The 106,861-nt window shown below is 41.2% G+C and overlaps 4 protein-coding genes across 7 annotated transcripts; 2 read left to right on the top strand and 2 right to left on the bottom strand.

Annotated features, from left to right (window-relative positions):
- Nucleotides 1-5,930: 5,930 nt before the first annotated feature.
- Nucleotides 5,931-13,142, top strand: LOC137281232 (uncharacterized). Of its 2 annotated transcripts, XM_067812374.1 has the most exons (6): nt 5,931-6,229; nt 7,338-7,421; nt 8,200-8,297; nt 8,677-9,013; nt 10,546-10,989; nt 12,748-13,142. In XM_067812374.1, coding segments are annotated over exons 2-6 (954 nt in total). In that variant the 5' UTR covers nt 5,931-6,229; nt 7,338-7,348; the 3' UTR covers nt 12,750-13,142. The 2 variants fall into 2 exon arrangements, with proteins under 2 accessions (XP_067668475.1, XP_067668474.1); XM_067812373.1 differs by lacking the exon at nt 12,748-13,142 and having other exon boundaries at nt 6,177-6,229; nt 10,546-10,997.
- A 1,973-nt stretch (nt 13,143-15,115) lies between these two features.
- On the bottom strand, nt 15,116-22,373 carry LOC137281234 (zinc finger protein 572-like). The gene is made up of 2 exons (XM_067812376.1): nt 22,209-22,373; nt 15,116-18,144 (listed from the first exon to the last, which is right to left on the bottom strand). Exon 2 carries the CDS (start codon nt 18,112-18,114, stop codon nt 15,793-15,795), a length of 2,322 nt encoding a protein of 773 aa, XP_067668477.1. The 5' UTR covers nt 18,115-18,144; nt 22,209-22,373; the 3' UTR covers nt 15,116-15,792.
- Nucleotides 22,374-23,076: 703 nt separating this feature from the next.
- On the top strand, nt 23,077-74,495 carry LOC137281235 (glycerophosphodiester phosphodiesterase domain-containing protein 5-like). Of its 3 annotated transcripts, XM_067812377.1 has the most exons (14): nt 23,077-23,155; nt 24,492-24,722; nt 56,391-56,494; nt 56,937-57,030; nt 58,014-58,172; nt 59,105-59,198; nt 61,864-62,009; nt 62,760-62,842; nt 63,163-63,313; nt 63,896-64,120; nt 64,669-64,811; nt 65,548-65,695; nt 66,759-66,841; nt 68,413-74,495. In XM_067812377.1, the coding sequence occupies exons 2-14, from the start codon at nt 24,594-24,596 to the stop codon at nt 68,690-68,692; spliced, it is 1,839 nt and encodes a 612-aa protein (XP_067668478.1). In that variant the 5' UTR covers nt 23,077-23,155; nt 24,492-24,593; the 3' UTR covers nt 68,693-74,495. The 3 variants fall into 3 exon arrangements, with proteins under 3 accessions (XP_067668478.1, XP_067668479.1, XP_067668480.1); XM_067812378.1 differs by lacking the exons at nt 23,077-23,155; nt 24,492-24,722 and adding an exon at nt 41,814-41,977; XM_067812379.1 differs by lacking the exons at nt 23,077-23,155; nt 24,492-24,722 and adding an exon at nt 44,163-44,251.
- A 2,457-nt stretch (nt 74,496-76,952) lies between these two features.
- Nucleotides 76,953-80,230, bottom strand: LOC137282265 (putative ankyrin repeat protein RF_0381). Its single transcript, XM_067813995.1, has 2 exons — nt 80,209-80,230; nt 76,953-79,315 (listed from the first exon to the last, which is right to left on the bottom strand). Exons 1-2 carry the CDS (start codon nt 80,228-80,230, stop codon nt 76,953-76,955), a joined length of 2,385 nt encoding a protein of 794 aa, XP_067670096.1.
- Nucleotides 80,231-106,861: the final 26,631 nt, after the last annotated feature.

Raw genomic sequence — 106,861 nt, forward strand, 5'->3', positions numbered from 1 at the left:
GTCTGTGTGCACTGCAACAACTTTGACTTTATGTGTTGCACTTCCTTTATGACACAACAATTTTGTATGACATTATTAGGAATACTTTATAAAGTTTCTAGTCCATATTCCATGGAATTGTTCAATAGCTGAATAACCTCTCCTATCAAACAGAGTAGACAGGAATACTATCATCAAGAGGAAGACAGCACTTCCTGAACCTACTGAAGTAATCAGATTTGTCATTTTTAATTTTTGGTGGAGTGGGAGCGAACTGATGATCTTTTGATGATCTTGTTAAAGCATATTTTACCTTATTTGATAATTTCACTGCTACTTTGCCTTTGTATTCAAAGTGTTTCGCCTGGATAACTGGTCATTTGTGGCATTGCCGCTGTGTATAGTGCAACAACTATATAAAGGTGTTTTAGAACAAGTTGACATGACTTGTGATATTACATAATGACTTATGATATTACATATATTTTCCTTCACCAGATATTTTGATCTTAGAAATGGCTAAAGGCAAGAGATATGGTGGAAGTACCAGTGCCAGGAGACGGTCATTGTATTATACATGCGGTGACAAAAGCTTCAAGCGCGTCCTGTTCTTCTCTGTTGTTGGCAGTACAGAATTAAATGAGGACATTTGAACAGTTCTACGATGAATTTCTTCCATCTAATATAGATCTATTAGAAGAAATAAAGAAATGGGCATATAAAAAGTGCTTTCAAAAAGATTCTGTCGACCTTGTCTTAAGCGCTATTGCTGTTGCAATATCGGTCACTGTTGTTGAGGAACATCAACATGACGTCACAGAAACGTATGTTGAACCTTGGAGGGAAGGCGTTGTCCCCAAAGGTCGCATCCATCTGATAAAAAGAGGTGATCAATACAACTGTCCTACAACTGTAGAGCCAGGAGCAGCAACTGAAAACATGGAAGATGCGGCGTCAGAGTGCCATGAGATTCAGTCTGAAAGTGAGAATGAAAATCAGCAGGAATTGCATTTCTCTTCTTATGAGACCTTGGACATAGAGCAATCTGGATGGCAGACAATACAGCGGAAACAGAGAACAATTTCTAGTTTAGATTCTGCACCAGTTACCAGAAATAATCGGTTCAATATCCTGGAAAATAGCAACAGTGTGGAAAGTGATAACGCTATGATCATAACGGGATGTAAAGAACAAAATGAAACCATCACAATCTCAAGTTCTACATCAAGTGATTCCAGCTATGACAAGTCTCCACTGAAAAAGAAATCGAAAAGATCGAATGCGATTTCAACAGTTGCCTCTGCCAAGAAGAGATTTTCCTTTACTGATGATGAAGACCTGTCTATGACAAGTGATGAGGACGATGTATACTGTAGAAATGACAGTACATTACCAATCTTTTCAAGGGACTGAAAGCCTGTTAAAACTCTCACTGCTGTTTTGGCTATTCTTGACAACCACTGCAGCAATATGATTGCAACACCTGTGCCTGAAAACATCTGCAACAATGCTACATTCCTATTGGACACAGAAAAAAAGGACACTGGAAAAATGCTCTCTCCGACTCGCTGGGATCCGGGAAGACATGTGGAACACCTTCATGGCAAATCAAAAGGTCAAATGGACATTGGAAACTGGATGAAAGAAATGACTCTTCGGCTTGTCATGATATTAACATGGTGGAAATGCACAATATTTTATAAAGATTCTATGACAGAATATTTTATTGAAATATCGAAATGCTACACGTTCCACATCTTCAGTCTGCCAAGGGTCACACTGATAACGAAGGTCCAAGACCAATATCTTGTAAGTGTCAACAGATAGAGATAGGCTAATCCAATTTATCGTGTACTTCACTCGTGGTCATACTGATATCGAATGCCCAAGACCTATATCTTGTATGTGTCAGCAGATGCATCATGTCTTTCGCTTGTCAACGTCGTTGTGGTCAAATACGTTATGAAAATCTTTATGTAATTCTGACAGATAGAGTAACTTAACTTCGCAGTAGGCACGTCATCGGTGGTCGAATTAGGCAATAGGATGTAGATACAACAACGTATCAGCAATATTATCATATTATCCTTGGCAAGGTCGTTATGTTTAGGTGGAACGTGGTCGTTGATATATTTTAGACTGTATTACTCTCTATTGCTCTGTTCAGGAGCGGTACCCTAGGTACCCTAGTGGTTAGAGCGTTCGCTCATCACGCTGAAGGTCTGGGTCCAATTCCCCACGTGGGCACAACGTGTTAAGCCCATTTCTGGTGTCCCAAGCTATTGCTGAAATATTGTTAAAAGCGCTGTAAAACCCAACTCGCTCCCCGTATTGCTGTTCATGTTTTGTCTATTAGATAAAAGTGGTTTCGTGGCTGTCGTGGAGCGTGTCGTGTATTGTTTCAATTAATGTATTATGAGTGAATATCTTCCCGTGTTCAATGATACTGGTATAACGTATAGAGTGTGTTCGACACTGTGTATTTCATTATGTAGTGCGTAATGTTGTTTTGGATATGCTAGTATTATAAGATGTATGAACGAAATTGTGTTGATGTTATCTGTTAGAAATGTATCTTGATTTATGTAGTATGTGTCGTGTACATCGACGTATGATGATTATGTACTTTGTATATCGGCCTATAATGATAATGTATTTTGACACCTGATTACCGTGTCAATATGTTCTAATAATTTTTTGTACCTTATCATGTAACAATCATCCTGTGACTGTGGCATGATAAACTCCTTGTTTATTTACTCAGGTTCTCGTGTTGTGTGTGGGTTGGTATAGTTACACCTCCTAGCTGCTAAGCGAGCTGATTCCCCAAACTCGCGAGTTAACAATTATGTTGTCTATAGACATAAATATGTTAACGCCCCTTCTCCCGGCTTACATCAAGTTATAATGACTTGTTGGTTTATCTGGGCATGTACAACGCTACATATATGTACAATACTATTTTGACCACCAAGAACATTCAATAATTGTAAGGGCTCATGGTAACAGCAAAACAGGACAGGCATACCATAGGACCCAGGAGACAACAAAAGCAGAACTAAGGAACTCTGTAAGACTGAACGCAAGGCAAAGGACGTTGTGCACACATTTATTGAAGAAAGAGGGGGTATCGAAAACGTCAGAAGTAAGAACCTGTTTCCAACAAATTCCAAATATTTCTCGTAAAAGGGACCAAGACGGCGATGAACTTCTTTGCATTATGGACATGAATAAAGAGGATGAGCTGACTGGAGACCCATTTGTATGAGACGTATCATCACCTGAACTGATGGTGTTTTTAACTAATGACCGTCAATTAAAAGATATTGATAAATTTTTCACCAACGTGAAAAGTTCTGCATTATGGGTGTTGACACAACTTTCATTATTGGTCGGTACTATGTGACAGTCACCACATACAGGCATCTGATGCTGAAGAATAAATTTGACGTCCATCTTGTCATGATAGGCCCAGTGTTACTTTACCTGAGGCAGAAATTTGAGTCTTACTACATGCTATCTTCACTCATTGTAAAACACGCCCCAGCCCATGCCAAAATCATAGCATTTGGAACTGATGGTGACGAAGCTCTCTGTAATGGTCTACAGGACAACTTTAAAAATGCTCGCCATTTACTGTGAGACTTACACATGAAAGACAACATCGTTTCCAAACTGAGTTCCTTTGGAACTAAAGGTAGCCTTGTCCAACCTTACCTTGATAATGATTTTGATGTAGCCCTCAGTGATCTAAAGGAAGTATGGACTGAGAAAAATGATAGGGGCGCTGAATGCTTCGACTATTTCTTAAAACACAAGGCATCTTTGATAAGAATTGCATGAGTGCTGAATTAAGATCAGCATGTGGTCTTGGCTATCCGGCACTGGCATACACACAAACTGCAAACGAAGCCACAAATAATGTGATAACGAAAGACTGTACAGGGAATCAGACCATGGCTGAGTTTGTCAAATCTCTGAAAAGGCTTGTCATGCGCCAGGAACAAGAGATAAAGATAGCCATTGCTGTCAAAGGAGAGTATCGTGTGGACAGTTTATATGAAACATTTTTAGTAGGTGATACATATTTTAATATGCTTCCAGACCAAAGGAAACGTATATATAAACGTTTCCGGGAAACTCCTGTTATCACAGAGCATGACGACGATGATGAAGACAGTACTTGTACACTCTCGGTTACTGCAGACAAATCTCAGATAATAAGTGTCCCGTTTAACATGCTGGAATCAATGTTTCAGAAAGCTGCAAAACTTGTTAGTGATGACAAATCTGTTGTCAAAGCCCCGACTCAAATAAATAATTCTAAGCCTATGATATATTATGTTGCAAGCCAGAGTAAACCAGACTCCCCCACTGTGTTCGAACACACAAACAGAACTGTAAAATTATGTGTGATGCCAGTTGCATAAGATGGGTTACTTATAAGATCTGTGCACACACACTTGCTGTTGCCGAAAAGATCAAGACGCTACAAATGTTTCTTGACTGGTTTAAAAAAGAGTATAGGTTTCCAAATTACACTGCTCTCTCAAACCTGGGCATGCCAGTTGGACGTGGAAAGAAGCCACATAAAAGCACACAAATAAAAAAGGGACAGGTCAATAACCCTACTTTACCAGTGTATAGGCAAGATGCAGGTAACAGTGACTTTGCAAACGTATCTGATAATAATGTACCTTTACTCTCACCGTCAACAGGGTCCTATATATTATATCTTCTTCAGTATTGTGACAAAAGTGTATAGGGATGTGATGACACTCTAAAACCCGGCGGCACTATTCCAACAGCCCCGGGAGATTTAGTGATTATTAGTAAAGCAAGACGTCCATACTTTGTTGATGGAGTTGAAAAGTTTGGAGGACCAAGTAACATATATTTTCATTTTAACGAATCCTGTGTGAAACGAACGAATCTGTTTTTTGTTTCTTCTTTAGTTTATATACCTCCTTATAACCCGAGCACATACTGGTTTTCTTGAGCGACTTCGTATTATATAGAAGTGTTATTTGACCATTGTTTTTGGGACGATACTTGATTGTCCTGAGTAACAATATGTATTTTCTACCAACCACAGAACAAAGTGGTGTGAACGAATCTTTTAGGAGACAGACTGCGCATCTGCTAATCGTTCATTGTAAGATGAATGCCTGCACAAACTAAACTTTATATTAGCTTATGGATAAAAAACCACAGTAAACTGTTTTGGGGTTTTTTTCATACATGTTTTGATGACTCATCCGTTCTTTACAAAATAAGGTATTCCATAGATCATGCTCTAAGCATAATATTCATATTCTGTATAAATGTATAATATATAATGTCTAAGCACTTAATAAAGGTTATTGGCAATCAAATCCTTAAATATCTTAACCCACAGTAAAGAATGTATATATGTATTTAAACTGTGTATGATAACTGCTTTTATGATATTTTGATATTTGTTTACACTAATGTGTCATGCGTGCGTAATGGCCGGGGAGAAGGGGTGTAGGGGAAGAGAGAGAGAGAGAGAGAGAGACAGACAGACACACACACAGAGAGAGAGAGACAGAAAGAGAGGGAGGGAGGGAGGGAGGGAGGGAGGGAGGTGTGTGTGTGTTTGTTCAGTAATGATTAAACTGCGTCTAAATGCGAAGCAAAATCGTTTGTCGTTGTTCTGTTTTGTTTTCATCACGTGTATAATTTACAAGTTTACTTGCACTTTCTGTATCACACATATTCTCAGCCATCTGGTGTCAATTAACAACCAATCTGTTTCTGGCCTCCTAGATGCTAGCCGCCCTACTTGTGGCTATCAAATGATTTCTAAATAGTTGTTTGTTGAAGGCAACGTGCAAGTATGTGAACTAACAGCCAATAGCCAACCATCTGAACCTAGGTTTTACACTATGCCGCAAAATACTGGGTCATGTACACGAGATGTTGACGTCAACCACGTTTCCGGTGATTTTAAGTTACTGTAAACAATGCCAATTCCTGGAACTTGGCTGTCATTCTTGATAACAATATATTATATCAAAGTTCAGACTGACGTTAAAAACACGTACACTGTACGGGAAATAGAAACTATTTTCCAAGAAAAGCTACAGGGTTTCTTGTTCCTGAGGGTAAAAGCGTTCATTCGTCACATAACACATCCGGATTATTAGTTTATATAAATCAACGATACAACAGGCAAGACAGTCAGAGGCAAGACGGCTTCACTGAGAACAACAGGGACGACTGAAAGGTATGCATGTTCACAGAATCTTATGCTGGGGCATGTTTTAGTGAAACTGCGAAAGGTGTGATAATCTATCAGTAGACTTTAGGACCCTGGTATGTTTAAAATGTTTGAAATGTTACGCTTAACTTTCGTCATAAAGCTAATTATTAAAGAATCATACTTGGACAAAAGGTGTATGTAAAGGAAACAAATTCTACCGAGCTGTTCACGTGTTTTCGTGCGCTCTAAACGCAGCTGAGCGATGTGAAGCGTATTCTTGTGCGTCGAGTTATATAACTGGTTAATGCCAAAATGTATAAACACATCATATTTATTACATTTATTGACCTTCACATCATATTTATTAACTGATGGTATAAACTTGTCAAACAATGAGGATGATCCAGTTAAATGTGCATTTTCGAAGGAAGTTGAGTAGATTATTTTAAAGGTGAATGTGCCTATATGTCTTTGAACATTGTATATGACCAAACTGCATTCTTTGTGATTTTTGTAGTCACACAACCTGCTCACATTACTTGTTCTGAGAAGTTCAGTGAAATTGCATAGAACGAACAACTTTAATTGCGAATTCAAATAAGCAGTCCCTGTGAGCTGGTCACAACCGCATGGATTTTTCATTTAGTTGATGTTATTATGTTAGCATTTGCAAGTCATTACGTTGAGTTCATTCCACCTTGTGTGGCCCCCCGAGTCTTGGAGAGAGTGTACAGAAGGATATCAAATGACAGAACTTGCTGGAGTGAATAAATTTGATATCAGCACTCCTCAGATAATACATGAAACATTATCGTTCATTATCTCAGTGCCAGCTTTCAGTTACTAGTGTTCTATAGCCTGTTTTAATATTGTATCGTGCCTATAGTGAGAATTCTTATAGGAGTGTACCAGTTATAAATTAAGAGCTGTGATAGTTTTACTGTCCTTCGACGATAGGTTTGTTATGTGATAAGTGTATAGATTATTGATTTTTATTGATTGTTATGTTGTAAGTGTACTGATTATTATTATTATTATATTAATATAAATTAAATTGTTATTGTCACGATATGACTGAAATATTGAAGTTGAATGCTCACTCACTGTAACAACTAACATGTAATTGTTGTAGAACTAGGGAAGATGGGAAAAATACACTTGCTGACAACGACACTGGCAGCTGTGCTGCTGTCAACCGTGACTGACGGATGTCCTCGTGAGTATTTACTGTGGTTCATCTGTAATTATGACAGGTGACCTACATTTAGAATTCACCATCTGAACTGAACTGAACTGAACTGAACTGAACTTTCAACTGGGGCCGCAGACCAGTCGTTACACACATACGGATACATATATAACAAGTACTTTCTGAAATAATTAGGCGACAGAGATCGTGTACTAATACATAACATAGAGATACCCATAAATTCATCTGGGGTAGGAAAGTCTCAGGGCTCCATTTCATTATATTATTTTGTTTTACGTTGTACTTTTAAAATATGCTCATTTCAGAGACAGAGTTATTAGTCTGCACGTAAATATGTAATTCATGTAGAAATAATTGAATATAGTAGACAATCGCTACCATTACAAAGTTTACAAACACGTCATAATACGTTTTGACGTAATTTGTGAAAAAGTAGTTTCTAAAAGCTCTGGTAGAACAATGTACAGTGGTCCCAGACTGTCGCTGGGTTACAAAACGTGCCTAATCTCCCTCTAGATAGAAACAGTGAGACTGCGTATATTACACTAGTATTTATGCTACACGAGTAGTGTCGTACATCAGGATATGTCAGCGCTTGCAGGCTCCAGTCAACCTTCCCAGTGTGACGGGACTGTTCATTGTTACTTCATGACATGCATCACAGTTTATTCAGTGAAATCCTAACAAAGGACATACACATGTGATATATAGAGCTGCAAAATACTTTGACTACAACATTGAAAGATTTTACGTTTCTAATCGATTTTTACTGTATTTTGTTCAGCCTACGTGGAACTTGCGACGACTACAAGTTACAGCTATCAGTCCCTTCACGAACAGGGTGTGGACTTATCCCCTGGAGCCACATCCTTCAAGTTCAAGGTAAATCAGGAACTGACGCCATGCGTGCTTATTTGTATAATGTGTGGATTTCTGTATAAAAGGAAAGTCTAAATATTTCATTCATCTTGATTATGAGATGGCAATCTATTGGAGAAAGTAGAGAAACTTGTCCTGTGAATTCCGACTTGTCGTCTGGAATTGTTTTCTCCGAGATCAATGTTATTTACGCGCGATGGGGTAGCTTAATGGTTACAGAGTTTACTCGTCTTATCGAAGACTTGGGTTCGATTCCCCACATGGGTACAATGTGTGAATATAGCTAACAGAGGTGTAAATCCATACTCGTTCACTCAGTGTAATTACAGGGGGAGAAAATGATGATTGCAAATGGTGATAAAGGTCAGTTGTTTTCTCTCAGGTCCGCGCGTCAAACGATGTTCACGTGGCCCTGCTACAGAATGATGGTGTAACCAGTCGCTACATATACGAGATTGTGATTGGTGGATGGGGTAACACCCAATCAGTGATCAGAACAGGCATGCAGCACGCTAACAGGGTGACAGCTCGCCACCAACCACTGAGTGCAACTCGTTTCCGTGATTTCTGGATTTCTTGGGATGATGGTGTGATCTCCGTTGGGACTGGGACGACTGTTGGCTTTGGGCGTTTCATGACGTGGAGAGACCCCCACCCTCACCCCGTCAGGTACATCGCTGTGTCCACTGGATGGGGATCAACGGGTCTATGGCAGTTTGGTAAGTAGCTTAGCGTGACCGTCAGTAGTAAAGAAGTAGTGAGTGACTTGTGTTGGATACCTTTTTGCAGAAGGTTTATGGCCGGGAAGGTTAAAATCCTGACGCTTCTCGGTCCATTGAGCGTAGCCTTCGCGGTACTTATAGTGCTATGTTATGGCTGAATGAACACGACGCGCCTCACTCGGAGGTTCAGACAAATTACAAAGAAAACAGGATTAACGTGGATTCTCTTTTATTTTGGCACATATAACAATATGAATAGAGTTATATACAAATTTTCACCTCTATTCTTTATTATACATTTCATTAAATTTGACAATAAATTGTCATTATTTATGATAAATCACATTTCTGTGGGTCTGTCTTCGAGTTTAAGAGAATTTGAGAAGTTAAGACAAAGTGACACTTTGATGAACTTGTGGTGGTCTAAGAAAAGCCACCCCAAACATTACGGTTTATGACGAATTTGGTAGAGTCACATTAAATATAAGAATCAATGTCAACATGTTGTCCTTTTGGCATAAACTCGCCTCTGCTGAGACGATCAACATATCTCACGTTTTATACCAATATATTAGCCATGACTATGAACAACATCCTACGGCATACCCTTGGTTACACTCCATAAAACAATTATTTGACAGAATCGGTTTATCTGAACTCGGCATTTTCTGTTTAGATGCTGACTAATTTAGTTGGTGAGGAATTCAACTGTCTTTTTAAACGTATATGACTTTTACTGGACCATTTTATCAACACTGTATAAGGTTATGCCCCCTGTCAATTTTGAGCGTAACAAATGTTATCAATATTAACCTCTGACAAGTGTAATTTGTTACGCAAACATCGTCATGGCGCATGCTTGTATTTATGTACATTTCTTGATATTGTATATTCTTTGGTCTTGGACCACCGATGGTGCTTTATGAGAATAAATAAGTTGAAGTCAAAGTTTAAGTATAAAGTCCGAAAGAAGCGAAGATTATAACTACGTTTTGAAAAGACTTCTTTCTACTTCCGACATGGATTATGTTTCCTGGTACCTTATCTTTAGCTTTGGCGGTACTTCCCTAATTACCTCTCCCAGGAAGAATGAACTATACACTTCAGCCTTCCCCTGGGCATCTGAAAAATAAACTTTAGTCTTCCCGGTACGACACCTTACAGATTACCTCAGTGCGTGGCAGACGCCAATTGTAGACGCTTGCAAAAGACATGTTGATGAAGAGCTAGCAATTGCATCTAAAGCAGCTCCAAGTACAAAATGATCTACTCATGAAGTGCAATCAATTTAAGTGTGAAACCCATGTCCCCACTGTGATAGTGCTGGAATATTGATAAAAGCGGTGAACAATTAAACTCACTCACTCAGTACATCCTAACTTCTTGTTGAATTTAGGTGATAATTTGTGTTGAACTAAAAGCATATAAAACGTGCATTGCAAATCGCACCCCAACAAAAGACTCCAACGTATTTTCTTTTGCTGTATGCAACAGCCAATAGGTTTTATGCTGCTATATTCATGTTACAGGGCTTAACGTCACATTAACTTGTCTTGCAACGCGTAACGACTACCACTACCATTCCCTCGCTGATCTCGGTTTTCGCCTCAACGGAGAAACATCCTTCACCTTCTGGGTAAAGACCACCAATGACGCTCACATCGCGTTGCTTAGCAGCAGAGACAACTACGTTAATAATATGTTCGAAATCGTCATTGGAGGCTGGTCAAACACCCAGTCCGTCATCAGAAACAGGAAGCAAGGACCAAATCTTGCACTTGTGCGCCACACGCCACTTTCTGGAAGCAAGCACCTGCCATTCTGGATAAGCTTCAGCGGTAATAGGATCGCCGTAGGTGCTGGCAGAGACGTCGGGAGCCGTACCTTCCTGTCATGGACAGACCAGGCCGCAGCACAGATCAGATATGTGAGCGTGGCCACTGGATGGGGGTCCACGGGAAAATGGCTTTTCTGTAAGTAAACCTCATGACGTTACTGGCAAATTGTTTGTTGTTTCACCTCACTTTTTAATATAAGCCGTGTGGTCGTCAGGTGTTCCAATATGAATTTCTTTGAGTGGCATTTCAAAGATTCTGTGATAAAAAAACGGAAATAGTTCTAAAGATATGGGGGTGTGGTTAAGCGAGTACAATTACTGAATGTAAGTTTCATTTCACATAAAAATCGTCCGGAAGGCGGGGTTTCCGGATATGTGGGGTCCGGGTAAACGGGGTTCGACTGTACAACTTCGTGTAATATGATTGGCATTTCGTTTCTAACACCACTAATTATCAAAAGGTATGAGATATATCAGCAAGTACTATTGCTGCAATAAAATGGCATCCAAGTCCTTGATGACGGCTGTAGTAGTTACACTAAAAGGTCACTCACGTACATAAGTATGAAATAGTTTCATATCCGTTTAACTCTCTCCGTTATACTCCACTATTGTTGTTTGTCTCTAGGAGTACCATATCCGTCTATCTTACCTCACACACAAACGTCGTTTTCTAAGCCAATCAGTGTTCGACGCACACAAGCGAGTAACATTTTCTGAATGTTGCCCGCTCGAAATGCCGAACTGTGGGAATTCGCTTGGTACTTCGTGTTAGTAGTATTTGGGCTGTTGCCTAACTCCGGTATTCATTATGATTCTTGCTTTAAACTACTTTTAACATATAGGTAACGTTTGGTTAGCTTATTACATGGACATTGTTCACTGACCACTCGGGACTCCCCAACTAGGGTCCTTGCAGGGAGCAAAGGTACTGTAAGTCCCCATGAACCCTGGTGTGGCGATCTGCCTTCAGCTGTTGGCGATCGATAGCCCGTGTTTTATATCGTATTGTCCTCTTTCATCAGAATGTTTTTGATTCCAGTGCTAGTTTTATGTTCATATCTGTGATAGCCTAGTGATTTTAGTGTCCTCGATCTAAGGTTTCTACGTTTTCAATTTATTGATTTTCATATTGATATAAATAAATTGTTCTCGTCACGATATGGCTGCAATAATGCCGATGTTACGTTTAATATTAGCTCACTTACTCACTCACTCACTCTCACTCATTCTGAACTCACCCCAACCGCCCACCCCAACCCATCCACTCGTGACCAGTGAACACCTCATAGTGGCTTACACTACAAAGGACACACCTTGGTTACCTGTCTGCCACTTGTATTTCTCACACATTGTACAGATTGAATATCCGCAAGTGACCACAAGATTTTGATATTTCTGCTGATGTTTTCTTTAGATATTTATACACTTGATGAAAACAGAATCATACAGATCATAGAACACTGCAACAAAATCATTCATGGCGCAAGTCCTAGCATAATTCATTCATGGTAGTATTGTTTTCAATTATCCAGATGGTGTGATATCAAGATATGTCTCCACTGACATATTGCTGCAATGGAATGACATCTGATTGCTTGTAGACCGTTGACATTACTATGACATTACAATCAATCCATGTGAAATTCCCCAGTTGTTTTGGACTCAAGTAATTGCACATTACCTATTTAGATACGATTGACGTTAGTCAATTCGAGATTTTAAACCCTGAGGTTTACGTTCTTGATAATAGTTTAAGATTTTGATGTGTACATAGATGTTATAAGCTTTCTACCTGTCGACAATTTGATGAAAACATACTCTGGTAAACCGTGCATGGTTTGCATTTATGAAGTATATAAGGGTCGCTCATGGCAATTTGTGTTTGTTTCAGAGCCAGTCAATCCACAAGAAGAAAACATGACTTTTCACTTTTATAAGCATTGGAACAGCTGATACCTGGCCCCAACCAGTTACACGTCTGCATAAACTTACACTCAAATTGATAGACAAAATAATACAGCCCTTCAAATATGAAGGATAATGTTTTTTTCCTGTTAATTCTGTTTTAGACAGATTTAATATTTATCTGATATAGTGGATTAATCATTGTCTTCTAATCCTGTTTTCAACAGATATTTTTGATCTGATATGGAAATCCGATAACTCCTAACATTCATCACATTTATTGTATTGAATCTATTTACAGTATCCGTGTTTGTGTTGTTATTTACAATATGTAAATGTATGTGCGTTGTGTGCTGAAATAAACTGACTGCGATGTAGAAAGTTTGTGTTGTACCTAATTAAGATTGGTGTAAGGTATAATTTATGCCACAGTCAACGTGGCTGCAATGGTCGGAGCAGAAGGCTTAAGGGACAGACAGGTGTTAGAGAAGCAGGTGCATGAATGCCGACAAAGTTATTGATTCACTTACCTGTGCTGTGCTGTTTCCATCCTTTCTCGCACACCTGGCAGCCCCTTTCTCTGTACTCCTCCCTCGTACCTAACATTGAACTCTGTCAATATTTAATGATCAGCGTTTCACTGACAATTTTATGTTTATTAGTGTCGAGTTGTCTACATTTCGTCGGTCCGCTTTTCAGCCATACCTACTAAAGTGTGTATCTACCACCGAGTGATGTAAGTTAAAATATCGCATCTTACCTCACACATAATGTCGTTTTCTGATTGGTCTTCTGCGTGACGAGCGAACGCTTTAACCACTAAGGTACCCCCACAGCACCCAATCTAGTTTAAAGGGACTCAAGTGATTAGGGGACAAGTTTAACTCCAGCCTGTTACAAAGCTTAATTATTTAACAATCGCTTACATGGACAAGTGGTTACTCAAGAGCATTCGCCAACAGTCCCAATCACTTCAAATTTCGGTACAGAGTTGCGTCCCTTACATTAACCAGGTTCCGAGATTTACCAGATCATGATCCATATTTTTAGGCAAACCACTTGAGTTGAAAGACTTATCACATTAAGTTTATCACATTAAGCCAGGATACTGTGACATGTAGGAAATACGAAAACACTACAATCATCTCACACAACTACCTGTTTGGCTGCAACTAGCAGCGTTATCCACACGTTAATGTTTCATATATGTCTTGACTATAATGTAACATCAATTCAAAAACATCGTTTCCCTCTCTATTGTCAGTGTGTTCGTCTTTGTTACCATGATTACAATTGCGTTCATACGCCATCCTACGAACACCCAATACTAATCATGCGTAATACTGCACTACGTATGTCATTCTAGTCGTACGCATAATATTTTGATATTAACGACATACTGACCGAACGTGAAGCTGCACTTCGTACACGGAATACAGACGTCCTCCTACTAATGTATGTGTACAATACACATTGTTGTGATGCATCCACCATTCTTGCCCTATGCCTTATTCCAATACACAAAACACACCAGGGACGGTGATACTGTAAACATCACAGATTATGAGACATTCACACCTTTGTCATACGTTCTCCGTAGACGAGTTAGTGTGTCTAGTTTTACCTCGCACCCAGCAATATTCCAGCTTCATGGTGTATATGGTGGCGGTCTGTAAATAACCGAGTCTGGACCAGACAATCCGGTGATCAATAACTTGAGCATCGATATCGATCTGTGGAATTGGGAATGGATGAAACGCGAGCCTGACTACCCGATCCCGTTAGTCGCCCCGTACGACAAGCATAGTCGCATTTTATAGTAAGCATGGGTCTCCTGAAGGCCTATTCTACCACGGATCGTCACTGATCTCTCTGTTAAAAGACATACATAACACTGTGCACAAAGCATATAGTGTAATCACCACTGAAGACAAACCTGCGAATAACTGCAATACTCACGGCAACCACAATACGTAGTACTGTAAGATGCAAGAGACTGAGTCAGCAGTGCGGTTTGATAGTGGTTTTGCTTGTTTGTTGTCTAACGCCACGCTCAGCAATATTACCGCTACATGGTTTGGTCCAGGCAATCAAGTGATCAACATCATAAGCATCAGGCTACGCAATTGGGACACAATGACATGTGCCACACATACGTAATACACACAACAAATCTTATTCGTAATGTTTGAATATACCCTGGACACCAACAACAGACGATATTGTAATACAGCACCAATACGTAATCCAGACATACTCCCTGGATACCGGCAACACGTAGTTCTGTAATTCTCAAGGCATTACAGAAATGCGTAACGCTGCAAGCCGCACAACACAGTAGTAATACTTCACACTGTAGCAGTAGCAGGTCCGTGTGTTTATTCATCACATGAAAAAAAAACACAAACAAACAAACGTGCCAGAAACATGGATAATATGAGTGTTGAACGTACAGCTGTTCTCGAGTTCCACTGAGAAGTCATACACGTGAAGACGTCCCCAACTCTAACAGATGAACCTCACTGACCGGCAGTTCCATATACTTGAAGCGGTCTGGGGCACAACATATGGGCTATACACTGTAATGATGCTTTAGACAGTTTGTAAGGACATCCGCTATGGTAAACAGCAAAAGAAACTCTTGTCAGGTTTTTATACAGAAGACATAAACATGAACGCTTCCTTTCATGAGATTTCTTTTTTCGAAATTTTCAGCATATTTGCTTTTGCAAAACTGGTGTCCAATCGATTACGTCACTGAGAGAAAAGCAAGGTTTGGCACGTACACAGAGCCAGGATAACTTGCAGAAATCGTCTCGGACCATGGACTTTACCAAAAGACAAGACTATAATGTAGTTCTTCGGTGTCCAAATGTAAATACAATGCAAACTAAACTATGCAAATACATATATTTCGTACGTAACAGTCATGGACAATGTCATTCTTTAGATGCGAGTATGCAAAATAAACTGTCCAAAACGAAAATATGTATTTCGTCTTTAACATTCCCGGATTTTGGTACGCACAATGTCACTCTTTAGACAGGACTTGTCCCGTGTCCATATCTTCCCTGTGCATCTTCCTAAGGTGCCGCTGCAGAAGACTTCGGACAGTGAAATGCTTGCCGCACACACGACAGGTAAACGCTTTGGTGAATTGAGGCAAACGAGCCGGTCTCCGAGCCCGCCTTTGTCTCACAGTCCCAAGCTGTGCCACTGCCTTTCTTATTCTGGCGGGAACAGGATTACTAAAAAATTGGGTTTCGTATTGTGTTGCGAGTCCACACTCATTTTGGGCGGTTCTGTTGACACACTTCTTCTGAACGTCCCCTGGAGGATTAGAATGTTCATGGTGTGTTGGCAGTAACTGTGAATGTAACACTTGTGAACTTGGCTTCTGAACTCGAAATCTTGCAGACTCAGGGATTGGGTCAACATTGCAGCCAGTGAGATGATTCTCCACATGTTTTGAAAGGACATGTACACTTGTTGAACGGTAGAAACAAAGAGCACAGGCATAAGGCTTCCTTGCAAAGTCGTCGAAGTCGGAAATGAGTCTAGCAAAACGACCGGTATCTGGAGGATGAGTCAGTACATCCCCTGGACTCGACGACAGAGAGGGAGACAAACTGACTAGTGTGGGCTTGGGTTGATCTGCCACTGTGGACGAGTCTTTGTTGGGATTTGGCACATGAGGTTTTGCAAACTTCGGTTTCCTTTGAAGAACAGCACCAGAGGACCTGGCCCTGTTTCTTGAGAACCCAGATTGCCCAAACTTCATCCTAACTAAGGAGTCAGCCATTGCTTTCCGACAGAAGGGTTTATGTTTGATAAGACTGGCTTCTTTCGAGAAGGGTTGGTTGCAACCCTCACACCTGAACACTGTCGCAGAATGTTTGCTTCTGTGTTTCTGTAACGTCAAAACATTGCATGTTCGGAAGGAGCATAGACTACAACTGTAAATCCTCTGTACTGTCTTTGATCCAAGGCACGATTTCTTGTGATTCATTAGCTCCTTGACCGAGGCATATATTCCACGACAGTTCTCACAACAGAACTGTCTGATAGGCACAGTAACGGTGGCCTGCTTGCTACTGTTAAGAGACAGAAGCTCTCTGACACGACTCTGTTTCTGTAACTGACTCTTGCTACCCACATCAGGTGTTGCCGATCGACTGATTTTACCATTTTGTTTCGCTGTCTGACTAATCGGTATGTTTCCCTGAGAGGTGACCGAAACAGGTTCAGGTGCCTGACGAGGATACGCATAATCTCTGTTGTTTGGGCGATTGTTAACACTGCAGTCCGTGATAAGCAACTCGGGGCCAGGTTTAGCTTTCTCGTGTTCATCATCATCTATCACCACACAATCCCCGGATAAGGCATCCCCTTGGATCACTTCACTGTATGACACACCTTCAACCTCATTTACAACACGTGCATCATCGTAGGCGAGAGCTGTGCTGCTTGTGTCTTGAAGAAATGACATATTAGAGGACGGAGCCGTCTGAGCAGTGGGTTGGTGGTAGGGATTGTAGTGCTGAACCATCGAGGTATGCGTGCCTTCAGTCCCAGCATCGCCGCCAACGACGTTATGGACCGTCAGTCTGTGATGGTCAACCAAGGCTTGTACTTTGAAAGGCTTCAGACAAATATCACATGCAAATTCGTGAGTATAGTGACTCTTCATGTGACGGGTCAGGTCTGACTTGTAGGAAGTGGAGTAGGGGCAGATCTCACAGCTCACCATCACACTTCCTGATGTGGGGCCGTGACTGTTTGGACACTTCATCTGGTGGAACACAAGCGTGGACTGGGATGTGAATGAGGCATGACAGTCTTTACACGACACAAGCTCTCTCCCATTAGCGTGACGTCTCATGTGTCTGTTGAGGTCTGACTTGTAGCTGGTCTTGTACAGACACAACGCACATTTGTACTTCTTGGGGAGGAACTTGGAGTTGAGTTCCACCTCGCCGCGGGAGATGGTGTAGGTGGGAAAGTGGGAGTCCTGGTAATGTTTGCCCCGTGCCCCAGGTTGACTCTGCTCCCGCCCCAGCAGGATCTCAGACACTGCACTGTGGTGCTTCTCCTGTATGGGCTTCAGCTCGTTGGTTTCCTCACAAAGCTGGTCAAGGTTATCGCTCTGACGGAAGTTCCCAGATGTTGATGCAATGATGGCGTCAATGTCATTATTGATGTCTGCTGTGGCACGAGTGTCTGCTTGTTCTGTGTAAAATGTTCTGTTATTTTGGGTTTCATTCTGAATCAGCTGCATGGGATAAACGGACCCCTGATTCAGCCTCGAGGCTTCCTCTCCTTCAAGCTCCACTGGCTCCGGTTTCATCGCCATGGTTACTAGCCGCAGCAACTACAGATTTACCTGAAGTAAAAACCTTAAACATTAAGGCCAATTTTTCAAAATTGTTTTGTGTGAGAATACACAATATAATGTTTTCTTGATGAAAATTAATGTAGGAACGAATATCACAATCATTCAAACACTGAACTATTACTAGACTAATACAATAGCAACTAATCTCATGGGGATCTGCATGGGTTCAGGATATGTCCCTCACGTCGTAACAGTTACTGATTATATGACCCACAAGCGACTACCGAATCTAAATGTGATGGGTTCCTAACAATGCTGATTGTGTGTAATGTCTCTGGCACTCGTCAAACAACACAGTCCTGTTGGCGTACATGGCGAATGGGTGATACGTTCTAGCAGTTCTATGTGAGGCAGAGCAAGCTCTTTCCACAGAGTCCAGCAGAGACTACCAGGAGAAGGTAGCTAAGACAGACGTGCAGTTTGGGCAGCTGATGGAATGTATTGGTTGTTCAGTCATTGGCTTCCCTTTCTGCTGGTCTGTCCGCGCTCTTCCCGCTGCCTGCCAGCTGTGTCACTGCTTGTCTACCCTGACTGCTTTCGTGGACATAGTGAGTGAGTGAGTGAGTGCGTTTGGTTTTACGCCGCTTTTAGCAATATTCCAGCGATATCAAGGCGGGGGACACCATTAAATTGGCCTCACACATTGTACCCATGTGGGGAATCGAACCCGGGTCTTCGGCGAGACGAGCGAACGCTTTAACCACTAGGCTACCCCACCGCCCCTCGTGGACATAGTCTGCTTAGAGCTGGTCATGTGTTTCATAAGTTCGGCATATCTATGACAAGGGTTCAAGTAAAGTACTGTTACATTAGCTCTTTCCTTATCAGAAATTTGCCGCTACAGATTTTTGGTTCTACTAGTACATTTGTGTAGTTAATGAATCATAACATACAGCCCTTCCACACCACATGATCGACAAGGGGAATCCAGGGATTCCATGGTTATTACATTATAATAAACCGACAACCGTAACTAACAAGCGAGGAATGACGCTACCACGGAGTATCGCCTTGATGTGGACTAACAGCACAAAAGCATCCATGAGGAGGATTCTGTGATTTTATGTGCGCTTTCGGACATGATGCGTCTATCTTGCGCATGGCTCATTGCTCGTGTGAAATTGAAATTTCAACTGCACACGCTTGCGGATAATATAGTTGTTAGAACTAGTTGAGAAATAGCGAAAAGTGACAACAAAATGATGATCGTTCGCAAAACAACTTTTGTATTCGTGTGTCCAAGATTATGAGAGATCATCAGAATTGGTCTGTTGATTTCATGTGACTGCTGTAAAATGTGATGCAATTATTATGTTTTGTTTAAGTGCACCATTCATCGGTCAGCCTGTTTGCAGTGAAAAGATACCAATGAATTTCACTTTAAACAATAGAGTAAGCCAAATAATGTCACATTACGGTTGCGAATCCCAATACTTTTACCTTGCCAGTAGGGATTTCAAGTCTAAGAATTTTCGTCAACTTAGGATATAAGTCGTTATTTAAACAACTTTTATCCTAAGTTGTATACATTTCTGAGACTTAAATTTCATTCGGCAAAGTAAAAATGTGAGGATTCACAATCTTAATTTCACTGTATTCGATTCACACTTTTGTTAAAAGTGAAATTCGTCGGTACGTTTTAAATGCAAACAGATTATATGTTGTTTAATCTAAAGATACTGCTATCTGAAGATGATCGAGTTTGACTGGAGATATACCCCAGGTTTTGGAGGTTTGGCTATTATTTAGTGGGACCAAGGGTGCTTGTAATGGCGGGTCTGTGTTCGTGTGTAATGATCTCTGGAGCAGCACTCCACGTTGGTAGTCAATGCAGTATACTAGGATGTTTTAACACACTTCTGTTTAGTTGCAGTCTGAGCGCATCTGTCCGTTTCGGTCTCTATATTTTATGCAGATATGAATATATTGTGTCTATAGTCATGTCACCTGTTTGTAATTCAGTTGTCATCCTAACGATGTTTTTATTTATATAGTTTTGTTTGTTTGTTTGCTTGCTTTTTTGTTTCGTTTTGTTTTGTATTTTCTTACCTTTTTGGAGGTTTGACAGAACTTCAGATACGGCTCTCATTTTTGTATGTCATTCAATAAAAGCACATTTACTCAATTAATTACAAATCTGGAAGTAGAAAAACGCATAAGAATTACTTAAAACATAATACCTCTATAGTACCTTGCGTAGTTTACTCAATGAACTAAATCGGTTTGCCTGTGATAATTCGTTGTGGAGCCCGAACTCTACAACAGCGTCAGCAAGCGTTAAGTCATTCCTACAAACACACCCTTTCAGGTGGAATCACACCACTCACTGAAAACATGTCACTGAATGAGTAGGCTGTGTTTATCGACATTACACCAAAAAGCATCAGCTCCTGGAACCTCAAAACTCGGCTGTATCTGTGAAGTGGGCATTATGTCAGCGACTATGCCAGAGACTATGCTTGAATATGTAAAAATATTTAATATTATATCCTGAGATGTTTCCATGTATGTACTCTTCGTCTTAATGGAGGAAATAAAGCACATTCATTCATTTATACTATTTTCGTCGTAAACTCTGTCTGGAGTTGACCGTAGTAGTCACGTAACTCCCATGTTGCCTGTTCAAAAATGGCTGCAAACTATTTGGGAATATAAGCATTGCTAAAAACTTAGATCTGTTGAAAATCATCTATCTTTTCATATTTACATATTTGAAATTCCTCAATAAGGAAAAGACACTATGTGTAAGAGTACTCAATTCTTTAAACTAGTGGGAGTATACAAAATGCTAGTTACTCCTAAAAAATGCAATTACTCATACATAAACAGACACGGGAGTAAATACGCAGTTGGTTGAAAAAATATCAGGACCTCTGAGTTCAGGATTTGATTTTTGGTACATATTTTACCTCTTTTGGGCAGTTTCGTTTTGACTGGCTTTGGTTTTGTTATTAGATATTGTTGTGTTAAAAGTGAACTTATGGGAGTTTACGCGCTGCTTTATCAAACACGCCGCGTCAACCTTTTGCCTATAGGTGGTTGATATTTCGTCCATAATTATAATTGTTACTTTTCTTTAATTGCTTGGGGCAGGCTGAGTGAGTATTTAAGAGTTGCATAACGAACGGCAAATGATCCGCTGTTGTTGTACACATTAGTTTTGCAATGAAAATTAATAGCCTGTCTAGGAGTTTGTATGATTTAGTGTGTGTTAAGGGTTGTGATGTGAGTGTGCCGAAACTTGTGTGCATTTTGTACCCGGGTCAATGTAGGACCCGTCTGTAATTGTGGCACTAATTTACTCAGGGGTCATGTATTCACATGTATTCCATCTGAAAGGCGTTTTACTGAGAAATCTTTTATCCCCTTTGAATAATAATACATGAAATGTTTGTAAAATATCATACTCTCACAGACGCTGATATATTTGTAAGTGCATGTGATTTATAGAAATACAAAATATTGTGCATATGTGACTTGTACAATGACTTGTGTTTGTGTGTATCAATGCGTGAAAGTGTGCATTCATTCATATGTGTCCATATTAATTCGTCGATTATCTTAACTGACATGCACATTTCAGTGTATCATATGTCATCCTCTGTTTGATGCAAAAATGAAATTTCTTTCGGGTAATAAAATGTTATCTTATTTCATGTCAAGTCGGGACAAACGATGAATCTGATATCAAGACACTTGTTCAACCCTGATAGGGCCTCAGTGCTGAGCCGGTCACAGTGACCCGACAAAGAGAGTTGGACATCAGGGAAGTGCCTTGCTACCAACAGTATAATTACGTAATAATGAAATAATATAGCTGTGTCTTTCTTTGAGCGTTGTTCCTTACGGAACATCGCATGACTAGCGTCACTGACTTTACATGAGTTACACGAGGCGTAAGTGGCATGTTATCTTTCTGCTTCAGAAAGTAGGTCAACCATAGAGCGAAATGCTCGTGAGCACTACCAACTGCCATTGGTCGCCATATCAGCAATGCTTACAGCGCTTAGCTTCAATGTTCACAAGAAAATCAATCCTTTAATAATACATACCAGTGCTTTTACAGACAGTGGCTGAGTTCCTTGCCGATTTTTGCTTGATATATCTTTGGAGCAGTTCTGCTTGCTTTGTGCGGAGAGTAAACACACTTCTTACCGCTCTCAAGCTTAGTTCGAACGTCAGCTGAACAAGCAGTCTCTTACCTCGCTTAGGGTTGTGTGGTTTGAGCTTAGGCGCGGACCAACTACGAATGTGGATTTACAACTGAGAAAATCATTTTACAGTGCGTTCTTCATGAGTATACTAAAATGGGATAGGCCCTTCGCATTCCATGATTTCATATCATTGAGGTTGAAAGGTAATACCAATTCTTCTTTTGTTACATTGGATAGTCGTTTTTAATTTCTAAAAATATCGTGTGTGCAATATGAGGAACAGTAGCAGGCATATGGCGATTTAATGAATACTTTAGAATCAGAGAGAAATGTTTGGCGGTTTTTTAATGAAATATCCGTAAAATGATATGTTTTAATAATGATATGAAATATACAATCATAAATGAAAGAATGATATGATATTTAGAGGATCTGTGGCTGTAATCAATTAAGATGTGTAAATGAACTTGTGATCAGCAAATAGTCAAACAGAAATGAACCATTGTTAATTTGCCCTAATACTACCAGACCAAAATTACTTTTTCGTACTATAGGTCACCAGACTCGGAATGTATTTTGGTTTACGTTTAATTTTGTAAATTGTATGTCGTGAAAGCCTTTCATTCTGAATTCACACGTTTTGTATTCACTGTTCGTTTCAGCAATAGGCTATTTTAACAAACAGATGATTGGTGAAATTGATACGCTTTGTGAATTCTACGGTCATCGTCCGTATAATTTGCTTCCGTTGTTTTCTATGCAAGTACTTGTCATGACGTGACCTCTGACCTCAACGACATTCCAACATGGCGACCCGCTGTGTTTGTGTGAGTTGTGCTCGTGTGGTAAGTCACATTCTATTGTTTTAGGAAATTGTGTTGAAAAAAATGACGATCATGAGCTATTCCTTACTTCTCATAAATCTCACTGAAAAATAGCAAGTCTTTGAAACACAAGCATTCATTTTACATCTTCGAAATGTGCTCACCTGTCAATGTCATTGTTGGGCTCCGATTATCGTACGATGAGCCGTGTCAACCACACGCCACTCAGAACGTGACTGTGAGACTAAATATATAATGACTAAGATTATCATGGTTCCTGTCACGCCTGTATGTTCAATAGTCCTGATGATAATAAGCTCACAAAATATTTTACGCTGATTCACTGCATGGGCAATTTAGATAATGATATTACACGAGCTGTGTATAAAAAATAAAATCCGGCATTGCCTCGCTATATTTAATTTAATTTCCTTCAGAGATTAGTAATCTGTAACACGCTTGATTTTTAGCAGATGATTATTTCAAGCGTCTATTCATAAGTGTGCTAGGGCAGTGGGGTAGTCAAATGGGTAAAGTGTTGACCCCTCACACCGAAGCCGTGGTTTTATTGCCCATAGAGGTACAGAAGCCCGTTTCTGATGTTTTGAGCAATGACATTGCTGGAATATTATTGAATAGCAGCGTAAAGCAATACTCACTCATGATAAGTGATACAGGTCTCTCAGGTACATGTGCATGTTACCAATTACCACCAGTCGGAGTAAACTAAGTAGTCTCTGTACCTATGAGAATGACCAATAAGAAGACAGCTTACCAAATCATGAAAGTGGACACTTGCACATACCTTTTGAACGTTTACCTCAGAAAGGTCTGAACTTTTACCAACATTGTACAATGTTAGTTTGGTGCTATCAAGTTAAAAGTAATAAGTAATAAGTCATTGGTCTGTATGGTTCACATACGCCTTGGATATTGCTGCCTGGCTAAAACAGTAAGAAACCTCTGCAATTTTCTGAGAGTATGTCATCAGGACATGACATCTTGTGTGTCCTGTGTCTGTGTGCTTACAGACAGCATGGATTGTTGCTCTCTGAAAGTATGTCATCAGGACATGACATCGTGTATGGCCTCTGTCTGTATACCACTAGACAGCATTGATTGTCTGACCCGCCTCAAATGTCTACAGGTTGTCATGACACAGTCCAATTATTGTTCATTTATCAATATTCATGCATTCGTGAGGTGATGGTTGCTCATCACGGCAAAGACCTGGGTTCAATGTCCCAATGTGAAACCTATTTCTGGTGTCCCCTGCTGTGATATTGCTGGAGCATAGCAAAGCGTGGCAAAAGCCAAACTCACTCATTCCTTCATTCATGATGTTTTTTGTCTACAGATCTTATGAGGCTGTGTACCCCACCTGCCTCAATGTCTTACGTCTGTGATATCACCTGTGTGAGCGACACCCTGACGAGTCTGTGTCGCCTAGTCAACCATAATGAAAGGCAAACTAGTAAGCCACGCCAAACTACAGTACTACCGACACAACTATTGCCTTGTCTGTATGACAGGCATGCTGGGTTGTCGGTGGCATCGATACAAACAGTCCACAAGAGATAGTCGAAAGGTAATGAAAATCTAATGTTATCATTAAACCATGCTTTTGTATAATATCAAACTTTATAGATAGCAACATTTTTATTTCATGAGCATGTTATTTAGATACAGATTATTGTACCATTGCCAAGCATCTTTTATGCATAAAGTTTATTCAGTATTGTACGTTCCATCATCTAAAATGCATTGGAAACAAGTTATCCTTTAGTACAGTGTTCATAATAAGCATTAATACCAAGGAGTCCTCTTTGGAAGTAATCCCTCTGGATTTCTGGGTGAGACATTATTACTTTAAGTCTTCAGCAACCAATATTGGTTGTTTAAGGTTTCTTCTTGGTTTGGATTGTGCTATGATAGGTTGTTTCTTTATATAGGGTATCAATCATTGGATTTTCTAGCCTGGAGTGTTGCCAAGTCATACTTATATGGTCTGAATGTGACCCTGCATATCAAACAATCTAACCAGTTTTCGATATTAATCATACGATTCATAGGCTTTTCTGGTTCTGACTGGTCAAGCTGTGAAAGTCCAGGTTAGCATTTACCTTCAGTAACCCATGCTTGATGCAAAAGACAACTAACAGGAGGTAGTAGTCAGACTTGCTGACTTGGCTGTCATATGTCATCGGATTCCCACTCCCAGTGGTGTAGTTCAGCTGTTCATCACTGGATTGCCTTGTCCAAACTCGGATATTCACAGACCACCACCATAGTTTTGGAATATTGCCGAGTGTGACGTAAAACTAATCTCTCTCACCCTGGTCCAGTCAAGATTATTATTTACATGCCACAGTCATATGGCTTGACCACTGCATGTTAAACCAGATGCACCAATTTTGATAATGATAAATCCTGTTGGCCCCAAGATACACTAGCTTCAAATCTTACTCTCTTACAGTGGAGTGTATCTACACTCAGATAAAGCCACAGTAATTCTGAAATGGAGACATGGTCCTCATGTGTTTGGTAGTACTGGATATTCTTTGTAATCCCTCTTGTAAAGTCTTTGCAGATAGGGCAATGGTGGAGGAGAGGGATGATGATTTTTAGTGTATGATGTTTGTGCATATCTCATACACCCGTGAAGATCTGGGGTAGTATTATAGGTCTTCAACAACCCATGCTTTCCACGAAAGTCAACTATGCTTGTCGTGAGAGGCGGCTAATGGGGATCAGGTAGTCTGTCTTGGTTGACAGATTTGCACAGATGGATGTTCATGCTGTTGATCTCTGGATTGTCTGGTCCAGATTTGATTATTGACAGACCGCTGCCATATTGCTGGAATATTGCAGAGTGTGGTGTAAAACTGAACTCACTCACTCCATCCATCAGAAATCTAGCAGTCAGACGAGTTATTTTATGCACTTGTGATGCATGTTGTGAGAGTTTTTCTGAAAGCAGGCATGTTGTGGTTTAAGCTAATTCTTACGCAGAAATTCAATCACAACATATATTTCCCTTTAACATTAACTGACATAATCACCAAAACAAGGAAGTGATTCCTTTCTCAAATTGTCTTCCCAGCTTTTCTATCCATGACAACAAAATCACTGACGATGGTGAATTAAAATTCAAGTTAATCCAGATTTTCTTCACTTCCTGTGGTTTGGTGTACCTAGTGCTTCCGACTACCATTATTCAATTTAACTTGCGTTGCTGTTTTCCCCCATTGCAGTCTGTGTGAGTAAGGGTTCAATGCTTAAAGTGTTTGCTTGTCACACCAGAGACCCAGGTTTGATTCCCCACATGGTGACAATATATGGAGCCCAGTTTTAGTGTCCGTGTCATGATATTGCTGGAATATTGCTAAATGTGCCAAAAAATTCATTTCACTCACTTTGTCAAAAAAATGTCTTGTTTGTTCAGTGTAGTGATGCAGTAATTTGTTTGCATTAAATTTTTCACAACAAGCACAATATTAAAAGAAAAGTTGATTGTATGATCAATAATATTAGCTAGAACCAATGAGCATGATCATAGTGATGTTGGACGGGATTCTAAGCTGGTAGACACAATCAAAGACAGGGAAAAAGTCTGCACGGGTGACAGTCACAAGGAATTCAAAATTGTGTTTTATTTTGGCGGGGATGTTTGTGTTGGGGAAATAGAATGGAAAAGGGAAGCATATGACAAGATTGATAGGGTAGTTCTGTCACTTCAAGATTTATGAGTCCTGACCATACAAATATCGTCATTTAATTGTCACTCTTAAAATGTGAAATTTTGTTTTCTAACTTAAGAGGGCTAAAATATCGGGATTAATATTTTTCATATGATGCCTTTGGGCAAAATATCGTTTTGTTATGGTGACATGATGCCATGAACAATGCTATGATGTCACGTTTCCTCTATGACTTTGCGTTCTACATCCTGCAATGGCAGGTAGCCCGCCTGTGTTTGAAAGTAAATTTGAGCACATTTTCCTAAATATTTTTACTTTGCTAATGCACCAGATGTCAATTTGTGCCCATATCATGCTAAATATCTGTATAGCCTTACTCACACTGGGGAAATATTAACATCTAGGGGCTCAAGTCATAAACATAGTATAACATTAGCTGTCATATATTATCCTCTATTTCCTTCCCAGAATATCCAGGACATACCCAGTAATTACACACCTCATGATAACTTGAAGATTCTAGGTTAACTCAAAGTACTAGTGGTCGGTTAATTGAAATAATCAAAGATTGTTCGCAGTGACTTAATGACCAAGCAGTCGATCATGTTTTCTCACAATCAAACATAAACAATTTTGGAACACTTGTTTGCATCAACAATGTTTCTCACATGGTTGGTTTTGTCTGTGTTGTTAAATCTACATTTGATAAGCCCAAGAACATGTTCCAAGTCAGGACTGAATTTATCTAAAGACTCCAGGAAATTTATATTCCTGACATGCAAGTTCTCCTCTAAAGATGTGAAATTTGTAAAAGCGTTTATGTGCAATTTGTAAAAACAGGAAAGATTCAGCTCATATAATGTATGTTTGTTAAAAAAGGGAAGTGTGAAATTCTTCCTGACTAACCTAATTCTGAGACTGCTTTTTCGACTCAACACAGAATATTTTTGGCCATTACTATGTAGAAAATAGGATGCGCATATACAATCAGTGTACCTCAGTCAGGTTTCATGCAACATGCAGATGTTGAGAATAGGCAAAACATTTGCATTGAAAAGGCTACACTATATTGTTTCTTCCTCATACGATACACTTATGACTTTGTTAAGAGTTTGGTAGTTTCACTGAGAGAGGTTTCATGCATCATTTCCCCAATCAGTCCATATGATCAAAGATTCATTCCAAGATCGTAACAAATTATCAAAACGTACAGTACTGTACACTGTTACTTCACAGGACCCTCTTATACCCAACAAGGACCCTATAAACTATTAATTTAGATTCCTGAGACTAGTGGAGTTCCGATGATCAAAAATAATTGAAAATTGATCAAAAGGAGGATGACAAGTAATGATGGATTGTGAAGAACATGCTTTCACTTAATCAGAATCTGTTTGTTTTAGACAACTCCCAAGAGTGGTGGTCTATATTCAGTTGTTGGCAATCCTCAGCCCCTTTTTATTCTAGTCAGTTTTACTGTCCCCCAATGACAGATTCTTACAATTTATCATAAACTACTATTTATAACAATTAAATGTTCTCATCACGATATGGCTGAATATTGCTAATGTGATGATAAATGGTAACTCGTATTGTTGTTTCAGGATAACACACTTGAATGAAGTAAACTAACCATTAGGTTTGATGAATATTCATGAACATATATATTCTGCAGTGTAAAGCTATGTACACTGTAACACTTTAACCACTTTTATCATTTAATTTGCAACTCCCGTGTCTTTCTTGCATGCATGCATTTCATTGCATGGCAATATTAGGTAAAAAAACCTTAAAAGCGAGAAAATCTGCACGATTACCCTTAAAACTGGGGATTACTTTTAAAATGTGTTTCAGTTATAATCGATAATCGTCCTCAGGTAATTGATAGTGAATTTCTTTTCCAATTCCCTTCATGATCTGAGACCGCCATTTTTGTGAGTCAAGGTAAAACCAAAAGTTACTGTCAAACTCGGTCACAATAACACAATATTCATACCTGTATGTTCTTATATTGCAACACAATTTCAGTGGTAATATTCAGCCCAGATTTCAATTTTTTATCATGTCAAGTGAATCATTTATAGTTTGTTCATCTGATCTTTATACACGATTTTACTTGTTTAGAGTTTTATGTAAGTCACAGACCCACACTAAGAGTATTCGGACACTTGACGTCATTTCCATAGACCTACATGTTATTTCAGAGTAGCATAAATAATTATCATGAAGTGATTTTAGGGTGGATCTTTGTAAACCTTGACTGGCAAATTGGAAATTATCTCTGCTCTGTGCACATAATTTCAATTTTCTGACCACTATTTAACTGATGACATCACATTTATCAACTTGCATATGGTCCCACAATGCACTATCCCATTCGCCGCCTTGTTAAAGGATTTCAGGGCACTGTACACATGTTCATTAAATTGTCACCACTTGATAAATAGGCAATGGAAAATTAAACAGAAATTATGTGATTGCAGGTAAGATGACTCACCACAAATGTGCAAATTTAACTTAGATCTTACAAAAATTAATTTCATGAAAATTATTAATGCTACACTAAATTAATGTGAAAGTCTATGGAAATTACGTCAAGTGTCCGAAACCTTTTGCATGGTTCTGTAGTTATCTCAATCATCCTGTTAGTTATTACACAACTATTGTCACAGCTGTGATGTTGCTAGTCCAGTGTTGAGCAATATTCACAGACTCAATCACCCACTGACTCACTGCCAGCTTACCTTGTCTGTCTCACTGTCCCTGAACCACATTGTTTTATCTATTATCCAGCAATGCTAAACCCTGAATTAAAATTGTAGCTCAGGGGTGCCAAGTCAAAGTGTCATGATAGCTCGATTCCTGGATGAGCAGGTAAATATATACTCTTACTTATTTCCTTAGTGAGATGCTCAGGACCAAAGAAAAGATGTAATATATGTATATATACTGGATAACAGGGTTTAACTGTTTGTTTGCGTTTATTTCAAACAGATGTAACTTTTATGAAGCAGATGTTAGGAGTCCTATATACAAACACCAAATACCTTAACAGCAGACCCAAAGGGTCCTTTCTTTATGATGTCACATTACCCATAAGGTATATGGTCACACTATGCCAAACTACTCCAGATCCCCTAAACAACAGTCTAGAGGTAGGCTGTGCTATAGTGTGGAGTTCATTTCCTGTCACTGGTCTAGATGTAGGTGACAGGTTGACCTGTGTGAAACAGAAACCATGTCCATGTATGATCAGGGCAAATGGTAACTATGGTAACCACTGATGACTGTTTTGTCATGCATGATTAAATCAACAAAAGTATGTTTTGAATGACTTAGTGAGTCAGGATTTCCCTTGACACAGAAAACTTGCGTATATGATGCAGTGTGAAGTGAAAATACGGATTAAAAAACAAACACTACATCACTTCTGACCTTCCATGTAATACAGGTGTTACTAAACTCATTAAAGATTTAGTATCATTTAACATAAATGGTATTACACGGGAGGTCCTTTAGTATCCTCTGTGTATTTGAGATTTCTCTTTTACTTTCTCAGAATAGTACTTTTAGGGGTTGGATCTCATCTGTGAGTAAGAGGCGACTAACGGGGATTGGGTGGTCAGGCTTGCTGACTTGGTTGACACACATCATCGGTTCCCAATTGCGCAGATCGATGCTCATGTTGTTGATCACTAGATTGTCTGGTCCTGACTCGATTGTTTACGGACCACCGCCGTGTAGCTGGAATATTGCTGAGTGCGGCGTAAAGCTGAACTCACTCACTCTCATCTGTGATTTGGACTTACAATTCCATGACACAAATGATATATGGTAAAGTGAGTTTGTTAAAAATTGCCTCTGTTCACCCAGCAGAAAATGGGTTCCCTGTGAAGTCATCAGACAATTAGTCTTGAAGCTATTCAGCTTGGGTTAACCGGGCTAACAATATGATTATGCTCTGTGAGCAGAATATCTAGTCTGGCATGTTATAGCCTCATTCAAAGCTAGAAATGAGGATGCAGTGAAATGAAAGGTACAATATTGTCACGTGATCAATGCATGAGGAATACAGTGATTCAGTTGTATCAGAATTGTTTTTTGCAACTTCAGTTCTCACAGTAGGTTTAGGTGTCTCTGTTTGTAGAGAATCCTAATGTCACACAGTGCCAGCAACAGTCACTTCCTTCCCTGATTACCCTTAGCTGAAACAGAAATGAATACCATGAGAAGTTTTATATATGGTCCCCAGTAATTTGCTCTACATTCACTGAATGATTCAGATATTGCTCAGGGCCTCAGGTTGATAAAACACTAAATTTCCTGAAGATAAGGATGTTGAGAATTGTCCTGTCAGTTACTGAAATCGTGTCTTCATACATGTCAGAATTCATCACTGTTGTAAGTGTAGAATACGTGTGTATGAATGTATATTATATTTTGTAGTATGTGGAGATTCAGATGCGAAGGTGGTATGCATCCTAAATAGGACATAGCTGGTGCTCTGAAATAAACCCACAAGACATTGTTTAAGAACCAACTTATTTTGTATTCAATGCAGTAATGACAGATTTTGATAGACATTTCCTGACACCTGTTAGTGAGGTATACGTAAGACACTGACATTGCTATGTGGCTGTCTCACCTGTACATCAGGTATATAAATCAGCCATCTTAAGTTTATGGTTTTCACTATTATCTCAGTCTGTATGATGTGCCCCTGGACATCTCTAGTGGCCAGTCAGCTGACTTGTCAGGAAAGGATAGTAGAGTGGTCATGTGACAGGTGTTCTACTGGGAGACATTTCACTGACTATTGTTATCTACTTTCACTGTACGGTGCCACACAGTGTTTGCACTGCGTTAATTTGCCAGTTGGCCAGGGCTGCTGCCACCTGTAGGCTTTGAAATCTACATGTCCTGAATGAAATCTGCACATCCATTTTGTTTAAGTCAAACCAGTAAAAACAATTTCACACTGGATCACTAAGCGAAACCTATGTACCAAAAAACCAGGAAATGAAATTGTAAGATATCGTAAAATAATGGGTCATTGATGATTACCAAACATCAATAAAGAAAAAAACATCTACAAAAGATTCCAGTTGAGGAAAAGTGACAGATAATTTACTGAAGGCCACAAGGGCCTGCACATATTTGAAACTGCTGGCCCGATACACTAACAACCAACTCTGAGCCTCCAGTTCAGCTATTATCTTCATCGCTGGTGCCACGTGAATTACAATGATAGTAATATTCTGGACATTCAGTTGACTATGGTGTTGTAATAACACCTGCCGAAGGCCATATGGGAATCCCCACTGAATACACTCTACCCACTGTGCCATGTAGATCACAGAGGCGCTATATATTGTAACCCAAGCTTTCTCAGAAGATGCTCTATACCAGACACCAAGTCTAACAACAAGTTGTTTATAAATTATAGCGAAAAAGTGAAAAGGTTCGGGGTAGAATAGGCCTCAGCAACCCATGCTTGCCATTAAAGGCGACTATGCTTGTCGTGAGAGGCTGCTAACGGGATTGAGTGGTCAGGCTAGCTGACTTGCTTGGCACGTCATTGGTTCCCAATTGCGCAGATCAATGTCCACACTGTTGATCACTGGATTGTCTGGTCCAGACTCAGTTATTTACAGACTGCCGCTATATAGCTGGAATATTGCTGAGTGTTCAGTAACACTAAACTCAATCCCTCCACTCCACTCCACTCCACTCCACTCCACTCCACTCCACTCCACTCCACTCCACTCATAATGAAAAAAATATAATGAAAAGGAGCCCTTTGACTATTGCCACGTTTTTAAGACTTGCTTGAGGTTTCTTGGATATATTTGTTTGTGTACACCATGAAGGTCCTAGATAGTTAAGTCATATCACCATATCATCAAAGCAGTTACCCTTTGTCTGTATGATAAACAGTCATATTCCAAACCAGGTGACTTACTTTCAGTGCAAGACAGGTCTTATTCCCAAGAAACTCTCAGGAATCAAACTTGCCAAGCACAGTCTACCATCCCCAACTCTCTGTAGCTGATGCTGTTGAAGTTCCACAGCTTTTTTGTTTAGCACTTCATTATGTTACCAAGGTTACAATCCACCTGAAACTCATGCCAGAGTTTGCATGCCTGAAGAACTACTGGTAATTCTGTGTATGATATGTGTCACGATGACTATGTTGGGACTTTCAGGTGTTTATAACCCTAGATGATTCTTAGCTTTGACTACAGCGTATCAAACATGTAGAGTAAATTTTCACCATATTCATGTCTTGATGTCATGTTTCTGTTTAGTACACGTGAAAGTGAGTGAGTGAGTTTAGATTTACGCTGCACTCAGCGATATTCCAGCTGTATGGCGGCAGTCTGTAAATAGTCAAGTCTGGACCAGACAATCCAGTGATCAACAACATGAGCATCAATCTGGGCAATTGGGAATCAATGACATGTGTCAACCAAGTCAGCAAGTCTGACCACCCGATATCGTTAGTCGCCTCTTACGACAAGCGTAGTCACCTTTTATAGCAAGCATGGGTTGCTGAAGGCCTATTCTACCCCGGGACCTTCATGGGTCACTTATGAAAGAGTTTGGTTAGGACAAGTTAACCAAGCTTACTGAGGCAGCAGGGTTCTTGTCTCTCAGAGACCCTCTTTCTGCTTTCTTTGTAACAATTGTGATAGAAATGTCATGTAGATATGAGGTGACAATTAAGGGGAAAACAGCTATTGCGATAGCTATAGTCTGTTGCGACCAACTACTGCATCAGTCTTTCTTTTTTTTCCTTAAATTGTCTCATTGTCTAAAATGATTTGAAGTCATTTCCCAAACGAATGCATGGTTCAAATGAAATGAAAGTATGTTGAAGTAGTGCCAGTCTCTTGTTATAACTGACATAAATGTTGAATAACACAGAAAACCTGACCCCTGACCCCTGACCCCTCACCCTGTTAACAGTATTACCAGGCCCCAAAGACATCACTGTCTTTATGGCCTTGGAGGCTTCTAAAGTCCAAACTTTCTGAAAACTGTCACATACATGCATGTTTGCTTAGAAGATAAGAATATGTTCTGTAATGTCTTCTAAAATGTCTGCCATTATATATCTCGGTTGAAAGAGAGGAAGAGAATCTGTTTCCTAATTGCCATTTGGGTGTAATATGAACATATGTTTGCTCATTCTCAGGCCATGAAATGTATTTTGGAGTCCCAAAAAAACTGACATGATTAAGAATGAAATCTTAATGTGATAAACAAAATTGTTTAGTTTGTGGAAAGTATAAACTGACTCAATGGAAACAGTGTGATGTTTTGGAGTACACAGATTGGCCCCTTCTATGATACCATGAAGAAGTACACGTACTCGCTGGAGACTTGAACAGGAGGTATTGCAATTATCAGCTGTTACTTCAGAAATCTGGAAGATGATTGGTTCACAGAGGATCAACAGAAGAACATGCACCAGATCCTGTGTGACAGGAATACACACAAGTGGGATTCAAAGGAAATATTTTTTTCTTGTTATTCTGATATTTTTTAAATAGAAAAGTTAAGTTAGTGTATGTTCAGAAGATTATTACATGGATTAGTTTACTGTATGAAATATGTGGGACCAGCATGTTCACTGGGTAGATTAAGGTGTAGTGTTGGTGCCAGTGTAGGCAATGGAAGGGAGACGACTCTGCCTGGCATGTTAGTACAGTGAGGGGCAACTGACAGAGGTCCTGTGTACTTCCTGTACAAGCAAACCAGCTGTGTATCAGAGGATGAGGGAAATGGTGATGCCTGACATCTAACACATGAAGGGATTGTCTGTGTCCAACCTGCATTCAAACACCTGGGGCGTTTGTAGCCATACAGATGAATGGGTTACACTTCACTCACAACAGCTGGGTAAGAGGTAGCAGTAACCAGTTTTTGTCTCAGGCAAACCAGTGGTCGATAACATGAACCTCTATCGATCAGTGCCATCTCCTTGACTGGTAAACATCTGCTATCTTCGCATTGGTCTTTTCTTCGTCATATACGATATGAGTGAAAAATTCTTTTCAAAGCAAGAGTAACATTGAGCAGGATTTACTTTTGACAGAACTTTCCAGTTTTGAAAGTCCTTGAGATCTTGTTTTTGATGACATTCAAAGCATTCTCTCAGAAATCTATGGAATTTAAAAATAGAATAAGTAAAATATAAAAACAGAGAATCTGATCCAACATGACAGACTGACAGACATGTTTACTGAAGGGCCAGCCTGATTCTCACAACATCTGACACCGAGACTGTCCAGGACATTCCATTCCACAGAATATAGTCATCTGTGTGTTAAGTTCACCAGTACATACCACAGTCAGGACATATACATAATTGATGGTCAACTCACATGCTCACTACTTCGTCCACAGCTTCTTTCATTGCCCTTCTAAATTGATGGTCAGCACAAGCTGCACAACGGACATCTGCTCACTTCTAGATTTGCTGATAGTTCACCCAAGGCTTGTTTTTCAGTTCTAGATTGAAGGTTAGCTTACCAGTCACCTCTGTCTTTACCTCTAAATGTAAGTGGTCGTCTCATGCTGGTTTTTAGTTACAGATTGAAGGTTTCCGCACGTGTCACTCCTGCATTCACTTTTGGATAAGTGATCTACTCACCCCCAATGAAACAAAAACACATATCCACCAATGGAATCTTGCATAGTGTATTAGGATCTATTTATTTCTGCTGCTGTAACTTAATATGTCATGTTCATTTAAAGAAAGTGAGCTACAGACCCTCATGTCTCTATCATCATGATCATGTCTGCTGATGGAGCAGCTGCCATGTCTTCGGTTGTCATGGCAAAGTGTTGCCTGATTACTGTATCATCCTATTCTGCATGGATGCAAATGAATGGCTTTCCTCTGATAGCTGGAGTATTTTAGAGAGGAAGTGCTCTGTCATTAACAGCCCAAGACATGGTGTGCTACATCCTATGGTAATTACTTCTTTTGGGCCATGTTACCCTCAGCTGCCCCTGAAATCACTGGTTCAGCTGGGTGAGGGAAGAAAGAACCGTCTGCTCATGCTCTCTCAGTCATTCTGCATTGTATTATATGTAAACAGACAGGAGGGGAACATTCTAATTGGAGATTTTCAGCACGAGTAAATATATCATTTTTGTGTGTTTTTCATTTGGAGGTATTTTTCTTGATGACTTTTACCTGCAAATTGAAAAAAAGGGAACAAAATGTTTTCAAAATGTTGTACTTCCGTTTAAGCATTGAGGTGTAATGTGTCATGTTGCATTTGTTTTAAGGTTTTTTCAGGTTACTTTGACAGCGGTTTCCTGCAGGGTCTTACAAACTCCCAAGCTGGTGTTGTTATCACCAGTCTTCAGACTCATGCACACACTAACTCACTCACACATTCACTCAGGCACTCACACGCATGCAATGACAAATGTGGTCTGAATCTCACCCTGATACTTCACAAGTCTCTATGTGTTGTGTTCCCAGTAGTTGCTGTGGGTGAAGCATTCTGTGCTGCTGTGACCTCAGTACTGATAACACTGACTTGAAACTACCCCACCCTCCCTACATCACTGGAGGTGGAATTACACTCACTGTTCTTTCCCCTGTACACTGTCCGGGGGTCCTGGGTAACTTGAGGCTTCCAGCCATTGTGCCTGAATCCTGGATCCCCAGTGTTCCATACTGAGTTTGAGACTGTAGAAGAGGAGGGAGGAGGGTCATGTCCTCGCTGATGACTACATTTACCAGGAATTTAATTTCTTAAGCTGTATATGTCTGGTAAATAAGAAAAACATTCAAACCAATTTCTAAAACTGCCCCCTAACCATTAATCACACATATAAATTGAACATCCTTTGTAGTTGTACTCTCCATTATCAATTTGCAAACTTGCTTTTCTATTAAGTCAGTGATCCTTTGGCTTGTCACCCCCATGATTGGTTGTCATCATGCCCAACAAACTATTTGATTGGTTCTCATTGTGACCAACAAGTTGGTTGATTACTTGTCATCATGTGCAGCAAGTTGGTTGTCTTGTTCACATTATGCCCAAGAAGCTATTTGATTGGTTGTTATAATGCACAACAAGTTGGTTGATTGGTTATCATCATGCATAACAAGTTGGTTGATTACTTGTCATCGTGTACAGCAAGTTGATTGTCTGGTTGACATTATGCCCAAGAAGCTATTTGATTGGTTGTTATAGTGCACAACAAGTTGGTTGATTGGTTAATTGTCATCATGCACAACAAGTTGGTTGATTGGTTGTCATCATCACAACAAGTTGGTTGATTGGTTGTCTTCATGCACGACAAGTTGGTTGATTGGTTGTCATAGTGCCCAAGAAGCTATTTGATTGGTTGTCGTTGTGCCCAACAAGCTGGTTGAATGGTTGTCATTATGCACAACAAGCATAGCAAGTTGGGTTATGATTGGTCCCTTACATAACATCTGTCCCATTCCTGTACTCAGCAGGTCATTACACTCACAAAGTTTCGGTTGGAATGTTGCCAATAGAAGTTGATTTGTTGTCAACCCATACAGGTTTGAGACATTGTTCATTATATCTGCCCATGTTTTCACAGGTTATTACTCTTTATTAACTGTGCAGTTAGACTACACAAGTGTTCTGACCAGGTATGCAGCATCATGTCACTATCACATGGACAAAACTCACATGCCTAGTGATTACCAGCTCGTCAGTACCCATTCCCTTGAACACTATGAGAAAACATAAAGTATAAATAAAACACGTTGTTCTGTGAGTGTCAGCTTGAGGTAGGCGTGCAGTCAGAGTACAGCAGTGTGAGTTACGCCAGTTGTGATGTGGATGACAGTAGGCATTATCCTCAACAAAACTCAGCTCACGCATCATTAACTAAGACAGCCAGTTTTTATCATCCAGAACCAGCCCCTACAGGAGATGTCACTTGTAAGATCAAGCAACATCTATCAGATAAAGCTACAGTAGTTTGTGTCACAATGCTTTCTGGACCATTGTGATGTATGAACAGTTGGCTTGTGGTCACAATCAAATGGCATCATTTACCTCTCAACAACTGGAGATGTTTTTACACAGAGCACACTGTTTGTTATTTTGTACCAACGGAAAAAGTTGGAAAAATGATTTTGATAACTGACATAATCATTTGTGTGTTTTTATATCAAACATGACCCCTGCCAAGGAAAGTTTCAAACTGATAGCCAAGCCTCTTGGGTGGGTTTCTCTGTATAGATCTATCCCTATGTTCACTGAAGAAGGCTGGAGTGAAAGAGCCTTCTATAGCTTGAGCGTTGTTTATCTGCCTGGAGAATGTGTGTTGATTTCCCTGTGGCTGCGACTTTATCCCATGATTGTGTCTCCTGATTCATAACGTGATCCCACGATTGTGTCCCTGGGGTAAACTAAAACAGATAGAAAATGGTCACAGGTTGTGTAAAGTACACTTACTCTTCTAAAGAAACTGGATGAAGACTTTCAGCAGTTGTTTAATCAGTCATTTTGCCAGTTACAGAAACTCATTGTACAACCTACTTGAATGTACTGACTGAACCATGAGTCAACCAGGAAATAGGTCATATGGGGGACACCATGTGTTCAGCAGCTGTGACAGGAAGGAGTATGTCCATCTTGGACAGTGACCATGGCGTTGATGTTGCATGTATGTTGGCGCCTTGATTCCAATATTGCAGGAGCACACATTGTGGAACACAGGATAATCTGTAATTACATTTCACCATCCTTACGGCTGTGTAAATTCCACAAATGATTAGTACCTCTGTTAAGGCAGGACCCATGAAGATATGGGTTAGAATTGATCTTCAGTACCCCATGCTTGCCTTCAGAGGCAGCACACAGAATCAGGTGGTCAGGCTCGCTGACATTGTTGACACGTCATCATTTCCTAATTGTACAGATCAATGCTCATACTGTTGATCACTGGATTATCTGGTTCAGATTCAGTTGTTTAGAGACTGCCGTCATGTAGCTGAAATATTGCTGAATGCGGCATGAAACTAAACTCACTCGATGTTAATGCAGGGAGAGGTACAGATTTTGTGGATTTGGTCAGTTTGGAAGCTATAGCTGACCAGAAAACCATAAGAAGGGATGACATTTGACAGGATACTCCTTGTACCAGTTCTGTTGAGGAAGGGAGAGTGTACAGATTGTGTTTACTTTTGGCAGATTGGGAGCAATGGCTGACCAGTTAGATGATCTGAGGGGATGAAGTGAGATGCCTTGTTACAGCTCTGTTGAGGCACTGAGAGCTAGTCCTATGGTGGGATGTAACGCATGACTTGTTGATCCTCCGGGTCACACCTGGGGCTGCTTGTGTTTCACAGTATTGTATTCCAGGGTGTTGTGTTCCCCAGAGGGTAAAACATTAAAGTAAATTGCAGCTTCAGATCAGTTACCCATCCCCATTATGCTCATGTGTCCGCCCCTCTCTTCACTGTCAGTGTAGATGGTCATCTTGTAGGCCTAGACTTGCTAAGACATATAGGAAACTGTATGCTAATGATAGAAAATACTCAAAGGTGTTTAGGTTAATGTAGGGACCAGTTTGACAGACTGTAGGTTGTTTTCTTGGTTGTTTAAAGTCGTACTCAGCAATATTCCAGCTATGTGGCAGCATGATAAATAATTGAAATAATCAAATCTGGACCAGATTCCTGTGATCAACATCATGAGTATCAATCTATACAAAAAGGGATGTGATGTCAACCAAGTCAGCAAGTCTGACCACCCAATCCCGTTAGTCGCCTCTTATGACAAGCATGGGTTGCTGGAGACAATTCTATCTTCATGGGTAGATGATATTAGGAGTTAAATATGTCATAGTTCGTCAATGATGCAGGTCTATGACAAACCCAGGTAGTGTCACATTCAGTGGTCACGTGTCAGAATCATATAGATTCAGCCAGGCGATGTTGAGTTGAGATCTAAGGTAGACCAGGAATTGTTTATCATTCCATTGTGTATCACAGTCCTTTCCTGTTGCCGGGGTTAGAAAGCTGGTGTGATGGGATAAACTTCAACAGATCGGTCATGGATGTCCTGAAGGTGAAGGACACTCATGATGAGGAATAAATATGTTGAGTTGTTATTGTTGTTGATTGTCACAGCAGGTCAGAAATAAACCAGCAGTTTGTCCCTGATCCCTCCATCATAGCTTCAGTGTTGACTTTCTTTACGATTCTGTTTTTTTTAGAAATAATGACTAAGGTTCATATTTTTTTACTTAGTTTGTTTCACTTGAGTTATTAGAGCCAGAGTTTAGTAAAATGTCTTCACTTTAAATAGCTCAGTTTTAAAAACTGTATGTTTACAGTCCCTGTCGTACTTAAAAAAAACCTTTAAAAGCATGAGTAAACAAAACTGTATTTGACATGTACTGTTTTCCTGAAAGCTGTGTAGTGTTATTTGACAGGTGACTTTTCGCTGAATTGAATCTCATGAAGTGTTCAAAACTGAAGTTATTATATCCATGACAAAATGAAAATGTTAATTGTTTTTAAATTTAGGGGTCCTTCATTTGAGTTCCAGTGCATAAATCCTAAGAGGACACACATTGAGAAGACATGTTCTGGTGACTTTAGTGAGTTTATCACACTTCCGTACAAAAGTCAACGCCATGAGTGAATCAATTAGTAAGTTTAGTTTTACACCGATTTTAGCAGTAATCCAGCAATATCTTGACAGAGGAAGGCAGAAATGGGCTCCACACATTGTAACCATGAGAGGAATTGAACCTAGATCTTCAGCATGACATGTGAACACTTTAACCACTCACCTACTCCACTGCCCCGAAAGTGATGAGTGTGCAAAGTCATAAAACAATGCTACATTGAGTTTGTGCTTTGAACATTTACTTTGACAGTGTGTCAAAACATAGTCCTGTGTTGGGAGCTTAATGAACTGATGTAGACAGAGTAGATTTAAGGCTGGTCGGAACCATAGCTGTATCACACCCAGTGTGACAGAGGGGATAAAGGTGTATTGCGGGTAAAGCTGGAGGTGTGGGTGGAGAGTAGTGCATGTCACACAGGTAGGAAGAAAGGTGCATCCTTGGTGAAGTAGCGATTGTGGGTGGAGAGTAGTGCGAGTGTAATGCAGGCAAAGCCAGTTGGGATAAAAATGTGTCATGGGTGAAAGTTGTTGGTGGAGGGTAGTGCTGGTAAACATGGTAAAGATAACTACTCATTAAGGTGTATCTCAGGTAAAAGGTGGGAGTGAAGCTAGTGCAGGTATAGCTAAGTGGGGATATTTTGTTCCAGGTAAATCTTGATTGGTTCACATGTGTTGTGGGTGAGACTACAGGCAAAGGTGGTATATTACAGGTGAGACTGACTCCGCCCACACAGGTAAAGCTGGGCCGAGGCAGGTCGTGATACAGAATGTCAGAAGTCAGGCAGGCACCGCGTCAGTTTACGTCAGATTATACAGTGGGGAAGTCTACTTTGCTACAGCTACTCCCATCATAAATCACCAGATTGTCCTTACTTCTTTGCTGCCACACATGTGACCTTTGTTGAATATACAGCTAGGAATTTTCAGGAAACTGAAGATTTATTTCAAGTGGATTTCTTACAGCTGGGATCGTTTTATTACATGTCAGTGTAAAGCTGTGTAAGAGAGGACGGTAACCTGTATGGATGTTCTGTGACTGAATGAATGTGCTTCTAATCAGTCGCTCAACTCATGTCGCTCTAGGACAGAGGGACTGTTTAGGATGTTTGTAATTTGTTCCTATGGTAACCAGATGCTTGAGAAAATGTATCAGCCTGTAAAAAATTATAATTAACCTTGTATATGAAAGTGACATATTTAAGGAGCAGGCAGTTTATACAATGTGTTGTTGATGTGAGGAGTTCCTAACTGAAATGTGTGCTGACTGACGGAGGGATCCATGTGATGAACGGACAGCTGACTACTGCTGTTTATGAGCACAAGCACGACAGCTCTCGCTAGTAGTGATATAACGCAGCAGCAACATCGGCTGTGGGGACTAGCGTCCACTCATCTCCTGCGTTAGGAGCAGCATCAGTAGTTGGGTTCATGTGTTCACGGGGATGGCTGACTATAGCAAACATTCTAAAGGTGGGCGGACCACCAGAAAGGTATATATGTTAGAAACAAGCTTACACAAAGTTTCTGATTGTTCTAACTTGCATGTTTTTGTTTGTGTCTGTATTTTATCAATGACCTTTTTGCTAATTACATTTAATAATATTTTCATAATTTTGTCACTATTTCGTATTTACAAACTTAAAAGAACATTGAGTATCTTGAAGGGAAATGTGCAGAGTATTAATGCATGACACAATCTCGATTTGTTATTGCTTGTGCTTAAAAAAATTGGTAATTTTACTAAAAATTGAGGCAGTGTTTAAATTTAAAGGGTTCATGTTTGCTCCTGATAGTTTTTTAATATTGGGCCCACAGGGTGTGTGATGCTGGGATTTGTTCCCTGTTGATTGCTTTGATTGACTGATGAATTTGTGTACATCCAACATTAATAGCTAAGTGCTCTAAGCCTGAAGTCACCATGACTTTCTGCTTCATTTATTCTGCTGTCTGGTGTCGAAGTATATCAGCGTGGACCTCCCTGGAACCATAAACACAGATATAATACAAACTTGTTTCCCTTTGCTGATTTGGAGAAGATAAAAGATAACATTCAATTATCAACATCAGGTCAAGAAATGTAAATTGTTCCCAGAATACAATTGCCCCACTGATAATACAGATGACGGCTTTCAAAGACTATTCCCCTTTAAACTGATAACATCACTTATAATTAGAGTTGTATGTTTTACAACTTGTCCTTTCATTGCTAGAACTTCAATGTAATGTTTCTGTGTTTACTCAGCTTTTATTCATGTCAAAACACATTGAGAACTATTAGTCAGGAAAAACTGTGAAAACAGGACTGTATCTGGGTAATGTTGTGTATCTTTGTTGATTGTCTGCCAGCAAGTCTTGTTATTGGCTGCCTCTATGTAGACTGGGACAACTCTTCATTGTTGACTAATGAAGATAATAGAAGGAAGGCAGCCAGCTTATCCTTAATGACTTTCACAGGCTGTGTTTGACAGACTGAGATACGTGACAATCCGACACAAGATACTAGCTCTGGAATTGATACTATCACTTGATGAGAGGGAAATAGTATCTGGTGGATAATCTTGATCACTGTGCTAGAGTACTTTTTAACCACATGTAGCCAGACTTGTGCCCATTACTGCAGACAATTTTCTGAAATTTAAATTCCATGAGTGTTATTTAGAAACTGGTATTTTTGAAGCTGATCAGTACAGTATTGACAAGTTTAAGGATAATTATCTTTGTTGAGTGTGATGTTTTTGATACAGATTCTTGTAATTTTGGCAAGATCGTAAATTTAAATATTTGAAGATTTTGGCAAGAGCACTGAGAATCTCCTCATTTAATGGTGAGGCAGTCTAGACTTCAAGTATTATAGACATAAGAGTCATCAGTTAACTTTGCTTTGCTTTTCTCATACAGGAGACTATTGCCATGTACCGGGCTGTATTTCCCAGTGTTCAGTACCATAAGGATATTCCCAGAAATATTTGTGACCTCCATTTTTGTTGTTCAGTAATATTCTGCTTCTAATGTTAATGTTGGTTAGTGATGGATTGTAATTAAACGTTTCTGACAAACATAATTTTTTGAAAAAGTATTGTTTCTTTGTTCTTGATATGAATTATTTAGTATGTTGACTCTAGGTAGATTTATGTCTTGGGGATGCTAAAGATCTCCATCTTTGGGAACGGAATTCCACAACCTATTTGATTATTAAGGGAATAAAAGATATTGTTTAGATAGAAAATCATGGATTCTTAAAATATGAAGTTGAATCCCAAACAAGAAGACAGTAGTGGAAGTAAGAAGTTTTATTTGGCATTGACCCCACTTATTGTTCGCATATAGTGTTACAATCTTGACAAAGACCCTTCACTTCTGCTGGACTCTAAACACTGGTAAATGTGTGGGTTATCAGGTTACTGGTGGGAGTGATCGACCTGGGATTGTTTCTGGTGGGGAGAGACTGTCATGAAGCTGATACTGGACTTAGACTGAGTGTGGAGTGTTACATGTGTAAGACTTCCTGAAGCACTCATCTGTTCCTACTGATTGGGTCATCTGTGAGGTCAGATGCAGGTCAATCTCAATGACCAGTCACTGGAACTACCTCCACACATCCTGACAAACTGTCACTGTGTTAATGACACAAACTGTGGACATATGAAAACAGTTATCTGAGGAGATAATCTCATTGTGTTAACGACATTAACTGTCAGTGTTGGACATAATTTGTGACAATGTGGACTAAGGTGAAGGATTTTGGAAAATGTCTCATCAAGATGGTGAGTTGTCATTCTACTCTATTACAGTAGAATCTGTTAAAACTATATTCTCATTTATCTGGATTTCTGTCAATTCCTCACCATGAGTTACAAGAAAGTGTCAAACTTTCTGTAAGATTTGACTTGGATCAGTGGGTTAGCTTAGTGGTGAAAGCGTTAGTTCATCAAGCCAAAGACGTGATAGGGTCGTGGTACTGCTGTGACAGTAACATGGCCCAGGTTGCCCCGGTTCAAAAGGGTTTCTTTTCAATGAGGTTCTCAAATGGAGTTTTCTGATTCAATTAAAATTACATATTTCAAGTGACTAAGTGTTGGTCTATTGTGGAGATCATGAAAGTGATCAGTGACGGTATCAATGTAAGAGGCTTCAGTTGTTGCACCTCCCTCATCACCTCTCAATATGGATGTTGCATGTGTCTTCAGTAGCTTTAGTGTTCTGCCGTCATGTAGACCTAGAGACCAAGATAGATTGTTTCACAAGCTGCCAAGACCATTAATCAAAATCTGAAACCTGTGTATCTGGATGAGATCAGCAAAATAAACATCGCCATCAGTGTTGACTAGTGTTGCCTGGTCAATATCATATTGTGGGCAATTCTTCATTGGATTTGTAAATAATCCTGTATGTCTTCTATCTCATCTGCCTGGTTATTGTAAACACTGGTTCAGCATTAAAGACATGATAGCACAATAAAATAACCCAAACACTAACTGTCTTGACATATCATCTTCATTAGTGTTGTTTATGAGATTGCAATATTTTACAGCTTCATAAACTGATTCTAAACCACTATCACTTCACAGGAGGAACAGATGGGCCCCAGTTTCTGACTGACTCCAGGAAGATATATTACATAGCTGAAATATCCTACAGCATCTGTCCCTACATGTCCTTATGTTGTCATGCTGTCATATGTGCAAGCTGGATATGACATGTTGTGTTTTCAGCAGGTTGTAAAATGTTTTGTTTAAACTTAAGTGTATATCAGTATTGAGATCAGTGTATCCAGGCATACATGTATCTGAGCTGAGGGAAGGGTTGGCTTGTATAAAACATTGCAGTTCACTGTAAAGAGGTGTGTCCTTTTGCTGCACAGTAGCTCTCAGATATTAAACTCAGTTTGTCACCATTCTCCTCCTTGACATTTCAGAGCTATAAATATTTAGGAAATCGTGATGGTTAAGAAATGAAGCTCTGATCAGCTGTTTATCAAGACATTTTGGAAACAACTCATTCTGAGTTTTAATGAAAGGGGAGTATTATCAAAGCTGGAATGCATCTTAGACCTCACTGTAAACACCACTAAATGTGCATTTATGGAACATTATTGGTTTTCACTGCTGCAATAAATTAACTTGGTCATTCATATGATGTAACTGTAAAAATGCTTGCAATGTAAAACTGTAATTCTCTCACTCACTCACCCACCCATCCTCTCACTCACTCACTCACTCACTCACTGGCTCACTCACTATTTACAAGTGCCTGTGTCACCATCAATCTTTGTGTCCCTGTGTGTGTGCTGGCTGTGACCTTCTGTGAGTGCAGTTAGTTGTCAGACGGAGGAGATAACAGCATGGGAAGCAGTGTGATGGAAGGATGTATCCCTGTGGGAGTAACCTGCTGCTGTTGTCAATACACGGAACTCCTGGACAGGAAAACACATCTGTCATCCCGGTAACAGTGATAATCAAACAGACTCGGAATGAGGATGACATCAAGGTGTTTTGTCTTATCCCCAGTTTGCAGATGTTTTCTGAGGGATGCACGATGAAGGTCGACGTCTCTAGGACTTCCCACCTGACCAATTCTGTCTGGAATGCACATGTTTTTGTTCAAATTAATACTGGGAGAAAGTCATTTTGATTAACATCTGCTCATGAGATTAAGAGTGTGAAAAAGAGATTCTGCCTATTCCCAAAATCCCACACACTCTCTCAAACCCTAGTCTGTCTTACAGTCCCTGAACAGCACTTTTCCCTTCTGCCCAGCCCTTCCTGCAGTGCTGAATCCAAACATGAAGCAAGTTTAGACTTCATTAGGTTCTGAATCACCCATCTCTCTGGGGCTTTTTTCCATCTAGAAGGATTTTTTGTTTCTATCAAAATTGTATACAAGCCACCTAGAGAAACTCTGCACACCAAAAATATGAATATAGGCACACAGTATCTGTACGCATTAATACAGGTCTGAACACAGCGAGTATTGGAGACAGTCAAATGCTCATGCGTATGCCAGACGACGTGATGTCATTGATGCTGGCCTATTGTCTTGCCGCGTGTTGCTGCAAGTTCAGCCTGTGCAGGTGCACACAACATGTGAAATTGCTATCAGTGTCAAAAGCTCAATCTTTGGTCACTCAAACCTTCACAAATTCACATGAGAAGTCACATGCACATCATGCCAAGATTAACATCTGCTCAATGTCATGAGTCCATTGGAATGACTGAAGCAGGAATGAGCCAACAACAGGTGGCAGCACATTTCCAGTGCCATCACAGTACCATATCTACATTGGTCAGGCATTATCAGAACACTAATGATGTCGCTGACCACCCATGTTCTGGGCATCCAGGAATACCACCGCCCAGACTGTACAGATGACCTCAGATCACTCATCTGTGACCCAGGTTCCAGACCACAATCCCATTCTTACACAATGTCATGGTCATGCCATTTCTTGAATTTGTGACTTTGTCGCGTGCCCCCATATTTGATTTTGAAATTCTGTCATCATCATTACCGATATTGACCATGTTCCTTTGACATTTTGTTGTGGTCGATACTTCAACTTAAAAAGTGGCCACATCATTTCGTGTTTGCTGTGCTGCATTCCAATTCTGAAAGCATTTTCTCTGTGCCCAATTTCTTTACGTGGCCAGTATGTACATTCAGGGACTGATTGTAAGAGTCCTCAAAGCCCTAGACCAGTGAAGGTACCGGGGTAGAACAGACCTTCAGCAACCCAGGCTTGCCATAAAAGGCGACTATGCATGTCGTGAGAGGTGGCTAACGGGATGGGGTGGTCAGGCTTGCCAACTTGGTTGACACGTCATAGGTTCCCAATTGCCGAGATCGATGCTCATGTTGTTGTTCACTGGATTGTCTGTTCCAGACTCGATTATTTACAGACCGCCGCCATATAGCTGGAATATTGCTGAGAGTGGCGTAAGACTAAACTCACTCACTCACTCTCAAAGCCCTAGATGGATAGTTATGATACTTCAAGCACACTAAATAATGATGTAAGGGAATGGTCGACTCAGTCTGTCAGTGTTAATTATGACATGTCAGTATGTAGACTATTTTGGGGGAGACAAGTGCACTTTGGGGTCAGTCTTGAACCAAAATAGATGTGTCACCCACTCAGTGTGAGTATCCACTGAGTCAGTGTGCCACATACAACCAGGGAGTGTAAGAATTCAGGAAGCATTGTTCTCCTGTCTTCCGCTTGCCCAGATCTTAGTCCTTACAGTTGGTGGAACACATTGTCAGGAGTCGTGGATGGAGATCCAGGTGATTGTCATATACCTTTCACATAAGTGGAGATGTATAGGCCCACCTTCATGGCTAGCTAGCTCAGGAGGTGCCGTTGTTAGTGTTAATGGGGAGATTATACACTTTCATCTTTCTGTAGGCACTGTGAGTCACAAATATGGGCGGAGGGGTGGCCTAGTGGTTCAAACGTTTGCTCATCAAACTGGAGATCTGGAGATATACTAAATTTGTAGTAACTTGCATAGCAGAATAGTAACATTTTCTGGGTATTTTGTGCACTATTGTCTAATTAAGAAAACTGCATTAGACAGTCATGACAATCATGTATCAGTGCACAACATATTTCTTTTTCAATTTTTTGTTTTACTTTTTGGGGTAAGATTAAAGGAAAAGGTGGTTTTGGTTATACTCCAGCAATATCTCGGCTGGGGGACACCAGGAATGGGCTTCGCAAATTGTACTCATGTGGGGAATCAAACCCAGGTCTTCAGAGTGACTAGTGAACACTTCAACCACAGTGCTACCCCACCACTCCACACAAGGGACAGAACCCAGTGAGTCATAGCCGGGGACTGTGTGGCATGTATGGTCCAGCTTGTCCACACATAGCGCCCTGTCATCCAGAAGGGAGTTAACTCTGTAACTTTCACTGATAAACCTCTTGGTGATATAAACAGGCTCAAATCACACCTCCTGCATTTACTGTAAGTCTCCTGCATTGAGTGAAGCTCAGGCAGTGTCAAGTAATTACTTTATAAATTCTGTTTTCAATTGGTAGTATCATCAATCATGGTTTGCGGTGAGAGATTTATGAAGTTCCACCCAATTAACATTCCACACCAATCTCCCCATTGCAAGGCAGCCATGGTCATTTGTCAGTGTTCTGTTAAACATTGTCAGTAGCACTCACTGAAGCTGGGTGCCCCTCCACCGTAGTAAGCCCCAGAATACAGCCAGCACTGTACTCAGCCCCAGAATACAGCCAGCACTGTACTCAGCCCCAGAATACAGCCAGAACTGTACTCAGCTCCAGAATACAGCCATTACTGTACTGATGCTCAGAACACAGCCTGTACTGTACTCAGCCCTAGACTCAGCTCCAGAATACAGCCTGTACTGTACTGTACTGATCCTCATAATACAGCCTGTACCGTACTAATTTGCAGAACCCAGTCAGTACTGTGCGGAGTCCCAGAATACAGCCAGTACTGTACTCAGCCCCAAAATATAGCCTGTACCGTATTAAGTTGCAGAACCCAGTCAGTACTGTACGGAGTCCCAGAATACAGCCAGTACTGTACTCAGCTCCGGACTCGGCTCCAGAATACACCCTGTACTGTACTGATCCCCTGAATACAGCCAGTACTTTACTCAGCCCCCAAATACAACCTATGACATACCAAGTTGCAGAACCCAGTCAGTACTTTACGGAGTCCTGCAATTCATCTGATTCTGTCCCAGAATACAGGCGTAACTGTACTATGTTGCAGAATACAGCTAGTACTGTACTGAGCCCCAGAATACAGAAAGTACCACTCATATAGGAAACTAAGGCACCCAAGTAGTTAAATGAAAACAGAGGACAGTATCAGTAATATAGTACTTTATAAGTAATATAACTTTTTTCGTAAATACAATCCAGGGAAATATGCTAATTTGTCAACAACAACAAAATTTATGGGCATCCTCAGTGAGAAACCAGTATTTCTAGCTATGTAGCAACATTCTTCAAATGTTGTTTTCTTGCATTGAAATGCTACACATGAAATGTTTAACTGACAAACATTCTTAACAAAGTCGACTACTTTAGCAGAAATGTAGCACTCAGTCTCTCCCAAACCCAGATGGGCAAATGTGTACATGTTTGTTCATAGGTTGATCCAGTTTGTTGTGCAAGAAATTGTCTTGAAAGTGATAATTTCAAAATGTTTTACCACAGTTACTGTGCACATGAGTCTATCATCATGCTGTCATCAAATGTTCCTGTTTTCTTTTCATTTTAAACTTAACCAGTAAATGTGAAGTGCCTTTGACATTGTTGACAGTGACATCTGTCAACAGTCCTTCCATGCAGAGACACATCTCCCTGACTATGGCAAATCAGAAGCTGTGCCACAACTTGAACCTCTGACTTATATATATTCAGATGAATATGAAACCAGTTTAACTCAAGGCAGTAATCAGCAATAAACAGCAGGAAGAGACCGATTCCAGAAGAGGCAGGTCCTCATCAGTTCCAGATTGACTGTGCCACACATTAGAAGGAACACATGGCACCTCCTGACATGGGAGATAACCTGGACGTGTAGCGATGACAGCACAGACATTGATGTGGCAGGAAGTTGCAGATTGGCTGTAGATATATGAGGGGATCCACAGGCATGGGCTGAAGATGCTTACCCTGATTTTAGAAGCATGGGTGATGATGCATCAGTCTGTAGACAATCAAGTCTGGAATAGACAATCCAGTGATTCACATTGTGATCAGTGGTGGGTAGCCTTGAGGTGAAGGGGTTTGCTCGTCACACTCAAGCCAAGGTCAGGCTTTGATTACCCTCATGGATATATGTGAGGCCCAATTCTGGTGTCCCGTGCCATGATATTGTTGGGATGGACAATTGGTGAACAAGCTTAACATTGATGTGATGTGATTTGACAATCCAGTGACTGATAGTATGAACATTAGCCCATGCAGCTGGGATACAGTGATTTGCCGTCAGCCACATCTCCATGCTTTGACCTGTAGTCTTACCTGATGTCCTGTCCGTTAATGCCGTTTGAAATAAAGCAATGGACACAGAGAGTCTGAAACACAAAACTGATCAGTAATTCCCCAACAAGTATACAACATTAACTGAGTTTGGTTAAACTGGTTAGAGTCTTTAGACATTATAACAACAAAACCTTCAAATATTTGTACTTGTGAGAGTAAATGTCCATCTATATATGAACATATTAGAACGTATTAATTACCATATTTGGTTGTTCTTAATGAAAACACCTAGCAAACACAAATATTTAGTGTTTGTAAAAGCTTTCAACTGTGATTTGTAAACTGTATTTCTCAATGAACATAACTCCTACTGTTATAGGTCTCTTACTTGAGCATATACGGTACATGCATATAAAACCATAACAGTTTTATCCTTGACAACTGCCATTATTTATTGGTGAGACAAGGAACACACATGGCTTATTAGGAGGGTTTGCCTTTAATGGAGAATAAATCAAACCTTCAAGAAACAGCAAGATAAAAGATAGGTCAATGATGGCAGCGGACCACTCAAAGAGAGGCGTTTTAAGTATGTTTATGTATGTCAAGGGTCATAATCACTACAACCTGGGAAAAAATCATCCCAAATGTTGGACAGAGATAAGATTCTGACATGAAACATCAGTGAGGTGAGTGGGCCTCTTCCAGAGCCTGACCACCTGTTGATGGGGAGAGATTGAAGTGGGTTGTCCAGACCCAGACAAGTCTTCGGAACCTCTGGCAAATGTTGGTCCATGTTCAAGGGGAGGGTGTGTGTAACAAGTTACTGGTCTTGCCATGTCAGCCAATATGCTTGTTGTTTTGTTTGTGTCAGACAGGGAACATTCTTCATCACAGCTGGTCTGAAAGACGAGTCTTCAATTGGGTGTATGCTTCACATGAAGCGTGTCAGAACTGTGATGTTTGTAGTTTGATATGAAGGAGGGCCCAATTTTAAAAACTATAAAATATTTATGAACCTGTTCATGTCTAATGTTGCAAGTTCTTGATTCATCTCAAAAGCAAGGACCATCTCACCATGGATGTGAGATGTCACATGCAGGTAACCGAGACTCACCACCCACGTCTCAGTCACCTCCACTGTGTTTAGGTGGCACATACTGACCCATGCCCCATGTCTTTCATGTTTAAGTTTCATATCCTCTCATTGTGTTGTCTTCTCAACAAAATCCATGTTTTTTCCTGCTGTCTTTCCTCCTTCTAAAGGGACTGTGGCTTTAAACTTTAATCAGGGCCTGTTCCACAAAGTGAAGTCTAAGATTCTATACGGTCTGGGATGGAATAGGCCTTTAGCAACCCATGTTTGCCATAAAAGGCGACTATGCTTGTCATAAGAGGCGACCAGCAGGATTGGGTGGTCAGGCTTGCTTACGTGGTTGCGCAAATTGATGCTTATGCTGTTGATCACTGGATTGTCAGGTCTACACCAGATTATTCACAGACCGCTGAAATATAGCTGGAATATTGGTGAGTGCCGCGTTAAACTTAACTCACTCACTCACTCACTCACTACAAAGTCTCTGAAACCTCCATGACTTTTCAGGGTGAAACTGATAGCATGAGAGTTGCGATCACCTAGACCAACAACTAGTATCTGAAATGAACATATTTTACGGAAAAAAAGTGTTCATAGTAAAAAAGAATAATACTATGAAATGGAGCCCTGAGACTTTTTTCATTTCCTGAAGCAAAGGAAATCTAGACTTGCCACATTTTCAAGACTTGCATGGTCTTTCTTGGATATATATACTTCAGGGTCTGTATGACAGACTAGTGATCACCTTGAGGTAGCTTTACTCCAAGGCTGACTGAATACTGTGGCCGTAGGTAATTCTGTGCAAGAGGCAAGTCTAGATAAGTGGACAGTAAAGATGCCAGTCTGTTTTTTTTAAATTATCATTTAAATAACAGCAATCCAGTTCTCTTGGCTTCATGTTTAATTCAAACCTTGTATACTGAGATAAAGTGAGACAGATTGACGTACAGTGTGATTGAATGACTGCAATATCTCATGCAGTGGAATCCACTGAAATGTTCAAAATGAACTTTTTACTTAGGGCACAACTTGAAGGCTTTTAGCTTAAAGAGAGTAAGGGTTCTGATAAGAGGTTATGTTTAAACCTTGTCTATATCTGCAGAAGACATTCCTCAGGTGTACATAACTAGTTGGTGCGGAATGAGACGTAAACAGCTGGGGGGTGTCAGCTGCCTCGAGTTCCCCACCTCAGTCAGTGTCAGACAATCTCATGTCAACTTGCACATTCCTTGGAAGTTGATTTAAATGTTAACTTCTTCACTTTACTTTTCAAACATGTGATTGTTTATCTTGTTTATTTCCTATTTGTTGAAATGTCTGCCAATAAGACCGTATGTGGAAGTCATTAGTTTTGATTGGTTGTTGCGAGGGGTATAACATGTTCACTTCCATGCCTCAGCTGAGACACGTGTAACACAGGATGAGAGTTGCAAGGCCAAGTGGCAGGGGAGATGGACTTTACAGATAAAACAACACTTCAACGATTTTCTACAAAGAAATGAGAAAAATATCACTTGTTCACTTTTCATCACATATAACTTAACACGTTGAAAATAACACACTTAAATGTTTAATTACTTGACGAGAGGATTGGGCAGATGTAAGAGTTGGTGAGCAGCCGAGGGCAATATTGCCGTCTTCTGATGAAGGGAAACTCCCAATAGTGTACTTCCAGTCTGCATCTCATCTGTGTCTTGACTTTACGCCAGCAGGTTATGTTCTGGTCGGCAAGGAGACTTGTGTCAATGTGTTCAAGAGGCAGCAGAGAGTGTTCCCACTAACCCACTTTCCTACTCCACACCTCATTGGTTTGTGGGGTCACAACCAAGTGAAGAGAACTATATGCATAGCATGTCGTGGCAAACATCAGATTAGCATTAGCAACAGTATGGAATTGAATACCAACTGACACATGACTGGAGGACTCCAGATAGGGAGCAAGAACATCTGATAAGATGTGAAAGGTCACTTTAACTTGGCGAGGGTCATTTTCTTGCTTTTCATCACAGTAGGGTCATAGATTGATGTACACAGCATCCAGGATTTGTCTTCATTGGTAAACCATATGCCCAGTAAAGAGAAATTAAAATACGCCAATAAAGGTGACCTGAACTTAGCAAGGGTATCAAGGATTTGTCTATGTGACCATGAAAAGACATTGGATGGGAGGGTAAAAGAGGTGGGAGATTTTTGTGTAAAGTGGTGATTTTTGTAAGTTCTTATTCAAAGTCAGTGGTATCTTGCCAGGTGTGTTAAAATTAGGGATGGTGAAAATGAAATGGAATTCATGAGGGGATACGGTTAGATTAACTGAACATATGATGAAATTATAGTGTTTGTCACATGTTTTATTTGCATTGAGAGATTTTAGTCTGCATCCATTGTCAAGAACTTAGGTGTGTGATTATCATGAATATGTTTGTTAGAGTGGTTCCTCCAGGATCTCATCCTCAAACAACCAGGTCCTTTCAGCACAAGCTACTGTGCTCAGTGTGTGTACTTGTCAACTGTAATCAGTGGAAGTCATTTCAGTAGAGTGGCAGGTTTATTGTTCAACTACTTGTAACAAAGTTCCACTTCCTGTTTAACAGGAAGTGTGTCCTCTGTTTAGAGATGCATATCTATCTGTCAGTGATTGTGTGAAATTTATAGTCCCACATTGTAGTCCCAAGTCTCATAGGCCCTAAGCTGTAGCATTTTCTCTTCTCTTTTCAGTAATGTAAAACTCAAACTGACGCCACACTTGATTTCTTCAGGTTCTGAATCTGCCAGCTCACTGGGTCTAGTTTATAATATATAATATTGGATGTAATCATTATTATGTATTTTTAGAGAGTGTGAGAATGAGTGAGTTTATTCTGTGCTGCTTTTAACAATATTCCAGTAATACCACAGTAGGTGACACCAGAAACTGACTTAACACATTGTACCCATGTAGAATCAAACCCATGTCCTAGGCATGACGATCAAACGCTTTATCCACAAGACTTCCCCACTACCCCTTTTTGTAGAGAGAAAGTCCATCCCATGTAGGTTTATTGCAAGCCTGTAGCTAATAGGCTGACAGACAGGCTGGCTGCTGTAGATGCATTGATGTTCACCTGAGGTTGTCACATTCACACTTCATCAAAATAGAGGGATTTTTCTCATGGCTACATGCAGGGACCACTGTTGCTGAAGCTGATGCGAAGTACCACATGCGTGATAGTCTTGGGGAGTCCAGACTGTCCATCAGCTACAGTTAAACAAACACATGAAACACACAGTGCTGCTCCTGATGACTGCTTATGAGATGGGCTTCTTACGTTAGATCATTCCTCTGTGGCCAACGAGATTACCATGTGTACAAATATTATCTTTTTGAGGTGATTTCATTACCACTTACTCTTTGAAATCATTTAAACGGCTCTGAAATATTCCTGTGTGTAATTACTGCTGAATGTGTACATATGTATCTATTAAGCAGACTCAGATAGTGTCATATCAATATTCTTTCATTGATTATGTAAGACCTCGGGGTCCAGTGAACAATACATTTGTACATTAGACATTTGTAGATCTGTAAATTCAAACTCCCAGGTGCTTCAATACATGGACATCTGCATGCCATCAGCTGTGAATCAGGGTTGATTTTAGTTTTCATATTTTCATGTTTGAGATTAATATGTGCAATAAATATCTTACCTTTCTTGTCAGAAAACAATTAATGAGAAAGCAAATGTCAGTTACATCAATCTATAGAGATGGAAATATCTGAGCTTACATGATTGAATGGAATATTTGTACACATGAGGTCTGGGCTCATGGTGTTAGGTTTTAGGCTCAATGTTTATACAGTTGTAAACGGGTCTTAGCTGCCCAATTTCCTACCAGGAGTAACACTTAACATGGCAATCTGAAGTTTATATGGAATATGATTTATCAGCTGACAAGTACTCAAGTTGAGTGATGTAGCAATGCTTGTATCTGTAAGTGTTTGTTTGAAACTGTCTCATGTTTCATGGCACTGTGGTTTCTTAAACCTTGATTTGCTAATGTTTGGTGACTTGAGTATGCTCCTCTGTGTTTGAGATTTATATATCTCAAAGACGGATTAAACAAGAATGTCTACATGCCTAAAATGACTTCACACATACCAGTACCCCCCACTCCTCCCCTTCCTGACAAAATGTTCTACAAGCCCTGTTCATGTGTGTGAAATTTATGTTTGTGTTTCAGCAAGATTTGTCCTTGTGTTTCAGCAAGATTTGTCCTTGTGTTTCAGATTTACGAGTGTTTTATCAAGACTAATACTGTTGCTTGTCAATTACATTTGTATTTCAGGGAAAGCTGTCTTGTGTTTGACATTTCTGTGTGTATCTCATCAAGACCTGTCTATGCATTCGACATTTACATTTGCATTTCAGCAAGACCTCTCGTTGTTTTTGACATTTATGTTTGCGTTCTTGTGTTTGACATTGATGTTTGTATTTCAGCAAGACCTGCCCTTGCGTTTGATGTTTACCTTTGTGCTTCAGGTAGACCTGTCCTTGTGTTTCACATTTACCTTGTGTTTGATATTTACTTTTGTGTTTCAGCAAGACCTCTCCTTGTGTTTTGACATTTTCGTTTTTGTTTCAAGGAAACCTGTCCTTATGAGTGTTAGATTTGGATGAAATTTTGAGTGGGTCCAAATTGATGAAAATAATGTTTCTGGACCCCTTCCAATGTTAAATAGATGGGTAGATGTAAAATAGAGGGGATCCTCACTGAATTTGATGAGTCAAAACACTCCAAAACCCTCTCTTGAGCCAACACTGCCTTATGTTTGACATTTACGTTTGTGTTTCAGCGAGACCTGTTCTGGTTCAGCCTCTTCTGCCTGACATTCCTGTACATTATCTTCTACTTTTACTTCTGGCTGATCGTCAAAAACAGCTTCGATGACCTCAACTGGTGAGTGTAATACCTTCTTGTCACGTACTACACACTAGACGTGAACATGAACAGTAGACATGAACATGAATAGTAGACACACATCATATTGTATCATCATTTGACAAGACTGGTGGAAACCTTGACATTACCTAGTGAAGCCTTGACGGTGCTGAGTCAAGCCTTGATGTTTCCTGGGGAAGGCTACTATATATGGTAAACATGGTTTCTTGCTTTACTGTAAACATAGTTTGTTGTTTTATGCACCTGTTTGGACAGCTGTCCAGATTATCAAGGTTTTACCATATCCACGGTTTGTTTGTTGTTTCAGGCGTATGTTTGGACTGCTGTCCAGATTATCAAGGTTTTACTGTATCCATTGTTTGCTGTTTCAGGCACATGTTTGGAATGCTGTCCAGATTATCAAGGTTTTACTATATCCATGGTTATTTTCTTGTTTCAGGCACATGTTTGGACTTCTTCGGACATGGATTCCTTGGTACAGGATCATCCTGGGTCTCACCTGTGCCGTGTTTGCCTACTTCGTCATAGTCATGGTGAGTACCTATAGTGTACTGAATAACACTTTACTGCCAAGGTCCTTGTGTTAGGTTAAAATGGCCTGAAGTTGTGAGATTTGAGCACATGGGTATTCTGTTGCCTGAAGAATTTGCTCACCACATTGACGTCCAAGCCTGATTTCCCTGAGGTCAGACTTGGTGCTGTGACTGGAATATTTGTGGTAAAGTTTGCATATGAAAGGCAAATACTTGCAGAATCAGCTTATTGTGGATTTGAATCCCAAGTTCGTCTCAAATAAGAGGTTCAGTTTGTAAACACCAAATCTGTATTTCATCAGGAGGCTTGTCAGCACCTTTGCTGTAAGGCTCTGCTCGTGCTTGAAGCTGACACACTGTAATGACAGTGAAGTATAGGCTTGTTGAACACTTTTCCTACCCTGTACCATGCTTTAGTGCGAGAGTAATGTCGTATATTTGAACATCTTATTTTTATTAAGTGATTGAAGTGTATGGTAATGTGTAGTCTTCAAAATGTAGGGGCATCCAGAGGCCCTTCAGGTCTTCATTTGATTTTTAGGAAACTTCTTTAATCCTATGCATTTGGATTTAAACTATGAGGTTATCATGCTGTTCTTTGCTTATATATCCAGCCACTAAACGGTCATGTCAGAAATGGTACTGGTCTTTGGTAGCCCATGTTTGTCATATGAGGCAACTAACAGGATTAGGCAGTCAGGCTGTCTGAGTTGGTGTCATGGTATCCTAGTTGCTCGTGATTTTGATAAGTGCTGGATTGTCAGGTCCAGACTTGATTGTCTACAGACAGCCACCATATTGCTGTAATACTGCTGCACTGCTCTAGTGGAATCAACAACAAACAGAGTAAGCATATTACCATTTGACATGCTGTGAGTAGATATATTTTAATATAAGCTTCAAGTCAGCCCCTTTGATTCCATTTCTACCAATGATCTTGTGTCGTTTCCTTCTCTGACTGTTGTGTAATGCTGTGCTTGCAGTGCCTGGTGCTGTGCCACGTCCTCCACGGTCACCAACTCTACATCCACCCAGTCCACATCGCTGTCATCATCTTCAGCCTGCTAGGCTGTATTGCCGTCACGGTTTCTGTGGAGATGATGTGGCAGTCTGAATGGACGCTAGTATTACTCTCTCTCAGGGTGAGCTGACTTTATAACCTCCACATTTGTTCCAGTTCTGTATTCTCCCTCAGGGACGTGCTATAATAATGTCCCCCTTCTTGCAGTGATTTTTCCATCATTGTGTGTTTTCATTCTTTAGGGCAGTAACTGTTGATCCTGGGGTTCACAAAGTCAAAAACGTTTTGAAAAACTCTGCTTTGCACTGTCCAGCTGGGATATTGCTGAATCCAAACAAATAAAGCCTGGTAACTGACAAATAGTGACTTACCTTAAGGAACTTTCAGCTTTGTATTTGAAGTTAACACTTATAGGGTGACCCAATGGTGTTCATCCTTGATATCTCCAGGGAATACATTCTGATAACTCTCCACTATACCCTGGATACATCTATGGCTCGGCTCAGTGACTTTATTACCTCCGTTGACTGGCTGCACATTCTCACTGTAGCCACTCAGCTAAGCCGCCATTACAACCGAGCTCGCTAATGTCAACAAAAATAGCATTCACAGCCACGATAGTTTGTTCATAGTGGGACTCAGATTTTTGGTAAAATCATACAGTCAAATTGACAGGTGTGAAACCTTGAAAAAATATATGCAACAACTCCTTCAACCTCTATCAGAGTTCCTCTGCATGATTTGTGTTGTCAAGTGTAATCAGTTCAATAGTTTAAAAAGCGAAAGTGCGTTGTGATTGGTACACTCACCTTCTCAGCATGGACACCTGATTGGATGAAAAGCCAGCCAAGGGAGGTGATAAAATCATCGGGTGGAGCTGTAGGTGCATCCAGGATATAGTGGAGATATCCAGGACGAATGGTGAACTGAATCTTACTAAACTTTCTCTGTGGAGGAATGTAAGTCATTGTTGTGATGGTGGTTTACGCTGATGGACGGAACCTGAACAGACTGCTCTGACTGAAAGTATCAGTGCGATGGTCTCTGTTGCAGATTACGGGTCCCTTCCTCCAGATTGGAGCGGTTGTGCTGATGACTCTCATGGCATGGATTATCTCCCTTCAGTGGTTTAAACTCTCACATTGGGGTAGGCATATATGTTGACATTACATCTAACACCACATCAAAGCAAAATCATTGTTGAGAAATATGACATTCAGATTATTCATGTAGGGAGGCCCTGTAAGGGTTTGGTGTCTTTTACTTTTCTAACACTGTAACACATATTGAAACCATACATTTGTTGCGAGATGGCAAATTTCCACAAATCCTCAGAAATCCACAGATTTAAATGCAAATAAATCGATCCTGGACCCGATCACAGTCCACAGCAATATAGCTGGAATATTGTAAAGTGAAGTGTTAAACAACAAACAAACATACAAAACTCACTTTACTTACACTGAAATAGCTGTAGCTTTAAAGCAGAGTTTGGGACCTTCAAGGTTTAGAGTGTTTCGCTTTTGTTTCGATAATGTTTGCGATTGAGTGGCCAAATCCAATATTCAAGTGTATACTTTCTTTTGCTTGACAGTATAGTTTAGTGACACAAGTTTTGAAGCAAGTCATTGGTCACTCTGTGCCTACATGTTCTCTCATGTGTCATGGCACATGACAGTGATGTGGCTTGAGTGTAGCCAGCCTGATTGTTAGCAAAACCAGTGATAACATATATCATTATATATACCATCTGTTGTATACTTTTTTTAAGAAAAAAATGGATCACAGATTCAGGGAGTGTCTGCTGTTGTTTAATGTTTCAGTTATCACATGTGTGAGGTTGTCTTTAATAAGGGTTATCTCCCTTTGCAGGCTATTATTGGCCTCATTAGCTGCATGCCCTCTAACCTGTGAGTGTGATGAGAGGAGGGCAAGCAGTGCTCATTTCACAGATGTGTCTCATTATGTTTACTGTTACACACGTAATGAGACAACTGATTCAACTTGTTGTGAACACACACCATCTCACTTCCACAGGAAATATTAACACCCTGAAACTATTTAAAGAAAAATTATTGGATGAAACTATTATTCAAATAAGCTGGATTTTTTTTTTTTTTTTTTTTTTTTTTTCATTTTCACACATGTGCAACCTTTGAAATTCATACTGGACTGCTAAATTGTGCAGAGCAGAAAAAGGCTGATGATGGTGGCCTGTTAGAGTAATGCTTCTTCTCTGAATATATATTATTTGGTAGAAGCAAATACTTCCTGTTTATTAAAAAGGAAACCCGTGAAGGTCCTGGGGTAGAATAGGCCTTCAGCAACCCATGCTTGCCATAGAAGGCGACTCAGCTTGTCGTAAGAGGCGACTAACGGGATCGGGTGGTCAGACTAGCTGACTTGGTTGACACACGTCATCGGTTCCCCATTGCGCAGATCGATGCTCATGTTGTTGATCACTGGATTGTCTGGTCCAAACTCGATTATTTACAGACCGTCACCATATAGTTGGAATATTGCTAAGTGTCACGTAAAACTAAACTCACTCACTCATTAAAAAGGAGCTTGGGTTCAAATGGAAATTCAGAACCCGAGAAAATGTAGACTTTATTCAGCACTGCAGATAGTGCTGGGCATAAGGGAAATAATTGTTCATCGCCTGTGGGAGTAGTTGCCAATTCACGTATAGGGACATACAGCATCTGACGGCTATTATTCTGAACTAGTTCTGAATGCTTTAGTTTTGCTAGAAATTATAACTGAATAAAGCTTACAGAATATGTATATATTGTAAACAGTTTTATTTGAATCAACGGTACTTTCTACAAAGTCAAACAAGTATAAGGAATATCTTTTAGTTATATTATTTCATCCTTGTGACAATGTTTTGCCATCCTCACACTGTTCAACAATTGCTTGACAACGGTATTAGATCCTACACCGAAATATAGCAATGAAGTTGTCCACCAGTGTATTGTTATCCTTCCCAAAATAGTTCAGCAGGTCATTTCCTGTTGTTCGTGAATCCAAGGACCTCTTTCATCTGTATCTTTTGACATCTTCTACAAGGACCCCTTGACTTCCATGCTCAGGTTCTAATACATGCCATGGGTCACGTTCTGCCTGCATGTGCTCTCTATGTGCCACGCCCACTCCACAGTGATGTGGCTTCACTGGAACCCCAGCAGTTGCTGATTGCTATATCAGGTCTGAGGGTCTGAGGGTGCGCTTAACTTGAGGGTTATTGCTCCTTCAAACACAGCTAATTGTCATTGACATATATTGACATGCAAATGTCATCAGGTTCCAGATCTACATAGGGTGTTGGTGAGAGGTTGGGGCCTAGGTTCGTGACTTGAATGAGATACCTCCTCGCGAGTTTAAATCACCTTAGTAGGGAAGAGTTGCATAAATCAAACAAGGAAAGAATAACGTGTCATTGACTCTATATTTCATATTTCTGGAATTGGAAAACAAAATACGTACAGCTGTTACACACCTACATGTCAGAGCCATTTTGGATGATTCCAGGAGTTGCCCAGCAACCTGTGGTTATTGTAAATTCTTGTGAAGTCAGGCTTGATAACTGGTGTTACAAGAGTTGTACCCTAACCTCTGTTACTGATTCCATGGGTCCTTACAGGTAATATAGGAGTATCCTAGAATCTAAACAAATGATATAATATAATTGTTTGTAAGAATGTATAATTACTTTAATTATATAGTGGTTGAAGCATTGGCTTATCAATTTCTGGTGTTCCCTTCCCTGATATATTATTGTATATTTAATGAATGTCTCTTTGTTCCAGCGTTGAAGCTGTTGTGGCTGACTGTGTATGTTGCTGTGATGATAGGACTGTACATATCACCTTACTTCATCAACTCCCCTTGTGTCACTCATGCTGATGACTTGCCGAACAAACCCCTGATACTAGCCCACCGAGGAGCATCAGAGGTTAGTAATGCTGATACAGCGCTACTCTCATAGTCCATACATTCCCACATGCTGGCCATAACACCAGGCCATCACTCTTATAATGCCGTTTAAGTTAAGCATGACATTATAACATCACTCTTATCATACCACATATTTCGACCTAAACATTGTAAGACCCAATCTCATAGCGGCCGCCCCCCCTAAGCCACCACAGGTGTTAAAAAATCCTATCACCCGACAACCAGGACAGGTCAGTCTTCATTTTGGGCATTCAAACCATGATATCTTACTTTTCCATGTGGTAGTTTCTGTTTGCGGATTAAAACTGGAAATAACATAGATTTATTACATTTCATAAGTGCTGAAAATGTAGCCTTTGAATTTCACAATGATAGTAGGGTTATCTTTCAAGGCTGTTTATGACTTTTTGATAAATTCTCCAGTCAGCATTAACGATCTAATGCCATCATAACCATCATAAGTGGCTTTGAAAATAAAAGTTGATCCCCTGCCACCGTAATCTGATACGTATTAATTTCTTGTCAAGTATTTGCTACAGCTAGTCTGCATATCTGCACCATGTAAACTCCAGGCCGCTCCTCATGGAGGTATCTGTAGAGTCATTGTTTGAACTGGGGGGAAATGCATCTTGACAACTTCTAACATGCTCCAGGTGTGTGATGACGGTGTAGGTCATTCAACACCACGGCATGGTGAAGACTGCATATTCAGCAAGGCTTCTAAGATCCATACCTTTCCTGCTTATAGATTTTACCTGAGAATACACTGATGGCATATGACTTTGCCTACCAGGATGGTGTGTATGGTGTGGAGAGTGACGTGCAGCTCAGGTGAGTGTAACATCCTCCAACTTCAAGAAGAGACTGTTTGTTTGAACACTTCTTTCTTAGATGCCTTTAAGAAGACACCAGAGAATGACTTATAATGACTTTAAGAAGAGACTGTTGCATCCGTCGTGACCAGAGAATGACTTATAATGACTTTAAGAAGAGACTGTTGCATCCGTCGTGACCAGAGAATGACTTATAATGACTTTAAGAAGAGACTGTTTCCGCCCTCGATTTGATCAGACTCAGAACATCTGGGATTATTGCTCAAACTTGTGTTGAACAACAGACCAACTAACACTAATTTATGGTATCTGTTTCAGTTTTGACTGTGTGCCCTTTATCCTCCATGATAAGAGCTTAGTGAGGACAACAAATATTGAGGAGGTTTTCCCTGATCGGGTAAATGATGATCCCTCGTCTTTCAACATGTCAGATCTGAAAAGGCTGGATGCTGGCTCGTGGTTTTTACAAGTGAGTATTTGCTGAACACAGAAGGGCACCTTTCAATATGTGACTTTGTCATGAGTTGAAGTTACTATGCCCATTAAAAACCCAGCTTAGAATTGTTGCACTATTTAGATGGAGATTTGCCAGAATTCAATCACTGTACTAGCTTGATTTATGTATATATTCCATGGACACGGGTATGGTGATCTACCTTCAGTTGTTGGTGGTCTATAGCCCATTTTTTTTATATCTTATCGTCATCTATAGTTAAACCTTTTTTAGATTTAATTACTAGTTTTTAATATCTATCTGTGATAATCTAGTTGTTTTACTCTCCTTTGTTGACAGATTTTTGCCGTTCACTATTACGTATAATATTTATGGTTCTCATCATGATATGACTGAAATATTACCGATGTGACATTAAATATCAATTCACTCACTCATTTATGTATGTATTAAGGATAATCAAATGTTTAGTTATATAATGTGAGCATTAGTAGTCCACAAAGGCAGGCTGACAGATGAACAGAATTAAGACTACTGAGGTTCCATTCTTTCTAGCATGTGGATTAAGCACTGAGAACGTTTTTCACCTTTTCTCAGAATGACCCTTTCTGGACATCTGGGGACTTGACCGATGCTCAGAGGAGGCAGGTAGCCAATCAAACACTGCCTACACTGGAGGAACTTGCACGATTGGGCAGGAACTACAGCGACAGCGTGTTGATTTTTGACCTTTTGGCCCCGCCACCTTCACACCCATGTTACAACCTGAGTGTCAACTACACGATACATGCCCTCAGTCAAGCAGGATACCCATTACAAAATGTAAGGCGTGTGGTCTTTGGATGAGTGAGAGAAGGGCATCTAGCATACCCGCAATAAACATACCTGGTGTGAATGTAAAGAAGAATGTCTATAAATGATTTTATCCTGGGCTAATAATCTTCCAGTCTTTGCTGTGACAATTCTGTCATAGAGGAAATGCAGTGCTGTCAACTAGTTCTCACTTATTTGATCCATATTATCTCGTCTTCTTGACTGCAGTCACCCACAAGACATGACAGATATCCTAGGTACACGCACACGCACAAGACATCACAGATATGCTACTTACACACACATCACAGATATCCTACTTACACACACACGCACAAGACATGACAGATATGCTAGGTACACACATAAGGCATCACGGATATCCTAGGTACGCACAGTTGACATCACAGATATCCTTGGTACATACACACAAGACATCACAGATATCCTAAGTACACACTCAAGACATCACAGATATCCTATGTTCAAGTCGCCAGAATTCTGATAACACAACATGAGATGGTGAGAGTTACAGTTGTATCATGTCCTTGCTGCAGGTCTTGTGGCTACAGTTCCAGGACAGCCGTCCCACCGGCGTCACCTTCATTGGAGATCGCTACATCCCCGTTGACCATCTCAGGAAGGACAACATGTCCATGGTCAACGTCCAGTACACAGAGCTGACCGACAGCCAGATAGAGTGAGTGATTCCAGAAGGATTATTTGAAGGCACAATACTGTTACATTTTGATATCGTGTGTGGAGTGGGTGAGTGAGTACGGTTTTAGACAGCCTTTGGCAATGTTCTAGCAATACCACTATCAGGAGGACACCAGAAGAGGGCTTCACACATTGTACCATCAAACTGAATCAGTGTGAACAGTTAGGTCTTCGAATGAATTTCTTTCTCTAGTTAAGACAGTGTGACTATGCACCAACTAGACCCTCCCCAATCTGAGTTAGCTTGAATGTGAAAAAAAATTAAGGCACATCATCAGAATTGAAGATATGTTTTATTGATTCCTTTAGAAAAATATGCAAATGTCATCTCAAATAATATTATGAAATATTTAATTGCTGTGCACAAAATTTATGAGCATGATGAATGTTCTATTAGTAGTTGGTTAATGTAAGGGACATAACTCCTGTTAGCCCCGCATGGAATTTTAATTTCAGGCCATGTAATGGTTATCAATACGTGGACATTTCTCTCTCATTTCTTCCTTAAAGCCGGTCTCTGAGGATTAGCCTCACATGCTTTGGTAGCAAAGAAAGTAGTCTTCAAACAATGCTCGGTCAGTGAAGCCCATTTCTGGTGTCCCCTCTTTAATATTCCTGAAATCTTGGTAAACCAGTTCACACACTGACTCTTGACTTGTATCAGACTATGTGTCCCGCGATGTAGTGAGCTGCAGTTGAAACTGTTTATGTTCCAGAGAGTACCAGGCCTCCAACATCAGCATCAACATGTGGACAGTCAACTCCGAGTGGATGTACTCACTGTGTTGGTGCATGGGCATCTCGTCAGTCACGTCCGACAGCTGCCACAGGCTGAATAATGTCCTGGCTCCAGTCTGGCACCTGGTAAGCTGCTCAATATCAACACCTAAACAAACCCTTCACTTAAACACAATGCATCCAGCAACACACCCAGTATGACACCCATCAGAACACCCACAAAGACGCCACCCATCAGAGCACCCACAAAGACGACACCCATCGGAACACCCAGTATGACACCCATCAGAACACCCACAAAGACGCCACCCATCAGAGCACCCACAAAGACGACACCCATCGGCATACCCGCTAAGACACCCATCAGAGCACCCACAAAGACGACACCCATCAGAACACCCACAAAGACGACACCCATCGGCACACCCAGTATGACACCCATCAGAACACCCACAAAGACAACACCCATCGGCACACCTGCTAAGACACCCATCAGAACACCCACAAAGACGACACCCATCGGCACACCCGCTAAGACACCCATCAGAGCACCCACAAAGACGACACCCATCGGCATACCCGCTAAGACACCCATCAGAGCACCCACAAAGACGACACCCATCGGCATACCCGCTAAGACACCCATCAGAACACCCACAAAGACAACACCCATCGGCACACCTGCTAAGACACCCATCAGAGCACCCACAAAGACGACACCCATCGGCACACCCGCTAAGACACCCATCAGAGCACCCACAAAGACGACACCCATCGTCACACCCGCTAAGGCACCCATCAGAGCACCCACAAAGGCCATGGACAGGCAGGGGACATTTTGCGCATTAGAACAAAAAATAGCCCATTGAAAATTTGAAGTTTACTATTGATGCAAGAGCAGTCACCCTTTCTAAATTCAAAAAATGACTAATAATCCCCAAAATGGCCCATTGTCAAAGTTCTCTTTCCCAATACATGAAAAGCATCACCCACTACTAAAACAACCAGTTAATCATTGTTAATCATTGTTTATTCTCATGAGCACAATCCAGTTGTGACGGGTTTGTCATAAATGCATTCGGAAACGAAACGTTGTCCTGTCAGTTCTCATTGTACAGAATCTTGTTTCCACTGGTGTTCATCATGGCTGCATTGTCATGGAGCTGTCAGATTGGTTTGTTTGTTGCAGGTGCCGTCCAGCTACTTGATCCTGTGGGTGACCGTGGACGTGTTGTCCGCTGTGATGATCATCATGGTGTTCATTGTACAGAGGTATGTACAACACTCACATTCAGATGCAACAAAACATGGCTTATTTAACAAAATATGGGATCTTTCACTTTCGTTACTGTTTGGGGTGGGTACTGCAGTAATTTTCATATGGCGATATATTGCGCTGCGAAAGTAATATATATCAGACGATTTCCAAGCTTTACAAAGTTTTCTGAGAGCATGTCGAAATACCGTTTTTCGATCAGCGTGTCACAGTACATATTACTTGCAAGTCTGAACTGGCACATACTGGTAAACAGGTAACATTGTGCATCCCTTATTAATATGGAGTTCAATGCTATTTCTAAATGTTCAAGTTTATGAATTGTATCATAGTAACTGATGAAACCAGTGACTCATTCATTGTGCAAATCTTTAGTCTTGATTGGATGGGCTGTTTTGAGTTTGAATCCCAGTTTTTGATCCCATATATGTACTGGATCCCATTATTCTCATTTAGTGTGCCGACATGAGTTTCAAATTTGTATCGTGTACCTGTTGTTGAAGATTGGTATACTGAGATCACATGTAGCGAGAATAAAAACACGCGATAATATAGATATATCATACACTCTATTCAGGTAAGTGAACAACACAAAAACAATACAGGTGTCATTGCTCAATCATGTGTCACCGTTGGGCTAATCTGGATTACCATGGCTCAATCACATTCTATTTTCATTGTTGTAACACCTAATTAAAAAGGATTAATTCTGTAATCAATTACATTAATTTGTTGTAAGATCAACTCGCGAAAATAAGAAAGCGCGAAAAGGTTTAGTGACCATCACTCGCGAAAATTTAAAGGCGCGGAAATAAGACAGTTTACAGTATTGGTATACGGAGGTCACATGTGGTGGTCTGATATAAGGGCCTTATTTCAGTGGATTAGGTATACGGAGGTCACATGTGGTGGTCTGATATGAGGGCCTTATTTCAGTGGATTTGGTATACGGAGGTCACATGTGGTGGTCTGATATGAGGGCCTTATTTCAGTGGATTTGGTATACGGAGGTCACATGTGGTGGTCTGATATGAGGGCCTTATTTCAGTGGATTTGATATACGGAGGATTTGACTCGATTGTATTATGTGGAATGATGAGTGTGACACTGAAACGAGTGCCCATTCTAAATTCAGAAATTGGCAGATAATCCTGAAAATGGCCCATTGTTGAAGTTCTCTATCCCAATCCCTGGTCTTCAGTAACCCTTGCTTGTCATAACAGCCGACTAACGGGATCAGGTGGTCAGGCTGGCTGACTTGGTTGACATATGTCATCATATCCCAGTTGTGCAGATAAATACTGATGATGTTGATACTTGATTGTCTGGTCCAGATTTTGTTATTTACAGACCTCCGCCATGTAGCTGAAATATTGCAGAGAGTTGTGTTAAACAACCAGCAAACAAACAACCGTTCATAAGAAACAGATTCTTGAAAATAATTTGGTAATAGGACTGAATCTAAAAATTGATTATGCCATAATCACATGTTTACAATATGTACTGAAACAATTCTGAATGGCACGAAAGCTATAATAGCCTGAGCCATACAACATTCTGCTTTCAGAATCCGGCTATATGGGACTTCATTTAGCCCAGAAACCATCTCCCTGAACAGTGCAGCACGCAGCGCTCAGGGACACCGATCTCGCAATATGAAGGAGAAGCTACTGTACAACATGACAGACGGGGACCTCGTGGAGGAGGTAGACGTGCGTACCGGCCACGGCGGTGTGGTCAACCAGCCTGCTTCGTCATACTCCATGGCATCAATCAACAACGACCCCTACTCTAGTAGATACCACAATGGAAACACCTTCCCCGACAGCAAGTACGAAGTGGATTAGGACAGCAGTCACTATAGTCTTTCTTGTGACACAACAAGTTTGGATGCAATATTTTTATCTGTGTATTATGTGTATTTGTTCTCATGGTACACAGACCCTTGTGAGCTTGTGTCTTGTCACTGAATGCCCTGTAGTCTTTGTCAAAGGCAGTAGTTGTCTGTGTGTGAACGTGTTGTGACATGGGATCATTCCAAGAGAAGCGAGTTCGTCAATTTGTTCCTTGTCAGAAAAAGGGAAATCAAGGTCAGAATGAACAGAGTGTTCATATTCCTGTCACTGTGGAATTTACCATTTTGGTTTTGGGGGAAGAAATCGTTATCGGAACACTGAGACCAATATTGGTTATGAGCATCTGCACCTGAAACCTGAAAGAAACCTTTCTGCTTGTTGATAAGACCTGATGTGAAACTTTCATGACCAAATGTCCAGAAACTAATCTTAAGTAGGTCCATGGTATGTGCTTGAGCAAGTATGGTGAACCTGTTGATGTTTGGTGCCACTGTATGGCAAGATTCTGGTCATGGTGCGTGACACGAAGGATGAACGATATTTGTGTACAGTATGGTGGGGTTTATGCTTTTATATAGCAAGACGTGCAGCCCTTTTGTTTTACAAGGTGTTGTGAAGGTGAGCTGCAGTACTTCACGGAAAGTGATTGTGCGTTCACACAGACTTTTGTCTTCTGTCAGTTGGTCATGAACAAGTGAACACCTGAATGAAAGAAAATACTTTTTGTATTTCCATGATAGCGGGTTGGAGTTCGGGGATTGATGAGCTTTGTTTCAGGCTTTGGGAAAGGCAGGGGCCATGGGCCATTTTGCACATTAGAATGAAAAATGGCCCATTAAAGTTTACTGTTGTTACAAGAGCAGTGGCCCATTCTGATTTCAGAAAATGGCTAACAAACCTGAAAATGGCCCATTGTTAAAGTTCTCTTTCCCAATCCCTGCATTTTGGTGTCACCAAGAACTGTCTTATTTGTAGATGAATTAAATGTGGACCATATCGGTGGTTTCAGAAACTGTTGTTGGTGATACAGACGGTAAAACAAAGCTCTGGTGCTACGCCTTGTACGTATCAGGGCAATGGGGTAGCCTAGTGGTTAAAGTGCTTTACGCCAAAGACCTGTTTTCGATTCCCACATGGGTACAATATATGAAGCCCATTTCATGTGTCCCCTGCCATGATGTTGCTGGAATATTGCGAAAACGGGTGTAAAATTCTCTCACTCAATTGCTTCTGGCCATCAACACGAAAAAGCTCAACCAAACTTCAAATCGGTATTTACATTGAACTTTTTCGTCCACATTAGAATTTTATGTCCTGCTGAAAACTGGGTGACTTTGTATGCACTGATGGAAATTCATCAATCATAGAAGCTTGTGTTAATTTTTCTATCACCTCCTTGAATTTTCGACCTCAGTTTAAATTAAACCAACTGATACTAAACGAAAGATTGTGAGTGAAGATCCATGTGTGTAGACTGAAGGTGTTTTTATGGTGCACATATTTAAAATATTTATGAAGTATTGCTAGAACATTTGCATATCATACAGGTATTCTATATTTTTTTACTGTCTGAGGATGCTAATCAGACATGCAATCAATTTTGTAAACAAATCAAACATTAACTTTGAGTTAAAATGTATCTGTGTCCGCTGATCTGATTGTTTGTGTGTTGTTGAAGACTTGACAGTTTTGTTTCAGTTTTCTTATCTTATGAACTGTCACTGGCCAGGGAATCTCTTTTAACTGTTTTATTACAGTCCACTGTCTGTGTGTCTGTCCACGGGTATTCTTCTTGTACATTGGCCTGAAATTGATCCAGTATATTTTATATTCCTCTTTGAAGCAGAGGTTTGATAAAATTAATTATAACTAGTTGTCAAGCAATGAGTACAACCAGAGTATTACCAGAACATGATCCAGGTGTCACTGGTGTGTGGGTTTGTAGCCAGAGCTCACCCGTGTATTACTGGATCATGCTCCAATCATTACCAGAGTGTCACAGGTGGGCAACTAGTCTATTAACGAAGCTTTAACGGAACATCACTGAAGTCAGTTCCAAAACTTTAACAATGTGTACAACAGCATGATGACAGTTATTAATTTTTAATCATTTACATTTACTTGACATGTTTGCAAGTTTTACATTTTTTTCATGTTTACAGTTGCATTATAGCATCTCAGTTTTGATGGCTTCTTATACAGTCAGTATCTGAATCAGCATTAGTCCTTTCTTACACAGGGAATGTAACTTGAATAGTTCCACAGCACAGGGACGTATTACACAAGGAATGTTCCTCGAATAGTCCTACAGCACAGGGACCTATTACACAGGGAATGTTCCTCATATGGTCGTACAGCACAGGCCCACAACAGCCAGGAGCCTTGTTGAGAAGTACGCAGGATCCTATTGTTAATGTTATTTTTGTCACAAGAATGGCTTCTTTGTTAAGTTATTGCCACGGTTGTAAGAAATAATGGTCAGAAATCAGTGTGTTTGATATTGGTGTCAAGTAGGGCTGCAAAGATTCGGTTTGTTTCATTGAAAATCGAATCTGACACCATACTTTTGATTTTCGATAAGCATTATCACAATTTCAATTTGATATTTGAATATGTTTTTAAATTATTTCCACACAGCGACAATGAAATTTTGACTCCAACTCTAAGTTTCAAGGGCTGAAGTTCGGTGAAAAGTGATTTGTTGACACTGGGCAAATTATGCAATGAGAACTGTTTGTAGCAGACATTGCCAAAGTGCAATATCAAAAGAATTGAAAGAATCAAAAACGATCAAATCAAATCGAGGTCTGCGATATAAAAATCCGATATAAAAAATCAAATCAAATCAAGGTCTGCGTGAATAACTGCAGCACCAGTGTCCAGTGTCTTGTGACGACTGATCATAGTGGGAAATATATAAATATGTGCACAAGTGGTGTTTTCAGTTACAAGCTTCAATCATGAAATATACTCCTTTAGCTACCAAAGATTTTGGCTCTTTTAAACCTCTTCAATCATCCCATAATCTACGGAGGCTCTTAACAGAGGATATATGTCACAATGTTTTAACTCTTGTTGACAGTTATTTGTCCTTCTTTGTTTCAATGGTTTTCCTAGTCTGGTGTTTTTCTTCCAGTCATGTTTTGTTTTATTTGTGAGAAGTGTTTGACATGAGCAACACATGGGTTCCAGCTTGCTGTGTGCTTTCATCATAGGCTGAAAAGCTGAAAATTACCTGTATGGTTTGTATATATTACATGTGATATATCTACATGACATTCTCCACATGTGGAGATAAGGGACACAATAGGCTACAGTGTGTTTATTTATGAGGTACACCTGTAGATTACAGGTATATCTTATTTACATGTAGACGAGGTGGGCATGTAGATACAGGTAAGTTATGGCCCCATTTGGACATGATATGCATGTAGGTACATGTTTGAATAGGTTAGTGAGAGTCTCCAGAGTGTTGAAGTGTTGTGTTATCGTATGTCTGCAGATGGGGAGATTATAGTTCTTGTTCTCTCTTCACTGATTTTGTTTCATAAATGATTCCAGACATGTTTAAATGTTTGTAATTAAACAAAACAAGCCCTCCAAAGTTAGGGTTCTGATATCTGTAGGAATTCAGAAGAGTTCATCTTATGTACTGAATATAATTTGTATGTCAAAGCATTTATGAAGGTACCTCTTCATGCCAGTTTGTCAGTTCAGTGATGTTTAGGACAAATGACATGCAGTTCATGTAGCTGTATTTTATTCATGTCGAATCAAATCATTTAACTTATTTTCTTGAAAGCTTTATTGTTTATCAAATTTCACTCAAGCTTAAAAACTCATTTGTAATGAGTGTGATTAGAGCGATAATGTAAATATTATTCTTGACGTTTATTCCCATGTTTGTAACAAATGCTTGATGAAAATACTCAGTGTTGCTGCAAGGAAATTGTATTTAGTTGATGTATGTTTAGCAAGCTTGCTTGTGTTTTATGTGATAGTCACTCACACAGACCTCCCAGGTGGGCAAAAACCATTTTAGGTGGAGAATGAGGGAAGTGGTCTGAGGCTTGCGAAGACAGGCTGACATACCCACACTCACTCTCACTCTCTTTCGAAGGTCAGTAAACATTTATGTATTCAGAAATTTATAGATGAGACAGTATCCTAATAGTGCTACACTGCCAACCACCATCTGAATTTCCCTGGTCTTTGCTCTAGAATTACTTTACTCATATAACCTAGAAACAAATTGTTGACAGTATATTTCCAGTATTTCCTGACTTCATCAGTTTGATAAATGAGTCAAAATTGATTACCCTAGCTTCCACTTCAGAAAGAAACAGAATAAATCATCACTGAAAGTTAAGTATTTTTTGCTGTTTCAAGAAGGTTCAATGCTGGTAGAGAGGTAGCCTATTGGTTAAAGCATTTGCTTATCACACAGAAGACTCGGGTTTGATTCCCCACATGGGTTCAGTGTATGCAGCCCATTTCTGGTGTTCCCCTCAGGGATACAGTTGGAATGTTGCCAAAAGCGGTGTAGAATCGAAATCAGTCACTCACTTCTGGGAGGTCTGTACAAAGTCTGGCTTGTGCCAAGAGTCCTGTAATATTGTGTGAGAGGTTGACAGGTGAGGTGTTTGAAGATTTAAAGCATTTGTGATATCATACATTCCATTCACTGGTTGTTTTCCATACATCAGATTAAATCTGTACATACAGTGTGTTTAAATGTCATGGAAACCCAACAAGATGGTGAATCCTCGGCCAAACTTACACAGTAATCAAGCAATAGTATAGCAGTGGATTTTACAACATGTGTATTTAACAAGATTGTTCTAACAGTACAATAACTTTTTGTATGGCTGTATTCAGGATTTTGGAAACATGAATAAATATATATCATGGTTACTTACTGATTTGTAAGGTACAGAATGTTACTATGCAAACCTTTTCAATGAGTGCTTGGAATTGTTGTGAGCCTTGCGTTGATCATGTGCTACATGATGTGTCAGATGATCTTCAGTAGAAGCACATGTTGTTGTCATCAAGACAGGAATGTGTAACTCTGTATAAACCAGCATGCCAGTAACAGCAAGATAACACAGTATGAAGTCTGTACCTCCTCAGAATGCAATATTAATGTAATTTTCTCTGACAGTTTCATGATTTTCAAAAAAAGGGACCAAACGCTATTATTTTGGTGGAATTTGGGATTTATTTTAATAAAAAACAGAATTCTCTTGTCATTCTATGTTTCCGAACATAAAGTTTTCTCTTTCAAAAGGAGGAAATGTACAATTTGAACAAATTAGAAACATTTTCTCTCAGGACAATCAGCATGTTAATTTGGCTATTATCAAATGGAAAATATTTTTGTGTGTATTTTCCACTGCTTAGTAAACTGCAAAGCTTCTAGGAAGACATTTTTAGTTCAAAGAAATGATTGTATGGACAGAATGCATTTGTGAATCTGTTTGTAATACCAACTGTCTATACTGGGACACAGTTCGATGACAGTCATAACACTGTTGGTGTATAGTCGAGGGAATGTGTCCCAGACACACACGTTTAGGACTACATGTAATGAATGTTGTATTGTAAGGGATATATAGCGATGCTGTCATATGGATGGTTGCTGTGGTGCATCACTGTTGCAAATGACCTACACTTGAGATGTGCTTTCAAGTTCAATGCAGATGTAGGAGATAATTTCTAGCTATTTTTCTATAAACTGACACTGTGCATGTGCAAAATATGTGTTGTACTGGAATAAAATACATTAAGAGAGGATGTGGGTCTAATTTTTGTCATTCCGTCAAATTTACCCTGTGATCAGTGCTCCGTTTCTAAGACTCCAAGCATGGCCATTACTACAACTGAATCAGAACAGACACATTGTGACGTAATACAGTCAAATCTCGTTAATACGACCTCCTTATCCGACAATTGGCCTTATTTGATGCTTTTGTTGGTAACAAATTGAATAAACATAATATAGTCTCAATTATTTAGTCCGACATCCTTGTTAATCCGACAATTTGCTCTGCAGCGGACGTCAGATTACCAAATCATTACTTTACAAACATCGATAATATATTTGTAATGTTTTGCACTGTCGTATAGCAAACGGAAGACAGAAAATAAAAAAAAATAACTGAAATGACCATGACGATATCACCAAATGGTCAAAGTACAAAAACAGTAATCAGACATGAAAATATGACAGAACAGCATGACAGACAATATGGTGATGGCAAATTTACAAATGAATCAGTTGAAATCAGTGATGACACCAGGTGTTCACATTCAGATATCCAATGTCTGTCTGAGTGGTCTTTCGGACAAATCACTCAGTAAAGTTCGGAAACGTACAGGTTTAATTATGTATTCATCTTCATCACAGTTTTGTCTCTGATGACCAAACTGTCACTCTTTGGTTACCTTTGGCATTTTCAATGGAACAGTGTCTCTTCAAGGATTCTATAATAACTGCACTGGAAGTTCTACACTCTGCCACAAAGCTGAATCAGCTGTCACACTTATTAAGCATTGAAGCAGGTGACTGGGACTTTTTAGAACTTGGCTGTATGACATTGCCGTATGATATTTCTTGACAATGTGTTGCCTGAAATGTGACCAGAGATGACACACTGGTCTCTTTTTTTCTGTTGATGTATGTGTGAGTGAGTGAGTTCAGTTTTACGCAGCACTTAGCAATATTCCAGCAGTATGGCAGCGGTCTGTAAATAATCGATCCTGGACAAGACAATCCAGTGATCAACAACGTGAGTATCGATCTGCGCATTTGGGAACCGATGACATGACTGTCTCAACCAAGTCAGCGAGCCAGACCACCCGATCCCGTTAGTCGCCTTTTATGGCAAGCATGGGTTGCGTAAGGACTATTCTAACCCAGGACCTTCACGGGTCGTAAGTATGTGTAAGTTATGACCAATTGTTGATGTAGGTGATTTATCTTTCTTATCAGATAGTCGCATGTAACTTTGTGTCTAGTTCCTGTAAAAAAACGGCATAATTAATCAGGATCCTGAATTGATTTTCTGGTCTGAACACCACCACCAAAGAATAACAATGACGCCTCAAAAGTATTTTGTTGCCTTGACATTTTGGCAAGTGATTACCTATGGACACCAGTTATTTTTAACTCCATCTACGTTTTGTCTGAAGTGTCGTTTCTGTGGGCATTTTGGAGTTTCTGTCAAATGTGCATCAATATATAGGTATAGGGCTGACATTCGAAGTGAATATCAATATTTTCTCCCCCAAGTAAATTCGAATACACAGGTAATGCTCCTTGTACCTCGTAACGTTTCGGGATGAACATCATTGTGTTTATCACTGACAGCGTGAAGGACATGGAGGATCTGGTGTTTCTGTTGGATTCTCCCTTAGCAAGGAGTTCCAGGCCATCCACTTTAAGTCTCGGAGTGGATCCGTGTTTGGGATTAAAAAGCACAGGACTAAACATACTGCGCTCAAGTATTCCTCTGCGCTCAAGTATTCCTGTTCTATTTGAAATAGGTTCTGAAATCAGTATCTGTCTCAAGTCAAGGCAAAAGGTCTTTAAAGGTCAAGTTTACACAAGAAATGACCTTGAGCATAAAACGTTTGTCAAGAAGTTTCATTGCCAAAACAGTATAAATTTTAAATCAATCACTCAATGTTCAGTTCCGTAAGCCAATTTTAGTCGATGCTCTATGTCCCCAAAAGAGCCAAATGTTCGTAGGTCACACTGGGAGGCTCTGCTGCCAAGCTTGACACTTATACACATGTGGAATATGGTGGTGTGGAAGACGTAGTCGAGGTCGCCAAGAGGTCAATGGAATGGTTAACCTGCTCGAGACCAGCTCACAGAAGGGAAAAACCTAGAGCTTGAGTCTAGTGGATACACATATGCAGTTAAGGTACTTTCCATGCTGTCCAATATATGGAATGATAAGATTCATGGATAATAAAATCTCATTGTAGGACAAAACTCCACGTGGGCAAAGCCATCTAGGACAAAAATAAACCTTTATGACAAAATGAAAAAAATCAATGTGAACCTGTGGACAAGACCTCCAAACATACATGGTTTACCTTCTCAGTGATTGACTGTTTTGACTGAATGAGTAGATGAGATTATCAGCATTTATTTCCTGTCGAACTGTCCGCCCATGTCCAGTGTCTGATGTTGATGTTCTTCCTCTGTAGGCTATGTCTGTGTTGTGTCAACTGGGAATTATCAACACAAGCAGCAGCGACTAGTCTGTTGCCCACTTCTCGCGCCACCCCTTCTACTTTCAAGTACGCTTCTACCCGAGTCATCTTCCACCGACAAGTTCCAGCCTTTTCCGACTAGCAGATCACAGACTTTTTTATTTCCTTTCGCCGCGGCACGCATCACCAGTGTTTCACCATTTTCTCCCCTACCATTCTTGTCAGTTACTTCACGAGAACGAATACTCTCTACAATCTGGACATTGTCACCAAGGCAAGCATAATGGAGTATGTTTCTACCCGAGTCATCTTCCACCGACAAGTTGCAGTCTTTCCCGACTAGCAGATCAAAGACTCTTTTTTGTCCATTTTTTGCTGCTAACATCACCGGTGTAGCACCATTTTGTCCTCTGCTGTCCTTGTCAGCTACTTCACGTGACAGAATACTCTCCACAATGTTGACATTACCTCCATAAGACGCAGCATGCAAAATGTTGTTACAGTCCTTAGTAAACACATTCAGATCACATTTGTTTCTCACCAACAGATCAAAAACTCCCTTTTGCCCATTTGCAGCTGCAAGCATCACTGGTGTCCAACCAGCGTTATTTCTGCTATCAGTATGAATAATATTACGAGACAGCAGATAGTCACGGGAGAGGAGGTACTCAACAATTTGAACGTTCCCACCCAAGGAAGCTACATGAAGAATGTTGTTCCCATAATCATCCCTCACAGAAAGATCACATCCTCTATGAACCAATAGATCAAACACCTTCCTTTGACCATTGCCTGCTGCCACCATTACGGGTGTTTGCTCATCTTCCCCTCTGCTCTCTATGCCAGCTATCTCACGTGAAAGAATGCAGTTAACTAAATTATCATTATCACTGGCACACGCTGCATGCAGAATCGTATTCTCAGAGCTATCGTTTACAGACAGGTCACATCCTTTCCTAGCAAGGAGATCATACACCTTCTTGTGGCCATTTGTTGCTGCTGTCATCACAGGTGTGAGCCCGTTTGAATCTTTGCTATTGATGGAGGCTATCTCACGAGATAAGAGATATTCAACAATCTCAACATTGTCACTATTGCAAGCAGCATGGAGAATATTACAGCCATAATCGTCTATTACCTTTAAGCTACACCCCTCACCCATAAGTAGATCAAATACTTTCTTCTGACCTGCCTCTGCCGCCAACATCACTGGTGTTGCTCCATTTTCATCTCTACTCTCAATGTCTGCAATACCATGTGATAAAATGTCTTTAACTAAGACTGCATTGTTGCTATCACATGCAGCATGAAGGATGTTGCCACCACCACTAACCTCAAAAGGGTCACAGTCGTGTGAAACAAGAAGATCAAATACTTTCCTATTGCCTTCTCGTGCTGCCACCATCAGCGGAGTGTCTCCATGATCGCCCTTACTATTGATGTCAACTGACTTCCAGGAAAGGATGTGCTTAACGATCATGACATTGTCGCTGTAACAAGCAGCATGCAGGATGTTTTCACCTTCATCATCCACCACAGACCGGTCACATCCCTTACTTACCAGTACATTGAACACCTTCGTCTGCCCTTCCATTGCCGCGCACATTACAGGCGTTAACCCGTACTCACCTGTGGCCTCAATGTCAACTATCCTATTTGACAGAAGGTATGTAACTATATACACACTGTCACTACAACATGCAACATGCAGAACAGTGTCACCTAGATCATCCATAACGTGTAGGTTGCATCCTTTCTTCACAAGGAGATCAAAAACTCGCTTCTGTCCGTTCCTTGCTGCCACCATTACAGGAGTCCTCCCATCCCCACCTCTAGTCTCTATGTCAGCTATCTTATGGGTCAGGAGATAGTTTACGATATACACGCAACCACCAGAACAGGCAGCATGAAGCAAGTTATTCCTATTATAATCTATTCCGAACAAATTACAATGTTCATCTACTAGTAAGTCAAAAGCTTTCTTGTTTCCACTGAGTGCTGCTTTCATGATTGGAGTTCTACCTGACAGGTCCTTTCTCTCAAGACTGATTTCCCCATTTGAAACCAGCCCTTTGACAATATCAGTATTGCTGCCAGAACATGCCACATGAAGTATATCGTCACCATTATCCAACATCAGTGACAGATCACACTTTTCCTTTAGTAAAGTATTGAGTACTTGCTTATGTCCTTTAGACACTGCAATCATCACGGGTGTCCATCCACCCGGGCTTACGTTATTGATATCCACTTCACCCCTGGATATGAGTTGTTTCACTAGACTAATATTTCCTACAAGGCAAGCTTTGTTGAACATTTGATCTGAGCGATTTTGGATAACGGGATCTGGTCGAAACTGCTGAAATGATGACCCATGGTGTTCAGTATCTGCAATGATATGAAATATGCCACATCAGTGGTAATTTAAGATGGATCAGCAGGGCAGGAAGTGTGTGCTACAGGGGTGAATGCACAATCACGCTGGTTCTGACTCTACATATATGATGATACCAACATACTGAAGGGGCTTCTATCTACATGGATTCAACCAAGTCAGCAGGACGTAACCCTATCAAACTCACGTGGATCTACCTGCAGATGAACCTCGTTCGCGATTTATGGGGACTTGGCAGTGTCTTTAGTGAAGAATGAAACAATCTTAGTTGACAAGCTTTCAGATACTTCATTGAAGCAGGAGACAAGGCTTGAGGCGGTGCTCGAATTGTAGGTTGATGACTTTGATACTGAATGGAGTGAAAAAGTGAAAAAAAGACGTGAAAGTAACGTACTTGCTTCTATTCTTCTGTCTCTGGCAGATGGACGCTCGGGCAAGACACCATGTGTGTCGTGAAATACATTGTCTTTGTACAAATTTTTATTGTCTGAAAATTGAAACAGATGATATATGGATAATCTCACCCAAGTGTCTACTGATATCCAATATATCAACACGAGTTGATAAAGTAACAAATGGTTGATATAACTGATATCAGTAGACATGAGGTTGAGATTCGATTTGTTACCCAAGATCATTCTTTATTAATTTTCAGTGAAATCTCTGTACGCAGCATTGCCATTAGATTTGCAGTGCAGCAATGTCATAACATTGTGACGTCATCAAGATCATGACGTCATAGTATTGTCAGGGCATTGTGCAAACTCTATTGTCGAAACGATATCTCCTCGGAGATATTGTTTGATCTCACACAAGCGATATCTCCTGTGGAACACATAGCAATACCGTTAATGTATATGCACATATGCCCTTCACCTGAGCATACGTCTCGGTGTGGATTCTAACATCGTTACCAAGCAGACCATTTGATTGATGACGATGTTAGGATCTAAACGAAACGTCGTATCTGTCGCAATAAAGAAGTTGACTATCTATCTAAAATGTTCCTCCTAATGATAGAGAAAAGCTAGAAATAGTAGTTCTGTTGTGGAGACGAAGATACTGCTGTCAATTGATCTTAAGTGAGCTTCGCTGGGTTGCCATCGATGGCCAAAAACTTTATGACTGCTCTAGCTTCAAACGTAACCATTTCTGCTCTTTCTGTAATGTCACGTCACCGGAAACTATCTACATGTGCATGCCAATATTACGTTTATGTGAATAATATAAACCATTCTTCAATCAGCAATTATTTCATCATGTACATATCAGAAGGATTTTAGGATCAAAACAGGTTGATAGACCCTTGACGGGATACGATGACCGAGCCGATCCCTCTGGTCGCCTCTTCCGGCAAGCATGGGTTGCTGAAGCATTTCACGTTTTCCACGTGTGAGGTAATTGGATGACACAAGTCAAAAATGGGAACAAAATAGAGTCGGTGCCTTTGATCTCCGAAAGCATCTAAGAATTATCGAGTAAATGCAAAGATACTAGCATGTTACCTATGTAATATGTTATCCCAGAAACATGTTGTCTTCCAGCTCTTGCATCGTCTGTTGTACCTTGAACTATTATGTTTTCTGGAACAGAAATACACTCGCAACATACTATTGAAGACGCATGTGCTCTATTATATCATAATTAGGGTACTAGTCCCTTCTGAGTGAAGGTACTATTCACCAAGTACGTCTGGACGCACAGAATGTCGTCAAGAATACCTCATAACATGATAATAATAGAATGTCACAAAAACGCAAAAATTTAAATATGCAGTGTTAAAATTCATTCTAAATTTAGAAACACAACAAATGTAACAACCATGAATTGTAAACTTTATTTTGATTTCTTATGTGAGCAATGTAAATACCAGTATCACGACTCGAAACTGCTAGTAATAATGATAAACATGATTTTGTTGTTATGAAGTCCATCTCCATTCATGAAAAGGATTTGCATAAGATGTCTCTCTTCACAGCTTGCCAAAATTGGTGCTCGGTCTGACATACATTCTGGCTCAAATGAGCCGTGTCTTTGAAAAGTCGAAGGTGATGCATGTTGTAACTTCCTTAATTTGGTTATGCATGATATCATCCCCAGTCAAGCCATATTTACTTCGGTCACAGAACACTCAAAACTCAATTCTCAACCATTGAACACAAAAGTAATTCAAACAACTAACCCACCTCGCATCAGAAAATAAATATTTTACAAAAATCATAAACTATCAAATGGCGCTAGCACACCACTAGATCTGTCCACGTGCCAAATGCGATAAGGACGTTTTGTTCTGTTTCTAATTTCTGTCCCATTTCGCTTCACTTATGTGTAACAACAATCAAAATACTTCAGTCATTTCATGCAGATTCACCTGATACCTTAATCTGCAAAAGTGGATCGTAATTTCAACATCACATGTTGGAAATTAATGTGGCTGCGGCAGTTGCACTTCAGCTTACGCCTGCTTGTTGGTCTGTCGAGAGCAGCCACACCTCACAAACACCTGTTCACTACAGATAGTTGACGAGCCTTACATAACTCGTAAGTAGAAAGTGGATCTCCTCACTTGAAATGATCAACGTCGAAAGCCTTGCGCCGGATTCGAACAAAGGATGAATGTGCTGGTACGCCGATCTTCGAGTACGTCGGACAGAGACCCAAGATGTATTACATCAAGAAAGGCATAAGTAGTATAGGGAATAGGGGTTTTGGCTCACTTTCAAGAAATGTCTCTACAAAGCCTTATTTAGTAAATAAGGCTTTGGTTGGGGCCTTAGATCTTGCTACTATTACCCCTACTACAAAAAGGTTGGGTGTCTATGAAACAGTTTACCGTGTATTGGTTGGAGGTAACACTGTGCCGTACGGTACGATCAATAATTCTTCTCTTACAAACCCCCTACCCGGCCCACCCCTCAAGTAGTACAAGTTAGGTTCGTCGGCTTTCATATCCACTTTATCTATGTTGTAAGTTTTGACTGACCATATAGGATCGGTGGCTCGCTTACGGCTATCGCCCTCGTGTTCCCCTGGCTGGTATAGATACCTCACTAGGGCCCTATCTGGTATCTGTTTCTCCTTCCCACGCAATGGAGCGGCCGACTCTGCAACTATTGATTTTAGTTTGATAGCGTCTGCCGGTTTCTTACCGGTGAGACGGGTGACTTCATGGTTGATTGCCGACACCACCTTGGGTAACCTCGTGACCCATTCAGTCGATCGTTTTCCAGGGGTGGCCATCTCCCTAGCATACTGATATCCGAACAAGCGCTCAGCCAAAGTCCTATTAAATCTCTCAACTATGGCTTGGCTGCGATGGGCTCCGGCCGTGCCACGCCTGACCTTTGTATCGTGTTTGGCTAGCAGTTGTGACACGGCACCCATGAACTCCCGTCCGGGGTCAACTTGCAGCTCTGTTGGCCACGTCAGCGGGCTGCGTTTGTATATACGTTCGAATCCTCTGGCTACCTGGGCCGAATCTTTCGTGGTCAAGGGTTCGGCTTCCTTGTAACGACTGGCTACGTCCACTACGGTTAAGGCATACTTGTACCTCTTGTCGTGGGGTAGGAACAGTAGGTCTGCCTGGTGAACGCTATTAGGTATGTTAATACCGAACCTCCTTCTAGGCACGTAGCGTGGTGCCGGCAAATAGATCTGCCACAGGGCTTGTTTTTCAAGCCACGCTTTGGCTTCCTCCGGGGGTACTCGCGCTATTTTAGCTAGTTTATCTACTGCGCTAGCTCCTTTCCAGTACCCACGCGGGCTGTAGTAAATAGCCTCAAATTTTTTCATGTCCATACGCGTATGTGTTTATCCCATCAATAGCTATCCATCGTTTAGTGTCCATAGGCGACAGGGACGTCTTGTTTATAGTCAGTCCGTATATCTTATGTCCATCACTTCTAAGTGTGTTCATTTTATGTCTAAAGGTACGGGTCTTGAACAGGGCTTCCTTGAATCTGGCGTGTTTGATGTGTTGTTTCACCACATACTTCTTAACCCCCTTAGCCTTCCGGATCTCACTATTGTCGGCTTTTAGTATGGAGTACATCTTAGGTCTCAAACCTATGTACTCGGCTATGGGCGTGCCAGCACACTCGTCCTTCATCTTACCTAGGACCTTTTTATTTACCGTACTGTGTAGGGCATGGGTCTTAGGGTAGTCGCTGGTGTCGTATAAATCGAGGTGTTTTTTCATGTCCTCGTACACGTCCTCGGTTCGAATCTCCATCAGCAGGGAATCCGTGTCAGTGTACAGCACTTCACACCTGTCGCCGTACTGTTTCTTGAGCTCGTTGTAGTAAAAGTCGTACATCAGGTGTTTGGATAAATCGAGGATGCTCATCCCCACGTAAACAGGCCGGTTGAATTTTATGTGGCTTTTCTTCATGTGTAGGGCAACCAGGTTGTCTGTGAATATCTTACTACGGTTGAATGCCGGACTGGCTATCAATCTCCTGAGCTTGTCTTCCTCACTCGATCGAACCAGCTTCACGGTCACGCGTTTCCTCAGGTTCTCCATAGTCTTACCAAACACCGAGTTGTTCATGAGCTTGTAGAGATTTTTCTCAAAATCACTGGTGGCTTTTTTTCGTAAGTCTGTGTTCATTCTGATGTAGGGCTCCATCCATGGGCTCTGGTCGAACATGAGCACCCTATGTATTTTGGTCAGCCTCATACCCAACGACAGGTACAGCTGTAGGTTGCGATAGTGAACGATGTACTTGGTCTTATTCATTAAGTTAGGCACGAGTTTTTCAACGTCTGTCACACGACCACCTGACAAGTTATGTTGGTACTCAGACATCCAGTCTGGGTTAACCCTCATACGTTCGGGGGCCAGGGGGTAGCTGTTGTGTGATGTGTGTAATTCCTTGGTATACTCTAAGTCAACCTCGAGGATATACCCTTTGTTCGAATTTGGTGCAACCCCCATAACATCAACGTGGGGTACCCATTCGAATCCCCCTGTAGGTAGATACTGGCTCATGGCCCAGCCGTACAGGTTGTTTGCGTCGAGGTAGAGAATGTGATTGGTTGGTTTGTTAGGATCGTAACCTTTCACGTATTGATTATTTGCTTTCGCGTATCGTTTGGATGCCATGGAAATCCCACCTCGCAAGCCTTTCTCAATGAATAGGTGCATGTCGTAATCTGTGAGCAATTCTAAATTAACTCCGGTCTTTTTAAGCAAGGCGTCCCACGACAGACCTGGGCTGGTGTAATACCATGCGGGGTCGAGTTTATACTGCTTGAAACATGTCCGCCTAAACGTCTCAAACACGTCGGCTAACAGCAGTACATCTGTCCTCAAGTACAGGTCGTGATAATCACCCAGGTTCTTACAACCCAGTTTATTCCATACGTTAGTCGCGTGCGAGTAATCATCTCGTGAGACGGACGCCTCATTCAGCTTGCTATAAAAGCAGTCAATAGGGGGTAGTCTGGTCTCGGTGAACTTGGCCCAACTATCCATGTACTCATAGGGGTACACACCCTTCCTCATAAGCAGGGGTCTAGTCTCGGCGTCTGTGTATCGATCGGTGATAGGGAAGGTATTGTTGGCCTTGACCAGACTGTCGAGTGACGACAGGAGGAACTGAAACGAGTCAATGAACCTAAGTCCGTTTAAGCTGAAGGAGATGTATCTCTCCATGTTGTTGGGGATGCACGTTATATTACCATCGATTTTCGCGATGGCCTGCATGATCAAGTGTGAGTCGTACCCTCTCAAGTTGTGAAAGACAACGGGGATGTTTATTGTCTTAGGGTTGATTTTAAGCTTGAGGTTGCACGCGTTGTGAGCGGCGCCTCTATACTTACCAGTTATGTGACAGTGATCTCTCACCGAATCACCGTTAAGTGGTGATTCACACACGTGACAGTTAGTGCTACTAGCGTGGGCTAGCCTGTCGACTCGGGTCAGACGCATGGGAGCGATTTTATACAATGCATTCCTAATAATTTTTTCTTCCTCCTGCAAACACTTTAGAAACCTTTCAGCCGCGTCAGGCCCCCTATATACTACCGGAGCTTTCGTTTCCCCGTCACAACGGACGACAATGTATCCAAACGAACAGGCTTTATGCTCTTGTGTCTTGTGGGTGAAGCTACCACTGGGAGCCTCGCCGGCGGCAGCCACTAAGGCTTCGAAGTCGGCGTATATGATATAAGGCACAGACATTTGGTTCTTGTGATTACAGAATTTTAGGATATTATCACCTTCCTTAGGCATGTCGACTCGTATGGCCGTCTGCCCCACACCTTGACAATCATCCCGGTGGGATTCTAATAAATCAGCTCGGGTGAAGCCATGTAGACATCGTTCACAGAAGTGGGTCTTTCCTTTGTATGCTGATTGGTCATACAACAGCCTGCTAAAGTGTTTTATCCATGTGTAGTGATACTTGTCACCTCGCTGGATCATGAATATATTGATAACTTGGCGATCCTTCACCGGGCTGACCCTGTGTACTATTGTTGTGTTACCTTCGTGCCCAAAAACATTTATAGCCAGATTATTCTGTTTTTCTACTTTAGTGATCTGGGATATGGGGGTGGGTTCATCTATACCATCCCAATTGAGCCCATCATCTTGGGGATAGCTAGAAAGCCTATCTGAATTAGCACCAGCTGGAAATAAGGCTGACCTGATAGCTAACCTCAGGCAATCGTTTCCTCTATTCTTAACGTTTACTATGGCATGTTTGTTCCTATAGTAGGGAGGCAAGGCTAGGTATGACCCGCCTCTGAACGGCACGTAGTTAGCTATGTCTAGATAGACATTATCGATTTTATCTACAACCCACCCGGACCCCAAGTGTGTGTAGCGTTCTAGGTATTCTCGTATCTGCTGAAAACTGGTATCGATTGATGCGTCAATGGTCTCTGTATGTGTGGCGACCTCTTGTTGACCTCGGAAGTAAGGCTGAACATACTCAGTGGCCCATGTGGGGCCCCCAACCTGCTTATCGAGCAACATTTTCACTGTGATCTGAAACTTGATACTTCCTAGGTTATTTAGTTCCTGGTTGACCTTATCAGCTATCAGAGGCTTGATATCTGTAATGTCTATGTTTCTATCAACGTGCATGCGCCAACCTCTCAAATAGTTGCCTACAGCGCGCTCAGTGCGCACGAACTGTAGGTCAATAGCTCTATTCTGTCGTAATAATTCTACAAGCTGTGGTTTTCTCATACGGGAATACCCGCCTAAACCCAAATCGTGTGCCTCGGCTTTCAGTTGTTTTACAGTGGGAGGTTTTGCTACGGGGGCATGTGATAACAATGCGGTTAACCCGGCTCTCCCCAGGTTTGAATAACCCGTGTATCCAAGCTGTTTTGCTTGAGCTTTTAATTGTGTTACCGTAGGAGGGGCTTCTAAACCTAGTAATCTCAACAATGCTGACTTCCGCATTCGAGAATACCCGATCACACCTCTCTGTTTTGCGACCCTCTTCAGCTCGCGTACAGTAGACATAGTGTTTACACCTAAGAGAACTAATGTCTAATTGCTTCACAGTAAAGGGAGATAACCCTTTCACGCACTGGAGTCTATCTTGAGCAGTCGCCTACGTTCTTTTATGTAGCCTTTTTTATTCTCGTAGATGAGTTGATGTCTGACTACGTTCGCTCCGTGAGCTTTACATAGACAGTAGTGTCCTTTAACCCCGATACCACACACAGAACACGTGTAGTTAGGACTTCCCATATGGAAACAACAGAACCCCTGATTCCTGCATTTCCTACCACAGGCCTCGGTCTTCCCCATAAGTATGTATTCGCATCGGTATGGAGCGGGTCTCATGTTTACTTATATAGGTATTTTAATTTAATTGCTTCGCAACCAACGCAGTAGCTGCTATACCCAACACTATGAAGCCCAGTTCACGATTCATTTGTCCCTTGGATGGTGTGTAGTACTGAGCGAGTGTGGGTTTATTGAGCGGTTCCAATTGTTTACCAGTTAGTAGGTAGTATTCTTTCATTGCTTCATCAACATCGTTGAATGTTTGAACGGCATGGTTTTCACGCTGGAGTTGTTCGTTAATAAAATCGATCCTCTGGAGACGTTTTTTACCGTACTCGGCCTGTGCCTTTTGTAATTTCTCAGTAGCGAGATCGTGCCGCTTCCTTTCTTCCTGTATTTCAGCCGCGTGATCATCTCGTAGTTTCGAGAAGAGGAAATTACTCCCGGAAAATGCCAGGGCATTCACTAACGCCCCACCGACCATCATAGCTATCGTGGCCATCCTATATTTATTTCATTATATTATCAGGTATTATTCCTTGTTTTACTAGGATGTCTTTTGTGGCCATCGCCATACCAAGGTTCATTATGAGCATACCCATATCCTGCAGGTTGAAATCTAGCTTGATAGTTGGTTGTTTAAGCACCATTTTAGTCAACCGAGCGTACCCTACGGCTAGACTGGCGACCACTGTGGCGTGGTATGCGTCGTTGACGAACGTTTTCCCCTCAGACATTATGTATATGATATAAAATATTAAAATTATAACATGATATGCGGGTCGACAGTGGGGCCTGCCGGCGGCGTGGGGGTACCCCCCACACCCCTAGAGTTTCCCTCACTGTGGGAGGGTACCCCCACGTATAACCATGTTATAACCACGGCAGCAGTTACGCCTACAGCCAACAACAGTCGGGGGTTGGTCACTTTATGTTGGTTACACCACCGTTTTTTACCGGCAGCTACTCTCTTAGGATTCTTCTGTCTGGTTACTGTTTGTGAAGGGGTCACTTCCCCCACTGTGGGGGGTATCACCTCGGGAGGGGTTTCCCTCACTGGTTGCTGTGTCACTTCCGTCACCTCGGGAGCAGCATCCATCTATACTATTATTATTATTTTTTCTCTCAAATTGACAATGTTTTGCTGTGATAATCGCCGCCGTCACTGGAGCCAACAACATACCATATTTGTGGTACAGCCCGCAGCTGATAGAGCTCACGGCGTGTTCGATAAAAGGGTCTTTATCTAGGTCCTCCCACAGGTAAAGTCGGCGCTCTGGTGGAATGGGAAGGAAGTGTGACACAATACCGGTGTATATCTGGGTCATAGCCGATCCTATTGTCTTTGTCATTTCTGCTCCGAGCCGGGACTCGTATCTAGCGTACAGCTTATCGATTTCTTCGGCTGACATTTTGTGAATTTTATCTGGAGTGTAGTCTCCAAAGTAATGTTTGGCTTTGCCGCCAACAGCCAACGCCACCAGTTTCTCTCGCTTGGGGGAATCCCCCACAGTGGGGCCTGCCGGCGGCGTGGGGGAGACCCCCAACTGTTCGAGCAATTCCTCACACTCCATCTTATAATGTAACAAGTAAGATTTAGTTTTAACTATATAATACCCGATGCAGACAAAACACAGAGAAATGAAGGTTAAGTTGCACACGACAAACACTTCAAATATCATAGCTATACTTAGCATTTGCTTAGCTTTGCTTAGCTTTGCTTAGCTTTGCTTAGCTTTGCTTAGCTTTAGCATACTCTATATGCTACTGGTTGGTCGGTCTTGAGCACGAGCTTAGCGTGTTTAGTTTCAGCGAGCTGTTTCTTCACCCGTTCCCGTTCTAATTTGCTCATCACATCGTTCTCTCTCAAACACTCCTCGAACGAATCCCTGTCCTTGCAGTGAAATAAGGCCACCCATCGCGTCTGCTCCCTGAGGTCTTTCAACACCGAGTTGAACTTCTGCGTTAGCACCCAGACGCTGTGATTTGCATGCCGGCCGGAGAAGGCCAGGTACGATAGCATGTCTCTCTTTTTTGTTATCTCGCGATTAGCGCTGCAGTCGTCCAGTATAAACAGCGTCGGTTCCCCTTTAAATTTCTCGTGAAGAGCTTTCAACCAGTCCTGCAGGCGTGTTCCAGGGTCGATTTTGTGTACGTCCGGGTCCGTCATCACCCAAGGTCGCGCGTACGTTTTATTCATACTCAGAGTAGGGCACATGATAACGATGTTATCGAACACATCCTTGTAGTAACCCTCCAACATATCCAACACGAAAACGGTCTTCCCACAGCCAGTCTGCCCGCACACTATGGCGCAGTGTGGGTCAGTGGGTAGTTGTGGGTACCCCCGGGGGTCTCCCCCATCAGTAGATGGCTTGCACGAATCTCCCATTGTCTATATTAAGTTGCGCGTCCATAATAACGTACAGATATAATTTCAACTTACCAGCGGGTTGAGCCTTCTTAGTAATCTGGATGGTTATCCCTTCGCTGCCGTTATCTATACGGCGCCCGCTACCGTGCAGTTTATCATCATCCGTGGATCGCATGTCCAACCACAGGGCGTACTTGGTGGTCAGGTATTCACCGATCTGCACGGAGCCGAGGTCCAGGTCCTTTGTTATGTAATCCCCCACTGGTAGCTTTTTTATCTCATCCCACTGCTGGTGTGGTCTCATACCATGACTGAACAGCTGGTTGGGCACGCCCTCGATGGTCACTTCCACCTTTTCAATCTCGGGGTTGAAAAACTTCTCGCTGTCCCTCCGGAATGGATCGTAATACTCCACGGGGACGACCAGGATACCTTTCATCGATCGCGCCGGCACGTTCAGGTTGATATTCCACACAGTGTCGCTCTTATCTCGCACGACTGATCTATGCCTCAGTACGCGATCGTACAGGATAGCCATCTTCCCAGAGTACTGGCTTCGAACCTGCCTGGCCAGCTCCGGGCTAGTGACCATGTCGAACTCCAGAGAGATGTTGTCTATGGCATAACTGGCCTCATCACCGTTCGGCGTACGCACTACTTTGCTATAGTCGTTAAACGTGAGCTCGTATTCAAGCCTATCACCCAGCGCGGCCTGGTAAAACGGCGCGTGTCCCGTGAGCAACTCGAAGTCGAGCGGCACGCAGAATCGATTCCCGTATGCTCGAGCGATGGCCTTTTCACCGTCCGATAGCTTGTCTTGCTGGTCTTGCGTGAAGACATACCCTATGCGCGCCCGGGTTGATTTGCTGATACCCTGGTACACATCATTGACTCGTTCTCCCTCGCTTTTCCAGAGATCCCTGCAGCAGTGAAACACGTCACTGTCGTCAATGCTCAGCACCTCGTTACCGCTGATCTTGACGGTCGTTTTCTTGATGATAGCTCGACCCACGTTACGCACTAGCTCGCGTTTGTCGTTGTCGGAGGTCAACGTGATATTGAATGCCAGTCGAACAGTGCCTGGTACAATGAGGTCATTCTCACCAAGGTTTGGAAATCTAACCAGCAGAGTTTGATTCTGGTCTATCTTGCTGGGATTGTTGGTGATGGTCACCGACTGGCGCACGGCTCTGGCTCCTAATGGCTCTCTCAATCTTCTGAAAGGATCTAATTTTCTGCCGTACATTGTTATATATAAATAAAATATATTTAAATACTAATGGATGAAGACATAGATATGACGGAGATGCCGGGCGCTAGTGCCCAGGCATCTGATGAGCAGGAGACCTCATTTACTAGTTCACCATTGAACCAAGAACTTTTAGCAACAACGGTAGATGATTATTACGAAAGTTTAAGAAGTGATAAATACTACGTTGATCCACAGGGCCGATACCTTGATAATTTTTTTATTGATACAAAGGGTGTTCTACGCCTTAAATCTAAACCAGAGGTTGACCTCTTTAACAAGCGCACTAAAAAACCACTGGCCTTGTCAACTCTAGCCAGCCGCCATGGTGTCGAATTTATCCGTGAACATCTAAACATGAATGATTACGTTGGTGCAATAAATAAGGCCGTTGTTGAAGATCTGCAAGCTACCAGATCCCACCTCACCACTAGAGATGAAATGACACCACAGCGTGCTACAGAAGCCTCGGACAGCATAGAAAAACTGTTGAGCACCTACTGGGACAAACCGTTACCGGGGTTTGACTTTCCGGTAAGGGAACTGCACGGCTTAGACGAAGCCGTGAAACGCGTGCGTGGAGAACTCGTGAACAACATGGGGAAACTGAACGAAATCGACGAGCACATCGCTAAGGAAACAACCAAACTCAACGAAACTGAAAGCGATGATATGAAGCGTCGTATCAATGAACGAATACGTGATTTAGAAGACGAGAGACGTACACGATTGGAAGCCGCTTCCTCGAATCGTGAACAGCTTCGATCCCAGATCAGTCGCATTCGGGAAACAATCGATAGAATACTGAATGAGGATACAACTTTAGCCAACAGGATTCGGATATTGTTCCGGGAGCAAGGGATCACCATCATCAGCATTCTAACTGCATTGGGTTTCATCATATCAACCCTGGTGGTGTCACTGGTGGGAGGAACCCCTGTGGGGCCTGCCGGCGGCGGGGGAACTCCAAGTGGCGGTGGTGTTAAAGACTGGATAAAAAAACTCGGGGAACGCCTAGCTAAACTGGCTGGTAAAGCCGCCGAAGCCCTTCCCGGCATCCTGGGTAGCATCGTCTCGTGGTTGTTGAGCGCTCTGTCTAAAACTGCCATGTGGCTCAGTCAAAACCTGTGGGCAGCCATCGTCGCCGTGGCGGGTCTGGTGTACGTAGCGGCTAAGAAATCTTTAACCAAATAAGTCCCAAAGTTACCCCACCAACCACCAGGGCCGTTTTATTATCAATATGCTGCTGATAGGGGGGTACCCCCACATGTATATGGGGGTGTGTGGGGGGGCACATGAACTTTAGACTCCGGGGGTGGCGCCACTATACCCTTTTCACGTGGTGGGATGTGTGGGATATAGGTGGTGTTAATATCGGGGTTGATACCCAACTTTTGATCCGCCGTGGCTATGACTATTTTGTTGTTATAACCCACCACTTTTTTTATTCTCAGTTGCATATCACTCGGAGCCATGTACAACCCCACGCCGAACACGTAATTGACTTTCGATCTGGCGTATTCTAACACGTTTTGGTAACGGTCGATGGCCCTCGGGAGATCAACTGGAGAATTGATAGCATCCTCAACGTTGGAAATGAATTGTGTCTGAGCGTCGTAAGCAGTTCCCTTACCGAGGATGTTGGAACGCGTCATCGACTGCGCACCCAACAGCGCCCACACGTACGTTCGAATCGAGTCGTTCAAGCGTATTGTACCAGCACGAGTGAATCCTTTCGATGTTTTTGAGATCATTTTAGTCCAGGCTGTGGCTGCATCAGGATTGGTTTGCTTTATACAGCTGACATGGATCTTTTCATTCGTTGTGGGGCCTGTAAATGTATGACGGTTTGGGTTGTATGAACCATCTTTAGAACCGGCATAATATGTTCCGGACCTGTAGAAGTACACGAGAACTATACCGAGACCATGGTTCACACCAGGAAGGCGAAAGTCTTTATTCGTTGAAATCTCAAACTCCCCACAAACACGTTCATAAGCGCGTCTATCATAGGGGTTATTCGTCATACTCCACGCTTTATCTTGGGGAAGAGGAGCACTTATTTCCTTCAATATTCGTCTCGTTTGATAATAAATATGAAACAAAATAACCGCCTTACTCAGTTCATCTATACCGTAGTCTGGTGTCACACCCGACCCTGTCGTCGCACACCACACAGCAAAGTTGAGTTGGTTCTGCCAAAACTGCATTGGGTTTTGATTCCAGTTTACCACCGCCTGCGCGTTATTAACGGACACGATATAGTTTTCAAAGATATCAATAAAGGTTGTTTTAAACCCCGTACCATCTGCATTCACCACGATTTTCAAGTGTGCTAAATCCATATTATAATATATAAATTATATATTATAATATGTACATAACACTTCCAGGAATAACGAGCGGTGAGGCCGTTCAGCTGACGCACGAGATCGATAACACGTCAGATCAACTCGAAGTCGCACTCTGCGATATCACCTACCTACCGCAATGGACTAACATTAATATCAGCAACAATAAGCTGTTTGTCAGTGGAACTCGCAGTCAGATAACTGACGGCTACTATAGTGTGTGCTCTCTAAACGACGAGGTCTTCAAACCCCTGGGAGCCGAACTCAAGATGAACGACTCAAACGGCACAGTGGTGTTAATCAACAACGGAAGAACCTCCTTGAGGCTCGGCCGACCATTAGCGAGGATACTCGGTATGTCTCCTGACGAGATAAAACCAACAACAACCGCCACAGGTACGAAGTTACCCGACCTAGTACCGTACCGAGAGCTGTACATTCATCTCGGTCAGGTGAGCACAACGTACAACATTCAAGGAGGTCACCCTTCCACTATACTGAGAGCAGTGCCGGTTAAAACTGAGAAATACAACGACGGTAGAACCGAGTCGTTTTCACCACGGCAGTATAAGAGATTAACCCAGGGCAACATACCTGAGCTGACAATATCGGTGTTAGATATAAATCATAATCCTGTAAATATAGGATACCTCAGCTTAACGCTTCATGTAAAATGACCAGCGCACAAGGGCCCGGAGTGAAAAAATGCGTCAATATCGGGATCTCCGACCTCGGAGACACGCGCGGTTTCGACGCTCCCGGAGTAGATGGTAAATCGTACGCCTTGCAACTGAAAAACAACATTTACAAACGCGTTGAAATCCCCTCCGGTGGAACCCTAAGTGATATGATAGATACCACAAGAGCAACAGTCAACACTAAGTACGCCCTTGTCAACACCGGTGATAATAATTGGATAATATACCCATCGTTCGGTGGTAAACTGTTCGACTTAGACGATGTTGAGAGCACTACCGTCGTCCAAAACAAACCATATATGCTCGTCTTCACCGAAGATAACAAGTGGGTGTTGTTACCCGATAACGACGACTGGTTTCTCAATATTAGACTCGTCTCCCCTTACGTGTTTACGGATAACAAAGACAACCACCTAAACAAAGTCGTGAACAATGGAACCCTGCTCGTGGCTTATGTCCCAACTCAGAGACGTAGCGTAGTCGTCAGCCCAGTCAACACTATGGCAGCCCATATGCTATCGAGTAAACCGGCCATACAAAACGTGACATTGCAGTTGGTGTCTGAATTCGAAGGCGTGGTCAAGATACTAGAGAGTCTACCGGCAAACGCAACACTGATCATCAAAGTCTACCTAGGGGAACCATCGGTGAATGATGTCGAGATCGTGAAGGGGATCAAACTCGGGTGGGTGAAACGACACCAGTATCAAGTTTGCAACGTTTACGTGCGGGTGGGTGTTGGAGCCGACACCAGTATGGAGGGGGTCAACGTGATCGTGGAAAACAAGATATCACTAACCAAGATCTTCCTGCCTGACAACATACACTTCATGGGTATGAAGTTAACCCCTGAATTATTATCAAAAAACCAGTTGGAAATTATATCGTAATAGTATAATAATGACCAGTCATCGTCCCAACACTACGCTTAACGACCTAGGAGACACGGAGGGATTCGATCAGCCTGGTGAGGAAGATGAATTATACATCCTGCACTTCAAAGACAACGTGTACAGACGGGTGTCGTTATCAGATTTAAAAGAACCTAAATGGCTGCTCAACTTAACAATCGCCTCACCTTATATCACATTAAAAGAAGAAAAGTGGGGGCACATCTCTAAGATTAGGAATAACGGTATCTGGCCCGGGGATTTCATTACGGAGAATAAAGCAACAGTCTCGATAGATTCTCGTATTGGAGAAAAAAGTGGGTTAGGTTCTGACACAGAAAGTAAATTAACATTTAGCAGTAAGTTTTTTTTACCCAAGGAGCATCTTGATCAAATAAACTACCTCTACACAATCATCATAGAAGTCGTCTTTACGTGTTTTAACCAGGAAAACTCCTCGAAAGGACGCCAAATTTTACCCGGGTTGACAATACACTGGTATAACGAACACGTAGGTCAATATTGCCGTATTGTTATACAACGGAATAACCCGGGGGGTCCTATAAACCGCTTAATAAGCCTCCCTGGGGTTTTTATTACAACAGAAAAGTCTATTGGCTTCACACCTATTATCATTAATTATGATCTATCCCTTGTAGGCTTCAAATTCATTCGTGAAATATTAACTGAAACCCAATTAAAATATTTTTCAAAATATATATTATAGATGGGTCTGTACCCAGTCGTAGAGGAAGTAGCGAAGACGCTGGAAACCGTAGATGGGTTCCGCTTGAGGCAGTTATGTGATGTGAAACGTCAACTAGAACAAGACCGTGACACGCGGAAAGCACTATGTAAAAAATATAATAGAGCTTTCAATATCGTGGACGGGGCTGACACTACCCTTATGGCAACCAGCATGGGACTAGGGGCGGCAGGCGTTGGGTTGTTAGCTACCATCGTGGCCGCACCTATAGTGCTAGGTATTGAAATAACAGCTGGGGTGGCAGGGTTGGCAGGGTTGGCGCTTAAGTTAGTATCACGCAGACTTAATCGTAAGGCATTGAAACATGACGAGATCAGGGTTCTGGCCGAAGCAAAGCTGAACACAGTGAGTGAGCGAATTTCCACGGCACTCTCTGATAGTAAGATCTCAGAAGAGGAGTTTCGTTCAATCCTCTCTGAACTCAAAAAATATAACGGAATGAAACAAGATATTCGATCCAAGTCTCGTAAGTCTGCTATCAGCGAGGACGAGAAAAAAAAGTACATAGAACAGGGGATACAAAAAGCCCAGCAAGCCTTTATTATGAACACCAAAGAGATCGTAGGCGGTTCACGTTAAACTGTTTCATCGATATAAACATGACATAGGCCCCAACTTTTTATAGTGTGAGGTATCTATACCAGCCGGGGGAACACGAGGGCGATAGCCGTAAGCGAGCCACCGATCCTATATGGTCAGTCAAAACTTACAACATAGATAAAGTGGATATGAAAGCCGACGAACCTAACTTGTACTACTTGAGGGGTGGGCCGGGTAGGGGGTTTGTAAGAGAAGAATTATTGATCGTACCGTACGGCACAGTGTTACCTCCAACCAATACACGGTAATAGGCATAGCAATTACTGCCAACTTTTTTGTAGTAGGGGTAATAGTAGCAAGATCTAAGGTCCCAACCAAAGCCTTATTTAGTAAATAAGGCTTTGTAGAGACATTTCTTGAAAGTGAGCCAAAACCCCTATTCCCTATACTACTGCATAACCAATGAAAGGTTAAATGTGAAAGGCGTGAAGAAATATGCAGTCATGCTAACTGATGATCAACAAGACCTCCTTGTCTTCAATGGACTCGAAATGATGTGTGGATCACTGTCAGTGGAATCACCACTCCTGCTTGCAGTCACAAATGCCTATTGCTCAATTAATTGAATGCGTGGCACTCGTGCATATATTGATGGAGAAAATTTACTACAGCCCGTGTGGGTACTTCCATGGAAAGGAACTGAGTCTCTGAAGAGAAAGCCAAAGCCTGACTCAAAAAGCAAGCAATCTGGCAAGTCTTCATGAGCACCATATCACAACTACTGGCCAAGCATAACGTTCAGGTTAGACGAGGCATGGCTGGAGCTCACTGAAACCAAGCCATCATCGAGAAATTCAATTGCACCCTAGCCAACCGCCTGTTCTCGCATCAGTACTTGCGCAGTTTGTTCGATCACAGAAACAGAAACAAGGAGTGAGTTGCATACTTGCCAAGAGTGGTGGATGTCATCAACAATGAAGTCACCGGACTCATGGGCAAGAGACCCGTCGAATCCATCAAAATGAAAATCTTTGCCGCCGAGCGTGCCATAATGAAATGGCAGAGAAACCGGGCCGCATCAGCGTTAGGTACTTTTGCCAGCTGTACGATCTGATATGTTCCATGAAAACTTACAGTGTTGATGTGGTCGACATCAAAAGAATGCGAACCGAACCTGCTCTACCTGAAAGAGGGACCCCGAGAGTGCTTGTCAGAGAGGAGGTGATGATCGTACATCACGACACAGTCCCATTGCCTACCACGAAAAAGTACACCCCCCATCAGAGACATGCAGGCACTTAGACATACAGAAACAATGCCAAAAACCAAGCTATCACGTGAGGCCTATGCCGAGATCCGATGGGCTTGTTTGTCCCTTCAGAAAGTGAAGAGGAAATACCACATATTGCAAGATGTACAAACCCAAGATGCAAACAAAGGCTGAAATGTCCGACGCGACAACCAAAGTGTTCGAGATCGAGCTGGAGAGATGTTCCCACATCTTCCTCTCCCAACGAGAGAAACCCTCCCATTGCTCATTCGACACGTACTCCTCCTCAACTCATTGGCAGTTTTGAGAAGGCAGTTACTTGCACGTTTCGATTGATTTCCAGCTGAGTAACACTGTCTTCTTTGCATCCAAAAAATCTTTCTTCCTCGACCAACCCCCATGCTCACTTCCAAGTCCGTATCTCAAAAAGTATTTGGCTGATTTTAACCACATTTTGCATGCGACTGTCTAGTAGTATAGGGCATTTGGGTATGGGACAACGGCCGTCCCAAGGCCTCGATTTAGAAATTGGGCCCGTGGGCCGGACCTTATCCAATACCACCATTCCCTATACTACTAAGTGTAAAGTGGTGACTTACCTATATTTGGACCTTGTGTTCCTCTAGACCTGCTGCTGTGTTTACTTGAGGAAGATTTAGATCGGTGGGCTTTCTTCTTTTCTTTTAGGAAATCCATGATACAGAACTGGAAAGAGATGGATAAAAAGTGCGACTGGATGACAGTATTACTGGTTCATCAGTTTAGCTACCGACTGCATTTTCCTCAATCTTTTCTTCGTTGTTAGATATTTTGACCTCTTTAGAACTAAGGAATACGTTGAAATGCGCAGGGGTTAAAAGTCCCATCGCATGGGGTAAGTCAGTTTTCAGTTTGGGAAATCAAATAATGGTATCTGACTTGTCTGTGGACTACAAGATAATTTCTGTTTACAGTTTCAGATAGTGCAAATAAACTTGGATTTCATTTCTGTTCAAAATGTAGCTATTTCGCAATGATAATAACGTAGAGTTATCTTTCTTTGCTATTTATCACTTCTGAATAAATAATAAACATTAATTGTTGATTTTTTTTGTGTTATTACATCTTCATGATTATGTCATGAAAATGTTTCAGGAATTTCCGAAATGTTCCTTTCCAAAGTGGCAAATGGCTTTTAAAATAAAACTGAACCACTGATTAAGGCAGATTCTTGACTTTACAAATAGCATACAAATAGCATACCAATAAGAGTTACTCTCACATATGGTCACTCTAAAAATTTGACTGCATGGCTTGCTATAAAAGGTGACTATGCTTATCGTAGGAGACGACTATCGGGATCAGGAGGTCAGGCTCACTGACTTGGTTGACACAACTCACTCTTCACCAATGCATAGAAGTACAACTAAAACGTTGAAATGGCCTTGGTTATATACTCATCACAAACAGAATTGCATACCGCAAAAACGAAGAAACATATTAGACATATTTTTGAAAGTGTATATGTTACAGTCACATTGTGAAATCAGTCACTACATGAAATGACTGAATTATATTAATTCTTGTTACACAAAATGACACAGTCACAGTTGTACAGTTACTTTTTTCCCTCAGTATATATTCATGCCGAAATTTTACAACATGTCTAAACATTCAGATTTTGATAGAAAGTCTGTAGTATTATTTTGTTTCAGAATTATATTACTAGACACATTTCATGTGTGTATGTGTGTATTCACGTGGGAAAGTTTTGTCAGACAACGACATCTACCCTCTATCTGCACAAGTCGTAAATGCTCTCCTTCAAAAGCAAAACATCCATCTACTGTTATGGTCAAGGACGCCACTGGCGAAGAAAGGGAATGAAATGTGTGTGTGTTTTAAGGGAACCATGCTCTCGTGACGTGAGAAAACAAAAGCAAGGTGTTATTAGTAGACAGACAGTCCAGTTCAAAAGGGTGCACTCAAGGACGAGGTAGTCAGGTCACCCTGCATTGACTATAACGCTGAATGCAGACGGATTTAAATGGTTCGAAATACACATGATGGAAAAATATTATGTGTCATTCAGAAAACTGATTAGTTCTTTAGCAGTGAAATATCATGAAGCCAGGTTTTGTTGGGAAAAGTACAGATAGTGCCCTGTACAAGCATAAAACCAGAAAAGTAGTGGCCAGTTGAACCAGATGTTTAAATGATATGAACATACTTTATGGCAATCTTTCTACATTAAATTACTAACATTATGAGTAGCAAATTTTGATTTTAAACAAAGATTGATCATAACTCACGTAAACTAGCATGGTGTATGCAGTATTATGGTGAAGTTTGTTGGCTAAAGATATCACAGTGTGTGTATGTGTGCACATCTTGCAGATGTCGGTTTTAAGACATGGTGGTCAGCCATCCAAAACATAACCATTCATACATGTAAATACGGGACTGTGCGTTGCACGCTAAGTGTAAGCTACACAGTCAGCTTGCTGATTGTCTAGTCTTGTCTATACTCTTAAAACAAAGTAGGGGAACTTCATTATGTCGACACAACCCGTCTCTATTTTGGTATGATGTACTTTCAACACACACCCCGCATTCATCAAAACAGGTCGCCTGCTCTGGCAAGCGTGGGTATTTGAAACGGTTTGTTCCCACTTTGCCGGACAACTGATGTGATGATAACGGATTAAAAGTAACGGTCCGTTAGCTTGCCGGCTATAGTCTGTTTTCAATGAGTAGTTTTTACCTGTAGTTTCATTTGGGGGACATCAGAGTTTGACACCTGAGTCCGAACTCATTATTACAAAGCATCAGTTTGAATTTGTTTCGAGTGAACTCGATTTCAGTAACTAATCTGACTAACTGAACACGAATTATATTAAATTGAGTGAACCTTATTCAAAGGATTATTTCTGCCTGTATATAAAGAAGGTAGACACGATTCCGTCATTGCAAAATGGCAAACGCACAAGTTAACATTGAATTCATTCCGAATTCAAGAGGAGATAGACACTTAATCTATCTTGGTCACAAGTGTAGGGTTAAGAGCACAAAAGGGGGCCGAATTCATTGGAAATGTTGTATGGCAGGTTGTCCTGCAAGCGCCAACACCGTCAGTGATGTTCTCAGCAGTTCCATCATGGTTCCATCATCCAGTTCCAATCATCATCAAGATCAAGTTCAGCTGCACATTGACACCATCCTTGCTGCGTTGAAGGCCAAAGTCTAGAGTGATTCGAGACCAGTTCAGGCTATATACTATGAAGAAACTGAAAGTAAGTTTAACTTCATGGACATGACCTACTATCATATCAAATTAAATTGAGATTCTGAAATGTGCAATGGATTTTGTAAATGGAATATCAAGTCAATAGGATATCAATGTTATATTCTATTGTATTTCTATTGTTATATATGAAATATGTTGGAATGATTATGTATATGTTTGTATATTTTATTTATGAAAGCAAATCAATTTTTGAAATTGTACCAAATTAATATATAACAAACTGAATTGCTGAAATAAAAAAAATCAAAATGTAGTGTGTTAAATCGTTTGTTGGAACAGACTATAAGGTAATCCCGTATTGTTATAGGGATTATCGCGCATCAGTGATTTTTTTATTCCGAACAAAAGCGTCAGGAACCCCCCTTTGGAGTCGTTGGAGTCACGTGAGTTGCCAAGCGCACTCAGTTCAAACTGGGCGTAGCAGGCTGTACACAGCTCAGTTCATGACACTTTGCTCTTGTTTCTCACATCTTATAAAGTTTTTTTACAGTATCGCATGACCGTGTTAAAACACCCAACTTCCCTAACCTTTCTTGGCCTGTGGCGTCCTGCCTACATTAATATATTCATGCATTTTCGTGCATTCATTACATTGGATCAACCAAAACAGATTCCTGATCACCCATACTAAACTACTTGAATGAGAAAGACTCCTCAAATCTGTTTCAGGAACCCATACCCAGAACCAGACCCATGTTCAACCCATCGTTGTATCATTACTATACTTTACAGCAAAATAAATGAAAGTTTGAAAAACATAATTGTTCATGTTCAGGGATCGTTCAGTAAAGTGACGTAATAATCCCAGTTTTTGACGTCATGCAATTTGACGTCCATACGAAACATTCGCACATACACACTAACAGTGCTGTGAAACAATAATTTTAGCACATGCATTGACGGTTTTGGGTGAAAAGCATCTATTTCACTTTCAAAAGCTTTGAATAAAAATCAGTTTAGTATTGACACTTGGTGTACACACAAACAATGTCTGGTCTGAGCAGAGGGGAATAGCCTTTGGAAAGTTGCACGGAGGTAGCTGTTAAACTGCTGTAGCTAGACAATTGGGCTGCCATCTTCCCACCAGTACACAACTTGATCCAGGTCATCAGCAAAGCGGAGTGGCTGCCCCATACAGGATGGCAAGGAGTCATCACTCATGCGTAAGATCGGTTCATCCGGGTCACTCATCTAAGGAACTCAACCAGCAACAGTAATAGCAGCCTTAGTGCATGGGTCAAGGTGAGCAGTACCAAGTGATATGATTGGGCGTCGTCTTCAACAACACCAGTGATGTTTGCAGCCCTCACTAAGCAAGAGCATATAGATGGATCATCTGGTTCAGACTGTGATCAATTTGAAATTTTTCCATGTCAGCAGCAACTTTTAGCTTTTAAATTGACAATGGCTTCTATGGAATAAATGACTAGACATATTTTTGGTTGTCTTCTGTTGTTGCGAGAGTGTATTTTCTGTGGATTGTATTATTGTTTAAGTAAAAATATTTTTGGGTCACAATGTTTTTGAGTGGGAGTTTTCAATGATTGTCATTACGGGTCACATTTCGTATCACAAATGTTTAGAACTTTTTGTACTTTGGCAGCAGACTTTAAGGTAGAGCTTTGGAGTTGCCTCCTCTAGACTAAGTGTGTTGATTAGTTGTGCGGGAGAATTCTACGGTGATGGCGATGGTTGTAAGTGCTTGAATGTTGTTGAATGAATGACTTTGTGTATAAGGCTGGTTGGTGTGTTTAGACTGTGGACAAACACAGGTCAACTGGAGTATATGTTCATATTGTCATTATGGGCCACATTTCATACCATAAATGTTCAGTGCTCTTAATATACTACCGACAAGAAATAAAGGAACTAATGAAATAATAGCGAATTTGAAACTGCTTTAAATATCCATTAATCAATTTTAGGCATCACGTTCAATATCTGGTGTGTCCACCATGTTGGGCAACACATTCACGGCACCTTGATGGCATGCTGTTAATCAATTTCCGGATGGTTGCCCGTGGTATTGCCCGCCATTCCTCTTGGAGAGCTGCACCAAGCTGGGCCAGGTTGGCGGGTCCTGGGTCCCTGGCGTACACCCTTCGACCAAGAACGTCCCAGAGATGTTCAATTGGGGACAGGTCTGGGGACTTAGAGGGCCAGTCCAATGTCTGGATACCTTCTTGTCGGAGACAAGCGGAGACAATTCGGGCCCGTGGTGGTCTGGCATTATCATCTTGGAATACAAAATTTCGGCCGATAACTCTAGCCAATGGAACCACAACAGGACGCAATAGTTGGTCAACGTATCGCTGACCAGTCATGGCTCCGTTAATGATGACCAAATCTGATCGTCTGTCATGTGTAATCCCACCCCAAACCATGACACTACCACCTCCATATCGATCATGGTCAAGAATTGCTGCTCTGGCATATCGCTCCCCGCTCCGACGCCAACGTTTTCTGCCATCTGTGAATCGTAGGCAAAACCTTGACTCATCAGAGAACATGGTGTAACGCCAGTGGCGCATAGCCCGTCCCTGATGCTGCCTAGTCCATGCCAATCTTTGGCGCTTATGGCGAGCTGAAAGGGTGACACCCTTAAAAGGCCGTCTTGCTTTCAGACGAGCTTGATAGAGTGGGTTTTTAACGGTTGAGGTTGAAATGCGTCTTCCAGTGAGTGTGCGGAATTCTCTATTGATGGCAGGGGCCGATTTAAACCTATCGAGCAATTAACGTAATGAGACGATCCTGTCGTGGCGTCGTTGATTTTGGTCTACCTCGCCCAGGTCTGGTTGCAACCCCACCCGTTTGACGGTACTTATCCCACAGGCGTGAAATTACACTTTTTGATTTACCCATCTGTCGGACAACTTCACATAATGATGCCCCCCCCCCCCTCTATCATCCCCACAATTCTCCATTTTGTTGCTTCACCGGAGGCATTTCTGTCAGTAAGTGTCAATCTCTATTGCATTAGTGATTGCGACTTCTCCAGTACATTTACAGGAGTTAACTTCTGTATGCACGTGTAGCACGTGCTGGGCATGCATTATGCGAAATTCCATTGTCATTGGATGTTGCGTTTGGGAGATACGCCACGATAACGGACCCTGTCACAGTCAAAGTCATCTACATTCAATTTCTTGGTTCCCTTATTTTCTGTCGGTAGTATACTTTGACATTAGGTTTTAAGGTAGCGCTAGAGGTACCTCCCTTTCAGTACGTGTTTTGATTAGTTGTGCCGCTCATCAAGGCTATCCATGTCATAATAGGCATATGCACTGTCCTTAAAGTTTACTAAATGACCATTGAAACTCTCGTAAAAACAAACTGTACATGTACATGTTCTTCTCTTAAGGCTGTGCCCGAATCTGTATATTCACTGATTATTCCCAACAGCACAGCGTTATAGAAAAGTACATTTAGTAGATTTAGAATTAATAATGTTGGCAAAATATTCTACCCATAAAAGTTTAGACTTATTGATGAAAATGTGACCTCTTATTTCAGTCAACTGTTCTAACTAGATTTTGCCAAATATTCCAAACAGTTCAATGGTATACGTGAACTGATATATTGTTAAATTCGTACCTTTGAAAATATTATTGACATGAGTTCAATAAATGATGAATTTCAGACAGGCCCCACTAAGTAACTGAAGCCATTACGACAAATTTGAAGGAACTGCATCTCAAATGTACACAAACGCGGCCCACTCGCGAAACAATTGCAGCGATATCGGTACTTTAGTGGTAACATAACATAAGCACAAATTAACACCCCTATCAGAAACAATGTCGGTAATACTGGAAACACGCTCGGCCATCTTCGAAGATTTCTCGGCTCCGTTCCGTGATTTGTCGGTCGCGTCCTGAAACTCACACATCAAAAGATGAAGGAGCGCCCGTCTCGGTGAGTTTTGTTTTTAGTTTCTACTGTTTTCATTTTCATAGTTATCCATTTTTGATTGCCCGTGTTGAATGCGTAGGTCGTGTTATTAGATGAATTTGCGATCTCAACGAAACTTTACACACGAACATAGTGTCCAAGAGCGATCGTCGTGGTCGCTCTCGGGTGGTAGTTTAGGATGGTGGACAAGAGTAACGGTAGACAAAATTCAGCGGTAGAGATGAAGACAGCAGCAGCCATATTTTATTACTGTTTGGTCGAAGGATGGTCAAAATGGTAAATACAGTGGTAAACATGTGACAGAACGCACATCAGGACTGAATGGCCAATGATCCCGATGTGGAGACCCGCTCTGTCACTTACACACATTCAGAAGTCCGACGGCGATTCTTCATCGTCGACGTAGTCGTAGGTGGGGCGACGGCCTTGGCCGACACCCCGACTAGACGCACAATCCGTCCACTTCTGTCGATGATCTAGTCTCCATGGTTGGTCTTGCTGGTTGGTCTCGCTGGATGGTCCCGCCGGTTGGTCTGTCGACTGACCATATCGGTCAGGTTTTTATACACAGGGCCATTACGCCACATTGTGCAAGGTCACTGGCCCATGCACATGTACATACGTAAGATTCGCCGACGTAGGGAGGTGTTAACTGACATGTATTGATAGCGTTTGAGAATTAAGGGTCCTGCCCGGAGGGGGGTTTATGATAAGAGGGGATACACCGAATGTTTGCCGAATACATTACATAGACAAAGGGGATAGAATTTCGGTGCACTTTGGACTTATATTGAAACAAATAGATTGTTTGAATAAATGAAGTTTTAAGGAAACTTATTGAAATGATTTAGTCTATGACAACACCCCTGAACGTCGTGGAGCTTTTGTCCTCAAAAGCGCTTTTTAAGAATAGTGACAATATTGGATATAAAAGTATACAGTGAATTGGATGAAACGTTGACGCGTTGACAATATCTAGTACAGGCATCGATCATAAGTCACATAATCGTAATGGCATATACGGGAACGTCAAAGGTAATACATGAATCGAATTGTCAACAATGGTCAGGCGAAACAAAACAATAACAATATCGGACGTGTACACACAAAATACAGGTGAGCGGCTATCCAGCTCGTACAACAACACAGGTGAGCGGCTATCCAGCTCGTACAAATAAAACATTGGACGTTTCCACCGAGCGGCAAACTCTTGCTCGCGGTCGCCCATACAGTCGGAATACCTGACTGATAAGTACACGTATGACTTACAGGAACAAAAACAGAATGTGGGTAATGCGTCGTCGTTTGCATTTGAATGTAATATTTTCATGACAACAGTAAGATCTTTGAAATTGGGAGTCTTATATTGGTGAGCCTAGACTCGACAAGGCTAGCAGATGTAGATGTGATCTGCACTAAAAGTAGAATTGGCATGAGAAAAAAAATAAACCTAACCAACTTCAAAAGTCTAAACCGAAAGTTGATGAAAAATTAATTCAAGTGAAATTGGCTCAAAGATATTTTAGCGAATTGTATATTGTGTGCCAGTTACCATAGAAAGTATTATGCACATGGATACTAAATTTTCGCCGGTATCATAACTAAGCACAAACACGTTGGCAAAACGAAGAAGTAGGATGTAGACTGGATAAACAGTCTCCATCAAATAAGCTTGGAGAGACATAGCTTATTATACTTCTACGACTGCTTTTACCACATAAAAAGATTTAGACGTTTTCACGAAGAGTAATTACAGTATTGCATAGCTCGTTATAAGCTATTGTCCATAGTAATAGTTATAGAGGAACAAATTGCTAGAAAAATCCTTGAAACCGGGAGTCTGATTTGAGTGGGACGACTCGGAACCCGCAGATAGCGTTGATCTGCATTAAATGTGTATATGCAAGGATATGTAGTAAAGTAAGAGCCTAACCGACTTCAAAAACTTAATCTAATAAAGATGTACGCCTCATAACATCACATACAGATAGCAATAAGTACTCAGTAGATGAAAAATATGACACATATAAATACATATGAAACAATGGCTGGAGAAGATTGACATACCTGACATGTACAAGAATGTCCGAGGGAAACATATACAGTCACTATAAAACTCTGAGATAGTTCGAACAAACGTTCACATGTATTGTCACACACATATTATGGAGTACTTGCTGCAGATACTTGAAACTCGCTGACTTGATCTTGACGGATGACGTTGATATTTGTTGTACTCACACATGGGCTTGCTGCGTCTTGCTGCTTTCGATGATTTAGAGAAGGTTGCTGGTTATGGGCTGCACTCTCGTTGATGAAAGGTCGGCTGACTGTCTGATGTCTTCGTTCTTCCGCCAAGATAGCGCCCGACGTTGACGCTGCTCTTGTCAACCACCATCTCTAAACTACCGGTTGCTTTGCTGCGAGTTAGGGTAGGGGAATCGTGCGTGAGT

The sequence above is a fragment of the Haliotis asinina genome, chromosome 4 (assembly GCF_037392515.1).
Source record: "Haliotis asinina isolate JCU_RB_2024 chromosome 4, JCU_Hal_asi_v2, whole genome shotgun sequence".
NCBI classification, from domain to species: Eukaryota; Metazoa; Mollusca; class Gastropoda; order Lepetellida; family Haliotidae; genus Haliotis; species Haliotis asinina.

What these genes read in the sequence shown, in the direction of transcription:
- LOC137281232 (XM_067812373.1), top strand. Translation starts at nt 7,349, where the DNA reads ATGGGAAAAATACACTTGCTGACAACGACACTGGCAGCTGTGCTGCTG. An exon ending in CGTGACTGACGGATGTCCTC is followed by an intron (nt 7,422 to 8,199) that starts GTGAGTATTTAC and finishes TATTTTGTTCAG; the next exon opens with CCTACGTGGAACTTGCGACG. An exon ending in AACGGGTCTATGGCAGTTTG is followed by an intron (nt 9,014 to 10,545) that starts GTAAGTAGCTTA and finishes TTCATGTTACAG; the next exon opens with GGCTTAACGTCACATTAACT.
- LOC137281234 (XM_067812376.1), bottom strand. Translation starts at nt 18,114, where the DNA reads ATGGCGATGAAACCGGAGCCAGTGGAGCTTGAAGGAGAGGAAGCCTCG.
- LOC137281235 (XM_067812377.1), top strand. Translation starts at nt 24,594, where the DNA reads ATGAAAGGCAAACTAGTAAGCCACGCCAAACTACAGTACTACCGACAC. An exon ending in GAGAGTGACGTGCAGCTCAG is followed by an intron (nt 62,843 to 63,162) that starts GTGAGTGTAACA and finishes TATCTGTTTCAG; the next exon opens with TTTTGACTGTGTGCCCTTTA. An exon ending in TGGCTCCAGTCTGGCACCTG is followed by an intron (nt 65,696 to 66,758) that starts GTAAGCTGCTCA and finishes TGTTTGTTGCAG; the next exon opens with GTGCCGTCCAGCTACTTGAT.
- LOC137282265 (XM_067813995.1), bottom strand. Translation starts at nt 80,230, where the DNA reads ATGTTAGAATCCACACCGAGAC. An exon ending in GTTAGAATCCACACCGAGAC is followed by an intron (nt 79,316 to 80,208) that starts GTATGCTCAGGT and finishes ATATCATTGCAG; the next exon opens with ATACTGAACACCATGGGTCA.